The sequence below is a fragment of the Sander lucioperca genome, chromosome 4, assembly GCF_008315115.2.
Source record: "Sander lucioperca isolate FBNREF2018 chromosome 4, SLUC_FBN_1.2, whole genome shotgun sequence".
Lineage (NCBI taxonomy): Eukaryota > Metazoa > Chordata > Actinopteri > Perciformes > Percidae > Sander > Sander lucioperca.
The window spans coordinates 372899-507383 of NC_050176.1; the positions used below are offsets into that span (position 1 = coordinate 372899).

Below are 134485 nucleotides of genomic sequence, written 5' to 3' on the forward strand. Positions count from 1 at the left end.
TCTTGTTAGCAGTTTTTGACCTTCTGGGTCAGGACATACAAGACAGTTATGTTTAGGAAAAGATCGTGGGTGGGGTCAAAAGATGTATGTTTCAGTGACATTTTGGTCTTTTATACTAATCTCTACCGTTGTATGTCTTAAAGTGCTCATATTATGCTCATTTTCAGGTTCATAATTGTATTTAGACGTTATATCAGAATAGGTTTACATGGTTTAATTGACAAAAAACACCATATTTTTGTTGTACTGCACATTGCTGCAGCTCCTCTTTTCACCCTGTGTGTTGAGCTCTCTGTTTTAGCTACAGAGTGAGGCATCACACTTCTATTCCATCTTTGTTGGGAGTCACACATGCGCAGTAGCTAGGTAAGGACTACTAGCCAGTCAGAAGCAGAGTATGAGGGCGTGCCACGCTAGCAGCTAGGCGAGCATTATACACATGTGTTACAAAGTGACACATGTTTGTCACGGAAGTAAAGGCTGGACTCCAATAGAGCAGTTTGTGAACAGTGTTTTCTGTTGGAGATGGTAAGTCCCTTTGGGGGGTGGACGTTGGTCTTTTTCACTTTGTAAACCTATAACATGCACAAAAACGATATATAACACAATAAAGGAAAGGGAAAAAGCCAAAAAGCATAATATGAGCACTTTAATACTACGTCATCTTACAGCGCTGTGGTCGAGCTGATGCTCTGCCCGGTGCGTTCCATCAGACGCTGAAGGGGGATGTTTGCGTCGGTATCTGACGCTGAGAGACACTGACCAAGCGTCAGTATTTTACAAGTTGGAAGTGAGAATGGGTTGGCCAACCACTGTGCCCAGCAGCGGTCATTTAACTAAGTTAAGTAAGTAGCTCCAATGCTAACTGCTAAAAGCCGAATCTATGAGTACAATGTACTGTAATGGTGGCCAATAAGTGGTTTTACTTAAAGGTTCCATTAAAATATCACATCTTAGTATAACTTCAGTCAGATTGACATCATTTGTTCTGCACTCATTTCCAGTTCATGTATAAAAAGGCTGCTAAATTGAGTTTAGATATGATACTATACATTGATGGTCGTAAATACTGACTGTTATAGCTGAAGTTTTAGTACGTGATGCAAAAAATGCAGGTATAGCAAGAGGTGAATGATTAGTTTTACACCACCCTAAATAATGTCTTGAAGTTATACCTGGACAAACAGAGGTGCTGTTAAATTAACACATATGTTTGACCCATATTTAAAGATGGTGATGATGATGATGATGATGATGATGATGATGATGATGATGATGATGATGATGCAGGAAGAACAGGCGTTTTAGAAGTTGTAATCACTGTTCCTGTTGGATGAAGGCTCTCTGCTGTCACTGACTGCCAGTCGCTCCAGAGCTGATTAGACGACACACAGGGATTTAAACCAATAGAACAACTGGAGGAGCACTATATGACTGTATGGTTGATGTGTTTTGTGTGTTTTTTGTGTGTGTGTGTGTGTGTGTGTGTGTGTGTGTGTGTGTGTGTGTGTGTGTGTGTGTTACCAGGGTAGGAGAGTCTCTTTTCTGCGTCATTGGTTTTAACTGCAGTTTTTCCTCGATGGTAAGACACTGAGACAGAGACATGGACAGGTGACAGACTAACTTTAAAAAGGATACATTTGCTGTTATTCTATATTGTTCTAATTGTCAACTAATCTCTCATGTGCTGACCCGGACCAACAATGTGTTCGTCCGTCTCTCAATGACTTCCCTACTCTGTCTGCGGCTCTCCCAATTGGTTCCTGCTGAAGATGTTCATCTTTAAAAACAGCTCACAAATAGATAGTTTTTTGTTTGTTTCTGTTTTTTAAACACAGTTGGTCAGTGTCCTTTTTTAACAAACAAAAAATCAGGAGGGGACTGTTTTCAGCGGAGGATGAATCCCCATGTGGTGCTATAGTGAGTATTTGTGTCAGCATGATGGTGTGTGTGGGCTTGAGCCAGAATAAAGTTAAGTGTGTGTGTTGATAGTGATGAAGGAACAGTGAACAGTGTGGCTCACTGATGTGTGTTTAATAGTTTGTGGACAACAATGGAGCTCTCTGCACAGCGAAGAAGATAGATCAGGCTCTGGATACATACACAATCAAATGTAGAAATCACTTATCCTTTAAAGTGCTGATATGCTCATTTTCAGGTTCATAATTGTATTTAGAGGTTATATCAGAATAGGTTTACATGGTTTAATTTTCAATAAACACCATATTTTTGTTGTACTGCACATTGCTGCAGCTCCTCTTTTCACCCTGTGTGTTGAGCTCTCTGTTTTAGCTACAGAGTGAGGCGTCACACTTCTGTTCAATCTTTGTTGGGAGTCGCACATGTGCAGTACCTAGGTAAGGACTACTAGCCAGTCAGAAGCAGAGTATGAGGGCGTGCCACGCTAGCAGCTAGACGAGCATTATAACGTGTGTTACAAAGTGACGCACGTTTGTCTCTGAAGTAAAGGCTGGACTACAATAGAGCTGTTTGGAGCAGTTTGTGAACAGTGTTTTCTGTTGGAAATGGTAAGTGCCTTTGGGGTGGACTTTGGAATTTTTCACTTTGTAAATCTATAACGTGCACAAAAAGATATATGACACAATAAAGGAAAGGGAAAAAGCCAAAAAGCATAATATGAGCACTTTAACGATTACCTTTAATGAGTACATGTATGTTGGTACATGTACAAATTATTATTTCCCTCAGCAGCCCCATGTAAAGTGTGTGTGTGTGTGTGTGTGTGTGTGTGTGTGCGTGTGTGTGTGTGTGTGTGTGTGTGTGTGTGTGTGTGTGTGCGCGTGCGCGCGTGCATGCTCGTGACTCACCACTGTGACTCTGTGTAGGTCCGACCCAGCGATTCTGCCTCCTCTCTGATACTGAAAACCAACACAGCAACCAAAGCGTTGAACATGCATGTAGACAGTGCAGGGATCATTCAGAGAACTGTCAGCTGGAGATTTTCTTTCAGTCTTAAAGTCCTAGTCAACTCTACGTGGCTCTGTTTTTGTGAAACATGGTGAGGTTTTTTACTGCAGTGACTTGTATATACACGACGCTTTTCATGTCGCAAAGAATTACACATTTCACTCGAAGTGGGAATGTTGCAGGGCATCGTACCTCTCATATATCTAGTCTTCCTTGTCAGTGCGTACAGATTTAAAACCATTTCACGAATTGCAAATCTGGGGGCATGGCTTGGATTTACACATCAAGTTAGTTTTTTTCTTCTATCATATGACCCCAGATTTAAACAACAGCCCTTCTTGGCTAAATCTTAAATCTGACGAGACCTAATCGCTAAATATCAGAGTTTTCAGATCAGTATTAGGTCCCTAAGTACTGATTCCACACAAACGTGTGTGTGTGTGTGTGTGTGTGTGTGTGTACTCACATCTCTTCTGCAGGGCTTTGACGGTGGGTCTGGTGAAGCGGATCAGAATCAGGAGCAGGAACAAGCAGCAGAGCAAAGCTGTCACCACTTTGTAGGCATGGAGCTGTCCCTGGACTACATCTACACACGCACACACACACACACACATGCGCGAACGCACGCACGCACACACACACACACATGCACGCATGCACGCACGCACGCACACACACACACAAACACACACGCACGCATGCACAAACACACACACACACGTGGGTGTAGTAGCCATTTAGTTTCCACTAGCGTAGTAAAAATGTACAATTAAGATATTTGTAAAACAATTTTGACAAATATATTTTCACATGTAGAAATGACTGATTTACAGATATATTAAATTTAATTATGGATATCAGTAATTCCTTTTTCACTAAAAAGAATAATAATTACAGATATCTATATTGAATGTCCATATGTTGAAAAAGCATTGTGACTAGTGGAAATGTCATTTCCCATTACAGTAATTGCATTTCCCATTTGTCCGGCAGATCAACAAACCATTTTGGAAACGTGGGCGTTATGCCATTAAAGTACTACATTATCCATTGCTCGACGTTTTAATAACTAAAGGCTGCCGAGTATAAAATGTCAAACCACAACAAGACACACACACACACACATCCACAATGACACACCTGTGCATTGGACCCTCAGTGTCTCATAGTTGGGCTGCTCTACTGCTTCGCTCGCTGTGATGGTATAACATTTCCGGTTGCTTTGGCCTTTGAGCCAGTGTGGCGTGTCTGTACAGCCTTTTTGGTTCTCACAAACATTTTTAAAAAGACTCCGGATGTTTTTTTCACTGCCGTGACAGACGGGCAGGGAGGAGATGGAGGGATGGAAGAGGCTCAGGTTCACATCTCCTTCACATGTCCTGCTCCATGTGATTGTGAGGAGGCCCAGGCTGCTTGAGTTAGAGTTTGGGACAGCAGTGGCTGCTGAAGAGTAGAGACTGGTGGGGCTGGGGGTTGTGCTGGTCTCATTGTGGGTCTTACTGGTGTTTTGCCCAAGTGATGTTTGGCCTGATGCAGGGGGACAGAGATCAGTTAACAGTTTGGAGAACACAGATCAACACACTGCGCCAAAAGAGGAGTATCTCTGTTCTGGCCTACATCAATATCAAACCAGTATTCATTTAATTAGGCCCCCATTCTCCTGGATGTCCAAACCTGCTGGGTCCACGTGTTGACACCAACCCAACTGTTACACTGTGAAACCAGAACTTTACATTGGACCTTTGGGCAGAATTTGACAGTTAAGTTTGATTAATTCAGGAAAATTTCTCTCAACATTGTCCTATCGCTGTTCAGCTAGTAAAAGTGTGCATCTGCTCCTCTGAGTTACTTTCGGTATGTATATGTACTCACAGCGGGTACATTTTACATGCAGTACTTTCTGCCTCTCAGGCAACATACAAGCTCAACTAGTTTCTTGGAGAGTGTGTGCATCCCCAGAGGAAAGAAAGATGCTAGAGAGACAGGACAGTGCTGTTTAGTACTGCTACTAGTATATAACTATTATTTCTAGTCATAGTTCTACTATATTTATTGTTACTATAATTGCCACTCTTCATCATACCAACTGCTATAATTATTATGAATCATATTTCTCCATATCTGTATATCTGTATGAGTGTCTCTGTGTCCCAACCGCCAGCGGCAGATGGCCGCCCACCAAGAGTCAGTTGAATCCACACAGTTTTAATCCCAGTCTGAAAGATATAAAAAATCACATATGTGTACATGTGTGCTGGTGGCTTTTCTAAACTAGATATTTGACTCTCTGGGTGTCGTGGGTAAACAGACATCTGAGGTTTGATTCCCGTCAGCGGTGTCTTAGTTGTGCATTCCAACAAACACAGTTCCAAACTTTGCAGCATAGATTCATCACACAGTAATCAGTGTTTGTGTTTCAATTTACGGTGAAAAATCAAGGCTCAATTTTGTGGATGCCGATTCTAATGCATTATAAGCAAATTAACAAACGGAATCATCAAACAAGCTAAATTAATTCTCATTTAATGTTAAATAGCACTAGTAAATAATGATAGACTTTCGTGTAATAAAGTAGGCTATTATTGATGATTCGGTCCTCCCATACTTGGGAGGATCCATGTTTGTGTTTGTTCTAACTATCATAATGCTGCCGCTATCAGTCCTTTAGGGTTCCACAGATATCACAGAGCTCTCCCCGGCTGTTCACACACAAACACGGGGGAAACACGGTATGAAAAGTAACTGTGAGATGATAAAATATTCTCCACGAGGAGTTTGAACTTTTAGAGGTTTACAGTACTGTGCAGAGTTCTCATGTTCTCCTCTGGGCCCACAACTGTCTGCAGAGAGTAGGGTTACAGTATTTATGTTACAAAGTCATTCAGCTAAAAACTGCGCTCAGCAAATTTGATGCACAAATGAGTCATTTATGCCCTTAATATTGTTTACGGTCCTCTGGGTTGATAGAGCGTTCCTACAGCAGACAGTGGGAGTCGTCATGGCAGGCAGAGCATTGGTGTGATCAACGCCGTCACGGTGACTCCATTTTGGTGAGCGAGCGAGTCATACTAGTGAGCGACATTGGTACAAGAACAACAGGCCATGACCATGATGAGGTCATCAGTCCACCTACTGATTGGCTGTGGGAAAACCTTTCTTCCTTTGAGTGGACACGTTTCTGCTGCAGGCTGGAGTGGCTGAGAGGCCTCTGACTGTCTCTCAGTGTTGTGGTACACAAGATCGGTCTTGAGTACTTTTTAAAGGTCCCGGTCTCGGTCTTGTCTCTGTCTCAGCTAAGTGTAAGTGACGCTAGCATAGCTAGCTAGCTAACGTTATCAATCTGCCAATCTTTCAGATCAATTTGAGCAGTGACTCTGGTTAGCATTTCCTCCTTGTTATCGTGTCATGCAGTGGTCTGGTCTTGGTCTTGTCTCGGTCTCGATACACTCTGGTCTCGGTGATGGCCTGGTCTCGGTTTAGACGGTCTTGACTACAACACTGCCATCTCTGACAGCAAATAAATTCAACAGAGACATAAAGTCTACATGGAAACACTCATTGTGTCGGCACAAAAAAATGCACTAACTGCGTAGTTTGAAATGATTTAGAAATACTACAGTGCTATTATTAGCATACACCAGTGTACGCTAACATTTGAAGCAAAAAGCACATGTTTGTTAGCTTGACTAATTATAAAATGTCACATGTTGAGTTAATTCAAACAACAGTGAACAGCAGACTTCACCTTTCTAAATTGTCGCTAAATCTACTTTATTTCCAAATCTGAGCACTACTAGTATGTAAATCACTCATATTATTTTTAAATTCAATTTTCATCTTCAGATGATTTTACAACCAAACAGGACATTGGTCAGTAGAACTGGCAGCCACAAATGACAAAACATTTCACTACATAATCAACACCAAAGTCAGCTTTGACTAGCAGCCCTGAGGCTGCTGCGCTATGGTTAGCTGCTGCTGCGCTACGGTTAACTGCTGTTGCGCTACGGTTAGTGGCTGCGTTTACGGTTAGCTGCTGCGCTACAGTTAGCACAGATAACTGGCCATTCTTCAGTGTGTCAGGCGACACACATTAAAGTTGAGACATTTTGACTTTCTGGGAAATATTAGTTTAGTTTATTATAAGGATCCCCGTTAGCTGACGCCTAGACGACCAGCTAGTCTTCCTGGGGTCCAAAACAACGTTAAATCAGACAATTTTAAAACATTTCATGACACATGAACAAAAAAATAAACATAACAATATATACGTAAGAAACTAAATAACAAGCAAAACAACCAAAAAAAACAAGAATATATATATTGAAAACAAAAAATATCTTGGGAAATATCTTGGACAGAAATCGAAAGTTCTTCATGCGAAAATTATTCTATATTGTTTTTTTTTTCTCATATTTGTCTTATTTGTTGTGTAGTGGCTATATTTAAAAATATGTTCTGTGTTTTCTGTCGTGTTGTGCTCAAGTTTGTGTCTTAAGTGGTAGCCTACTGTTGCTAGAGTTACACTTTAATATTGTATGACTGAGCAGTTGAGGCCCAGTATCTCGTTGGGTTAAGGCTAATATTATACCAAAGCAGTTTATTTGCCTGCTTCTCCTATTTTTTTTATATTCTATATGTCCCAAAAATAATGTGAACTTACCAGCAGTGATGAGTAAAATAGTTGAGATGATCACAACAGTCTTGAGATCCATCCCAGGAACAATGAACAAGTAGTAGAGGAAGAAGACAGACGGAGGGACAGGCGAGAGGAGAACAGACGCCACAAATCAGATCAAGACGGCGACAACAGAAAAACAGATGAGAAAGGAAACAGTGCGGAGGTGTAAAACTCTCTCTCTCTCTCTCTCTCTCTCTCTCTCTCTCTCTCTCTCTCTCTCTCTCTACATACAGTGAATCACTCCATCCCTGGCCTGTTGCTGCTGCAAAAGTGCAGATTTCCTCTGTTCAAAGCAAGCTCGCAGAAGAGAGGCAAAGAGGGGGAGGGGGGGAATAAGAAATGATGATAAGAAGGGAGGAAGGAGGAAGAGGTGAAGGGAAGGGTGACGTGACTCTTGTGAACTAAATGTTCTTTTTTCACCATGTTTGTGAGTCACAAGCCTCTGTAAGTGACAGAGTACACGAGTACAGCCGAGGGAAGAGACTCAAAAACGGTGTGATTTAGTGATTTAGCAAATGAATAATCATACTGAAAAATAAATGTAATACTGCAGATCATGCCATACCAAACTCCTTACTTAATGTTCTTTTACTCACTGACATGTCGAGAAACACCACTTTGAGTGCTTCTGGTCCTAAGATTGTTCATCAACACATTTTGTAGGGTAAAGTAGTACCCAGAAAACATTTCTACTTGCAATAAGTGGATTATAGTTTGGTTATATATAGTCAATTTAAAGTGAATTTCATGGTAAAGGTTGCTGTGTAAGTCTTGTAATATACACTGTCAAACTACTACTACTACTACTACTACTAAGGAAAGGGTTGTAGATGTATAATGTTCAAACTCCATGTTTCACATGGAAATATTATACACACGTTTCCCCAAAATTCAGCTGACATGTGACATACTATATGGAGCTGATTACTGTACTGAAAAATGTTTTTACATAATCGTATTATTTTTGTTTTAAATTGTGTGTTATGGAACATATATATATATATATATGTGTATATATATTTTTTTATATATATATATATATATATATTTTTTTTAATATATATATATGTATGTGTATATATATATATATATATATATTATTATGTGTTATGTAGTTCAGACTTATGTTATGTATGTATATATATATATATATATATATATATATATATATATATATATATATATATATATATATATATGTATACATATACACACATATACAGTATATACAGTATATGTACATATACAGACTCATGTTATTTTAATTTAAAATAATTATTATTAATTACATATATTTACAGTATATGAAAACATCTTTGTTAAAGATATCATTATTTCCCAATACTTTTTTTATTATTCTATGCAGACATCTTCTCTGAAAGTCCATCTTCTGAAATGGCTCACAGCACACGACCAGACCTGAAAGACACCAGCGATGTCTCTCTCTGTGTCCCTGTGTGTCCAACTCTCTGTGTCCCTGTGTGCCGAACTCTCTGTACACAGAAGAACAACAGAGAAATCAACATTTAACAACATTAAATTAGAGAGAAATGATTAGAAATTATTTTAGTAGTGTACAAAACACTAAACACTAAAATATACATACATTTATTTATATATATTTGTAGTGTATACTATATATATTTTAGTGTTGTATACATATATGCTGTGTATATATATATATATATATATATATATATATATATATATATATATATATATATATATATAAATCTTTTATTATATGTTTTGTAAACGTTATATACATATATGTATATTTAGTGTTGTACACTTTTTATATATATTTATATAGTAGTCTTGTACAATTTATATACATATACTGAATATAAAATATTTAAATATGTTTTGTAAACTTTATATATATATCCTTTAGTGTTGTATGTAGTGTTGTATATGTATACCACTATTATATCTTTTAGTGTTTTACACTTACTATACTATATAGTACTATACTATACTGTATAGCTTTTTATATATATATATATATATATATATATATATATATATATATATATATACATCATTTGTGTATACATGTTTGTCTTTCTTAAATGTTCTTATTGTATGTATTCTATATAAAATACATATTCTGTAAAAATGTTGTTTGGCGCTTACTGGCAAAAATAATTATTAATAATACAATAAAGCTTTTCTCTTTCTGATTTGATTCATACCTATCATATATACTGCCTGGTTATATGCAGGTGCAGTAGAAACTGTATATTCGTGTTTTGTATTGGAATGGTGCATCATTGGTATTCTATATGAAAATAACATATTTATATTGTACAGGTCTGCAATATGAACAGTATGTAATGCACAATAAGAATGTCAGTAGTATTCAGTAGAAGAGGAGTCTGAAAGACAGAAAACAAACGCTGGCACTGTTGGAAGGAAGGCTGAAATCTTCCAGCGTACAGATGTGTGTTTTAGTTAGATTCACCCAAACACAATGAAACGTTCTGCTGTAGATTCCAACGCATGTGAATACTAATAAGGTACCATGATGACAAGCTTCCAAAACACATTTGAACCAGGAGATGATGTGTTTCAAATTCAGAACAGAAACACTCATTCATTCACTCTTTCTTCATAAACAAATGCAATATCTTCTCCTCCTGACTCATCAGCGCTCCACTCCTTCACCTCTGCCACTCTCGGTTTCTCTCATCCTCCGCCTCTGGTTTACGGAGTCGTAGAGACGACAAAAGCCCCATAGACTTTCACCTCCCCCTCCTCTGTGCTCGGCACGGCGGTTCTCATGACACGGAGGCTGTTCAGCTAATCAGCACGGGAAATGGTTAGGTTTACATCACTTTAAAGCTTGTCATCAGACACGCACGTTCATGTTTAACCCTTGTGTTGTCCTCGGGTTAAATTTGACCCATTTTCAAAGTTTTTTATATCAGAAATATGGGTTTCTTACAACTAAGTTGCCCAAAAAATAACTTGGATGCATGCATGTTGTATGGAAGCCATACAACATTCTTCGCAGGTAAAATGAATGATTATTTCCATAGAATTTTGTGTGTTTTATTCAATGTCATAGCATTGGAACATTGAAATGTTTTTAAATGGTTTTAAAACAGCATCCTGACTAAACTTTGACATAAACCATCCCGTGATTCAATCAACATCCTACGATCTTAATTATTAGTCATCATAATTTCTGCTTTTTTTTAACTAAACAGTTAGGTATAATGCCATTTAAATTAGGGTTATTGACAATGAATAAAAGAAAGCGTTGAAAAAAGTGACAAAATCATCAAAAATAGCAACAAAAATGTCGGGAAAAGCGCCAAAACCAATTTTGACCTGCAAGGACAACAAGTTAATAGTCGATAGGAAGACAACACAAAGGGTTAAATTCATAAATTCCAGGTAAGAGCTCCCAGATACATTTCACAATATTTTAATATTTCTTCAGATATTCACTCGTACTCAACTAGGCAAAACAATGATTTCCATTTGCCAATTTGTCGTACATCAAGACATCTATTTTCTTTTTCTTTTTTTACCAGCTATAGAGGTCCACTGCAGTGGAATTCATTGAATATGTCACTAAAACAGTAACATCTCTGCCAGCCTTCAGCTCACAGTTTAAAACGTGTTTCTTATGTTGGGATAATTTTGTTGATTGTATTTTTGGTCTGGCTCAAAGGATTGTATTTTTGTTTGCCTTGTCTTTTTTCTTGCTTTATCTGTGTATTACTACCTGATATATCTATACATCGTGTGTATGTTTACCTGTTTGTTTGTTTATTGCTTGTTTTTATTTTTTTTGTTGAGAAATGATCATGTTTTAGTTGTATTTCTTCCCCTCTTTTGTAATGGGAGAGGACTCTGAAAAAGCTTTTCTCCTGCAACTAAACTAAACTAAATCTCTGCTAAGATGTTAACAAACAGTTCATACGTCAGACTAATACAATCTGACAAATATTCCGGTGATCATTTATAACTGATATTCATATCTAACATCAGAGACAACACTTTGAGATGTCGACTGCATGCTTTTTCTTTTCACACGCTCATTTCGAAGAGATGATCAAAACTACCAACAGACCATTATGAAAGAAAGAAAGGCGTTTGTACTGAGCAGGGTCTGGGCCTGAATGTGCCTATGTGGTCACAAGACAAAAACAAAACGCTTCCACAAAAATTAACGTTTGGATAAACTGTATAGGTTTACCTCTCCAGACCTGTAAAATCAAACCATGTGTGCAAGAGAAATCCCTCTTTGATTCTCTGATTGAACTGTTCACAGCTCAGAGTCATGCATCCTTTGATGGGGGAGTATATGATTCTTTATACAACATGTAGGAAGCCAAAAACATTCCAGTAAGTTCCATTACAATGTTAAATCTCACATAAAACCATTTTTGTGGATAATTATTTACCAAAGCAGGAAAAAGCTCACTACATGTCAGCGCTGTCGTGTGTGAGTCATCTTATTTCAAACTGAAGAGGTTACTGTCTCACTTCTGTTACGTGTCATTTTTATGCAGCTTTTTGATTTTGATTTTGTTGTTTTTTTTTTTTCCTTGAATGTTGCTGTTTTTATTCTGTAACGATAATCATAATTACAACAATTATACTAATATGTTTGAGCTGAACAAATAGCTGATCAATCAGTTTATTGGCAATAAATCTGCAATTATTTATTCTGGGTCAAATACACCAAAGTATTGGCACAGCTGGAGGAAGTGAGAAAATATGTTGGCTTTATAATTTAGGTAAAGAGACCCTTCATCAAGGTATACGTTTTTTTTATTGATGGTCCATCATATAAACTGATCTTAATTATTGCATATTTGAATGAGTCAATCCCATTGTAAAGATGTAGTGAATTAGCAACGTTTATTTGTTTTGGCCAATAACTCAATGCATTTAAATTGCAATATCTCTGCCACAGTAAATGCAATCAACATGAAACTTGTGATGCTCGTTCGACATGCCGCTCTGAGGCTCTCTACTAAATTTGGCGAAGATCGGCCATTAGGGGGCGTTATAATCAACGTAGACGTGTTTTGGCCCTTTTACTCAATGTTAATGACATATTTGCAATGGGAATGTACCACAGACCTTATAGCTCACACTTCTCAATATTTACTGATGTTTGCCTCCTACCGTTAGGTTTTGGTTTTTACTTTTGCGTGCTCCCCTGGTTTTTTACAATAAACAAACTTCTTAACCCACCTGACAAAGATTCTACAACCTTCACAGTGGACAAATTCAACTCTTTTCTCTCACTTTTTCAATCCAAAATCAACACCATTCATAGGCGCTGATACCATGCAATTAAACATTGAAGTTGCTGCTAAGTGGAGAGTCTGTCATAGTGCAATTGGTTATGTCGATGGCATTAATTCTTAATTTCCCACGAAGCTGATCGCGGTAACGTGTCAGTTGAACTTTTCATCTCCAATCCTATCTGTATATCATTGTTAAAGGTAGTCTGTATATGCATGGAGGTGAACTGTTGACCACAACGGCGACGTACCGCAGACGTCGCGGCTCGTGCCTCTCGATACTTACCGACGTTTGCCTCCCCACCGCCATGCTTTGGGTTCCGCTTTTGCGCGCTCCCCGGGGCGTCGGGGGCGACTGGCGTGGGTGGCTTGGGCCCCGTCATAACTGCTTGCAGTTCTAGTTATTATTTTGTGCTTTCAAAGAGAAAATCAATTAGAAAACACTGAACATTCCAGCAGACATTATACCAACAAAGCACAATAAAACTTAAAATAAAAAATAAAAAACTTGGCCATCTTTGAGACCCTCTTCTTGAATAGGCTATATTAGGCCTATAACTGACTGCTGAAAGAATAGATGGTACTCTGATGTCTTGAGAAAAGAAGATACCGCAAACTTATCTTGTTCAGCGCATCACAATTTAATAATATTACTAATGTTCCTCTGGACCTTCGATGAGAGTATTTTGTTTTTATTTTTTTTCTAAAATAAAAAACGACCGGCAAGACGTATAGCTATGCAGGGTCTGTGTGAGTGTATGAACACAATGACTGGTGGTGGAATTGGCTGCCATGCAAGGGGCACCAGCTAAAATCTTGCTGAGGGCTCCAGGTTGGTCAGGGCCGGCCTGGAGTAAGATCATCAATAAGATTGTATATCAGCAACTGAAATTATATCTTACAGATAATATTTATGATAAATTCCAGTCTGGTTTCCGAATCTCATAGCACAGAAAACCCTCTTTTAAAAGTTCTTAATGACATGAGGATCAACAGGGACAATAAGAGTCCTAATACTCCTCGACCTAAGCTCTGCATTCGGCACAGTGCATCATGGGATCCTGCTAAAAAGCTAAGAAACTGGGTGGGTCTGTCACAAATTTGTGTGTGGGGTCCCACAGGGCTCCATCCTGGGTCCTCTTCTATTTAACCTATATATGCTTGCCATGGCTTCATCAAACACAACATCAGCTACCATAATTAATAAATAAATGACTTCTCGTCTCACTCTTTTGTATTGTATATTTTGTTCTCAAATTAACAGCACTTTGAAATTGTGAAATGAAGACTCAGACTGTTTTGATTTAGATCAACTTGTTTAATTAGTCACAACCCAAAAGAAGAGAAAGAAAACAAAAAAAGGCTCTTTAACAATCTGCAGTCATCATTACCATCATATAATTCATCACAATCAGAGGAACAGATCTATCCATCTGAATGCTATTTCCCTCTGGATAATATTTATGCTAGTCTATATTATATTACAACATCTCATTTGTGCTTCTTCTACAACACTGTCATTCTCTCTCCTTAGTACAAACTAGAATCATTCATGTCTTAAAGTTGGATATGAAAAGTGTGTCATGCTCAAGAGTACTTCAGTATCTTCATCTGAAGGGGAGTCACCGTGTTGTGTTGACTCAAAGCCAACTAAAGCAGCCAAACACTGGCCTGTGACGCTGAAGAGAAGCTCAGTCTCCACTGAAACACCGGTGATATACAAGTAAAGAGAATGAAATCAGCACCGAGGTGGAAGTACAGGACATCAACATCATGTCCTGTGAGACAATCAACACAGACTCTGGGCTTTTACATACAAACATACAACATGAGAGACTGACAACCAGTCCCAGGAAACGTGTCAGAGCCAGACTGGGACGGCCTGAGAGCGTGTGCTATGGTGTGGCAGCAGCCACTTCCTTTATCACATAATTGAGTAAGGCCGTCTTCATAAAGGGTAACTAATGGCTTATTAATGGTTAACTAATCATGTACTAATGTTTATCAGTTATAAGATGGTAATAAACACATTTTGGGTTTGCAGGATGAGCTTCTTGATTTGGTAATAATGCAGTTATAAATGTTGATTATCCATTGATAAATGTGCTTGGCTTTCATCAGGTCTGCAGCTGTACACGGCAGTACGTAATGAATGTTTGTTGGTCCAGAGATCAGAGGACTGGTCCTGATAAATCCCTGAGCTAAGAAGACAAAAGAGTGTCTTGCTGGAGGATAAACAGACTAGTTCTTATGTAAAGATTAGTTATACTACATATGTACACCCACTAACGTACTAGCTAACTGACAAAAGTAACGTTAGCTTGCTAACAAATGAGCTGTTCAGATGAAGAGTAAAGAGTTAACAGGATATGGACAGTCTGACCTGACACCTGATCAAAATGGAAGATTGTAAAGTATTATTTCACAAATATAATGTAATATAGCCCACATTACAAAAGATAACGCTTTGAACTAAATTACCTAATGGCATTAGCTAGGTTAGCATGATCAGATATTTCCTACTCATTGTGCATGAATACTTTTAACTCTGAAGGACACACATCTCTTTATGTATTCATTTACAAAGGATTGGCAGTTAAGTTAAAGATATAGTTTGGGGAATAAGGATATAGCTCATGATGCTACAATGACTTTGTTTCCATAATTCATAGCTCTTAAAGGCAGGGTTGGTAATGTTGAAAAGCTAGCAAGATTTGAAAGTAGCATCTCCTCTGGGATCCGTCTAACAGACGTGCACAAGCACTTATGAAAGTCAGAAGAAAGGAGCGCTGTTACTTCATGTCTTATTTAGCAGTAAACCAACACCTAATATGATCATAGCGAATGTTTCAAACAGACATGACTACAGGTACACAGGAGGGGTAGAGTACGGGAGCTTCTTTCCAAGTAGAGCACGAGGCAGTGATTGGTGGGCGTTTTTACAGGATTACCCTGCTACAGATGTTTCCTAACAATCAATTTACACATTGCTAAGGTCTTAACTAGCTAAGACATTTGATTTTTTTTATATATATATATATATATATATATATATAAAACCTGATTTAGTAAATCATTAAGTTTGGAAGAAGTTAGCAGTTACTTAGTAATGGATTTATGATCTGCTGCAATCCAGTTGCAGTTTTTATGACTTTTACTTTAAAGCTTAAAGATAAACTAATATATGAGGCATTAGTACATGATCTATTAACCATTATTAAAACCTTTAGCATGTCACTATGACATCCATACACTTGGCCATGGATTCCAGCCTTTATGCTACAACACTTCAAGTTGCAGTCTGGGCCTGTGATCAGGAGCATCTGGACTGTATATGAGCAATCCATGACATGTTTTTTTCTAAATAAATGTATATTCTGAAACTGCTGATTGATCTAACACATCATTCCAAAATAATTTTACATTTGCCGTTTCAATCTGTCTGGTGGCTCTTTGCTGGAGAAAATTCTCTGTCCCCAACGAAATGATGCTTTTCAAATGTAAGCTGCTATTGTTCTATATTATACAGCACATACACAACTAAGCTCTGAATATGAGGAAACCATTGTGAACAGAAAGTGGGGCCCAACATTTGGAATTACATATCTATGAGCACTCTTGGTACCAAAGATGTCCCTGAAAAGACACCTAAATGATTTAGACGAGTCCATTCCAACAAAGAGTATGAGCTCTCAGACAGCCAGTCAGGCAGCTTTTAAACACAAAGACAGAAAACAAAAAGGACAATTATCATTTCATGGATTTGAGGGGATAACAAACAGCTGAAACCAGGAACTCTAAACCAGCTCATAAATAAGAATAAAAACACAACTGCAGAATTTCCCTTTGCTAACAGCAACCATGGTGGTCTCTTAGTGTTGGTGTGGGCCTGTGGAGGCGTCATTAACAGAACAGAGACTGTCATGAGATCACTGATTGGCTGCCTGTCCATACGATTTCTGATGAAACCCCAGCTGTGACGGGGCAGTGAGGCCCGAGCAACAATTACGGCCCTATTACATCATCACCCAGGTAAAATCCTCTTATGAAAACAAACAAGCTAAGGATTCTCTTCAAGGCAACACTTTTACTGACATGCAGGGTCATGAAATAAAAATAAACTGCTGGTAAAAGCTGTGATGCTGCTCTGCAGTTGTGTATACGGTACAGTTCAAATCACACAACTACCAACTGCTACAGCACATCCACTGTTGTCTGTTTTTGGGGACTGTTAATAGCAGTACTGTGTTTTAGAGGCTGGGACCAATTTGGATTAATTTAAATCACCTCTAGATACAGCTTGGTGAAATGTCCAACACGTGTGACAATATTGGCACAAAGACATGTTTTGATCTGGGCGCTAATGGGGCGCTACAAAAATATCAGACAGAGAATGTTGAACTGTATAACTGCTTTCTAGATAGTGATAAAACTGAATAAGGGCTGTGACATAGCTGAGAGGAGATGTAAAAGATAAAATATGATTAGTTTGATGAAATGATAAGTTGCAAGATAAAAAGTCCATGTGACATTACAGTTTGGTGGTGATCCCAAAGTGTGATACAAATTTAGAGAGGTGGTATGTACTTCTTAAAGATCCTTACATGATCTGTCATCAATCACCTACATTGCATTTCCAATGATATAATTTACATTGATTCAACTGATACAGAACCAACCGTGAACCTTTATCATTTTACCCCAATAAACTATGCACACCACGTGTTCTCACTGATAGTGTGAACTCATAGAAATAAAACTATTTTCTTCTGGTAAATATTGTCAAGCATCAGTTCATATTCAAGGAGCAGATATGGAGGAGGAGAGTGATGGAGAGGAGGATGGGGACGACGACACAGACAGAGTGGGAACAAAGAAGCCAGACTATGTTTGGTTCAAACCACAGACTCCACCAGGTATCAGGGTGTTACTATAGTGCTCCTTACATTGCATTTTCAAGATTTGCATCTTAATAACAGACAGGCCTACCTGGCTCTGTGTATTTGCTGGAACCCACGATTTTGGAATATGAAAAGAGCTTCAAGTGGAGTTGGTATTTATCTACATTTGTTTGACAAATATCTGCCTTCCACAGCAGCACGATGATGTTTGTGGGATAAGCTACATACAGGAAACTACTAATTTAAGATATGCTTCATTAAAGACCAATATATTTCTTTAAGCTACACTTTTTCATTTTTTCTCTGGATCAGATGACTTTGTGCAATGTGAAAGATGTTGCTCTCAGTGATAAACCCACAGAGAAGTTCCCTCACCTCTACAAGCAACCGTTTACACCATTGGTATATGGTCTTTGTGAGCTGAGAATATGTCAAGTGTTGTTACAGCGAAATAAACTTTTTTGGAAGACAGTGGCTTATTTCTGTGTCTTGAATGTAGGGCTAGACTGCATTGTGGGAAACAAATGAAGGCTTAGAAGGTGTGGTTTAGAACAGGATTTTGGTGTTGCATGGGGCTGCTGGGTAGCTCCTGGCACCATGTCCAGCACCTGTTGGTGTGACCGGGCCTTTACAGCGATGAAGGGAGGCCCAGCAGACACACAGCTGCAGCTAACTTCCTCTTCCAACCCTGACGTTAAAGGGAAGCGCTGTCATCGCCACAGCTTCTTTGGTTGACCAACAGAAAGTACTGGTGCTTCTTCTACCCACAGGTAATTGTGCATTATGAAATTCCCCTGTCACATGTATGGAAGAGCCAAGCAGCTACAGCTGAGGAGAAGGTGTTCCCAAAACCCTGCATCTTAGATTAACTCAATTTAAGATCCATTATTATAACCAGCCATGTACTTGCCAATTTAATTGCACTGTATGAGCCTAAAGCCTGGTTCACACGGCAGGATAATTAGGCCGATTTTAGCCCCAATTCACACCTTCCGACAATCTTAAGGATGCTCCGATTATCGTAAAATAATCTGATCAGATATTCCTGCCGTGTGTGGTGTGTTAAGACTGCTCTCGTCTGCTCGGAAGGACATCGGGACCGTTCCGATCTCAAATCGGGGATATCCAACATGTTGGATTGTTTTGGCCCGATTTCTCCTCGTGTGTGGTGTCCCCTGGGGACAAACGAGCACGCAGCCTGTGGCGTGTAGCCAATCAGAAAGCGAGGTGACGAGGCGGCAAGGAAAGCACCGGGAAACAAAATCAAAACAGCCGGCGGCATGGCGCACCAGAAAGTCCGGTGGACGTCGGAGATAAGTATAGCAAGTATAGTCCATGCTCGCGTTGTCTCCACTTCTTTGACCATCACCTTTTCTTTTGATAACGTTTTTTCGGTTAAAAACAAACTACAAATTATCGCCACTGCATCCTCTTCGTCCGCCATGATTGTTTACTCTGAAGTCACGTTTGATCTCGAGGGATTTTGCGAGATTTCCCGTCTGACCTGGGAATGCTCGGGAATCAAATCGGTTTGTGCGTGATGTGTTGATTTTGCCGTGTGCTGCGCACCACACACTATACGACCAAAACTGTTAGTGGGGTCTCTCAGGATTGGAAAATCGGCCGACAATTTTAAAATCGTCCCGTGTGAACCAGGCTTTAGAGTCATGAAAGAAGCCCAGGACATACATCTTCCATTAGGGTGCTTTTCTTAATGAAGACTGTGCTCATGAATAACAATGTGACCCAGACAGATTGTGGTCAGACAGCTATTGGACACTGATGTGGTGGTATAAATGTTTTTTTTTTAATGTATTTGTCATAAGGGGGAGTGCACTTGTGTGTTTATAAGGACTTTCTGATTGCCAAATAGCAACACACACCCACACACAAGAAATGGAAGAAAGAGGGAGCGATGGAGAGGGAGTGTATGAAGGGCCAGATACAAGTGTTGTAACACTTAAACACAACACAACAACCTGAGACTAGTGTGGGGGAGTCGTTGGGTCGTAGGGTGACAGAGAGAGGGAGAAGGAAAGAAAGAAAGACAGAGAGATCAGCAGACTGATATTTAGAGAAAGGGAGAAATAGTGCAACAAAGATAAGTAAAGCGAGAGACCTCTCAGCATGGGAGAAAGGAAGAGGGAGGGTAGAAAGGTAAAAAGACGGAGGAGGAGAGGGACCTGGGGCGGAGGAGGCTGGAGTTTAGGGAGGCAGTGAAGAGAAAGGGGTGAGATAGCAAAGAAGGGAAGAATTGAGACAGAGGAAGTAGAGAGGAGTAGTAGTGCCTTCATGAGTATGGCTGTGGGACTCCGTATCCTGGTCTGTAGATGGGTCTGCCTGTTGGCGACTGAGAATCAGCACACGGTGGCCCGGCCGGGTAGCTGTAGCCTCTGTAGCTGTAGGAGGCTGGGTAGGGTGCGGGACCGCTCTGGGGGGGGCTTGGGGTGTACTGGCCGAATGCTGAGCCCGGGTGTGGGGTAGGGAAGGAGGGCTGGCTGGGGTAGGGGCAGGCGGTTGAAGCTGTAGGCCCGAATGCAGGCCTGGGGCCAGAGTAGCTCCCTGCTAGGGTGAAAGGTGAACCGGAACCTGGGTACGGAGGGAAGTGTGACGGGGGGTTGGCCGTGCCGGAGCCTGCGGCAGCTGCAGGGGAAGGGTTGGGTGGGGAGACAGGGTAGGGGGTGTAGGGGAGGCCGGAGGGGCCCGCTGCAGATGAGGAGGCCGGCTGTGAGGGGTAGCTGCAGGACTGAGCTGTGGAGATTGGCTGCTGCGGATTAGTCGTCGTCGCTGTTGTTGTCTGTTGATTCCAGGGTGAGGGCGCGGCAGCGGGGTCTTGGCTGACGCCTGCTGATGATGTCATGGCGTTAGGATTGCCCTCGCTCCTCTGTCGTAGGATCTCCTGGAGTTTCTCTATCCTCACCCGTCTTTTGTGAGCTAGGGAGCGCAGTGAGAGGAAGCGATCCAGGAAGGAGTCCAATGGCAGAGAGCCCTCCAGAAACTCATCAGCTAGAGTCTGCAGACAGAGACACCTGCAGTCACAGTCATGCTGAGCACATCATACTAGCATCATACTAGTGCAGAGTACTGAACTCCCTTCAACCAGACACTTCGCTGATTGGCCACTGACTGTCTAACACACACAGGGCCCTATTTTAACGATCTAGGGCGTGTCCAAATCCACTTCTGCTAGTTTGACGGCGGAAAAAAGGGTCCGTGCGTCGGGCGCATGGTTCAAAAGGGTTGTACCGTTGTGTCTTCATTAATTCATAGGTGTGTTTTGGGCGTAACATGCAATAAACCAATCAGTGTCATCTCCCGTTCCCTTTTGCTATTATGATGGCGGATTTGCACAATAATATTTTTATTTGTAATCTTTTGCATGTTTGTGTGCTGCTGTGCTTCCCTATGTGTGTGTCTAATTTGCTGATAAAATAACAATGAAATGCTGCGTTATTGACTTTAGACCAGGTTTTTGTTGGTCAATGGTGCGATCACTTCCCGCTGCCTCAAGATAGCAATACGCCCAGAATGCACATGAACACACCTCCCTGTAAGACCAGCACGCCCATGGGCGCACAGATGGGTGCAGGTGCATTTGCTATTTAAACGACATGGGCGCTGGATGGGAAATTGACAACTGCGTCGGTCTTAAACTAGCAAAGTCACTTGCGTCGGGCTTTGCGCTGCGCCAGGTCCAAGATAGGGCCCATAGACTCAGAACAGAGACAGTGAGAGGCTGTTTGGAATGGGCCAACTGCTTGGCCTCCTGTAATGCTTACAATTAAAATGTGGAGTTATTACAGACATTTGCCTCATGGACTTAGGGTGGTGACCCATGCGCCACCCATCTGGCCCATTATGAGAGCCAGTCAGCAAAAAGATGCGTTAATCAACCACCAGAACCGGACCGAGTACAGAGACGAGTCAGCCGACTCCAGAATGCGTCAATATCACCACAGTCAGTGTTTGATAACGGCGGTGCCGTCTCGTCTCCTCATTATTATCGTTAACAAATCATCAGTTTAGTGGCTTGACGGTTATAAAACAAAGTTAAAGTATGGATGTAATTAGCTGAGGTATTTTGCCGACGGTAATGTTATTAGCGTTATAAGTTAGAACACTTACACAGGGTCTGTCGCTTAACTCTCAACAATATAGTGTATGGCTTTTTTTGTTGACCACTACAATATTTCAATTCAATTTTATTTATAGTGTCAAATCCTAGGAGTTATCTCAGGACACTATACAAATAGAGTAGATCGACACCACACTCTATAATTCACAGAGACCCAACAATACCCTCAAGAGCAAGCATTGGGTGCAGTACTGTTTACGCATCTTTAAGCCAAATACAAACAGCTGCATTATGCATCAGTATACATTTCACATTGATATTGTGTGTGTGTGTGTGTGTGTGTGTGGTTCTGACCTCTGACTCTGCCTCTGTTTTGCTGCCCTCTGTCTGTAGTCTGGAGAACAATGCCTCTGGAGACATCTGACCCACCATCCCATCTGAGAGCGAGAGAGAGAGAGAGAGAGAGAGAGAGAGAGAGAGAGAGAGAGAGAGATTAATCGCAAATTAATTGCAATTTTTTTTATCTGTTCTAAATGTACTTTAAGTTTTAAATGCTGAAGTGGTATTTGTGACTTGGCTACTCAGTTCACATGGACAGTATATGCAGATAACTTTAGTCTTTTGGAGAGAACCATCTGCACGGGCTTTGAAACTCAACTTGCCATTCAAAAGAGCCTTTTCTTTCTCCATTTCTGCTCAAGGAGCTTTGTTTCTGCTGGCTAACGCTCATGGATGTATTGTAAGACCTGTAAGACCCCGTCTCGTTTTTTATGTAGCTCTGATGGTAATGAGTCAAATCTATTTTGAAGCATCCAGCTCTTGATTTGAACAGAATATCCTACGTGATTGTGCCATGCATGACATGCACTTGACTAGCTTTTAGAGATAGTAAATTCAACTGTCTCAGAAAGTCTCAGGACTCCCTTTATTTATCCATCCTTTGTTCCTCCCTCCCTAAAAACCAAGTTTTCCTTTACTGTGCCACGCTGAAGGAATCCTTCGTCCTACCTTTAAGGGAGCAGTGTTGTCTGTAGGTTTCTCTGATGGACTCTAGCTGAGAATATCTCTCCACCAGCACCTCTTTCTCCGCCTCCAGCCGAGGCTTCACGTCCAGGTTCTGCTCAGCCAGGCTGCGGTTGGATGCCAACGCCATCTCTCTCTCCAGCTGGATGTTCTGGATCTGAAGAGGGACAGAGATACTATTTAATTTGACTGATAAAAAAGGACAGAATAGAGGTCGAGCAGACATGATGCTGCTTAGCACCTTTGCCTTTTTTATTGAGCTTTTAGCTCAAGCAGTCAGAGAAAAAAAAACTTAAGGGTTACACATTAAAGGTGTGGAACATAAAACTTTTTTGCTGATGACATAATAGCTATTCTCAAACAACCAATCATTACGCTCCCTATAACAACGAAGCTCCTAATATCATATGACCATCTCTCAGGATATAGAATCAATATTTCAAAAACACTGAGGCTACATTTTCATTGCTACTTTTTGGTTTAAAAAGGAATATCTTCTACTACGTTTTTCCCCTCTCATTCCCCCTGCTCTGGCGTTTCCGAGCCCCTAAACCGGAGACATTTGGAAAAACTTCTGACCCGTTTTGGTTTGGAATCTGCAGGGTTGTGTTGCAGTCTTAACGGCCGTAAACGGAGACCTTTGGCAACACCGACACTGACGCCAACGTTTCTCCTCCTGATTTGGGTCTTATCGGTCACGACGTCTCATTCTCTGACACTAAAGCTACTAACGTTACCGTGGCAACTACCAGCAGCGGACGGAGTCTACATGCTGCCTCCTGTTTATGCCCAGTATACCAGAATGTTGATGAGATATGAGGTTTGGGCGTGTTAGTTTAAACAGAGATTAAACTCAAATGCTTAAAAACCAAAACGTAGCGATGTAAATGTAGCCTGATTTGAACACTCAATTATATATGTATACTGTAAGTTGGCAACACTGTGCACACGCGGTAGAATGTTTTTAAGGAGAAAGTAGGCCTATCAATAGAAATGAATGATCAAAATTATTGTCATGGGAAAAATACTCAATAACAGCTTTAGAATTCCGATGTCGATAAATGTTCCATTAATCGTCCAGCCCTAGAGTGAACACTAATGATAAGCACTCAACTAAATATATAAACGAGAAATTGGAAGAAAAAAAGAGTTTAATGTTGAAAATCTAGACGACGATTGGCAAAACGTGTGGAAGATACACCGCACGTCGACCAGTTTACACACATGTAGAGAATTCTTCTGGAGAAAATCGGATCCCTTTTGTGAAAAGTAAGCAGTTGCACAGACGTTGTGAGTTGAGACTAATATCCGTGCGGGTGAAATAATATAATTTGTTGGTGAGCATATTTTATTGCCCTGACGACATAGATGTGACGCCATAGTGAACCCTGTACTAGAACATAAGGTCCCTAAGACTTGTTTGGTGCTTTATCTCAGTAATTCCCCTGAAGAAAGTGTGATTAGATATTAGGTTTAAAAAAAAAAAAAAAAAAAAACTATTACCAGGAAAAAAGGAAAGGTATAGAGCTGCACGATATGAGGAAAATATGCAATGACGTTGTTCTGCTACTTCCAGTATACTGCTGAATTACATCAAATTCCTTGTTGAATTTAAAACAAATGAACAAATTGAACATTGGATTGAACATAAAAGGCAGCACTAAAAAAGAATGTCAGTTACATTTTAAAGTACAGTTATCTGCTGAAATTTTCTTTCAACTCACACAAAAAAGTAACCTCTGAGTGTCTTTAGCGATGTGTCGCAGCCTCTCGCGATGTGTGTATTCTGCAAGTTGATATTGCGATGATGATAAAAAATTTTTTAAATAAGGATATATTGTGCAGCCCTAAAAGGTAGCAACGCCGACAAAGGACCAATCTTACCTAATCATCTTAATGGAAAATCTGACACATATCTTGAGACTAAAAAGCACTACTGGAAAAAAAATGAGGAAATGGACTTTAAACAAGACTGCATCGTTAAAATGTTGCAAATGTTTTTCCTATAAAGATCTACTCAGTGATGAGTGGGACCCATCTACCTAGCACCAGATACACATACATATATCAGTGTAGGGCTGCACGATATGAGGATATTATCTAATTGCGGTTATTTTGACTGATATTGCGATTGCGAAATGATTCACGATATTGGAGGGAATGATCATTTTTGTATCATTATTCTCATTTTCATTGAAAAATATTAAAATCTAAAAAATGAAAATGATTATAGTGTGATTTCCGTGAGGATCTGTACCAAACAAAGATTTTTTCTTTAGTCTGTAGAATAGGATTTGTAGGCCAGGATGTCTCTGCAGCCCCACAATGCTTTATTTTAGAATGGTTGGACACATATTTAGCCTTTAACAAAAATGGGGCCCCGCCTGCCATATTGTCCACCCCCTGCGATTTGGATATTGCACTAGTCCATATTGCGATTTCGATAAAATTGTGATTAATTGTGCAGCCTTATATCAGTGAGGTGCCTGGCGGAGCCAAAGATTACTACAAGTAATGGCTTGCTAGAGGTCCAGAAATCCAGCCATAAAAATAAAATTTCCTACATAGGTTATCAAAACCCATGTCATTTTACTGTACAGTTTTAAGAAATGTAAAGGGAATGTCAGCTTTTATGACAGGTCAAAGATGTTTGATGATTTTTTACATTGGAGCTCCCTTCTTGAACTAAGAAAACAGTGTAGTTTCACATTTCAAATGAACTAGTTGAAGTGGGTGCCAGCTGGCTACTATTCTCAGCCAGCTGGACACTGTATGCACTAGTGGAAAACCCCGGAGGAGGACTACACATACACAGCACATTAATGCCAGCTACCCAGTACAATAACAGGTTTGTACCACTATCTTTGCTTCACGTCTCCTCAGTGGTTACTGATGAGGGAAAGCATTATTTTGTGACTACCCCCACCCAGACTATCCACCCAGTTTGGGGTTTTAAATAAGAAACAAGCCCTATATATAATGGGATGTAAGGTGAAGCGTATTCTTTACCTCGTCAGACTCCAGAGCCATAGACTCCACCCTCTGTGGGTTGTCCAGGAGCTCCTGTAGCTCTGATTGGCTCAAGTCCTGGAGCTTCTCCATTTGATTTGCCAGGATGGCTGCCCGTCATAAAGGAACCAGGAAATAAGAGTTAAAAACAATGTTGGACACAGAAAGTGGACAGTGAGAGGCCTACCGTCTTTATTTTAATGCTACTAGATAACCATTTGCCATTGGCCTATCAGGCCATTGTGAACTAATCAAGACAAAACTAACTAGGCCTATGTCACTGGTGGTATATGACAAATATGGCCATTATTTTACAATAGCAGTGACAGTAACACAGTTAACATTCTAAATTCACAATACAAACATATAATGGAGCTAAGAGACACACAACAGAACAAGTTGTTCAGACGAACAGTGGTAACGTTAGTGACAGCGGGTAGAATCCGCTGCTACTTACCTGACGCTAGCAAACCAGATTGAGCCTGATGACAGGGACTGGTGGTGACATCCAACACCACCTCTCTATTCCGACTGACTGGCGGACACGGCACCCAGCTCAACGAAAAGCCGCCGACTCGCTTTCGACGTACTTGATCCGCGAGCTAACTAGCTACTCGGCCGACGGCCAATCTCAGCAGACGGTTCCGCGTTGAGCTATGTGATGACAACAACAGTCGGTACGATAGCAATGTCAGCCACTTAACGTTAGCCACCGTCAACTTCGAGGGAAGCCCGGCGATATGGCGATCAAAAACAGAGCCCGGAATGACGCTGCTCGGTCCTGACGATCACTGTCAAACGCCTCTGTAGTCCGGTAATGCTTACTTTAACAAACGGACGACTTCACTCGACAAAAATATGTTAGAAAATGACAAATTCTTCGCTTAAAATGGGAAAGTTTCACTCCACACTGACAGATACCGCCGCCATTTTAGGAACCATCCAAGTTGGTCGGGGATGTCCGGACAAAATTAAAATATTCTAAAGATGCACCGGTAAACTGTAACAAACTCCTGATATATAGTTTTAACATTTTTAAATAGTTACTGTTTGCTGGCCTATTTGTGTGTAATTATTTAAAACTGGGGCCGTTATTCCTCTGGTTTCCCCTGTGTCGCAGGGGAATGGTAGGGTCCTGTGCTCAGCTGATGTAAGGGAAACCCCTATGTGACGGTGACCATCTCCTGCTGCCAGTACTTCTGTCGATGGGAAAATATCTGTCACCCTGCACTGCTGGAGGAGCTGCACACCAGTGGTGTAGTCTAATGTACTGTAGTGGGTATTCTGTACTGTAAATAAATATATTGGCCAGAATCTGCCTTTTGGGGGAGGGGGGGGGAGTTTTGAGCATCAACGACTTAATTTCCTGTATTGTATACACTTTTATGCACCAATTTACAGTGGAAATACTTTTATTTAGCCTATGCGAAGAAAAAAACACATGATAATTCTAAATATAGCCTACCATAATTATAATGGACAGCATGTTGTTACATGGTATTGCCAGTGTTGGGGAAGTTACTTTTAAAAAGTAGTGTTTGCTCTAGGGATGTCCCGATCAGGTTTTTTTGCCCTCGAGTCCGAGTCATTTGATTATGAGTATCTACCGATACCGAGTCCTGATGCGATACTTCTATAATAATTCAACTTTATAATCCCTCCAGACCGCAGACATAGTCGCGCTTTCCGCTTCAAGCTGCTTCCGTGTTCTACTTTGCCGGCATTTAGCGTCTCTGCAACAAAGTGATGTCATGCCGCACGCGTTGCTGTTTCTGTGTGGAGTCAAAAGGGTCTAACTCTGTGCCACCGCATAACTATAGATGTGTTAATAAATAATGAGAATATATATACATATATATCCGATTCCAATCGAGTAGAGCTTAGATCGGCCCAAAAAATCAAGTCCGAACCTGCCCGAGCCCGAGCACGTTGCGTCCGAGCCCGGCCTGGCCCGACACATTAACTGTAATTATGAGCCCGACAATTTTTTTATACGTGGGCCGTTATAACTGACGTTCTCAACTAGAGTTGTTTCAACTACAGAAATCTGTTTAGAATAATACAACAAGGACAAAGTATGTAAACTGCGCTGTTTGTTTAGAATGGAACGGATCGCAAATGGATCTGAATGAAGAAACGTAAAAAAAAAAAAAAAAAGAAACAATGATGAACAACATATTGTTGTCACTGCCCACGACTTGTTTAAACTGCTTCCATACCTCCAACTTTCCTCCACACTTGCTCAAAGTTAATTCTCCTGTTTTTCTTTTTTTCTTTACATCTTCAAGCTCCCGGTGTGATGCGTGCGAGAGGAGGAGAAAATAACGGCCCGAGCCCGACCCGAGGTCCGGTCTGGCTCGGGTCGGGCTCGGGCCAAGAATCTAAACTCCACGATCGAGTCTGAAACCACGTGATCGGGCCCGATTTCCGATCACGTGATCGGATCTGGACATCCCTAGTTTGCTCGTTACTCGTTACTTCTTAAAAAAGTAATCCGTTACTTTACTTAGTTACCCCCTATGGAAAGTAACTTTTTACTTTACTCGTTACTTTTACGTTACTTTTAAAAGCAGGCATCTCTGGCAGAGACTGAAGTTAATTATACAAAAACTATATTTGACCATAAAGCCAATTTATGGTTTATCAGTGAAGTGTCTGAACTACACTGCAGACTGGATTCTCTACTCACACAGGGACGGCTGATTCATTATGAACGAGTCCAGCGCGGGTTGAATGCACATCAGCCTGTCATCAGTGTTACACGGTGTTAGTGTATACTATGTAATGTCTGTATCGACTTGTCCGTGCATTGTCGTAGACACATGCAGCCTCTTTTCTGGAAATCCTTGCGTGTCCGTGCAACCGACACAAGTCCACAGCGGTCTGCTGCGTGTATGTATGAGGCCGGTTACACACTGGATGCGTCGTGCGAGCGTGTCAGCTTCGTGGCGTGTCCGTTTTTATTTCAGCTCCCATGTTAACAGGTTAGAGCTTACACACTGCCTGATCAAGCCTTTCATTCACCATAAAAGAACTCATCTTAACCCAGAAAGTTTACAAGAGAGACTTGAAGTCACTGTGAGAGTCCTGGCATCCGGTTGTCGGCGTTCAGGCCTCCCGTTTCCGCTTTGTCGCGCGCCGCTGAAAAAAAAAGAGCCGTGCGCGACCTCTGCTCGCGCGCCATAAATCGGGTGCGCCGGCAGGATATTGGATGCGTTGGATGCGTCTAGTGTAAAACACGCTTCAGGCGCGTCTCGCGCCGAAAAACGCGTGCATGCTAGAAATAGGACCGACGCCTATTTTTCACGCGACACGCAAGTGTGTCGGAAGCGTTTCCAGGCAAAATAGAATAGGAAAATATGTTTATATGTCATTTTGACACTAATACATATTAATAAATTATACATATTATACATACACACCCCACAACATATTGATGTTTGAAAGTATCTACGTTTTGATATAAATACAGATATAAATGTAACCCCTGCAACAAACTCTTTGAGCCACTCCCCTCTGGCAGGAGGCTGAGATCCATCAGGACCAAAACCTCACGACACAAGGACAGTTTTTTCCCCTCTAGCCTTATTAACAAGGCCCGGAAACTACCCTGACTCTCTCCACACCCCACCTCTGGCTCTACATCCCACTGTACTTAATCTACTGTTCTCTTTTTATCTTAATTCTTACTCTCTTATTTTTATTACATTCTGTGTGTGTGTGTGTGTGTGTGTGTGTATATATATATATATATATATATATATATATATATATATATCTCCATCCATCCATCTTCGTCCGCTTATCCGGTGTCGGGTTGCGGGGGGAGCAGCTCCAGCAGGGGACCCCACACTTCCCTTTCCCGAGCCACATTAACCAGCTCCGACTGGGAGATCCCGAGGCGTTCCCAGGCCAGGTTGGAGATATAATCCCTCCACCAAGTCCTGGGTCTTCCCCGAGGCTTCCTCCCAGCTGGACGTCCTGGAACACCTCCCTAAATTGAATGTAATACCGCACCCGCTGCGCCGATTCTCCGACCAATCTCCCGCTCCATTGTCCCCCCACTCGCGAATAAGACACCAAGGTATTTGAACTCCTTCACTTGGGGTAAGGACTCCTTCCCTACTTGGAGAAAGCACTCCATCGGTTTCCTGCTGAGAACCATGGCCTCAGATTTAGAGGTGCTGATCCTCATCCCAGCCGCTTCACACTCGGCTGCGGACCGATCAGTGAGTGCTGAAGGTCACAGGCCGATGATGCCATCAGGACCACATCGTCTGCAAAAAGCAGCGATGAGATCCCCAGTCCACCGAACTGCAACCCCTCTCCACCCTGACTACGCCTCGATATCCTGTCCATAAATATTACAAACAGGATTGGTGACAAAGCACAGCCCTGGCGGAGGCCAACTCTCACCTGAAACGAGTCCGACTTACTGCCGAGAACCCGGACACAGCTCTCGCTTTGGTCGTACAGAGATTGGATGGCCCTGAGAAGAGACCCCCTCACCCCATACTCCCGCAGCACCTCCCACAGTATCTCCTGGGGGACCCGGTCATACGCCTTCTCCAAATCCACGAAACACACGTAGACCGGTTGGGCATACTCCCAGGCTCCCTCCAGGATCCTTGCGAGAGTAAAGATCTGGTCCATTGTTCCACGACCAGGACGGAATCCACATTGTTCCTCTTCAATCTGAGGTTCGACTATCGGCCGAACCCTCCTTTCCAGCACCTTGGAGTAGACTTTACCGGGGAGGCTGAGAAGTGTGATACCCCTGTAATTGGCACACACCCTCTGGTCCCCCTTTTTGAAAAGGGGGACCACCACCCCGGTCTGCCACTCCTTAGGCACCGTCCCAGACTTCCACGCAATGTTGAAGAGGCCTGTCAACCAAGACAGCCCCTCCACACCCAGAGCCTTGAGCATTTCTGGACGGATCTCATCAATCCCAGGGGCTTTGCCACTGTGGAGTTGTTTGACTACATCAGTGACTTCCGCCTGGGAAATTGACAACAATCCCCCATCATCCTCCAGGTCTGCCTCTAATATAGAGGACGTATTAGTCGGATTCAGGAGTTCCTCAAACTGCTCCTTCCATCGCCCTATTACCTCCTCAGTCGAGGTCAACAGCGTCCCATCCTTACTGTACACAGCTTGGATGGTTCCCCGCTTCCCCCTCCTGAGGTGGTGAACGGTTTTCCAGAAGCACCTTGGTGCCGACCGAAAGTCCTTCTCCATGTCTTCTCCAAACTTCTCCCACACCCGCTGCTTTGCCTCTTTCACGGCAGAGGCTGCAGCCCTTCGGGCCCTTCGGTACCTTGCAACTGCCTCCGGAGTCCTCTGGGATAACATATCCCGGAAAGACTCCTTCTTCAGTCGGATGGCTTCCCTGACCACCGGTGTCCACCACGGTGTTCGTGGGTTACCGCCCCTTGAGGCACCTAAGAACCTAAGACCACAGCTCCTCGCCGCAGCTTCAGCAATGGAAACTTTGAACATTGTCCACTCGGGTTCAATGCCCCCAGCCTCCACAGGGATGCACGAAAAGCTCCGCCGGAGGTGTGAGTTGAAAGTCTGTCGGACAGGGGCTCCGGCTCCTTCCCCCACAGAGAGGTGACGTTCCACGTCCCCAGAGCCAGCGTCTGCTGCCCGGGTCTGGTCCGTCGAGGCCCCTGACCTTCACTGCCACCCATGTGGCAGCGCACCCGACCCTAGCGGTTCCTCCCACAGGTGGTGGGCCCATGGGTTGGAGAGATGGATGCCACGTAGCTTTTTCGGGCTGTGCCCGGCCGGGCTCCGTGGCAAACCCGGCCACCAGACGCTCGCTGACGAGCCCTCCATCTGAGCCTGGCTCCAGACCGGGTAGGGTCACTCCATATATATATATATATATATATATACATATATACATATGTCCTTTCCTCACTTCCCTGGATTCGCAGATCATGGTCAGAGAAATTAACTGATGTTGATGTCCAGCAATCTTGCTGGCCATGTTAACTATCCTGTGTAATTTATTTTCATAGTTAGCTACACAAATTTGTTTGTGCGTAATATGCACAATTTTTATCCTATCAAAATTATTTTTATTAACTTTTTGTCCGGCCTATCTGGAGATGCTACCTGCCAAATTTCGTGCCGATCGGTCGCACGGTTATATATGTATATATGTATATATATATATATATATATATATATATATATATATATATATATATATATATATATATATATATATATATATATATATGTGTATATATTCAGGAGCGTGACGGACTGGTGACTGGAGGTGCAGCTGTTGGTGTACAGGGAGAAGAGCACAGGGGAAAGGACACTGCCTTGAGGGGAGAGTCAGAGATGTGTTTCCCCAGCTTCACACGCTGCTTCCTGTCAGACAGGAATTATGTGATCTAGAGCTGAAGATCTTTGCCCAAACCCTAATTTCTATCATTTTACATGGGCTCGGGCCGGGCTCGGGCTTGTGCTCCGGGTTGCGCGGTAAATGAGCGGTCAGGTGATGCGTTTCAAATAGTGCGAAAATGGATACTAAGGAGGTGAAACGGAGGCTGGCCTCTGGAGGACTTATTTTATTTCTTTGTTCCAACTTCAAAGTGGCCTATAGCCTACGTTAGTCATGAATAAATGATGTTAAAAAAATGATAAATGAGTTATTCTTGACAAAAGGCAAAAGAGCTGTGTGCGTGCCGTGCACACATTTGAATAATGTCGGGCTGTAAATGGGTTCGGGCTTTTAAAAAGCTGTCAATCAAAATGTACTTGTCGGGCACGGGCCTTGTTGGGCCTAACTTTTAAGGCCCGAATACAGCTCTAATGTGATCCACCTGCAGGTGGGTCAGCTTGTCCTGTAGTAGAGCAGGGAGGATGGTGTTGAAGGCAGAAGTGCACAAACAGGATCCTGGCGTAGGATCCTGAGGAGTCCAGGTGCCGGAGGATGAAATGATGAGCCATGTTGACTGTGTCCTCTACAGACCTGTTGGCTCTGTAGGTGAACTGTAGGGGGTCCAGGAGTAGCTAGGAGAGGGTTCTTATGTGAGCCAGAACAAGGCACTCAAAAGACTTCATAATCACAGAGGGTCAACGGGTCTGTAGTCATTCAATAACAAGGAACAAGACAGGCCTGCTTGGTTCTTTCGGGGAATGATTGTAAACTTTTTGATGCTCTGGGTCAGGACGTACGTTTAACTGACATGCAGCAGAAGAATGGGACAGTTAGGTTTAGGAAAAGATGGTGGGAGGGGTTACAAAATGTACGTTTCAGTGACACGTGGGACAAGAACGGGACACGAACCCCGGTCTCCTGGGTGAAAGTCCTTAGTTGTTTGACCCATTCACCCCCCCCAACCAACCTCCTTGAGCAGATTTTAATACTACTCTCTACCATTGTCTCTCTTAATACTATGTCATCTTACAGCTGCTGCTATGCCCGGTGCGTTCCATATAGACGCTAAAGGGGGATTTTTGCATCGGTATCTGATGCTGAGAGACACTAACCAGACCAGTACTTTACAAGTTGCGAGTGAGAACGGGTTGATGTTCCAAGATATTTGTCCTCTGTTACTCTTGCAATATCATCACCATTCAGAGTGGATAGGTGGAAACTACTAAAATCAATGCCTCTTGCTGTAGATATAGAGCATAACTTTGTTTTGTTTGCATTTAAAACAATTTTAAGATAAATTAAAACACATTGAAGGGCATTAAACGACGCCGACTTGAGCGTACGCTCTGCGCGTGCGCGAAACGTAATACGTCTCCATAGCAGCAGGCGGCGCTGCTCTGTATTGTTTCCATTAACAGTCTGATTATTTCCCAGAAAATGAAAACCGGCAGCCGATTGGACGAACGCGTCACGTGGTTCTTTTTTCTCCGGAAATTCACAGCCAGACTGTCATGGCGGCTTGTTCAGAATAAGATCTCATATTGTACTAAAATAGTTCACCGAAACGTGTTTCTGAAAACATTTTAAGCGAGAAATAGGCCATGCAGTTGCTGAATCTGTCTTCATTTCAGATTGACAAAGGTCAGTTTAAAAGATTTTCGTCAGATTTTGAGCGGCTTATCCGCTCCCCATTTCCGGGGCGAGTCCCGACTGCCCTGTCTCCGACTGAACATGTCGGGTCGGCCCAAATGAAGGCCGACGGCTCCTCGGACGGCCGACGGCACGGGACACACCGAACAGACTCGAGTCACGGACCTCGCCAGACGGCCCGACGCCGATTATCGGGTTGGTGTGTCTTCTCTCTAAGGGTTATTAACAGATGTGTACCCACTCTGTCGCTCTCTGGGACATGTTTTCATGCTAATCGAATGTGTTTGTAGCTTGAAAGATGCTAGCGCGGACCGCTGATTAGCTTACAACGCTAGTATTCGGGGCACAGGGAAAGTAAAAACAATAATATATAGTAAACCGATATTACTCACTAATATTTATTTTTGAGGCAGATGGTGATTTATATATATATATATATATATATATATATATATATATTTAATCAATAATGCAACATTATTTTACACACATAAAAACAAACAATCTCAATAAGGAGCCCTTAGATTTCTTTCCATTTTTTTTATTGTGACCCAGACACACACTGATTGGGACATTTTACAATATAAAGATCAACTTGTCAGTGCTCTTCGTGTCTACATGGCCTCAAACTGTACTTTGGCATTTACTGTTAATGATCAGACCACATATACACTGATACGGATATATTTGCAATAAGCTGATATTGGTATATGTCTAGCTCTAATACTAGGGTTTGATATAAAAAACATCATTACTTTCCTGTAAAACATTATTATATGCCAATGCCATGCAGGCAAACAAGGTAGGCTCTGTTGAAACCAGAATCTGATGGCTGATCTCATGAGCAGACCTTTGTTTTAAGTGCATGGTTTTAGGATTTGTTGTGTGTGTGTGTTGTGCGCGCGTGTGTGTGTGTGTGTGCGCGCGCGTGCATGTGTGTGTGCGTGTCAGTCTGTTTTTAGTGCCTTGAGGGCGGAGACAGACAGGAGGGAGTGCAGCAGCACGGCTGCCATATTGTAGAGCAGCAGCAGCAGTTTCAAACTCCAGCAGTAGGCCTGCAGGAGACAAGAAAACACATCATACTTCTACCCATGGAAGTAATTAAACTACATCAACAGTCATCTACAATAATCTACAATTACATAATCAACACTGCATCTTCTCATGAGACAGGACTATCCACTTTTCCTTTTCTCCATCCATCCATCCATCGTCGGGGAGGGGGCAGCAGCTCCAGCAGGGGACCCCAAATTTCCCTTTCCCAAGCCACATTAACCAGCTGTGACTGGGGGATGCAGAGGCTTTCCCAGGCCAGGGTGGAGATATAATCCCTCCACCTAGTCCTGGGTCTTCCCCGAGGCTTTTCCTTTTCTCTTATGTCAGAAATTGGGTGTTGCTGCAACCTTCTTTCCATCCTTCTACAGTATCTATGCACCCATTGATTTATCTTTATCATCATCACCATTCCTCCATATCGCCCATCCATCCATCGTGTTTTTTTTATTGTCTTCACTTAAGAAAAGAACAGAAAAGAAAGGTTTGATGAAAGCAACACACTGACCCTCAGGTGTTCCTCGGGACATCCATATCTTGTACCTCTGTAATTATAGTCAGGAAACGTGGTCACACTGGGGTCACACAGTTCTTTGCTGTTCACCATGCTGAGGCTGTAGCAGTAGAGGCAGAAGGCCAGCAGTGCTGCCAGCAGGCCAACCACATTACTGCATGCACAACCTCGAAGCTGTGGAGGGGGGCATCAGGTTCCATCACAGTGCACTTTGATACTCCCATACATTATATTATTTAAATGTAAAAATTTTAAATTACTGTAAACACAAGTTATTATTTGGTCATAACAACAATGGCCCCACAAAGGCTAGGTTGGTAGGCTGACTATGAGTTATTATTTAATTTATTTATACTGTTTATTGATCCCCAGTGGGGAAATTACAATTTGTTTGTTAGAAATCACTACACACAGGCCTGAAATACACACATGCTCAGGACCTATTCATGCACAAATGGAGAGATGTCAGAGTGAGTGGGCTGCCAGTGCTGGACCAACCCCCTGAGCGGTTGGGGGGAGGGGGGGGGGTTCGGTGCCTTGCTCAAGCCTTGCTCAGGAGTTGAACTGGCATCTCTCCAGCTACCAATCCACACTCTGTACTTTGGTCCGTACTGTGTCTTGAACCAGCGACCCTCTGGTTCCCAACCCAAGTCCCTACGGACTGAGCTACTGCCACCACTCTGTATTTCGTATACAATGTAAGACTTTGTAGGACTCTTTATGGATATGCAGAGGGTGGAACACTTCTAAGATTTTTCAGATGTTGGTTGGATCAAAATCTGCCATCAATCTTTAACATAGCTTGTTATGTGAACGTACCAGTAGTCTGCTGGAGTTCTTCTCATTGGCAATGGTCAGTGATCCTCCTGCCACAATCTGCAATACACACACACACACACACACACACACACACACACACACACAAACACAGTTTTGGACTTTTAACTGGGAGACAGCTGCTTTCATCACAGTAAATAAAGCAGGTATCCAGATTTTGTGATTTAGAGTGCAGAGCTTTTACATATAAATGAAAGTCTGTTACATTTAAGCCAAACAAGTTCACACAATGCTGATTACACCTCTGACCACCAGGTAAATCTCTGTATTTCTCAGTACAGCAGAGGGTGATGTGTGTGGAAACGCTGAAGGACGCTCATACAGCTGATTGTACTCCAGTAGTTTATTAACTCCAACAATGTTATTCCAGGACAAGAACTCAGAGTGCTATCAACCAATCTTATCCACTCACTTACAGTTCTCCACAGCGTAGCTGCTTATTCTGGCTCTCGGAACTAGCTGAATAGAAAAAAGTCACGGTACTTTGAAAATACAACTTAGGGCGTTTTCACACATGAAAGTCCGAACCAAGGTCCGGACCAAGGTTCATGTTTTTGTTAAATTGTATACATTTGATCCGGTAAGTTTTGGTTTCACACTGCAGTTATGCAAGCGCACTAAAGATCTATACGTGACAAAACTACGTCCTGCCGTCATCACATACGTGAGCTGCGTCTCCAGATACTTATAATTGATTGGTTTGTAGACCGGCTTCCCCGTCCTCTCGTCTCCTCTCTCTGTGTCGGAGTTTTTTCAGCTGACTGCTGCTCTCCCCTACAGCCGCGGCTCTTTTTGTTTTGTTGTGATGTTGAGAAGCAAGACACTGGAACTTTCTGGAGAATTTATTCAGAGACAAACGGAAACCTACACTGTACATTTACTACCACTTAACAAATAAACTGCTGATGTATTCTCTGCTCTGATAGCCGACAGCTGTCCGCTCTGAGTGCATTCACCGTCACTCTCACTCTCTCATGTAGCCTACACACTAAGCACCAAGCTATTCCTTAAAGGAGCTATTCCCCGGTCTTGTAACACAAGGAGAGCCTGCCAGAGCTTCTTGTATTTGGTCCGAAAGTCCGAACCATCCAAAAAATGCTTTCACACTGTAAACGAACCGGACCATGGTTCAGTTTGGTCCGGACCGAGACCACCTCTTTTGGTCGGACCAAAATTTGGTCTTTTGATCCAGACCGTGGTTCGGGGGAGGTTTCACACCTCTAATTTTGGTTCGGATCAAACTGAAAAGTCCGAAAGTCCGGACCAAATGAGGTATGTGTGAAAACGCCCTTAGATTTGTTCAAATTGACTGATGATATGTTGTAGATGAGAATGACTTTGGATGGATGTCGATGGTTTCATGTGTACCGGCCGACGCAGTGTTTCCATGTGTCAGCAAGGTATTGTTAGCATGCATAAAGACTCACCTATGCCATTGTATGTTGTTACTGGTAAAATACACAACAACTGTATTTTTTATTGTATTTAGACATCAGAGTGTGTGAAGTTGTGCGCTCCATGGAAAAGCCTGTTTTTGGAGTCTGTATTCTGGGGAATGTAAGTGTTTTCTAAGTCAAACTGTACATTTGAATCAGCCTGAATTTATTGTAAAGGTATATTTATATTGTTTTATTTTGTTTTCTATGTCAGTGTCAGTGCCCACTGCCGTATGTTTTGTGGTTTTAATCATTTTATTTGGCCTTCTATCAAATTGCAACAAATTATAAATATTACTAGAATAAACCAACCCCAAAGAAGTTATTGTGTCCTGTATGGGTCTCAGTTCAGCAGGCTACAATAGTGTCAAAGGCAGCGCCTTAGAAAGAAGCTGCCGTTATCATGCTATGCTTCCGCGTGTAACTTACTGATGCTACATCAACACAGTTACTTCAGCTAACAGCATTAGCTGTTTCTGTTGAAACCATAGACTGTACAGTCTATGGTTGAAACACTATCAATATACGGCATATGACTGAGCATGATTCATAAGAAGTTTTCTGACCTGCCGCCACCATGGTTAACGTTTGGTTAAGTCTAGGCAACTAAAATGACTTGGTTAAGGCTAGGTAAAAATCTGTCCTTAGTTCATCCTTGGAGTAAATCCATTCTGTCAGAGTAAAGTCAGTCTGTTGCTGGTTCAAATTGTTTCATTCAGTACAAAACTAGGCCTATACAAGCACTGTACTCAGCAAAAAAGTATCTGCAGCAACATTTAACCAGTTTAAAAGTCCATTATTTTCATTGTCACTTGAAAACCTCTACCCATCATGCAACAACAGGTATGTGTGTTGCATCTGCCATATAAATTTGGTGTATATGTGTGCATTATTTTACACAAGGATTGTTTGGATGGAGTGCAGAATGTTTGTTTCCCCCTTGTTGCAGTGAGAGTTATTATACAAATGACTTAGGCCTACTTAAGAAAAGCCGTGGGATTCATACTAACGCTGCAACGCTGTGGTCTCTCCCCTCTCTGCCTGTCAAGGGATTGGGTAATACAGGCAGACTGACCGTGTAACCAATCAGAGAGCCAGAATACACAGCTATGCTGTGGAGAACTGTAAGCGAGTGAGCAAGGTTGGACAACAGCACTCTGTGTACTGCTCATGTAACAACATTGTTGTGGAGTCAATAAACTACTGGCTCTGAGTGAAAATTCAACACCCTCCTACCTAAAGGACAGAATAGGCTGATTGCCAATGACTCCAAAACCACATGTAAGACAGTTCTATTTAAAGCAGTGAAACGCTTTTAACCTCACTGCCAGGGCAGTTTTAACATGTGTTCTATTCTTCTATTTAACGTTGTGAAACGGAACTTTTAAGTTTAGGCATCAAATGTTGTTAATGTTAATTAAACTGTGGTTAGGTTTAGGCAACAGTTATGGTTACGTCTGTTACAAAGTCAGTTAATTAAAAAGGAAGACACATATTCTGGCCTCCTGTGTTGGTTTGACCCATCCACCATCACCCAAACCTTCCTCCTTAAGCTTTGGTTGTACTCGTGCGTGACACTGCCGCGAGTCCCGCAGATACAAGTTATGAGCTTGTACAGGCGCTGTTCAAAGCAAGATTCTCCAAAATACCAGGGGGCATGCAAACAAAATATCCGGTGAAAGTAAGCACCTACATACCACCAAACATTGCATCTGCGTACTCTAATTATTAACGTTACTGTGGCTTACCTCCATGTCGAAATTACTGTCTGCCTCGGACACTATGGCGACCATAAACATAGCTTTACCCAGAGTTTTGCGTTCTTATATTCTGTCACGTTTATTCCTGGTTTGCGCTCGCGAGAACAACTACAGGTCGCCTCCTACAAGGGTAAATGTAAATATGGTTCGTTATAAGCTGCTTACAGAATCAACTTAAACGGACGTTTTTTTCTGTATGAATAAGCTGGATGAGTATCCTTCCAGTGCTGCAGCGCGGGAATGTGGGTATCCTGAGAAACACAGAGAGCTCTCCCTGGCCGTGATTGGCTTCATCCGCATTGTGTGAATTTGTGGGTAGTAATTATCATTAAAGCAGCCAGACAATTGCTTTTTACATTAAAGTAGTATAAACTTGCAGCTAGGAGGAAACATTCTGTACACAAGGGTTGAGCTGACAGTTGAGTTGTTGTTTTCAGTCACCAGAGAGAGGGGAGCTCTAAAACAAAAAGCTCATTGATGCTATAATACACTCTATTCAATTTTATTTATAGTGTCAAATCCTAACAGGAGTTATGTCAGGACACTTTACAGATAGGGTAGGTCTGGACCACACATTGAGTTCACACATCTGAGAGCAGTCCGATGGAGACTGTACAGCTGTCACCCCTACATGTACTGTAGGTGCTCTTATAGGTCTATTGGGGTTATATATTACCCAGATTTGAGATATATTTTGATGTCTTTGGTTATCTTTTTTAGGTCTGAGCTGTTGTGAAACATTACATGCAAGTGCAGACTATCTGCAAGAGCTTGTCATCTTTTGTATATTTGACCCCCTGACTAGGATTAGAAAAATAAATATATGGTACATACTAGTATTCCTAAAACAAGTGGCAGAATGAAGAATTTTGGCAGATTTTGGTCAGCGTAAGCGAGTGGGACAGACAAAAGTATCTGGAACAGCCCCAACAGGATGGTCACCACCTACACACACACACACAGACAGACAGACAGAGTTTGTTACACTCTACTCAATAATCATTTATTGGAAATTAGACTATAAATAAAGTGGAGTCCAACCGGACTGAGTGGTGTCCTGATCTCACCCCAGCAGTTTCAGGGTCAAACCAGGCGGAGAGGCGATGTAACCTGGGTTCAACTGTTGACACTGCACTCTCAGACGACATGTTTCTGCAAAACAAGAAACTCCAGTCAGATACAAAAGCAGAACTGACTGAACCATTTCTCTTAGAAACCACCCTTGATTATAGTCAGTGTGAACACATGAACAAAACAATGTTGCATTGCATGAACAAGGTCCAATCCCACTCCCTGTCTAGCAGCCAAGTGACCTGTGCTGGACTCCAGAGGGGGAATGTAAATACTACTGAACTCATCCTCACTTTCTACTTCTATTCCAACACATTTCAGAGGGAAAGGTGGAACTTTTACTCTACACCTACTACTTCTAGTACACTACAATTATCTGACAGCTTTAGTTACAAATTAAGATTTTTACATACAAAACATAAAGAGCTTATAAAATATGATGTCTTTATAAATGTAACTATAGATACTGCTTCACTGCCAGTGGCCTGGGTGTACTGCCAGTACTCCCCCTGACCTTTGTATTATAAGTGTTACTAGTGCAGCAGAACCCGTTCAGAACATGTCTGTTTGGAACGGGCCGACTGCTTGGTATTGCTGCTTGCAGCTTTCTCCACAACCATTGTACTCCGAAATTACTTAGAGAAGGCCCCCAAAGCAACCCCACTGTATACTACTGACTTACTGTGTACTTCTACTCCAACGAAAACATTGTACTATGCAGATACGTTGCAGATTCAGATTTTACTCACAAAATATCACAATTAAAATAAAATAGTTTTTTATTCATTAAACTATCAGAATCAGGAAAGGATTGAATGCCAAGTAAGTAACACTTACAAGGAGTCTGCCTTGGTGGATGGTGCAAACATACACAATATATTAATATTGGGCAGTGGTGACATAAAGGTTAAAGAAGTGAACTTGTGACCGGGAGGTCGTCAGTTCAATCCCCAGACCGACAGAATAAAAATCTGGGGAAGTGAAAGAGCAGCACTTGTCCCTCCCTCATTACCACCACTGAGGTGCCCTTGAGCAAGGCTCTTAACCAACCGTTCCAGTGGAGCTGCTCAGTGGCCAGCAGATCAGACTGTGGTTGTACTGGGCAGCTTCCAGGTATGAATGTGAACTGTGTGAATGTGACAGGTCGTCGTTGCAAATGAGAATTTGTTCTCAATCGACTTACCTGGATAAATAAAGGTTAAATTAAAATTAAAAAAAATATATTCAAAGAAAGTAAACAAATTGATGAAATAAATAAGCAATTATGTACAATATAACTGCTTAACAATAAGAAGAGAAGGCTGAATGGTTTAACAGGTGTAAAGTCCAGGATGTTGGTAGTGTCGCAATGTCTACTGTAGGCATCCAGCATGAAATAAGAGTTGGAAGCTCCACCCTGAACTCTCGTTAAGTTCAGATATAATGTTTCTTCGCTTCAAGTAAATGGTGAAAAGTAAAGCAAGACCCTGTTTGCCTGGGGCCCAAATCATTTTATTATTATATTGAACATTTCAGTTGACAAGTCGCACCAAAACTAATAATTTAGTCATTTTAGTCAAACTGATTTAACATAGGATTTTATCTGATAGATCTTATCAAATCTTATCAAAGATAACAAAAAAACGTGCATACTGACGTCATCCTTACTTCACAACATGTCTGGCATAGTGAGACCTTCCTCCACAGCACCTTAGAGGAAGGTCTGGCTAGACCACACAGCATTCCTGGATCGGAGAAAAACGTGCTCTGGTTTATTGGCATTTTTTTAAACCAATCACAATCGTCTTGGGTGGCGCTAAGCTCTGGACGGAGCCACGGTGCCTCTGCAAAATAGCCTCGGGAAGGAACTTGTTTTGGTGAAACGTGTACGTTCAAAAGTTTTAGTTGTGCAACAGAAAACTGATTGGACAGATAGTCTAGCTAGCTGCCTGGATTTACCCTGCAGAGATCTGGGGAGCAGTTGACCATAGTCCTCATAAATCCACCGGAGTTTAAAATTTCCACACAAAGAAAGCAGAAGGTAATGGGCATCCGAAAATGGACATCCGGCGGAATTTCTGGTAGAACGAGAGCAATCCCGGAAGTGGATCGTCGTGGATATAGACAACAGTCTTTAGCAGTTTAGATAGCATAAACTCAACTGTCCTGCTGTTATTAGGATACAGACAGACACATGAACTAAGCACAGACAACTGTCCAGCGGTTATTACAGACATTTGCCTCATAGACCGTTATGAGAGCAAATCAGCAAAAAGATCCGTTAATAAACCACCAGAACCAGACCGAGTACAGAGACGGTGTGTGTGTGTGTGTGTGTGTGTGTGTGTGTGTGTGTGTGTGTGTGTGTGTGTGTGTGTGTGCTTAAGAGTGAGATAGAGATAGAGAGAGAGAGAGAGAGAGAGAGAAAGAGAGGAAGAAAATGTGGAAGGCAATGAAAATGAATATATTTATTTAAACTACATTTTAGCATTGTCTTTTTCGTCAACGATATTGCATGTTGATATGGCCTCAGTCAGTGTTTAATGATGGCCGTTAATTTAGCATTTCAGCAGAGGTATTCATTTCCAAACAGGCTTAGTGGCTTGACGGTTACAAAGTTAAAGTATGAATGTAATTAGCGGAGGTGTTTTTTCCCGGTGGTAATGATATTAGTGTTATAAGTTAGAACACTTGCACAACCGGACCCAGGATGAGTCTGACACATGTTTCATGCTTCTTGCAGTCAGCGCGGTCACAGCACCCCGACTGCACTGAACGTAAGAAGCATACAACAACTTTTACTTGACTTGTTTACTTTTGTGAACGTCTTTATCACCCTGAACGTCCCACGAGTGAGAGAACACAGTGGCCTCCATGTTTACTCCCGTAGGTCAGCGTGCTGGGTGGGACGTCTTTTATGCATACATCAGGCAGCACATACGCTTACTTCGCAGAATGTCAAGGCAAATGTGTGAGGATTAATATCTTTTGAAACAAACCTTTGTTTTATACACATGACACATGCTGCCATAACTGTTTCTGTAGCAGCCTCCTACTAAGCTAAGCTGTGAATAGTCACATAATTTATGAGCCTTAAATCCAGTGATGGGAATAACGGCGTTATAAGTAACGGCGTTACTAACTTTTTTCATTAAAGAGTAATCTAATTGATTACTCTTCCCATCTTAATAACGCCGTTACCGTTACTGCCAAAAAATGCGGCGCATTACTATATTTGAAGCTGTTTTTTTCATCAGACCAACTAGATCTCTGAGTCTGAGCCGAGAGGCGAATACTTTTTTTTACTGTTCTTCCTTGGTTAGTGGGCAGTGCAAGGGCACGCGCATAAATGCTGACGATTGGCTGAGGTTGAGTAAGTGGGATAGTTCTCCCCCAGTAAAGAGCGTGGTGATGACGCCTACTCTGGATGACGTATGGCCCGTCTGATACAGGCGGGAGAACAAGGGACTCACACTATTTCACTGATTTGTTCTGATGGTAGGGCACTGTCGCTGTCATTACCTCAGCTAAAATTCCTCATGCACGCTGTTCAAAAAAGGCTGGTACCTCTTTCTCAATTGAACACACCTCAATAAAGTTTATTTCTGAGCATAAGAATATGTTTTCTGCCCCTTTATTTTTTATGACCTGATTGACAGGACAAAAGGTATAGCTTTTTTTCTTTAGCATCCAAGTTGTGCTGCCTGAAAGGGCTTGCAGGCTTCACTTCATTCTCCTCAAATTATACTGGGTTAACACAGTGGCATTTTTCCTTTTGATAGAAAATCCAGCCATATTCCTTTCATTGCTTTTTAAAATACTGCGAGTTTCTCCTGTATTGTACGGTAATTTGTCTACTATGCGACAGAAAGTCGCGTTGTTTTGACACAATCGTTAGCCTATTTTTACAAAAGCGGCTGCTACGGAGCCATAATGTGAGATACAAGGTAATGGAGCCTTTTATACATTGTCGTGTTTCTTTAGAAATAAACAATGGACAAATAGAGTCTTTAAACGCTTCAGATGTAAAGTTATTTGCTGTCCAAGTGACGTCAAAATGAATGGCAGTCAATGGAATGCTAACGGCGGGTGAGTGCTTGGTAGCATCAAAATGGCGTCATAGGAGGTACGCTTTGTAGAGACTGGCTTACCCCCTTGGTTCCCATGCTCCAGGCATAGGGGGAAATCACAGGGGAGTTGGGCGTGTCAGGACCTACCAAATTTGAGGGTTGTCCCCCCCCCTAAAATTATCATTAAAAACCATGCTGTGTATTGTAAATAATATATGCCTAACATAATTGTGTAAGTAGTAAAACAATACAAACGCAAATGTTTTAAGTTGAAAAACATGTTGAGCCCCCCGTCACTTGCCTCACAGTGGTTTGGTCCACTTCCTGCCTCACGACACCTTCACATGCACACAGTGGCCCGGTGCAGTCCGGTGGGGGAGAGAACAGAAGAAGTTCGAATCGCAACAATAGTGGTGGAACTCCAGTAAGCAGGCTAGCAAGGCTGTTCTACACTGTGACAAGTGTGTGAATGAAACACTAAGTTGTTCAAAGTTGACTAATTTAATGGCCGGCTGGCTAGTTAGCTATCTTGCTTGCTAGGAGGCTCAGTTCAGTGTGACAACTCACGTTTGAAATGTTAATTATAATATCAGAACATAGTGTTTGGTGGCCAGACTCCGACCTCATCACGCGCCGCAGATTTGGTTTCCAGGAGATATTGGGGAGTGATGATAAAGGAGCTTCCCCTTGGCCAGAGCCTGCAGGTGGATGCTGGGGTGGTGGTGGTGGGGCTAACAGCAGGCAGTGATACGGGTGCAGGGCCGCAGCAGCACTAACATGGCAGAGATGGGGAAATTGTGCAGCTTAAATAGGCCGCCAAATTGAGAGAATGTGTTTGGTATATGATACGAAGAGTGAAACGTGTGTTTACAGCAGTGCAGCTTGAGTTGACTACCTGAACTAGCTTGCAAGTTGCACCATTGCACCATTGCACCAAGTTGCACCATTTCTCAGTTCACCATCATCTTTATTAGAGAAAAGAATCACTTCATCCGATAATAGCCATGCCAGCCTACTTACTGGAGTTCCACAACTACAAATATCCTATTGTATCCTACAGCATCTACGTGGTAGTGATGGCGCAGTGGATGTAATGCATGCCTTTGGTGTGGGAGATCTGGGTTCGATTCCCACTGCTATACATCAACCAACCTGTCCCTGAGCAAGACACTTAACCCCTAGTTGCTCCAGAGGCGTGCAACCTCTGATATATAGCAACTGTAAGTCGCTTTGGACAAAAGCGTCAGCTAAATGACATGTAATGTAATACCCTGCTACATGCTAATGTCAAGAAAAGCTGAAATCTTGGCTACTGATGTTGTTAATTTCCTTTATTGGGGATTTTTCACAGCATAAAGTGCTGATATTTACAGACAGCAACAGCAGAGAGAACAGATGCGGAGATACAGACACTGACCAATCAGGGCTTTTTAAAGAGACAGGTGCTCCAACAGAGCGTCTCAGACAGAGGGTGATACAGGAGCAGCCATGGGCAGTATGAGAGTGTTTTAAAAAATGGAAGCATGTAAAAAATGTTCTAGTAAAAACACAAAATACAAGTATGAACCTGAAAACAGTAGATAATATGTCTTCTTTAAAGAAAAGTTGAGTGCTGGTTAACTTAATAATGTTGCTGTTTTCATATAAAAATAACAAAGCTGCATTTTTAGTTTACACTAATTAGAAAACCTATTATTTTTTCTTAAAGATAATTTTGTTGGGCTTTTTCCCTTTAATTGATAGGACAGCTATAGACAGGAAAGAGGGAGAACGAAGGAGGACAACTTGCAGCAAAGGGTCATGGCATGGAATCGAACCTGGGCCGCTGCAGTTAGGACTGAGCCTTGGTACATGGGGCGCACACTCGAGAAGTGTTTATGTTCCTTATGTTCTTAGCCAGAATTTTATTAAGGCAAACTACAAACTTTTTTGCCAAATAAATAACCTGAAAAGCATGTTAAAATTGGAAATGTCCCCCTATGTACCCAAAACCGTGATATGAACCAAATCGTAAATTCTGTGAACCGTTCCACCCCTACTAGGTAGGTAGGATAGATACAATGAATAAAAATAATAACAATTAAAAGGTTCATTAAAAAAGGTTGGACTGCAGGAAGAGAATATTTTCAAAAACAATGTCATTATAGAATGTTTGAAAACTTCAAACCATATTGAGAGAGAAAGAGGTGCAGACTGTAGAAATAAAATACATGAATAGATCCAAAGAACAACAGACAGACCACAGATCATCACATGATCCTGAGACACAGCACTAGATAGGGACAGGACAGTGGATAGCCAGTGTGTTGTATTTGTAAGTTTATTCATGTGTGTGTGTGTGTGTGTGTATGTATCTGTTTGGACAGGGAGGAAGGAATTGAGAAATAGAGAACAAAATGAGGTAGTGAAAGCGGGGGAAAGGAACAGAGAGTGTGTGAGTGTGTTAGTTCATCAAAACCACATGTCATAATACTCTTAGGAAAGACAGGAATGCTGCAGGATGAGAAGCAGATGTGGTGGGAGTATAGCGAGAGAAGGAAGAGGAGGAAGCAAAAGAGAGTAAGAAAAGAGTGGGCTCTGAGGGTAGGGAAGGGGGAGATTGGTAATGAAATGAATTGACAATGCGCCACAGAAGTGAGGGGGACATTTAGTAAATTAGTAGTCTAGAAACAAACTTGCTTGTTGATTTGATGTATTTTCATTTAACCATATGATTAACAGTATTGGCATGTTGGTCAGGGGGTTTGAGGATTAATTTGTGATCAGGGGCGGACTGGGACAAAAACTCAGCCCTGGCACTGTAGCCACACCAGCCCACATTCCCACGCCCATGCAACCCCACCCACGGACACGTGCATTCACTAATTACATTTGTGTACAGATAGTGAAATAATATAAGCAGTACCTCTTGTAACAGATTTTTAAACATTTAATGTAAGTAACTGGCAAACAATACTTAATACTTTTTAAAGAGCACACGTTTATAACAAATTTACACATACTGCTTGTATGCTGTTACTGTCATTCTCTACAGTATTTTGTTCTTTGTTGTCACTGTCTGTCTGTTCGATTGTCCGTATTTCTCTCTGTTGACACTGTCTGTCTGGTTCTCCATCTTTTCATCTGTTTTAACTCTCTAACTCTGCAATTATTATTGTTTTTATAGTTGTCTGTGATTATACTTGAGGGTTTTTCCTTACTCAGAATTTGCCTTTGGGGGAACACATAAAGCAGGTGGGGTCTGGGTGTCCTCCCCCAGGAAATTTTGAGGATAAAAGACTTCAATTCCTGCATTCTGATACATTTTTAGGCACCAATTTATGGTAAAAACGTCTATATTTATGGGAAGGAAATCACAAAATTATGGTGGCAGGTAACAATTCAAAATACAAAATATAATGGAATATTATTATATTCAGTAGTCCATTAAGGGGGCTTTCACATCTGGGACATGGGCCAGATACTACAACACTTGACCCCAAAGTCCAGTTGTTTAAAATAGCATGAACAGGGTTTTAAGGTAACTTTTACTGCTAAATTGTACAATAACACAATCATGTTATGGATACAAAACATTGTGAAGTGTAATGTTTTCTACATTCTATTGATCAAAAATCATCAGTGATGTTGAATATAGCCTACAGTGTAACGGACCACCACAGTTCATGCATACATGTGAACCACTGATTAATTGCAGAGTTTAACCTACATAGTGTAAAACTAAACATTACGTGAATGGGGCACAGCAGAAAGACGGAGCAGAACGACGCTGCTTGTTCAGGGTTTTCATGTGTACTCTTATAGGCGTACACATCTACGCATCAGGCGTTAAAACCAACTGTACCAAAACACCAAATTAGACTACTATTTAACGCGACGAGACGTTTTAAACCGGTAATGAAACTGTCTCAATTTAATACTGATGCCGTCAGACGGCCGCGTGGACAGACAGCGGTCGGAGCTCCGGCGAAGCTCTGCGTCCATCAGCAGCGGCTTCTCGCTGCGCAGCCGGTCCCCCAGAGCAGCATGATCACCGGGAGGGTCCGGTACAGCCTGAACCGGGACGTGGTTGATTTTGACTGAACGTCCCAATTTGAGTAACCTCTGTTTGGGTCGGTCGGCCCATCTCGGGACCAGGCCGATCGTTGCCGACTGGCCAAATGCTTAATATTTATTATTATTATTATTATTATTATTATTATTAATAATACAATTATTATTATTATAACCATAGTGAAATCGTGCAAGCGATAAAAACCCGTCCTATGCGCTGTCAGCCTGTAAAGACAATTTATTTGTATATTTTTAAAAAAATCTGACCGGCCCACATTAAAAAAAATGGTCCGGTCCCTCTGACATTTGCCAGAATTGCCAGATGGCCAATCCGCCCCTGTTCGTGATTTACAAGTAGATCACCATGTCCTAATAAAAATAACACCATGTCTGTCATTTAAAGTGAGTTTTCAAAAAAGATGAGAAGACGTATCCAAGGCAAACCTTTGTGTCACAAAGCAGCAGAACTTGTAGAAAATGCTATTCTAATTGTTCTGTACCTGTGCAGAAAAGCTGCAGGTATAGACAACATGCATTTTAGTACAGAGAAAGCACATGTGGGTAGAGACGGTGGGTTTTTAGGTGCAAACAGGGTAAATGCAGGGACAGACAGGTATAGACGAGGAATAAACAGGTATAAGCAATATGTATAGCGGTGCAAACGGGTTACATACAGGTAAGCACATGTAACATATGGGTACAGACAGGGAACAGGTATAGACAGGGTACATACAGGGAACATATGGGTACTGACAGGGAATATGTATAAACAGGGTACAAATGGGTACAGACTGGGAACAGGCATAGACAGGATACATACAGGGAACATATGGGTACTGACAGGGAATAGGTATAAACGGGGTACAAATGGGTACAGACTGGGAACAGTCATAGACAGGGTACATATTGTAGGGAACATATGGGTACATATAGGGAACAGGTATAGACGGGGAACAGGTATAGACGACATAATTTGCATATTACCATTTAAAATGGTAATATGCAAATAAGATTAAGAAAATAAATCGTTATGCAAGTACTTTTAATTAAGTAGGGTTGTCATTGTGGTACTTCTACTTTTACTAAAGTAAATATGTCTCTGGTTATTGGTAGCATCTTTGTTCTGTCATCTTCTTCACCCTTGTTGTTTGTTTACTTCCGGTACTGGCAGCCACATGATAGAACGTCATCAACACGCCCACTCGCTGTGACTCTCTTCCCGACCGGTTGGACTTCCTCATCAATGCTGGCAATGCGACACTAGGCTGATCTCCATCAGACAGGAAGCTGAACGCTTAGGCAGCAGCGGTCCAGGCCCACAAACGATCGTGCGAGGCAGACAGTCGTGGTAGTGCCGTTTTTTCTCTCTCTTATTATATCCGCATTCACATTTTCATATTCCAATATCTGAGTCACCCCCTGCTGGAAGTTAGAGAGAATGCAGCTTTAAGGAGCTTCAGCTGTTGTGGTTTTGGACATTTCTGTTGTGGTTTTGGATATTTCTGTTGCCTCCCGTTTTGTATATTTATTCTTTATATTTCTGTTCATTGTGGTGTAGATTTATCCTGTTTTGTGTATTCTGGTTTGTGTATACTTCTGTTCCCTGTTGTTTGTATTATGTTGTTTCCTGTTTTATTTTGATAGTCTAGTTTTCTGTCTTGTCATGTCTAGTTTTGCTTCCTGTGTTTTCCCGCCTGTGTGATTGTCTAATGTGCTCCACCTGTTCCCCAGCCCTGGTGTCACATGTCCCGTGTGTGCTCGTTAACTAGTTTATTTAGCCCCTTTGTCTCTTGTCAGATCGTTTTGTGTCTTGTTCCTGTCAGTTTGTGTGCGTTTTTATTTTTGTGTTTTTGTTCAATAAATCCTCGTGTTTTCAAACCTTCTGTCTGCCTGCCCTCTTCCTGCGTTTGGGTCCACTATCTTCTGCTAATTGTAACATCAGCTTTGGCTTCATTTCTCAGAGCCGTCCATTATTTTAGAGTCTATGGACAGGGTACATACAAGGGGGCAAGCATCTGTCAACAACCCGTAGATCCTATGGCGCCATTTTGATGCTAACAAGCACTCAACCGGCGTTAGCAAATAACTTTACATATGAAGCGTTTAAAGACTTTGTTTGTCCATTGTTTATTTCTAAAGAAACACGACAATGTATAAAAGGCTCCATTACCTTGTGTCTCACGTTATGGCTCCGTAGCAGACGTTTTTGTAAAAATAGGCTAATGATTGTGTCATAACCACGCGACTTACTGTCGCATAGTAGATAAATTACCATATAGTACAGGAGAAGCTCGCAGGCAGTTTCGACTTACATTAGCTGTTTAAGTTTAATTACTGATGTTAACTAGCATTTTAGTTAGCAATAATTAGCCTGTGCCCATGTTATCTCCTTACATATACCTACGCTCTCCGTCTCTGCAAGATTGGGAATGATTGAGATCTCTCTTGGCACAGCTACCACACATCACATTTACGTCGTCTGTCTCAGTTGGAGGCTGCGCAGTAACGCTCAGCGCTCACCGAAAAAGTGCTTCTAATATCCTTCACTGGTCTCCGTCCAGAGCAACGGGATCTGTTGGTCCATTCTTTTATACTGTCTATGGGTACATACGTATGGGGTGCCGAATGTAAAAGTTCGGTTACAATTTTTTAGCTGATGAATTTTCAACATTTAGCTCACTTTCCTCACATTTAGCGCATTTTCCTCACATTTGAGACAGAAATTATATATATATATATATATATATATATATATATATATATATATATATATATATCTAAATGTTAAATGTTAAATCTAAATATTATATCTAAATCTAAATGTTAAATATATATCTAAATGTTAAATGTTAAATCTAAATGTTATATCTAAATCTAAATGTTAAATTTATATCTAAATGTTAAATGTTAAATCTAAATATTATATCTAAATCTAAATCTTAAATATATATCTCAATGTTAAATGTTAAATCTAAATGTTATATCTAAATGTGTCGCCAAGTGTAAAGCTAAATATTTAGAAAATATTCAAATCCCCAAGGAAACCACGCCCACTGCAGTGGGCTGCACCGCAAGTTTCAGTCAACACCAGTAGCTAAATACTGACTACAGTGGAGCTGTTCGACTAATGTTACTGGATTAAAACACATTTCGGTCAGTATTTTGTATTATTGACTTATATCACAGAAATGTCTTAATATTTGTGTGTACTATAATGCCGTTGTTTTGTTTGACTCATATCTCTTTGTGTGTTTAACGTTAGTTTGACTCATCCTTCACAAGCAGTCTAGCTAGCTCACACACTGCAGCCGACATGTCCTCTGAACAGGCCTCGCAGCGCTAGGTCTCGCAATGCGAGACTGAACAGCAGTAGACCTGTCACACTATAGCCACATGTAGCTAAGTAGTTTTTAATACTTTGGTTACATTACCGTATTTTATTAACCTGAATTATGTTGCTATATTAGCTTGCGAAGGAGCTATCCGTTGCTAACGCTAATTTATCTTAAAAAGCAGAAACGTTAGCTAACTACTGCCAAGATATTATTTCACTAGAGACCAGAGAGGTGTTGTAAGACTCATCAAGTGTTGTCATGTGTTTACACTGTCTTACAATGAAACCATATCTTGGCAGTAACATTAGTTAGCTACTGCTTTTTGACATAAATTAGCTAGCTAACGTTAGCGTTAGCAACGGATAGCTACTTTGCAAGCCAATAAAATATAGCCTTGGCAAACAGAATTAAGGTTAATAAAACACGATAACTATGTAACCAGTATTACAAACTTCTTACAAGTGGCTGGATTGTGACATTTTAGTTTTGTTCAGATGAATATGTTGGATGCATAGCTGGACTTTATCCATGCTGGGCTAATGTTAGATTGCTTGGGAAGGATGACGTTGGTCACACACGGAGATATGTAATTCAAACAACGGTATTGTGATTAACACAACTATTAAGGCATGTCTGTAATATACCGATCGGTCAATAATATAAAATACTGTAGATCAGTGCTTTCCAACCCTTCTGGTCTGAGTTTCCCCCCACAGCCCTGTCATATAAACTCACATACCCCGCCCTATCAATTCCCAATGTGTTCACACTATTTATCATATTAAAGTGAATATTCTTACATTTTCATGTAAGAACTGTAAACATTTAGGTTGGTTTGGTCAGAAATTCTACTAACTAGAGTCTAGTTAGTAGAATTTCTGACCAAACCAACCTAAATAAAAGGTCTAGTTACTAGACCTTTTACTTGAAGTGTGGTTAATGTTTCAAAAGTCATCCATTACTTTTAACAGTTAGCTAAGTCAGTAGGCCACTTTTAGCTATTTTCTTCTACCATTGATTACTTCGCTATATGTTTTAACATATGTGTTGAGCTGTTTTAGCTGATATATTGTTTTAAATCAATCATAATTCAATTATTATTTTGATTAGTTAAGCTGCTCCACAATCTTTCCAAGTACCCACTGGCTACAGCAGAGATACCCCTTGCTGGGGCATCATGGCAGGTGTTGTGTCAAAGACTGTTTCCCTGTAGATGTGTTTCCTGCTACTTGCGATCTAATTGGAGACAAACAGCCAATCAGAATTGACCTTTTGTGCAGCGCGATTTGAAGCCACTGCAGTGGGCGTGGTTTCCTTGGGGATTTGAATATTTTCTAAATATTTAGCTTTACACTTGGCGATACATTTAGATATAACATTTAGATTTAACATTTAGATATATATTTAAGATTTAGATTTAGATATAATATTTAGATATATATTTAAGATTTAGATTTAACATTTAACATTTAGATATATATTTAAGATTTAGATTTAATATTTAGATATATATTTAAGATTTAGATTTAGATATAATATTTAGATTTAACATTTAACATTTAGATATAGATATAACATTTAGATTTAAGATTTAGATTTAGATATAATATTTAGATTTAACATTTAGATATATATATATATATAATTTCTGTCTCAAATGTGAGGAAAATGCGCTAAATGTGAGGAAAGTGAGCTAAATGTTGAAAATTCATCAGCTAAAAAATTGTAACCGAACTTTTACATTCGGCACCCCATACGGGTATAGACAGGGAGGACCACTTACTGTTTTCTGTTTACCTTTCTAACATTTAAATATGAATACAAATAGTGCCAGATAAAGCATTGGGTTCCTTACCTCAACTGTAGGCTGTCACGCGGAGGGAACGTTTAGATGAATTTTTAACGGGGAAAACTCCCGACAACAAAAAGATTTCTGGAATTCACCAAACTAGGAGACGAAGTGCGCGGCGAAGGAGGAGCTGAGACGGAGAACTCTCTCTCTCTCTCTATCTCTCTCTCTCTCTCTCTCTCTCTCTCTCTCTCTCTCTCTCTCTCTCTCTCTCTCTCTCTCTCTCTCTCTTTTCCTCACAAACAACACATCCCCGCAAGCATCCGCCTGCAAAGAAGAAAAGTAAGGGAGTGGTCGACAAACGCCTTGAAACTTAAAAAGGACTTTAACTTATCTCGAGATAAAAGGTAGGAATGACACATTTTTGTTACTTGTAATAACTAGACAGCAGTCTAAATGTCTTCTGTTACCGTCAGAGTTTGACGCTTACGCATTAAGCTCTGATCATGTATGCGTAATGTGCGCATAGACTAGACTGATGGGAGCACTCATCATGTATGGCAAGCCGTTAAACATCTTATCCAACGCTACTATCTGGGCTGACATGTCAGATATCCAGAATAGGATTTTCTTCTAGTCAATCATATTCTCACCCGTCACAATGATATCCGCAATAACATTCTGACTAGTGTAAATAGTTTTAAAGATATCTACTAACTTTAATTGTACTTGTTCAAATTAAATTCTCAAAAAGTATAAGATTAATAGTAAGACTGTATATGTATTGCTATAATTGCTATTTATTGATATGTGTAATTGAATTCTTCCTTGTCAAAAAGAGCAAAAATGTGATTTTAACTAATTACATGTGTCTGCTATTAAATGATGCAGCTGTTATCTCTGCAACCCAAACAGCAAATGCATGGTTTACTCACAAATACAAGGAGTGAAATGTTAAGAATTACCCCATAGTCTGGGTTACTTGTACCAAATACTGGGGTGAAATGTTACATCATGAAATTAGGATTATAACAAAAAGTTGATATTGAAACTTTCATTTAACATTTAAATGACTTTTTAACATAATATTTGTGTGTGTATGGGTTGAGAGGCACTCCTCGGTCTGTCTTTCTTTTCCAAGAAATTTTAAGAAAAACAATAACAACCAAACTTTTGTTTGGGGCAGGTTGTATGATTTTGTAACCCAGACTCAGCAGTGCTATCACAAAAATAAATTAGGTTAAAAAATACTTACTTACCTAAAAATAGTTTTTGTATTTCTAAAATGTGCAGTGTCTGTCACAGGGGGCTGATTCTTCACATGTGTATGGTATGGTAGGTGATTCCAAACTTGCTCCTGAGTGGAGAAATTGGACCCGTGTTACAACTATCCCCGGTCTCCCCTACTGTCCAATCATAGTCATAAGTTTATTTCAGATATCCCAAATGAAAAAACACAGATATCCACAATATACATTAGTGGATATATATCTATAGTCGTAATTCTGATTGTAGTTATCTGAAATTGCGCTTTTACTAGTCATAATGCCAATTACATTTGTACTAGTTAACATGCATTTGGTATAAAAAAATAAATGAAACATTTGGCTTATCTGAAATTAGATGGATTGGAACAATTCTGCTGCAGATATGTAGAATGTTGATTGTGGATATGAAGAATGTCATTGAGGATATCCGAAATTGTGTTTTTGACTCTAGGAGGAATGGAATTCTAATATCCAGTCTAGCTGTTAGCTATTGATCGTCCCCTGCATGGCGACAGTAGCAATCACAGTGCTGTGTGATGCTTGGCTGAGCTGCTGTTGTTTGGGGGCAGAGACAGAGACAGTTTGTGTTTGTGTTTGAATATAATATAACTCTTTAACTGAGACCTTGACCTGTAGTTAACTGGATTGTTGTACAGTAACGGGCTGTTCCATTGGATCACATCACTACCAAAATGGGATTTTCAATAAAAGTGGAATATGTTTCACATGTGTAACCGTGGGTAACAGCACCCACTGGGGACAGGAACAGGAACATTAGGAAAAGGTCCTTATCTTTAATGAGAGGCAGCAACACAGCAAACACAACACAAAGCTGTTCCCACTATCATGAATCATGTTACAGAACTGTGAAGTAGAGCTGTCAGAAGTCTCCAGGCCGACGAGAACGGGAACCAGCTCCAAGTCTTAAGGGACCATACCAATGTGTGTTAGCAGCTTAATTGCAGATCATATATTTCTGCTGCCCAGTTTCTAATGAAAACTAAATGTAGCTTTAGATTTTTTAAAGCTTTTTTTTACATTTGTTTTAATTTATTTCTGTACAGAATGACAATCAATGAATAGACTGCTTTGCTTGCCTAAATAGTTTTATTCATCCCATTGAACATGAAGCCTGCCTCTATTTTCACGATTTGCATATTATACAGAAATAAATGGAAAAAACACGTTCTAAAACACAGCAGTATGGTTTGAGAAACGCAGACATATATAAAGTACTAGAGACCTAGACTTGAGTAAAAGTACAAGTGCTGCAAAAAAGTGACTTGAGTAGAAGTTGAAGTGCTCTTTAAGCACCACACTTAAGTGGAAGTACTAAAGTATTCAACATTTTTTGTTGTAGTATTGTATTGCAAAAGTATTGCAAGTAGTTTATTTTAAAATTTACTACTCAAGTACTGAAAGTAAAAGTACAAGTATTGTGTTATGTAGTTATTAAAGAAAGCAGTCAAAAGTTTGAATATCATATGCGTGGCCAGCTTGATCGCTTGATTCTCAGAGAGATATAGATGGGGGTTTCTGTCAACTTGGAATTTGGGTTTGATTGATGACTGACAGGTCAAGAGGTCACGACCTGTCAAAATTTTGATTGATGTTCGACAGGTGTTTCTGACGCAATCCTTCCAGAACCTTCCAGAAAGAGGGCGTGCCTCAGACCGAGGAGGAGTCCGGAAACTGCATATTAATACATCGAGACAGGAAATGCGTTTTTCAAATGAACCAATGAGAAATGAGGGTGACAGGAAATACGTAGATGATGGTTTTGAATGAGTTAAATATCTTTATCAGTATTTGTTATAGTATTAGTTTATGTTTAAGATTGTTAAATCCAATTGTTACTGCATTCAATGTCTTTTAATAATATAGGAATGAACCGCAAACAAAAAATATTAAAGCTATTAAACTATTTAAGCTGACATCCCACGAAAATATTGTCCAACGGCAACATTGGCATACTTGGTCCAACAAAGCGTGTTATCATTATATTAAATGGAACAGCTTAATAACTAATAACTTGGGTCAAATTAGGCTTTACATTTTGTAGAAAATTTTGACGTGTCTGTGCATGCATCGCTCTGGTTCGTATTTTTGGTTCCCAGTGTCCTCTGCTGCTCCAAGTACATTACAATATTACAATATTGCAAAGGAGAAATTATTATGGATGTTAAACCCTATATTTTCAGAACTTGTTTCTACAGCTCTTTCTGTATGAACTGAGTGCTCACCAAAAGCAGCTGTCTCCCGCGATCCGGAGGAAGGCGCCTCATTTCTGGGGCAACTGCTGTCTACTGGGTCTAAGGTCAGGGGTCAACCTCTGCTCTGATGAACACACGCACACACACACACACACACACACATACACACACACACACACACACACACACACACACAAACACACACACACACACACTGTCCTCTGCCCTCCTGCGTCCTCCGCTGCTCCGTACTCATCTGGCTGTGCCTGCTTCGTTCGTACCATAAATGTGGTATTTTTCATCAGATCACACAAAATCACACATGGCATTTGAACACATAACATACTTAACATACATAAGACTACTTTCTTTGCATTTTGAGTGATTTATTCAACTTAGTCACACTTTTTTTTGTTTACGGTCAAAATGTAGGAAAGAGTATAATATTCATCCATACACACACTCCTACAACTTTCTTGTGCTTGTGTACCATTATACACATGAAACACACACACACACACACACACACACACACACACACACACACACACACACAAACAGACACAGTTCATGTTGTCATGTAGCCGCTTATGCATGTGAACCACTAATGTTCGCCCGCACATGCATATAAATTTTAACTTGTGAATACAAAACTTATTTTGTATCATTTTAATTTAACTAGCAAAACAGATTTGTAGTGATTGACATTGACAATTCACAATGACAAACATTGACATTGACTTAAAAGATTGGTTGTGTTTAATGTGGTGAAAGATGTCAATTTAAAAAAGATAACGTAGCAGCAAATAGTTAAGCTTGTATTAAATATACAAACGTTAAAAAATATGTGCTTGTGACATTTTTGTATTAATACAGCTGTTAAAATTATATTTTATTCTCCTTGATGTACACAATGCTTATAATAGCTGTAAAAAATGTAAGATAAGATTCAACTTTGCACACTGAACCCAACTTGTTTCTTTGTAAAACGCCAGCATTAAAAGTAAGTACTACTACCTTGAAGTTATATGACTTCACCAGATGCATTTATGCTTTAACGACATTGCGTCGTAATTTCCCAATTCAGAATTAACACGTTGCCAAAATGTAAGTCTCACAGACAAGATATGGTATGTTCAACATGAATTTGAATTCATGAATACAAAACTGATTTGTATCATTTTAATGTAACTATCATAACCACATTCGCTTAAAAGATTGTTTGTGTTTAATGTGGTGAAATATGCCAATTTAAAAAAGATAACATAGCAGCAAGTAGTTTAGCTAATTATACTAAATATACAAACATTTTTAAACCTTATGTGATCAGTGTTAAAACAGAAAAGAAAAAAAAAAGTAAGACGAGATTCAACTTTGCACCCCGACCCAAATTTGTTTCTTTGTAAAACGCCAACGTTAAAAGTAAGTAGTACTACCTTGCATTTTACTCTGGTCTCATGTTATCTGCATTTCAACCTGAGCTCAATTATTTATAATAATAATTAATTATACAACGCAATATGCAACTGACAACTATGTATGTATGCATTTGAATGACCGACAAATGATACATCTCTTAAGAGCAGAAACTAAGAATTTAAGACCACAGTTTTTTATCCTGTAAAAGTATCACTGAAAAGACCCTGAAGGGTGTTGGAACGGCAACTATGATTACATCAAAACTCTGACTCAAACAAGGTTCTTGTTATTTACTAGAAAAGAGAGGATTTAAGAAAAAAAAAAAGATATAGGAAGCTTGGCCCTCTAAGCAAAGTGTTATTTTATTTATGAATTCGTATATCCAAATGTGATATTGCTCGACTTAGTATTTATAATATTGTTATACAATGTTCTGTCTTTTTTTTATATCTACAACATCTATCAATGTTGGAAGATCTCTCTTGGAGTAGACTAGTCTCTCCCTTTGACAGAGCAAGGGCCTCTAGCATGCAGTAGTCATCTAAGGTCAAAGGTCGACCTCTGCTCTGCAGCGCTTACACACACACACACACACACACACACACACACACACACACACACACACACACACACACACAGTTTTATTTTCTGTTTTTCTGTTTCCTTGACCCATTTTTTAGTCTTAAGTACTTCATACAAGAAACAAATTAACAGTTAATCATGCAACATCAGTTAGTTGCAAGGATGTATAATACAAATTACTGCAATGATTATCTCTCCCTTATATTGAGTAGTCAGGTCAGTCTTTACCTAAACACCTTTATGCTTTGTACAACTTGACATTAATGTAACTTTAAATAAAAGCCCCATACTACTACTTTATGTGAAATGTTCAAATAGTTAGGAGACAAACTGCTGATTCTAGTTTTAGTGCTATATAATTCAGACCTGGGTAGCTTAAGTTGACTGACATTCGATAAAATTACCAACCAGTTGTTGATGGAATGCACAATGCAACAGGCAACTTTCCCTTCTGTCACATGCTGCCAGAGTGATATAGAGCCAGCGGACGGGTTGTCTAGCTTTAACTTTCACTGTTTATTTTACACAAGTGTAGACGGTGGTTTGCATTCTTAACAGGCCCAGATTCATAAGCATCAGTTCTGCTGTATTAAACGAGCAGCTGTCATGCGAGCCAGAGGATGACGCCTATAGGTAACAGTTGCCGCAACTAAGGTCAAAGGTCAACCTCTACTCTACATACATACATGTATGGTGTTTTATTTTCTGTTTTTCTGTTTCCTAGTCTTAGTCTTAAGTAGTTAACAGTTAATTATGCAACATTAGTCAGTTGCAAGGATGTATAATACAAATTACTGCAATGATTATCTCTCTCCTATACTGAGTAGTCAGGTCAGTCTTTACCTAAACACCTTTATGCTATGTACAACTTGACATTAATGCGTAACAACTACGTTTTAACCAGCTTTATCTTATTATCTTTTAGAAATAATATCATATCATATATGCTGCATGAAAACGCGAGCCATAGCAAGGGGCCTCTAGGCTAAACTCTGCTCTGATGAACATACACACACAGAGACACACACACACACACACACACACACACAGACACCAGTGGTATGTCAACAGCTATACATTTATGTCCACACACGTTCTCGCTTAGTAGTTATCTTTAGATTGGATATGTCATTAGATTAAATGTCCGTAGGAAAATAATTTCCAAACACAACCAGAACCACTCAAGCTAAAAAGCATTGAGGGTTAAAAGCCACATGTCCCACTGTAGCCTTTCATCTCACTATATACACAGTTTGGTTTTATTTGTTAGCCCTGTGTTAACCTTGTTAAGCTGTAAATGTAGCAATTCTTCTCTCACTTTCATAAGGAAAATTGTAGGGTATATCTATCCAATTACAAATGCAAAGCACCGCTTATTAAACAAGAACAAGAAAATATATGAATGGATTTAAACACCAGTGCAGCCAAACACTATGAACAATCTTCATTTAGACAACACACACTGGCACTCAGAACATACTGAAAGTAAAAACACTAGCATCAAACACCAATACAGAAACTAGAAACTTTTAATATTTACAGTTGGGATAATTTGACTGATTTCACACAAATCAATATTTTCTTTAAAGAAAAAATATTTCACCTTAATTCATTTTATTTTATAACATACTAGTTTTTTAGGTAAACAAGAAGGAATGAAAATCATCTGTTTGCGTCAATAGATAGATTTTTTAGTTTTTTTTTAGTAATGTATGTACATACTGGAAAAACGAGAATTGATTATTTTGGAGGTGGTGCTTCCGGTTCCGGTGATATGGCAACAGCTTGATTGAGCTTGCTTATGCCTACCCCCAAAAGTAATTTTGTACTTTGTTTATCCTACATCTAAAGAGGAAAAAAATGCCAGGTAGCAAAAACTAGTTATGAACGAGTTATGAACCTCCGCTCCGGAACGCATAAGGAGACTAATAAGTATTAGCCAAAGAAGAAAACGGCAAACAAACAAATTGCCGGGGACGCAAGCAGCATGGCTGACTTAAGTGAAATATACAAATTGTTTGCCGAGTTAAAAAATTGGCTACCTCAGGGGTTCTAAAGAAATGTCCCTTGAGACACCTCAACAGAATATTAAACGCGATAAAAAAGGGTTTCTGTTGAAAAACGCGTCATTCCGGAAAAAATTTAGAGTCGTTTATGACAAGAGAAGGTTATGTCCTGACGGTACAACGCTACCTTTTGGTTACTAACGACGCACGATGGAAGAGGTTGATTTTGATCCGAGGTTACAGGTTCCATTTTCGTGTCTGATAGTTGGCCCCAGTGGATGTGGCAAGACTTATTTTCTGAAATCTGTACTGGAAAAATGTGAGCGTGTGATGGACATTGTACCTCAAAATATTGTTTGGATTTATACAAGTTATCAACCCATGTATGACGAAATGAAGAAAATGAATAAAAAAATCAAGTTTGTCCAAGGTCTACCTGATTCTTTTGAAGATGCAAGTATGTTTCCTCCTGAGCAATTACATCTGGTCATACTAGACGACGTCATATTTCAGGCATCTGATCATCCTGAGGTGGTGAAAATCTTCACACAATACAGACATCATCGAAATATGAGTGTCGTGCTTCTAACCCAAAATGTATTCCATAAAGGCAGATACAGTCGTACCATAAGTTTAAACAGTAATTATCTGGTGCTATTTAAAAATCCCAGAGATCAGCTTCAGATTAGGGTACTAGCTCATCAGATTTTTCCCTCACAGAAACAGTTTTTCCTGGAAAGTTTTGAAGATGCTACGAGAGAGCAACACGGTTATATAATCCTGGACCTCACGCCTTCATGCCCAGAACGTTACAGGGTGCGTACAGGGTTACTTCCCCACCAGCAAACGACGATTTACATACCAAAAACAAAGTAGGACGTCATTATGTCAGAGCGTATAAAACGGAATGCTCTGTTGCTGAAAGCACTGTACCACGCCACGCCTTCAAAACGTAAAGACATTTTGAAACACTGTTCACCCGATTTTCTCCAAGCCTTGTGTGAGGTGGCTCTAAACCTGTTAAAAGGGAATCTGCCTGTATCGTCTTCTCAATACAAACAACTGAAACGTCAAAAGAAGATTATCAGACTGCTGGCCGATAAAAAAACCAGTTTAAAGCGTAAACATCAGGCTCTGAAAAAACAGACGGGGGGCTTTATCCTACCATTACTGTCGGCCGACATTCCAATATTGGGAAATTTGTTAGGAGGCCTGCTTCCAAAAAAATAAAAGATGTCTCTGAGGGCTGCCAAGAAAATGTATTTGATTTCACCTCAACAGATGAGCAAAATAACTAGACCAGAGCCGTCCATCAGACAGACGGCTGAAGATGTTTTGAATGAGAAAATGAGCGCGGTACTAAATGATCCTGGATTGAATTCATATGAAAAAGCTAAAAGGTACGAAGCTCTGCTGCTGCGGTATCTCACTTTGCTTAAACAAAGTAAGAATGATGTGCACAACGTTACTCTCAGCCTGCAACAGGATGCATCAGAATCTGAACATTCAGCATCAGTACCATCAGCACCTGCAGAGGCAGTAGCAGCTGCTAGTCCCCATACCACATTGGATGACGCTGCGGACGAGGTGATAAAAAACCTACCCCCACGTGACCGTAAAAATGCCCTCTACATTTTGCAGAAATTAGCCGCAAGTGACGAGGGTTGGACATCGAGAGGTGAATTTATATATAAGGGAGATGTTGTTAAAGGATCTCATATGCTTGACTTAATAAAAACCCTCTCACTGACCAATAAAAGAAGAGCCCAATCAACACCAAAAGGTTGGGCTAGTTTCTTAAATACGTTGGATGGGTTAAATATCCCTGTGTCCATGTTTAAAAATCCCCAAGCACGCGCGCAGTACAGTCAGCTCAAAATGGTCGGTGATGCTTTTGAAGAAAAATCACCGCGGGAAAAAAGAAAAAAAACGTACATATTATCACCGCGATGGCCAACTTCTGAAGAAAAATCACCGCGGGAAAAAAGAAGAAAAACATTCCTATTATCCCCGCGATGGTCAACTTCTGAAGAAAAATTACCGCGGGAAAAAAGAAGAAAAACATTCCTATTATCCCCGCGCTGGACAACTTTGGATTAACGACACCATACACTCATGTCATTTTCAATAAAATGTTTTATTAATCACAAGTTTATGGTTACAGAGTCTTTCTTACAAGCGGTAACAATCTCTAAACATGTCTAAAGAGCACACACTATGGTGAAAAGATTCTGAGCGGTTACGACTGACGCACCTTTGATATTTATTCACAAAATTAGATACCATACGGTCATTTTTATTGACATCATCGTAATACAGAGTCAACATTTCTTTATATGATAAGCCGCATGCCCGATGGCAGAGATAAAAAACACAATGCTGTCCACATACGGTAGACAGTGGGTGCTGAAGTTGACGGTCGTGGTACTGTATATTCTTTGAACGGTTTTCCAGAAACTGTAGAATGCTCGAGGGGTAATGAGCAAAATCAGGCGGGAATCCGTACGAGTCGAAAAAGGTCGCTCCGCCGTCCTCTTCCAAAGTCAATCCAAGCCAATGTTCCCCGGGCATGTGGGATGGGTGAGTGTTGACGATAAAGTAAGCAGGTAGACGGTAGGTATGACTCAGCGAGGGTAGTTGATCAGAAGCCCACACTCCGTGAAATAAATGACCCATAAGATGATGCAACAGTCGTTCTAGTTGATGATTATCCATCTTTTTAATAATAATCCACCAGCACCTGTCTTTTAGCGTTGATCTCCAGAATGGAATCGTAGCATGCGTATACTATAAGTGTTGTAGTGTAAGGCAACGGTACCCTAAATCTCATTTCCAAACGCAAATTTCCGTTGGAAATGGGAGATAAGGCATCGCTGTCTTCGGTTGCCCCAAGATTGAAGACAAACAGAGAATAACCTTGGTTAAAATCGCTGCGGTTGATGCTAAGAGGTAAATCCTTAAGATGTCTTCCTGTGGCAGTAAACATATTGTAAAATTCTCTGACTGAATTTCCGGTATTGAAACGGGGCTGAAAGGCTTTAGCAGGTACCTGTCTGCCGTCCTGACACAAAGCCAAATATTCCACATCATTATGTTTGAAATTAAACGGTGACAGGTCCCGTCTCCCTACAAAAGAATCATGGTGCACCATTGCTAAAGCTAAATAGCGTAGCATAGCACCCAGAAAGAGATTTTCCTGGTTACATATCCTGGAATTTTCAGGGATGGAGTACGTTTTCACACTGACACGCGAGAGCGGGTAGAGTGCATTTCCTTTCATCAGGGCGGCTGCGTGACCCAGGCGTACAGCAGGGGAAACGGTGACCTTTTTAACAAACAGGGAGGCTGATAATATCTTCAGGCTGAACTCTGAGTCACGAGCCCCCATAAGGCAAAACGCATCATTGCAACGAATAAGTTTAATTCTCAAATCGACAGAGTTTAATAACAGACGCTCGCAGAAAAAAATGTCGCTGTGGAGAGGTCCTAGCAACTCTACTTCCCCAGATTCTGCGCTGAATTGTGCTCTCTGGACTAATCCTGTGTTCGGTCCGTTAGTCACTATGATAGAATCCATTGAACCCGGAGTGTCTTTGTAAAACAGGCCGGCACTAAATTGACTCTTTAATGTGTCCTCTGAAAAATTGAGTAAGGTTTCTATCATGGCTCTGTAAGGATGAGTGGCGCTGGATTGTGAAATCAATCTATCGCCCAGAATAACGTCGCATTGGCTAAAAATTGTATTGAGAGGATAATTGATGAGCCCCACCGCTGTATCTGCAGGGATGTCCGTCCCATCCTTCTCTGTGATTTTAACTCGGAGGTGCAGCAACGTATCGTTCAAGTCCAAATACTTTTCACCATCTCTGGGTATAAAGAATTCAATTGGAGAGTTGTCGCTCAGTGCAGAGAGAGGTTGGTATTCTTGATATTTTTTATCTTCTACAGATAGTTGAGTCATGGGAGCTGAAAAGAGATCCAGTTCTGCCAGGGTGCACTCGGCTGATTTCTGATGTAAAAGAGCCATTGTGTACTGCACTAAAATATGTCAGAGCTCTGAGCAGACTTCCTCCTCTTGGGTGCGCGTCTCTTGACTGATTTTCTCTTCTTAACCACCGCACGTTTTTTAAATGCTGAGGAAACGACACGCTCACCTGGCGGGCGTTTCCTTGTTCTACGGGACAAGACCAAAATACCTCCCGAACCTTCTTGATTCTTATGCTCGGTCAGTTTTCCCATCACTCCTTTGACAGCGTCCGCAGCAATCTTTGTAGCGGCTGTTTTAAGATGCGGTTTTGCCACAGCGAAACCTTTTTTCAGCAGAGGGGATACGAACCTAAACAATTTAGAAAAGATAGAGCCTATGCCTCTCCTGTACATCACCGGGGCTCCGTAAAAACCGGGTAAAGCTCCACCTACTTGACCTTCATAGTACGCTACAAAGCGCCGCGGATCTTCTTTGATATGTAACATCTTACCGGGAACTTACAAAGAGCGTTGGACGGGTTTAAAGTGTAATTTCACAATTGTCTTTCCAAAAACAAAGTCTATGTTCCTGTTGCGATCGGTTTTAATTTCTATGCGTATGTTTTTGATGTAATTTTTAGACAAAGGTATATAATGTATCGTATTGTATCTGATGCTAGTCACGTCTCCAAAGTCACCTTTCACATTCACCACAGAAAGCAGCGGTGAGTAGCTGTCGCCGACCGCTTGATACTGAATAATGTCGGTGTATACAAAGAGGTTATATACTCCAGCATTGAAATCACAAGGATAGGTAGACAGTCTCTTGGAGAGCGTCCACCATTCGGAGGGTTTTAATCCTAACATGTAAGCCAGCGGGGGATAGGTTCGTATTTTGTAAAGACCGTCGCCTTTGAAGTCGATGCATTTGGTTGCGCTGTTGAAAGAAGCATCAAAAGAGGGATCGTGCTTTTTGAGCGCCGGGGTCAAGTATTCCAGGAGATCTTTTGGCCGATTATAGTAAGCGCCGCGATTGAATTTCACGATCACCAGCGGTTGAGGTTCGTCCGTCACACGGTTCAGTTCAAAATAGCTCGAGTCTGCGGGTAAATTGTACCACGTACGAGGATATATGATTTCGCATAGACCCACCACCCATTCACCGCTCAGTTCAATCAGTTTAGCCAAATCGATTGTATAACAACTGCTGGTATTACTTTTAAATACTTCCTTACTGGCGTTGGAAGGCAGGGTCACGTAAAAACCCTTGGCGGTTGTGTGTTCCATGATTCTCTTTTGAAATCGAGTGATGGATTGGTCTTTGTGCACAGACTTTTTATATACTGACCATATCAGACAATTTAACCCAACTGTTGAACTTCTCTGGCCAGTTTTTCCATTGCACGAAAACTTGTTTTTCACCCTTGAAGGTACGTCGTTTTAAGATTTTCTCCACTTGAAACATTTTGTTTGCGGCCATTTTTACTTTTTGCAGCTCCGCTTCATAAAATGAACCCTCGATAGGTTCGCCGTCGTAGTCTTCTAATTTGTATACGGGGGGTGTACGAGGGATACGATCCGTCACTGTAAAGACTTCGTCCGTAAAACTCTGTTCATATTTTTTATCAAACACGCCTCTCACCTTGGATAAACGTACCAGATCCCCCTTCTTAAACGTCATCTTTATTTTATTCCTGTGACGAGAGGCAAAGGTGCCGTACAGGTTGCGAAACACCTGATCGGCGTTCTCGGATGTGACATCCATTGGTGTCATTTTTATAGAGCTGTGATAACTGTTATTATAACTATCTACCAGGTCTGGTAAGACGTCCAAGTAACGTCTGGTGTTGCGAGCCGTAAAATATTTAAACATGCGAGATTTCAGGGTACGGTTATATCTCTCGATGACCGATGCCTTTAAGTCGCTGGCCGTTCTAAAATGATTGATACCGTATTTCTTCATGAGAGTCTCAAATGTCTTGTTGAAAAATTCTTTGCCTGCGTCAGTTTGTAGCTTGGCGGGTATTAAGCTCTCTCGAAACACTGATTCAAACGCTTTTACAACCTCACCAGCCGTCTTCCTCTTCAAGGGAGGAATGACGGTCAGTAAATAATTAAACCCATCATTATGTGCAGCCAAGGCTTGCATGTCACATAGGTCAGCTTGAAATTGATTTAAAGGTATTTGTAACAAACACTCTATTTCTCTTAAAATGTACTCGGGCTGGTTTATGTAATGTATAAGCATCTTGTTCGGATAAAAAATCTTTAACTTCCCGAACACTGACTTTTTCACCAGTTTCATCCTGTACACCCTGACGGAGTTGTTGTACTCCTCCAAAGCTAGCAGGATGTAAAGGGTCGTAATACACTTTTTCCATCACCCGTTTCTCCGCCATCCTTTCCTCTGAGCTCTCTAATGTTCTCTAACACAACGCATGAGCAAGAATGACTCTTTATTCATTTTTTTTTTCATTCATTTTTTTATTCTTTATTTTCAAAAGATGGAAAAATACATATTTGAAAAACAAGTCAACTATAAAAAGTAGAAAAATATGTTGTGTTTTTTTTTTTTTTTTTGTTCAAAAGAAAAATACATTTCTTCACACAAGATTACATATTTGAAAAACATGTCAACGATACCATGCTTTTAAAAACCATTGTGATTTTTTTTTTTTTCACTTACGATCCCTCGTAACACTCGGTGACCAAACGCAGTTGGAAAATTTTCACTGCATCTTGTCCTATCAAATTTTCGTACATGTCTGTGATGGGGTCAAAGATTTTCTTCACTATTTTCAGTTCGTGTAGTAATGTCTCTGCTACTACCCGGACTCTGAAATCCTCGGTTTTGATGTTCCGGGCAAGTAACAGACGTTGAATAGCTGGAATAAAACGTGGTGTGATGAGTCTTTTCATCAGGCGGTAAAAGTTATCTCCGTAAAAGTCGTCCTCCAATGCTTCCAGACATGCGTGTTCTCGCTGACTAGGGTGGTCAATCTTACATCCATGACACTCAGAGCGTCTGTCCTTGTGAATAATCAAGTTGAGAAGATGGAAAACGGCCGATTTAACTGTGTCAATGAGCAGAGAAGAGACCCAACCGTCAACCTCATCCTCCTGTTCTGGAGTAGGGTTCTCCTCCTGTCCGTGTGGAGGACTTTCCTTACCCTGTTCATCAGGAATTTCGTCCTCCATTTCATCATGACTTTCTTCATCTGATGAATCAACGCTTTCCTCTTCCGATTGAGCTGGCGTCTCTGGAGAGACCGGAGAGGGTGGAGGGCATATCAGGCTTTGACTCTCCTCCTCCTCCTCCACTGAGAAGAGAACCCGAGGGGTAAGGGATCTCTTTGTCGATGAGTTGAACATCTTGTGCGGTGTGAGGCTCCTCTGTCTTGCGTTGAACATCTTGTACGTTGTAAAGCAGCCTGATTCAGTCTTTATAGTATCGTAAGGGGAGGCGTGGTTAGGAAAAGAGGAGTGGTTAGAGGAAGAGGTGTGGTCTGGAAAGTTCTGGGAAAAGAGGTGTGGTAAAGTTCAAAAGTTTAGAGTTTTTTTCACAACCAGCGTATTCTTCCATCCGCGACAGCGAAGGAAGAGGTCCGTAATCGTCTCCCTCACTTCCATCAGCCTGTCCATCCATTCCAACGCTGGTAAGACTAACACGGTTCGGAATAAACCGCAGTCTGGATTAAATCTCTGCAAAACAAAAAGATCGCAGGCTCTCTTTGCTTCCGGAGGCTGTGATACCAGAGTGGCTCGGAAACACCAACGACCGGAGGTTGTGGTTCCGGATGGCCATGTAGCCCCAAAGATGATTTTCATCTTAGTCAGCTATCGCTGGGGTAATTATCAATTCTCGGACGCTTCTCCTCAGGATTCTCTTCATCATTGCTACAAAGGTACACTTCCTCCTCCTTACATTCTACCATAACTGTTTGAGTCTCTTTATCCAGCGTAGCAACACTCTCATTCTCCTTATTAGGGTTACAGGCAAATTGTAGCAACGTCTTCATCACACCCCAGTCGTCGAAGGTCATTTTCACCATGTCGGTTGAGGGACACAATTTTTCCCCTTCCTTCAGCCGATAAAAACAAAGTTCACCTTCTTCATACTTGAACACATAACCCCACGATCCAGTCATTCCACACGCCTGTAGAGACCATTCCTCCTGCAGAGATACCGACGGAGGCATCTGGGTACGACATAGGTACAATGTACATTTCTTCGGAGCTCCGGGTGCAGTAAGAGCATCTTGGAACATCGTTACAGGAGTCTCACAGATCAATGAAGAGGACCATGTGTTAGGACCAGTCCCTCCTCTGTAAGGACTAGATGGAGAGCAGGACTCTACATCATACATCTTAGAAGCAGTAATATCATTCATTGCTGACATAGCGAGTAGCAAGCTAGTATCCTGTTGAGAATCACGAAAGAACTCCTTTAACCTTTATATACTTGAAACAAACTTCTTTTTTAACCCTACCCATCTATTTCCTGTCACCCTCATTTCTCATTGGCTCATTTGAAAAACGCATTTCCTGTCTCGATGCATTAATATGCAGTTTCCGGACTCCTCCTCGGTCTGAGGCACGCCCTCTTTCTGGAAGGTTCTGGAAGGATTGCGTCAGAAACACCTGTCGAACATCAATCAAAATTTTGACAGGTCGTGACCTCTTGACCTGTCAGTCATCAATCAAACCCAAATTCCAAGTTGACAGAAACCCCCATCTATATCTCTCTATTCTCAATGATGAGCCAGCTTCATCAAACCTGGTGACAGAGCCATGTACCGCTCTGGCAGTGATAATGTGGGTTTGGTATGATTCGTAACATTTTTATAATTGTAACGAGTAACGATGCAGCACATAAAAAATGTATCGGAGTAAAAGTATTAAACTCATCGAAAATATGTACTGAAGTAAAAGTGGAAGTAGGAGAAAAAAATAATACTACAGTAGAGTACAGATACAACCTTTTAGTATTTAAGTACAGTAGTGAAGTAGTTCTACTTCATTACTCTACATCTCTGGAGAAACGATGAGCCGTCATGTGTGAGTTTAACAAAGTTTCACTTCCTACATTTACACTATACACTGAAACCTATGTTTCAATACTTTGAGCATGTTATCTCATTTTAGTTATTGTTACTATTACTCTAGTCTCGCATAGCCAGACCTTCCTCCACAGCACTGCGGAGGAAGGTCTGGCTAGTCCACACAGCATTCCTGGATGGGAGAAAAACGTGCTCTGGTTTATTGTCATTTCTTTACACCAATCACAATTGTCAATCAAGTGAATTCAGGTTCCTAATAGCCACAGGAATAAAAGAATCCCTGGCACGTCTAGTTCTTAAAGCGTAACTCTCGCCAAAATGCAACCTAGGGTCTTTTTGTGAATGTACCTGAGTCAAACTTTAGTTTAAAAGCATATTTAGGACGGAATCGACACTTTTAAGATTTACCGTATTTTCGTTTTTTCGGTCAAATGGCCTTTTGAATGGGAGTGCTAAGGGGGAATTTTATGCTAGTCTCAAAATAGCTATTTTTAAAACACTAAGAAGGCTCAACACAACATTAAACTTTGCTCGAAGTATCACCAGGGTATCTACACCTTAACGAAAGCATTGACAACATTGTTTGTGTACCCAGAGTTTACTAAAAAGAAAGGTTTTGAACAACTCACCGTAGCTCTTGTTGTTTCCGGCCGCTACCACCTCGGCAGTCAAAACGAGTCGATATCCGAATGCGAATGAACGGACTCCATATGAGGCTCCTTTTTCAACTACGAGGTCAATATTGTTTTTCAATAACGACAAAAGAAGAAATAATCCGTGCATTTATATGGAACTAAGCTTTAGGAGCTTTCCATCTTTACTCTCCTCCCGTTATGTTGCATTCGGAAATCGATTGTTTTTGAGTGATAAAATGGCTGCAGCCGGAAACAACAAGATCTACGGTTAGTTGTTCAAAACCTTTCTTTTTAGTAAACTCTGGGTACACAAACAATGTTGTCAATGCTTTCATTAAGGTGTAGAAAGCAAAATGAAAATGAAATACCCCTGGTGATACTTCATTTTGTATTTCATTTTGTGTCGAGCCTTCTTAGTGTTTTAAAAATAGCTATTTTGAGGCTAGCATAAAAGTGCCCCTAGCACTCCCATTCAAAAGGCCATTTGACAAAAAAACTAAAATACGGTAAATCTTCAAAGTGGCGATTCCATCCTAAATATGCTTTTAAACAAAAGTTTGACTCGGGTACATTCACAAAAAGACCCTAGGTTGCATTTTGGCGAGAGTTATGCTTGAACATAGGTAGCCTAAAACGGCAACCTGAGGGGAGCAGATTAAACTCCCCAAAGAGTGGGTGATCAAGGCAGTTTAAAATTTGGTTAGCCTTACCTCTGACCCGTATATGTTGCAGCTGTGGTAGCTGTACCCCAACCATCTTAGACGCTACGTTTACCAGCTTTGTTAGCTTACGCTTGCTGATCATTGTAAGACCACTGTACCACACCACAATACAGTCCCTCCAGAAAAACGTAATTATGCGATTGCATAATTCAATGCATAATCAGCCAAAGTCCGCATATTTATGCGGGGGCCGCATTTTTTCAAATACGCCGCACTTTCGCCGCATAAATTGCAGATTTCCGCGCAAAATATGTGGGGCTTGCATGATTTCATAATCCCCGCATTTTCGTTGCAAAAAACACATATATCTTAGCAGAAAGTTGAAAAATGTTGCGTTTACTTCACACAAGAGCAGCCATTTTCCCCTGTTGCCATGGGAGACGTAATTACGCGACGTGAACATCATCGAAAAGCTGCAAACCCCGTGATGAAGCCATGACGAAACCGCAGTTTTTGCAAGTTCCCGCAATTTTTACAAGTTCCCGCAATTTCATCGCATAAAATTGCATAAATATCCCGCATATTCCATCGCATTTTTTAAGAAAACGTGCCGCATAATCAAGGATTTTTGCCCGCAACAATCACAAAAAAACTCTTTTTCTGGAAGGACTGACAATATAAAATGTCAAGACTGATTCAATAAAACACTGGTAAAACAAAGTCACCAGAGTCCTGCACACGCTGAATGATTTCATCTTCCTCAAAACGAAAAATCTCTGTTGGGCCTTTTTACAGGTGGCATCTGTGTTGCTCTCAAAAGATAATTTGCTGTCAATGATGTTTCCTAAATATTTATATTAATTTACTGTCTCAACATTCATGTTCTGAATAATATTTAAAACATTGCATTGTGTGATGTGCTGGCTGTGCCTGTGTGCAGGCGATGGCGGTGGAAGTTAGCAGGGATCTGACGGTGCAGGTGCTGCAGGATGTGAATGCTGCCAAGCTAACTGACAGACAGCAGGCGGTGCGCGCTGCTGTCAGGAGAGGAGAGCCCAAATGTCTGGGGGTGAGTCCAGAACGGAGCACACAGAATGGGAGAGGGATGAGTGGGTTAAATTAAGAAAAGGACTGAGATTTGCTCATATTTAAGGAAAGGTACATATTACATATTGTGAGACGTCTGGGAGACAGATGAGCACATCGATATCATTGTTGCATCTCTGTGTATCTGCTGCAGAGAGGTCCAGGATGTGTTGAGCCTAGCTTAGCATATTGACTGGAATCAGGGGGATACTGCTAGCGTTGCTCCTTCAAAAGTGAAAAACCTTAGAGGTGCTTTGTGGAACTTATCTTACATTCAGTGTTACTAACCAAAACATATGTGTGTCCTTGACCTCGAACATTAAGTATTTTTTTCAATCCAGCAGTATTTACATCCTAACTTTACTTTCTAACAGGCTTCTTCCTGTCTTTGTTGGTGCATGTCTTGGTGTGTTACAGCCACCTGTAGATCAGTGTGAAACATGCTGTACATGTGTGTGTACAGCATCACACATGCGTCCTCAAGCACATGCATGAGACAAACTAAACAGAGAGCACTCATAGAACAACACAGCTCCAGAAGCACAGCTACAAGTCCAACACTTCACAGGGAAGCAGTTAGCTGTGACACCAGCTACAGAAAACCTGCCGTCCCATTCTGCAGGACTCATCACTGTAGGAGGAATGTGTGCGTGTTGGTCTAAGTTGTGTTGGAAGGATTGTGGCCGTTTTACATCAAAAACAACAACACATGGATAACTTTACATTGGACATTGAAGATTTGAAGGTGGGGTGAAAAACAAAGGTTTTGCTAAATATCAAAATTGAAAAAAATAATAGTGATGTCAAAACACACACACACACACACACACACACACACACACACACACACAACGTATTAATAAGAAGCTTATTTAATGTAGCACTTTTTACAGACAAAGTCACAAAGTGTGTGTGTGTGTGTGTGTGTGTGTGTGTGTGTGTGTGTGTGTGTGTGTGTGTGTGCGTGCGTGCGTGCGTGCGTGCGTGCGTGTGTGTGCCAGGTGAGCCAGGTGATGCTGGGGCTGATGGTCATATCCTACTCCATTCCTCTGCACTTCACTGAGGTCACTGAGGTCGTCCACCTGGGAGTTCCATGGTGGAGTGGCCTGACGGTGAGTCTGTGTGTGTGTGTGTGTGTGTGTGTGTGTGTGTGTGTTTGTTTGTGTTTTTAAAAGAAAAGAAAAGTCAACATGAACTTTTAAAGGCTTCGGTCAAATGGAGTCTTAATGTTGTGATGGAACATAATGTCCCCCTGTGCTGACTGTCTCCTGTCTCCTGGGTGTGATGTCCCCCTGTGCTGACTGTCTCCTGTCTCCTGGGTGTAATGTCCCCCTGTGCTGACTGTCTCCTGTCTCCTGGGTGTGTGATGTCCCCCTGTGCTGACTGTCTCCTGTCTCCTGGGTGTGTGATGTCCCTCTGTGCTGACTGTCTCCTGTCTCCCAGTTCATCGCAGCAGGAGTGGTCGCTATCATCTTGGACAAACACAGCACCATGAAGATTGTGAGTCTATAACACATATACATGCAGCTAGAAGGTGTGAGTGTGTATGCATAGTTAAACACACTCTCACAAGTTACTGTATTGTGTCAACTGTTAACTTCATTTAATATAGCATGTGGCGTTTTCTTTAGCGGGGTGCAAATGTTCCACCAAAACAAGTTCCTTTCTGAGACTATTTAGCAGAGTCACAGTTGCTGTGTCCGGAGCTTAGCGCCTCCCAAGATGATTGTGATTGGTTTAAAGAAATGCAAACAACTCAGAGCGTTTTTTCTCCTATCCCAGAATGCATCTGTAGTGTAGCCAGACCTTCCTCCACAGCGCTGTGGAGATAGAGCTGGATATTTTTTATATATATATATATATATATATATATATATATATATATATATATACACGTCCAAAGAAATGTGACCAGCTAAAACACATTTTGGGTTAAAGTCCAGCTCTGTCACTGCATCTGTTCTTGTACTGCTGAAGCTGCTCATATTACTGCTAGACTTTTCTGCCCCTGTATAACATTTGAAATGTGTGTGTTTTTTCAGCTGCAGGTGTGTTTGCTGGCGAGCTTGGTGTCCACTGTGCTGTCAGTGGTGGCGGTGATCATCTACTCTGTAGACATAGACAGGAACCCTGAGGTGCTCTGCGTCAACAGGAAGTACGAGAGCTGTGATGAGGAGCACTACACCACGGTTGGTACCTGCCACAGTAATGTCACCATGCACCATGCAGACAACACAGCTGAACGTTTGAAATACTTCAACCGTAAAGTGATGCTGCAAAGTGGAAATGTTGATTAGTGGGGGTGTCCTTTTGGAGACGCCGAATATTAGTGCAGTCCAAAGGAGGGCGTCAGGGACACTTTCTGTACTTCCTCTGCCCTGCCGGACTCTGGCCCCCCATTAAATACACAATGACTCTACATTTTGACATCTTCATCAGCTCTTTTATATGACTGTAGTCCCTCAAATTGAGGGGATAGAAAGAAATTGTTAACATAACTTAAATATAGTCATCATATTGTCTTGCATTATTTTCCCCTGCCTGTTATTGCTTGGAACTTGCACAGACTTGCATATTTAATGATTCCTGAACGTGACTGTTTTGGTCTGCATCTCCTCCTACAATTTGAATGCCACCAAGACGATTGATATGTCAAATCATATGTAATTCTTTCAGTCGTTGACTGAGTGCTATGACAACTTTTTAAAATATAGCACACCGATCAATAAGCTCAGTATAAAATAAACGTGAGGTGTTAAAAATGGTGTAGATGTAGACAGTGCCAGGATAGCTTTATCTATAAATGAAGAAGAAAAAAAGAACCTCCCTGTGAGAGACGTTTACATGTAACTGGGGATCAGATAAATTCATCGAAGGGATTTTTTTGAAGAAGGAAAATCAATAAATAAATCCTGTCCAACCCCCTCCCGGCTGCTGTCCTTCCTGATCCATGTGTCGTGTTTGTGTTGCAGTGACAGACGTTAATGCGTGTGCTTTGTGTCCTTTACAACAGAGGTTGAGCCGGGGGATAAAGTCAGCCCTCCTCGTCTTCACCCTGGCCCAGACAGCCATCTCGGCTGTGCTCGGCTTCCTTCTCTTCAGGCACAGACGCGGCTTCGGACAGTACGCTGTAAGACTCCAACTCTTTCTCTAAGAGCTTCAATTCAATTCAACGTATAGTATCAAATCATAACAAAAGTTATCTCAAGACACTTTACAGATAGAGTAGGTCTAGACCACACTCTGTAATTTACAAAGACCCAACAATTCCAGTGATTCTTTCCAATGCTCATTGGGCTGTAAGACATGTTGCCCTTTTATTAGTGGTGGTTTGGTTCCCAAACTTTTTCTTCAGAGAGAGATATAGTGTATATATAATGAACTAAAGTCAACCTTGATATTGTGTTAATATTCATATTACTGTTTATTTCACCACCTGGCAGTGGAATGAGGCTGCTGAGATGAGATGGGTGCTGTGGTCACCACTCCATCTTTCCTGTCTGAGTTCTGTTAGCTGTTCTGTTTGCTCTAGCTTCATCGTCTGCTTGACGTTTACCTGCCAGTCCTTTCACAGACGTGTCCATGCTTTGCTAGCAGTGCAGCAGAATCATGCAGCATTTATTTATACAGTATTCATGGTTGCTGCCCCCCCTCATGTTATACTTCTAGGCACGCCCCCCAATTTGGGAACCACTGCTATAAAAGCTGATAAGTCCATGTGGTCAGCTCTAAATCTGGTAGAGGTTTTTTGCCACATTCAGTTGGACCACGTGTTGTTTTTAACATGGCGTGAGTCCTTACCATGACAAATGTTTGAGTAAGAAGGAGCTTTACCGTCTCCAGGCTGTTCCGAACTCTGCTGCAAGGCTTTTAACTCACATTAACAAAAGAGCACACATCACATCTGTTTTAGTCTCACTTCACTGGTTACCAGTCCACTATAGAATTCAATTTAAAATCCTGGTCCTTACTTTTAGAGCCCTGTATGGTCAAGTTCCTCCCTGCATCTCTGACTTGATACAACTTCATACTCCCACCCGTAGTCTGAGGTCATTAGGTCAGAGGCTATTAGTGGTTCCCCGCACTCATTTTAAAACTAGAGGGGATCGTTCATTCCAAGCAGTGGTTTCTAGGCTGTGGAATGTCTTGCCTCCCTTTCTACATTGTGTGAATTCTGTTGAATCTTTTAAAAAGCAATTGAAGACTCTGCTATTCAAGCAGGCTTTTAGTTAGTCAAAGGTTTTTTATGGTTGTTTGTTGTGTTTTCTATTTGTATTTAAATGTTTTTGTATTTTAATTTGTTGTATTGTATTACATTTTATTGTGAAGCACTTTGCGATTTTTATCTATGAAAGGTGATTTACAAATAAACTTTACTTACTTACTTACTTACCATGACAAATACTCCCACTGTGGTGAGGAAGGATTTTAATTAAATATCCAAATGGTTCATGTCCCACCTGGTTCAGCCTGCCTTAAACAGCATCTAACCGACCTGAGAGAATGTCATCCCACTGTGACAGTGCTGACAGAAACGTTCAATGTGGAAAGTTACTAAAATTCTAAAGCCGCAATCCAAATCAGTGAAAGAGCTACCAGACAGAGCACAGTATACACGATGACATTATTAACATGCTGACATGTTAATAATGTTTTTCAGCTAGTAACAGTTTTACAGTGCTCAATTCATATGTGATACATGCCAAAGGATTTATGTCACTGTCTTGTGGCTGTTGCTATGGTGATGAAGTCAATACTAGCTAACACTGACACTTTGTTTAATGTAAATGGACTGTATTTATAAAAGCGCTTTTCTAGTCTTAACGACTACTCAAAGCGCTTCAATATAGTACAGTACATTAAGACGTTGGCTTCTTCTGAATATATAATATAAATACTTGACAGGACAACATGGCTGGAAGTTAAAAAACTCAACTTAAGTCAAGTTCAGTTAACCAAGCTACTGTGGGTCAGTGGGGGTCCAGGGCCTTGTTGATGAGGCTGACTGCTGAGGTGAAGAAACTGTTCTTATGGCGTGAGGTTTTGGTCCTGATGGACCGCAGCCCCCTGCCAGGGGGGAGGGGTTCTAAACATTTACAAATTACAATACTTAACATCAAAGCTAAACTTTAAGAAACATGCGATAATGTGATAATCCAGGGTTATGTTAACCTCGAACCTGAAAGCTCTGTAATGTAGTCAAGGGCGTAACTTTGGGTTCAACATTGGGGGGTTGAGTTCTCCAACGATCTAGCACATGTATTGAGAAAAGTGACAAAAACATCGGAAAAATTGTAGAAAAAAAACTCGAACATGGGAAAAGGGCGGAACAAAATAATCAGAAAAGGCGACAAAAACAACGAGTTTGTAACCCCCATCCCCCTGTAAATTACGGCTAGGGACGGAAGGAATAGGGACAATCTTATTTTTCTTATAGTTAGTACCAAATTACATAGATATTTTCAGGAAACTTCTCAGAAATTATTAGGCAATTACAGACGCCACTTCTTTCTAAACTAGCAGTTTGCACCACCCATTGGGAATTTCTACAGCTTCCACCAATACCTAATATAAATCAGTCAGCCACTGGAGATGTGTCCCAGTTCAGAGACCGCCTTGTCCAAAGTCCACATTTCCAGACTGAATTCAGTACATTATGAGCACAGTGGGCTGTCCTATGCTTTTTCAGTGTACCTGAATGCATTTGAAAACGTTCTGATATGAGAAGCGAGATGTCATGGATGCTCACTGTCTCTTTCTGCTGTCTTTTCCAGTCTCTCACTGAGGCTGCTCCGACCACCTCCACATCATTCAACTCCCCCGACCTGAACTGACCAATCAGTGGACCTGTAGGATCATTCCTCATCCCAACCTCTTCCACAGAGCCGACTCATCCCCTGTTCTATGTGCAGTGACTTTGACTATATGCTTGTAACTATGACTTATTCAATTCATTTATTTTATTTATAGTGTCAAATCATAATGGACGTAATCTCAGGACCCTTTCTAGATACTCTAGGTCTAGACCCAACATTCCCCCAAGAGCACAGTGCCACCTGACATTTCTAAGGGTTTTTGTGAATATTAGATTATATAACACGTCAGCCAAGTGATTCAAAACTTTAATAAGCAACAGAGCTGTAGTAAATAAAATGGAATGGAAGAAACAATAAGAGCTCCTGCACACTGCCTGCGTGGCGTGAGCGTGTCAGCTGCATGGCGTGTCTGTTTTTATTTCAGCTCCCATGTTAACAGGTTAGAGCTTGTCTCAGGCGCCGAAAACGCGTGCATGCTAGAAATAGGACCGACGCCTATTTTTCACGCATCATGCAAGCGTGTTGGAAGCGTTTCCAGGCAAAATAGAATACAAAAAGATGTTTATATGTAATTTTGACACAAATACATTTAATAAATTACATTTTCATGTTTGAAAGTCTCTAGGTTTTGATATAAATGCAGATATAAATGTAATTTAAAAAAATAATACTAAATAATTATCAATTTTCAAATATTGCACCTGTCAATACAGTGATACACCATCAATACGAAATATTCTGTAGCCTATTATGCTGTCAATACTGCCGACGTTGTCTTTGCTTAATCAAATATATGGTTGAAGAACACGCTATTATTTCATTTTATCAATGGGAAACATACATGTGTACAGACAAGGCCAGCAGCAGCAGCACCGTGTCAGACATGTTTCTGGTGTGCAAAGACACGCCACGCAACCAACACGCAACAGAAATGCCACGCTCACGCCACGCAGGCAGTGTGCAGGAGCCCTAACACATTGGCATGATGGTTCAAATATGACACCTTGAAAGATGCATTAAAGTAAACAGACTGACACATGAATAGACAAGGAGATTGCTTTCTCCTTGGTAAAAGTATCCCAAGAAAATGTCTCCTGATAATGGTACCAAACTTTCTGGGTGGTAGGATGCAGAGCGCAGCAGGAAGTGGCTGCAGGCTCTCAGTGCACCTGGGGGACGGATGGAGACAGAGTGGGAGAAATAATCTGTTTTATACACAAAATTACTGATTGCTTATGTATTCGCCTCCTTTATGACACACTGTCAACACATCAAATGTACATTAAAAGCTCAAAGCTGACAAATAATTTAAATGCCCCTGCATTTGGAAGGGCCAGAGGGTCTTAGTCTGGAGACTAAGGGGAAGAAGGTTCTATGTTCTGCTCAGATCAAATTGAAAATTTTTGAACATGATTGTAAACATTTACACATAGCTGTAAAGTGTGATTTATGGTTCTGCGGAGGCTCCACGCAGAGCTTTCACCATAGCCTACGTAGGTGGCCTGAACTTTATACTTCAAGTGCTTTGGTGTGTGAGTCGATCTCTTTAACCCTCCTGGTCAATTTGGCCAAATTTGACCAGGAAATTTTTAAAGTTTCTATATCAGAAATATAGGTTTCTTTCAACCAAATTGCCCAAAAATAACATGGATGGTTCCATACAACGTTCTTCACAAGTAAAATTAATTACATTTTGGGAGTTTTATTCAATATTATAGCATATTTCTGCTTTAAAAAAAAAATAGGTATGATTTAACAAAAATTACATTTATTGACCATGAATTCCAAGAATAAGTGTGAAACTAGTGTTTATAATTTGGTGTTAGTGGTGTATATACTGGTGGGAAAAAAGCATTGAAAACTTCAGAAAAAGCGTAAAAAACGGCAAAGTGACAAAAAGTGACAATCAGACAAACAAAGCGACAAAAAAGGAACAGAAATATCAAAAAAGCGACAAAATGACAAAAGAGCAACAAAAATGTGACAAAAACATCTAAAATGTGCCGGAAGCCTAGAAAAAAATGTTAAAACATTATTAATTTTTTTAGCTGGGAGGACAACACAAGGGTTAAGAGAATAGCACGGCCGGCATATGTGTGTGTGTGTGTGTGTGTGTGTGTGTGTGTGTGTGTGTGTGTGTAACGTTTTTGTCTCTTGGCGCTTTTTTCAATGTTTTTGCCACTTTTTTGACGTTTAATGCTTCTTTTCATTACCATGTATAAACACCACTAACACAAACTCATTACTAGATTTACACTTATTTTTGGAATTCATGGTCAATAAAACTCATTTATAGGAAATTATACCTAATTCTTGAGTTAAAAAGCTGAAATTATGAATTTTTTTGACTAATATTAAAGGAAGGATAATCACAGAATGGCATATGTCAACGTTCAGTCAAGATACTGTTTTTTCAAATGCAAAGAACTTGAACAAAACACACAAAATTCAATGAAAGTATAGATTTTTCATCAATCAAAATTAGGTAGTTAAAAAGAAACCCATATTTTTGATATAGACATTTAGACAACGGGTCAGATTTGACCCGAAGACAACACAAGGGTTAACGCAGAAGCATAAATCATGCTTAAGTGTAGTGTCAGCATCATGCTGCAGGGATGCTTCTGATTGACCTGATTTAGATGTAGTCTGTAGGAAACCTGCCACTTTGGATAAGTTTTACCATCAAGCCAATTCAATACATAGCCAAAGTGCATTCAAAACAGTTTATTTACTCATTTTTAAATTATTTTTTTTTCCATGGAGGGAGTTTGCTCAGGATCTGATGACATGCAGCTCAGTAGTTTCACTGCATCAGCTCCACACGTTAAGAAACAGAAACCTCACTTCCATACGCTTATAGCTCCATGCTCCCACACAAAAACAGAGCCCTCTGACCTCCAATCTGTTTCTTCAATTGAAGTGGTTTTGTTACAGTCTTCTGTTTTTCTCACTTTTGGAACAGATATATGTGTATTGTACAAAGTATACATTATGTGCACTGTTTTCTTTTTCTAGACTGTTTACACAGTGTTATAAAAATGGTGTTACTTTATTTTGTACAAAATAAAATCTTATGTACATATATATGAAATCAACCTGTGGCCCAGTGAGATACATTGTGTGTAAGTGTGTGACAGAGAACGTATGAGGCTGTTGGGATAAAACAGGCCTTCAAATGCCCTGATTCCACTACGTGAATCGAGCAGCGACTCTGCCAATGTATCAATTAACGCATCACACGGGAGTTTGCCCACCCGACACTACATTTGTTCCCGGGGAGATGGACCCGTGCGTCTCACCACTTGTGCTCAATTGAAGTCTGTAAGCCAGATGGCGACTGCAAGTATTAGTAGTAAGTGGAGTTTTCACACATTCTACGCCCTCGTGTTTATCAGAATTTATTAAGTAGCCTACAAGTAAATAGTTAATAGCATTTCCCGTTGGGGTTTTGGCCTTTAGATGTAAAACATTATCCACATGAATGATCAAGCTTTGATGGTGTATCAGCAGATATAATTGTTTTTTTCAAACCCTGTTCTCAGGAATTTGTGATGTTGCAATCACCAGAACTACAGTTTTTTTCATTTGCTAACACGTATTTTTTCTCAATATTAAGTTAACTTTTCCAGAACTTCTCAGTCAGGGCATCAGCAGTCAATGTGAACTCAACTGTGGATCCCTTTTCATTGCTTTGACATAAAATGCATTCAATAACCACATCTTTCAAAATCCATCAACTCTTTTTAACCACCACCAAACCTCTGTATTTCCGGTTCATTTTGCACAGGTTTACATACTATTGTAAAAACTGTTCAATTTAAATAACATAATAACAATTTCTGTAATGAGACTACTTTGATACCTTCTGCTTTGTCTACATTTAAACCGAAATTTAAAAAAGAATGCATAAACTCCTAATTGGAATCTACAACACTGTGCCCATTTTCATTCCTTGATGACCTTGATGGCACATTCTCGCGCCAAGTTCCTTTTTATACATCACACTGTGTGCGTGAAAACCAGCGTACACAACTTTAATACATAAGGAACCTGGTGATCTTCTGCAGACCCTGTATCATCCAGCATGCATCGTGTCCAAGAGGAACATCTGATCATGTAAAGTATCCACCTCTACAAGGAAAAGAGTTCCTCTACGGGCTGGGGGAATGGAGAGTAAGGTGGAAGGGAGGGCTGTAAACCACTGTGTGACTGGAAGACATGGTGAAGTCCACATCAGCCCCATGACGACACAGTCTGGTCATCAAGGTCATCAAGGAATGAAAATGGGCACTCAGTGTTGTAGATTCCAATTAGGAGTTTATGCATTCTTTTTTAAATTACGGTTTAAATGTAGATATAGCAGCATGTATCAAAGTAGTCTCATTACAGAAATTGTTTGTTATGTTATTTTATTTTTTGAGGTTTGGTGGTGGTTAAAAAGAGTTGATGGATTTTGAAAGATGTGGTTATTGAATGCATTTGTGTCAAAGCAATGAAAAGGGATCCACAGTTGAGTTCACATTGACTGCTGATGCCCTAACTGAGAAGTTCTGGAAAAGTGAAATTAAGATTGAGAAATGCGTGTTAGCAAATGAAAAAAAACTGTAGTTCTGGTGATTGCAACATCACAAATTCCTGAGAACAGGGTTTGAGAGACCGTTGCCATGCAATGCTCCAGATAATCTGATGATAAAACAACGGCACTGTCTACATTTTCAGCCATGCCTCAGCAGTTCAGTATAGGCTTTATCGGCATGGTATATGACATGTGTTGCCAAAACTCATATTTAATTATGAAATACAATAAAAACACTGTGTCTGTTCCCCTATTACCATCCGTGTGTGTGTGTGTGTGTGTGTGTGTGTGTGTGTGTGTGCGTGCGTGTGCACGTGTGTTTGTGTGTGTGTGTGTGTGTGTGTGTGTGCGTGCGCGTGTGTGCGTGTGTGTGCGCGTGTATGAGTGGTACTGTGTTTGATTACCCAGGGAAACATTGTTGAGTAAAATCCTAACATTGCTCAACTCAGCAAATTGAGCAAAACTCCAAAGAAACAACAGTTTGTTCTAAACAAACTCGAACTTTGGAAGATCTCCACTTTATAACTTTTGACTGTTTCTGTTCTATGTACTCATGTTAGGAAGAGATCATTTCCCAGTCAGCAGGAAAGGGAGGAGGGATTACAGCCACCTGGGACTCTGCAGTAACACAGAGGTCCCAGGTGGCTGTAATCAGTGACAATGTTAGGACATTTGTCTGTCTCTCCGTCCCTTCCTCCAGCCACATTCCCACTTCCTCAAAGCCATTCATTGCCATTCTCTTCCTGCCCACCAGATGCCCTGTGACTTTCCCTCCAGTCCCAGTCACCCAAAGCAGTGTGGTGGCCCAGTGGTTAGTATTATGGCCTCACAGCAAGAAGGTTCTGGGATCGAATCCAGGTCGTTCCAGGCCATGGTCATGACAATATGATTCATAATAATTATAGCAGTTGGTATGATGAACAGTGGCAATTATAGTAACAGTAAAGATAATAGAACTATTACTAGAAATAATAGTAGTAGCAGTGCATGGCCTAGCAGCAGGAGCTGCTACGATCCAGGTGCCACCACAATCCAAGGAAATCTGCGAGTAGAGATAGCACAAGGACTCTGGGAAAAGCAGCTAAGTTAGTAACAAGCATTACTGGGACATGAATGCACACAGATGGAAAGAGAGAGAGGAGCTCAGTGTGTCAAAGGAAGTCCCCCGGCAGTCTAAAACTATAACAGCATAAGAGAGCTGGTCCAAGGCAGTGGCGGCTTGTTAATAAGGGGCACTAGGGTGCCGCACCCATCATATTCTGGTCTCTAATTGGTTTCTTAAAGGTTTTCCTCCGGTTATTTTATCCAATCTGATTGATTTTTGACACCTGTCATTCAACTTTACGCTCTTGGCCGCTACTCGCGCAGGCCATACCGTCACTCCTCCAAAACCTTGCAAGCTGACAATCACACAATTCACTTTCGTAGAGATAATGGCAGCAGTTAAACCAAATGATGTCACTGATTTACAAAAAAAAACTTTCACAAGATGTTCGCTGGAAGAAAAGAAGAGGATAAAGGATCTCGCACCGGACCAACCCGATTTACAAATCCAGCAGCAGGCCAGTGACCGAGGACGAAGCTACATCCGGGGCTACACCATGGGCTTCACCTGCTCTTTTTAGGCAAAACGGAGTTGGCTGGCTGGATGTGATGTTAGCAATGCCTTTTTTTGCTTTCCCTGTATTTTATTTCAAAATGTCAGCACTGAGATTTTGTGGACAACAACGTGGGTAAGAGACCTAAAACATCTCTCTGAAAAGTGCAAACGTCATGAAAGTAGCCGCAGCCATCTTGATAATAGCATGAAGCTAATTTTTTTCCGGCTGAGTTAGCTTTTCTGAACAACTAGATGAAGGCTACAGTATTGGCATGAGAAGGCACAACAAAGAGGTGACAAAAAATCGACACATACTGTCCAGAATAATAGACTTTGAAATGTCGTGGAGCCTTTGAGTTGGCTTTACGTGGCCACGATGAGAGTGAGAGCTCAGCTAACCCCGCGATATTTCACGGGTTGGTGGATTTTGTTGCCTCTCTTGATGGAGCTTTGAAAGAGCACCTTGACAGCACCACTGTATTTAAGGGAACGTCAAAAACTATACAGAACGAGCTACTGGATTGTATGTTGTTACAAGAGAAAACATAATCAACGAAGTCCAGGTGCAAGTGAAGTGAAGACAGAGCTCAGTCTCATGTAAGAGTTCAAAGCCTGTCGTGGTGCTGTGGAGCAATTCCAGCTATTTATGGAGAATAATCTTGAAGAAGTCTTTTCCAAAACTGTCACTCTCATGAAAGTTGTCATAACCACACCCATGACCACAGCTGAAGCTGAGAGGTGCTTCTCAACCTTACAAAGAATACAAACTTTTCTCAGAAACACCATGACCCAGGAGAGGCTAAATGCATTGGCCATGTTGTCCATGGAAAAGAGACTTTAGCATGTAGCTACTATAGTGTTTACTGCCGTTAGCATGTAGCTACTATAGTGGTATACAGCAGTGGTGGCTGGGAGAGCTGTCATCCCATCTTCAAAAGGACACTTATGTACGTTTACACTTCATCGCATTAATAATAGACAGTCTATGGTTATTAGTCAAGACGAAGTATTAGGTAAAAACATTAACGTAAACAACACAACAACGATGTCGCTACACTGTTTTGGATCAGTGACAAGTTTCGAATGTTTGTAGCTATGACTATTGTATAATAAAGATTTAATAAAAAAAGATTTAATAAAAAAGTTGTAATGTTTGGTCGTAAAGTGTTGACACATGTTACTTATATACAGTCTATTTTTACAAATCGCACAGGGACTACGTAATTATCCGCATGCACAGAACGGATCTTACAGGCGGTACTGGCCAATAAATGCTATTGAAGGGCGGATCTTGGCGTGGTGGAAGTAACTTCCGGGTCACGAAAAAAATACCAATGCAAAATTAAGGAATACGACTTATACACACGTATTTTAATTTCCGAGTTCCATCTACAAATACATCAAAGAAAATCGGATAACGAGATTGTTTTTCGTTTTCCGTTTTTTAATATCAAAACAAAAAACGAATAATGGGTTGTTTTCCGTTTTTTGTTTTCCTATTTACTAATGGTAATTGGGAAACAGGCCGTTTTTCGTTTTTGTTTTTTTCCTTTCAAAACGAAAATCCGTTGGCCACGAAGTACACGGACCGTTAAGCCAGACAGAGCAAAAACAGACGAATGAGACGGAGAAAGGGAGAGATACAGACGAGTGAGACGGAGAAGAGAAAGGGAGCGAAACAGACGAGTGAGACGGAGAAAGGGAGCGAAACAGACGAGTGAGACGGAGAAAGAGAGAGATACAGACGAATGAGACGGAGAAAGAGAGAGATACAGACGAATGAGACGGAGAAAGAGAGCGAAACAGACGAAGGGAGAGATACAGACGAGTGAGACGGTGAAAGGGAGAGATACAGACGAGTGAGACGGACAAAGGGAGCGAAACAGATGAGTGAGACGGAGAAAGGGTAACAGAGAAAAATAAGGGTTAAATGGCACTCTCCAAAAAAAGAAAAGTGGACAGTGAAAACGGAGCATTTAATCCAGAATGGACAGACTCATTTCTGTTCATACTTCCCAATGGCAGCACTAAACCAGTGTGTCTCATATGTGCAGAAACCGTGGCACTTATAAAAAGTGGCAATGTGAAACGCCATTATGAGACAAAACATAAAGGTTTTGAACAAACATACCCACTCAAATCTGAATTGAGATCACAGAAAATAAGTAGTCTCAGAGGCCAATATGACCAGTCCACAAGGATCCTGAGCCACACATTCACTGCCCAACAACGTGCTCTTGAGTGTTCCCTCAGTTTCTTGGATTTTGGGTAAACACAAAAAGCCATTTACAGATGGAGGGGTTGTCAAAGAATGCATGAGTGCAGTAGCTGAAACACTACTTGAGGGAAAACAAAACAAATGAGCTTGTTTTTTAAATTGTTAAGATCTGTTGAGATTTGTTATTTGTAAAATTGGTTGACTGTTGAGTCAAGATGTGAAACAGAAAAGGAAAAATTCACACTTTTCCTCCCTTTATATTATTTTTCCGAAATTAAGCACTTTTTTTGAAAATGCACAATTTTCACATTTTATTTATTTTCTCTTATTTGTAAATGCAGCCCTAGTTTTATTTAGTTAATGAGAGAACATTATACATATCTACAGTCTGTATGCATATATGTTCAGTTCTATGTTACGTGACAATAAATATTGTCAACAAGTTTTTGAATTGTACTGAATTAATTTGATTTGACGGTCAGTTATTGATTACATTCAGATGTTGATACAACTACTAGGCTACTTAAATATATATAACACTAAATTGTTAGACATTATGATCTTCCGGACCTTTGCTTCAAAACATTTTCTCTAACTGGACCTTTTTAAAATTTAGTTGAATACCCCTGCTGTAGAGGACTGTGACTCAACAGTGGGATGTAACAATCTCCAGCTGCCGAGCTGCCGTCGGAAAAACAACACAGACGGTGCGTTCAAAGAAACTGGTAAACTACAGCTTCGTGGTGCATTTGAAGTTATTGTAAATGTCCTTGGTGGTTGTTTTTGTCCTTCAACAGCAATTTACTAGTGAAATAAGTTATTGTTATTGTTATACATTATTATAAAATCATTTAATTTTGACCATATGGCCTTAGCAATAAACAAGCCGTTCTTTAATGTCACCAACTGTTGTTTAGTACCCTTTGTTTTCTTTTCTTTTTTTATTTTCTTAGAAAGTATCGGTTCAGGCACCGTTAATTATGTATGCGATTAATTTCGATTAATTAATCACAGAGTCTGTAATTAATTAGATACATTTTTTTAATCGATTGACAGCCCTAAAACCGTCATTTCCTTATTGTGTCTGTATAATAAACAATGGATTTCAAAAATTCAATATTGTCTACACAATTTTACTGTTTAATGTTTGTGAGTGCTGCATAACTATCCAAAGCAATTAGTGCGTTATATTTGTTGTTTTTCTTCCAACCATTCCAAAGTTAGTATAATAGCTAGAAGCTTAACTTTATAAGATGATCTGTGGCTTTGCCTTCCAGCTCAGCTCTTTTTTCGTCACAACGGTGCTGTAAAGCGAATGCAATACTGCTCCCGCTGCTCCGATTCTCCGGCCAATCTCCTGCTCCATATTCCCCTCACTGGTGAACAAGACCCCAAGGTACTTGAACTCCTTCACTTGGGGTCAGGACTCATTCCCCACCCGGAGTAGGCACTCCATCGGTTTCCTGCTGAGAACCATGGCCTCAGATTTAGAGGTGCTGGTTATAGGACTGCATTGGGATTGGGATCCTGCAACACAAATCTTGAAGGAGCGGGCAGTTTTAATGGGGGCCGCAGCTGGGAGCGGGCGGTCCAAAAATAGACAGCGGGACCCGGGATTTAGGAGCGCTGCTTCTGATCAGTGCTGTAAATGACTGTTAGGTTCGCTTAGCTAGGTTTTATGAGAAAATCAGAAATGCACATGGTGCATCCAGTTAAACACCAGCCAAACCCTTTATTAAAGGGGTGATAGAATGATTATATAGGGTATTTTACACTGTTCCTTAAGGTCACCTAATAGGGTATGTAACATTGGTTGGGCTGAAAATTGCCCGAATGCTATTTTATTAGGCCCTTAACTACCCTGTGAATATGGCTCTATTTGAAACAAGAGCTTTTCTTCCAAATATGGTATGCTCATGAATATTTAGATGAGCTGCGCGCTGATTGGTTTGAGCGAACCCCATAGAAAAACATTGGAGACGAGACAGCAGGTCTCATATTTCAGACACTACAAAGTTATACGTTGTTTGTCAGGCTATTTTGTTATTAAATTCACTTCTGAGACTTTTTTTAAGCGAGAAATCAACTATATAAAGCTCAAATATGGGCCGTTTTACGAAAATTGATGGCTAATTGCAAATTTAGTAAGACGTGTCGGACTTTAGGAGCTCCACACAGTCTGACGAGAAAGCGGCAATCTCCATACCCAGTTAAAGTCACCGTTTTGCGCGGGTATGGAGCGTCGCGGGCTACGGAGATCCAGCTAGCTCACAGCGAGCCAGAGTCTATGAAGTAGGACACGCCGGGCGGCGAGGCAGCACCGGCCGCTGTCACGTAGCCTGCTGAGCTCCTGCTGAACTGCGACACACAGTCAGACAAAATTTGCAATTAGCCATCAATTTTCGTAAAACGGCCCATATTTGACCTCTACATAGTTGATTTCTCGCATAAAAAAGTCTTAGAAGTGAATTTAGTAATTAAATAGCGTACCTCTGGAGATCTGCATGACCTAGCTAGAGTCAGAAGACTAAGCTGACCTCAGGTCAGTGGTGTAGCCTATGCAAATGTTGGTGACACACCTCTTCAACATTGCGTGGAAGTTTGGGACAGTGCCTAAGGTGTGGCAGACCAGGGTGGTGGTCCCCTGTTAAAAAAGGGGGACCAGAGAGTGTGTGCCAATTACAGTGGCATCACACTTCTCAGCCTCCCTGGTAAAGTCTACTCCAAGGTGCTGGAAAGGAGGGTTCGGCCGATAGTCAAACCTCAGATCAAGCAGCTCTTCACCCTCGCAAGGATCCTGGAGGGGGCCTGGGAGTATGCTCATCCAATCCACATGTGTTTTGTGGATCTGGAGAAGGTCCCCTGGGAGAACCTGTGGCGGGTGCTGCAGAGTATGGGGTGAGGGGGTCCTGGGTGAGCTGTGTCCGGGTTCTCGGGAGTAAGTCAGACTCGTTCTAGGTGAGGGTTGGCCTCCGCCAGGGCTGCCCTCTGTCAACAATCCAGTTTGTGGTATTCATAGGGCTGGGGATCTCTTTGCTGCTTTTTGCAGATGATGTGGTCCTGAAGGCATCATCGGTCCATGTCCTTCAGCACTCACTGGATCGGTTCACAGCCGAGTGTGAAGCGGTTGGGATGAGGTACAGCACCTCTAAATCTGAGGCCATGGTCCTTACCTCAAGGGAAGGAGTTCAAGTACCTTGGGGTCTTGTTCGTGTGAGTGAGGGGACAATGGAGCGGGAGATTGGCCAGAGAATCGGAGCAGCAGGAACAGTATTGTATTGGGTTTACCGCACTGTTGTAATGAAAAGAGAGCTGGGCTGGAAGGCAGTGCCTTGATCTACCGGACAATGTCTGTTCCTACCCACCTATGGTCATGACCGAAAGAACAGAGATTGAGGGGTCGAAATGGGTTTCCTCAGGAGGGTGGCTGGCGTCTCCCTTAGAGATAGGGTGAGAAGCTCAGTCATCCGTGAGGAACTCGGAGTAGAGCCGCTGCTCTTTTTTTATTTAATTGTATTTAATTGTACATATTCATTTTGTAATACTATATCCCATGAATTGAATTATATATATATATATATATATATATATATATATATATATATATATATATATATATATATATATATTAACTATATATATTAACTTTGCACACAGCCCATTTCTTTACTTTCTTTCTTCATTAGGTACATTTCTTTTTTCTTTCGTTTTATATACTGTATGTATATAGTTTACCATGACAGCCTTTCCTTGATATGTCTGGCCCTTATTTATACTTTCAGCCATAGCACTGAAACATATTCAAATTTCTTTTTTCTGTTATATGTGGAGGTCACAGTATAAGCTCTTGAGAGTTCATCCAGATCACTGACAGAGTAAGTGCATCATCAGTTGGGCCTCTAACGGTTTACTATCTCATATTTTGTTCTGTTGATGACTCTGCTGTTGATACAGTTTTGATTCTTAGTTTAGCTGTTAAACACAGCATCGCTTATATTAACTTCAGCAAAGCTACTCTGTAAGAAAGAGAATCAAAAAAACAAGAAAGAAATCAAAACATATTGTCAAAGATAAAAACATTCAAATTAAAATGTAAACATGTTTTTGTGTGTGTATTTGTTTCCTGCAGCTCTGTTGTAGTTCCTGTTGATGTCCACCAGAGGGCGCCTTGACACCACTGCTTTTTCTGAATAGAGTTCTGCAGATAGACAAAAACGAACTGAGGTTTGGTGTTTCTATATAAATATAATTTCTGTGTTTATTCACTGCATGAATCTGACAGCTATTTATATATGCAGATAGATTGACATTACATAATATGTATACATAATGTCAATTATAACATGTAATGCATATTAAATATTAATTAATTCAATGTATTAGGTGTTTACTTCTTTAAAATGTTAGGGAAAGGAGGTAGAATTAAGACTAAAACAAAGAACTATGTCATGGCAGTCAAGGTTGGTCACAAAAAGTGATAAAAGGCCTTTAAGGGAAAGACATTAAAAACACACCAACGCATATCAGCTTGAGCCTTCCTCAGGGTGTAGTGACACAAAGAGACAATAGTGTGCAGGTGATCACAGGTGAGAGCATGATTAGTTTTACCTGGCTTATATTACACAACATATGGTACAAAATGCAGCATCTAGGCCATCTGTAGTCAATAAGGCAAAATCATAAGTACAGGCAACACCAAATGGAAATATATACTTTAGTGTTTCAGTGTTGAAAGAAGTATTCAGATCCTTTACTGCAGTAAAGTTAGTGGGGATTAAAAATACTCTGTTACAAGTAAAAGTCCTGCATTAAAAAATGATACTTCAGTAAAAGTCTGTAAGTATCATCAGGAAAATATAGTTAAAGTATTAATAAGTTAAGAAAAATCCTCCCATTTTAGAAAGAAACTCTTTTTGGCATTGTCAATCAAACAGAAACCCAGAGACAACCAAGGACTGAAAAACAGAACCAAGGCATTCCTATAAAAAGGATGTGAGGTCAAAATCCTGGTTGAGGCCAGGGAAACTGGTGCCCCTCAGGGCATGGATCCAGGATGCTTCTCTTTGTTTTAGGGGGAGGATTTTCTCCTTTTTGTGAGGCCAACATAGAAACAGCCACAAATGCATTCCAAACGATACACAACATGGGTAGTATTACAATTCATGCAACTGGTGATAGGATAAACTTTGTTTGAAAACACATCTCTAACAGTGTTGTTTTTTTTTCATATTCACACAGTAGTTGCAATTACCACAGGAAAAACAACCTTTAGGTCAACGAAGCCAAGTTTCAGGTTTAAGAGCAGGAAGGTAAGTCCTTACTAATGTGTCCTTGATTGTTGGAAGAAGAAGGAAAACGTGGATGTTGGCATAGTAGAAAGTCATGTTCATACTTTGAAATCCAGCCCCTGCTTTTTGCCAAATTGAGTAACTCCTCAAGTTCTCTTTTCATAATCTCTAATGGATTTGATAAGGGCTTAGAGTAGTACTTGGTGTCCTCTAATTGACGCATAGCCTCAGTTATATATTTATCTTTACCCCATACATAAACTGCGCCACCCTTGTCAGCACTGTTTATGATAATGTCATCTTTATTTAATTGCTATTGAAGTGCTTTTGATTCTTTTTGGGTTAAATTGTACCGTCTGATATTTTTCTGTTTATTAAAGCCCATGTTGCAGGTTAACCACCACTGTTGATTAATGGGTACATAAAGCACTCAACATATGTATATCATTGTTAAAAATGTCTCCAAATAGTGTTAAAGGCCAGTTTTCGCCGTTTTAGTCGTTTAGTGGGTTTTTTAACGCAATTCGGTGATGACGTCACGTTGGGGAGACGTGCCTCAGCCTAGTACTAGAACTATGTTGACTGACTGGGATGAGGAAGAGGTGTTTTTACTGTCAGTGAATAGCACCAAGTGAAAGTCAAGGTTTTCTTTATATCTAGTGACATTGATCATGTCGTTAGTTCAGATAATTTTTAAATTCCTTTAAAATTAGAGAAGTGAATCAGGCAGTGGTATTGAAAGCTATTTCAGACCTGAATACCAATTTATCCAAAGATAACTATAACATAGACGCAACTTTCCTCAAAAAATATGCACAAGTTATCATTCAACCTTTGACCCACATTATAAATGTCTCTATTAAAACTGGAATATTTCCAGATGCTTGGAAAAAGTCACTGGTAAAACCCATCTTTAAGTTTAAATAAGTCTAGTTCCGGTGATGTCAAAAATACTAGAAAAAATTGTTTCAGAACAACTAACTCAATATTTAGAAATACATCAGTATATACACCCTCAACAGTATGGTTTCAGACAGAACCATTCCACTTAAACCGCCATCTGCGCATTATTGGAAAATATTGTGCAGCCGCTTGATAAAGGAAACATCGTGGGTGCAGTATTCCTGGACTTAAAAAGGGCATTCGACACCGTAAATCATAGCCGTCTTATCTCAAAACTATCATCTTATAATACATCACACCAGGCATTATCATGGTTCGAGTCATACTTACAGGGTCGAGAACAGTGTGTAGTTATTGATCATGCAAACTCTGCCCCATGTGAAATTAAGACCGGAATCCCGCAGGGAACCATACTGGGGCCTGTTCTCTTCAGCCTGTATGTAAATGAGCTGCCCGAAGTATGTCCTGAAGTTGGCATTCAGATGTATGCTGATGACACTGTGGTTTATGTGTCCGGCAAAAGCCCTGTTGTTATCGGCAGTACATTGACTAAAAGTCTTGAGAAAGTGTTTGATTGGCTAAACAAATCACGTTTAACACTTAATCTGAGGAAAGGATGTGTTTTTCCATAACAAGAAAGTGAATAATAAATGATCTTAACATTAAAATGAATGGTGAACTTATCGATCAGGTAGAAGAAGAAAAATATTTAGGAGTGATTTTAGATTCTCAGCTAAATTTTAAAAGTCATATTAAAAACATCTCAAGAAAAATGAAGGTCAGTATGAACTGTTTCAGGTTGATCAGGAGCAGTTTGACATTTGAATGTGCTCATGTCTTTCTGAATACTATGATCCTGTCCCACCTGTCGTACTGCACCACTGTTTGGTCCCAGGCTAGCCAAACTACCCTAAAGCCTATTGAGAGGCTTTATAACCGTGCCCTAAAAATTTTAGATAAAAAGCCCATTCGATTCCATCATTGTTACATTTTAAATAAACATAAAATCTTAAACTTTCTTAATTTTGTTAATCTTAAATACATAAAGTTGTTTTTCAAATGTTTGACTGGACTTGCACCTGAGCCACTTTGTAAATTTCTGAACAGGCTGGAATCCTCCAGATCCATAAGAGCTGCTGCATGTGGAGACTGTAAAGTTCCATTTCGTAAAACATCTTTTGCCCAAAATATTTTTTCTGTGAAAGGAGCCAATCTGTGGAACTGGCTTCCTACAAATATAAAGACTCTTACTAAAATGTCCACCTTTAAAAAACTATCAAAAGCATGGTTCATACAGCAGCAGCAGTGTGATCATGCCATATGAAATGTATAGCTGTATGTATGTGAGGTGTGCATCTGTGTGAGTTTGAGTGAATGTGTTTATTTACTACATTTATTTTTATTGTTGCTAACTGGTTTCTGGACATTTTATTGTATTCACTGTAAAAATTTGACTCCTTTATTATTTTAACTGTTAAAAGCCCTTCTAGGGACAGGTGTTGCTAATTAGCCATGGCTATAAACACTGTGATATCGGCATCGGATTGTTCTTTATGTAATAATCTATGTTTTTTTGTATCTGTCCCTATTCAAATAAACAACAAATAAATAAATAAAGTACCAGTAAACTAGATCTAGAAATAGAAGGCATCATGCTAGCTATAGGCTAACTTGCCAGTTAGTCTCACCTGTGAAATCCCCCGACGTTGTAAACACATTTTCGATTAGATAGCTCACGTTTTGATGGTAGCCTACTAGCTCCAGTAACAACATATTTGCCTAGTGTTTATTTATTACTTGGATGGGGATGCTGTTCGGCTTTTCACAAGTTTAGACAGCTAGCTAGCTAACGCTACGCCGACGTTTTGCTAACGTTAGCGGAAATGCGTTAGCCTAGACGGCTAGGTAAATATTACGACGAGTTTCCTATATCTGCGTCCACGTTGTCAACATAAGACGTGGCGTTAGTGCTCCTTTTGTACCATAATTGTATTGAATGAAATGTTGGAGATGGGTGGAGTTTTGTTAGCTACGTTACACACAAACTTAACTGGCTATAGTTAGCCTGTGCTAGCGGAATTAGCTAACGTTGTGTAGCCAGCCAGCAGCTTCGGCAGTAGTTTCGGCGAGCTAACCACGACAGCTAACACATCCACAAGCGTCTCTATTTCAAACATCACTGCAGATTGACTGCTTTTAGCAGCAGAGGTTGATTGTGGGCGACAATACTGTCGTGGTTAGCTCACCGAAACTACTGCCGATTGCCAAAGTTGCTGGCTGGTTATGCAACGTTAGCTAATTCCGCTAGCATACAGGCTAACTATTAGCCAGTTAGCTTTGTATGTAACAAAAACCCACCCATCTCGTAGGAGCAAAGCTTAACATTTCATTCAATAAAATGATGGTACAAAAGGAGCACTAATGCAACATGTCTTATGTTGACAATGTGGATGCAGATATAGGAAACGTTTGAAGGCAGTCGTAATACTTACCTAGCTAGCAGTCTAGGCTAACGCTGTTGCGCTAACGTTAGCAAATGTCGGCGTAGCTAGCTGTCTAAACTTGTGAAAAGCCGAACATCATCCCCGTCCAAGCTGTGTTTCACTTTCCCTCCAATATTATTATACACATAATAAAGACACATGGACTCGGTTGAGACCAAAAGCCATATTTTGCAACACCAGTGGCACAGACCGAGACCATAAACAGTGACCAGAGATGGGGCTTTCGTCTGTCATCTCCCCAACGTGACGTAATGCAATGCATTGTGGGGGAAAAGAGAATCATTGCAAACCGCTGTAAAATAGTACTACTTTTTCGTATTTTATTCGGTTTTGTGATATCCATTGTATTTGATGTTGTTGGGTAACAAATGTTTATTACCAACAAGAAAATTGCGCAAATTCATTAGAAAATAAACCCTGCAACATGGGCTTTAAACACCTTTTCTACCTCATCAGACACCTTTTTAGTAAGTATTGAGTGTATAGTTTGTGGCGCAGGGCAGATAGCTGGACTTTAGCCCAAAATGAGAGTTTGGTTGGTGTAATTCATCACTTGTGGTGGCAGAACGGGCAACAGTGTTGTGAGTGTTGTGGTGGTACCAGACCTTCAGCTGTAGAACCAAAGAGGTCCACCTTCGTGGTAAAGTCTCTACCTAAAAAAGTGGGGGAAAAGGACAGGCCTTCGGACAGAACAAAGATACAGTCCTGCGGGAGAGTGGGGGGGGGTCTGAGATGTTTGGATTGGCTCCTTGTGGATGGACGTCAGAAGAGACGCCTGTCCCCTCCTGCCCCTCCCCCCCCTCCCCCTAAAACAAAGAGAAGCATCCTGGATCCATGCCCTGAGGGGCACCAGTTTCCCTGGCCTCAACCAGTATTTTGACCTCACATCCTGTTAATAGGAATGCCTTGGTTCATTTTTCCAGTCCTTGGTTGTCTCCGGATGTCTGTTTGATTGACAATGCCCAAAAGAGTTTCTTTGGTTGCATTTGAAGCAGGAGGTTTTACATCCAATGACAGTAGTGATGTTTATTGTATTAGTGATATCACTGCAGTTGTGGTCTTGACCAGCCTTGAAATAAAATCCTGAGTCCTCTTCATTCGAGACAAGACTGAGAAAAAAATGCGGTCAATTCCGAGACGAGGCCGAGACCTTCAAAAAGTGGTCTTAAGACCAAGACCAATCTCGGGTACTACAACACTGCTAGATGCTTCATTTTGTACCATGTGTTGTGTAATATATCTGTAGTGTTATGCCCCTAGAGGCCAGGTAAAACTAATCATGCTCTCACCTGTGATCACCTGCAAATGATAATCACTTTGTCTCTTTGTATCACTACACTCTGAGGAAGGCTCAAGCTGATACACGTCAGTGTGTTTTTAATGCCTTTCCCTCTCAATTAAAATTAAATTTTGTAACCAACCTTGAGTGCCATGACATGGTTTTTATGACTTATGAAGTCATAATTCTTCCTTTGCGGGAACTTTATTCCCTCCCATGAGCACCGGTGATAAAAGGATACCAGAAGCACTACTGCCACTTTTTTCTTTTTCATTAAAATGTTACTTTGAAAAAACTTTCTTCATAAATAATTTACTAGTTGCTGTTTAAAATGAACATATTTCTTGTGCTCAAAAGTCCAAAAATGAACCTGCAGTATAAAACTGCAGTAAAAATGCTTATTTTCTCAGTGAAGTTTCTAGTCACAGTTTAATACTGTTTTAATTGTTTTAAACTTTTTGAAAAGTCGTTTGTACCATGTCAAATGTCTTGATATTAAATTGGAATACACACACTTTGTTCAAACTCACAGAACGGTAAATTCTACTTGAGTTCTTGAAGTTTCTAGAAATGAGAAATGGGGCTGCAACACCAAGACTTTTTTTAGTTTTTGTTTCTTGTGCTCCAAAGTCCAAAAGTAACATCTGGGAAGAAAATAAAACTGCAAAGAAACACAAATTATAATACCTTGTTAATGCTTAAAGCTATAGTGCGTATTTTCTGTACCCCAATGAGGAATTAATGACAAGTAATGACAACAAAACTGTTGGCGCACCGCACCTCCTCCTCCACACAGTTACTAGTAACCAAGGAGGACATGGAGGATTAAAAAAAACATGATGAACTCTTCAGAAGAGGTAATTATCTTCAATCGAGCTTCTGCATGGGAAAGTCACCGGACGACACAATCTTCTGAACATAGCCATACTGAGAAATACAGAGAGAGTTGTGTGGAGCTGATAGTCTTAATTAGCTATGTAGCAACTCATTTGGTAATGGCTTGAATGTAACAGATGTTTAATAAATAAAGCATCTACAAACATTTTTTAGATATTATCAGTACACTCATAATCAAACGTTTATTTTTCAATATCAAATCATTTCTGTGGAAATGTATTCAATAAAATATTTAATGTGGGTGTTACTTAATGCTTTATAAAGCAGTTCGTCCCTCATTACTGAACCAAGCCAGAGAAGACAGCATGTAAAACTTTGTTTTGTATGTTTGTTGCCTGTGACGCTGAGGGGGGGTTCACTTCAAACAGAGAAGTGTGCAGTGATAACATCCTGTCTGCGGTTGAACGACATCCTGCGTGCCTGCGGCCTCACGGCTGCTGAATGAGGCTGTTGTTTGCAGCGCCAGCCAATCACTTTCTCCGGACTGATGGGAAGGAGAGGGATGGGGAAGGGCGTCCGGAGCTGGCAGCCTGCTCAGGATATTCCCTGGAAGGAGTAATGGATGGTGAGGAGTGACAGGGGGGAGGTTGAGAGCGTGACACACTCAGACCCAGACTCTGAGCAGCGCCACTGCCATGGAGCCAAGCATCCAGGCTCTGGAGCTGTTGGGGCTGCTGCTGTGCGGGGGGGCCTGGCTGTGCTCACTGGCCACCACGCTGTTGTCCTGCTGGCTGACGCTGTCCACCGAGCTGCTGACCACCGAGACCTACGAGCTGGGGCTGTGGCAGACCTGCGTGGTGCAGGAGCTGGGCGTGCTGGAATGCCGGCCATATGACGGCCTGCTGGGCCTGCCGGCCGACATCCAGCTGGCCCGCATCCTCATGTGCATGGCGCTGGCCACCGGGCTGCTGGCGCTGCTGCTGGCCATCCCCAGCGTGCACGCCATCAACAGCTGCCACGGCCAGCTGCAGGACCGCCGCTGCAAGAGGGCACTAAAGATGACCGGGGGGGCGCTGAGCGTGGCAGCCGGGATCCTGGGGCTGGTCCCGGTGTCCTACATCGCCCACCTTACGGTCGTACGCTTCTTCGACGAGTCGGTGCCCGAGGTGCTGCCACGCTGGGAGTTCGGGGACGCTCTATTCTGTGGCTGGACGGCGGGAGTTCTTCACCTGGTGGCCGGAACGCTGCTGCTGATTTCCTGTTTGTGTTTGCAGAAGGAAAACTGTAACACATCTGTCCACGTCTCCCCTGGTGAGGGACGATCCCCCATCACGACCAGATCTGTGTACGTCTGAGACCACGTCCCATCAGGGACGCCACCAGTCCACTTCCAAATCTTCTCCAAACATGTTTTATTATGTCACCTGGGTCAGTGGCATCAGAGAATACAGCTGCAACAAAAAGGTTTGCTGAATGAAGAACTCAGAAGTACATTTATAAAGACATTTAGAGAGGAAAAACTTTGTTCAAACAAAGAAAACTTTCCATTTTCATAAAACAAATTCAGGCTTCTGTTGCTCCGAAGTGCAAAAGTGACAACAGAGAATAAAAAGGTTTGTTTTCTCAATGAAGTTCTGAATCACAGTTTTGGAAGCTAGAAAATAAAAGGGTCTATTTTAAGATCATTATTAAACCTTAATGAGTGGTTTTCACAGACAAAACATAGCAAATGTGAATAAAAATAGATTCCAAATGCTGCAAAGATGAATGGATTAGTTATCAACTAAATTAATCTCCAACTAATTGGATAATTGATTAATCAGTTAAATCATTTTTGATGTCAGCTTGTTAAATGTGAATATTTTCTAGTTTCTTTTCTCCTCTGTGACAGTAAACTTTGAGTTGTGGACAAAACGAAACATTTGAGGACTGCACACCTCTTACGAGTCCAACCTGTGAATCAGAACTGCTTTGTGAAAACAAGCCTTTTTATTGGACTGGATTGCTCGTATAGTTACTTTGGGCATTTTTGGAGCATCAAAGAAAATACTGGACATGTTGTTTGTGAGTTTGTTTGTGATGAAGCCCTGTTTTAGTCTGATTTCCCCCAAACCCATCTGGACACTGTTTAGTGTCTGTGGAAACTTTGAGATTTAAAAAGTTTTGTGGGTTTAAACAAAGTTTGCACTCTTTTTAAACATGTTTCAAACTGTTTAAACCTCAAACTTTGGAATAATTTCACATGTGTAACATTTTATATGAGCCCATATCTCAGTTTTTAATCATTCAGATGTTTTTTTTTTCTTTCTGGAACCAAAGAGACAAAACGTGCTGCTGTTTCCTGTTTTATTGCTTCTGTCGCTGCAATAATAACTTCAGCAATAAATCAAATCAACACACACGTCATCTTTTATGTTTTTGTATAAATATCATTTCTGACCTTCAGCAGGAAGAAATGACTATAAGAATGATTATAAAATATGATTACAAGTTATCAGCATTATTTTCACTCAGTCATCAACAGGCTGGAAAATGATTCATAGGTTTAATTTGGAGAAAAATATATCCATCTGCAGTTACACAAAAGGTGGTTACATGATAAAAAAGAGAAGAAGCTGCTTCACCTTCAATCAGTATTATGATTATGATTATGATGGTTTGAATGAGGCTATAGTTCTGATTGTGAATAAATATGCTACAGAATAAAACTAAAGGTCACATAAAACTGACGCCTGCTTGTTTTTTTGGGCTCTGTGTGAAAATGATTTTTGAATGAATGAGTTGATAAATTATTATTTTTTGCCCTGATGTGTTCATCTGAAACATGTTTGAGTATGAAAATGAATCTGCAGACAGAAGTCTAAGCTCTAGCGTCTCATTGGCTCATCTCTGCAGCCGACCAATGAGAGCTGAGAGCTGCCTTTGTTGTAGTGTCACAATCAAGTCATTATATGATAATCTGCCTCCAGCAGCAGCTGGCTCCACATCAGTCACCACGGCGACCGCATCACGTGACTTCGTTACTTAAAGAGTAACTTTGGTTATTCCAACCTGGACCCTACTTTTAACGTGTCTGTGTCTAAGTGACTGATGGGAACAACAATCTTTGAAACTGGTCCAGTATTAAACAAGAACGCTGCAGTTGGCACCACCAGACTCCATTTAAATAAACACTCATTTTATCATCATATAACACACTTTTACATAAGTTTATTTATATTTATATAAGTTGATTTCATCCATCAAACGTTTGTTTGATGGATGAAATGCTGAAAATACCAAATGTCAAGTCCTGAATGAAAAGGAGCGGAGAGAAGATGAATCTTATATAATCTGCCCCTCTTTCACAAAACATACATTAACCCTCTGAGGTCTGAGGGCATTTATAGATATCTTCTTGAATTCTCCTTTTAAGAGTTTTTGCATATAACCTGATCCCTGTGTGTTTCATATCAAAATGTTATGAACAAGCTTTCCGTATAGTGACACCCAAAATTGTTCCAGAGCAATGCGTAAAGAGATGAAGCCAGATCTGTTGTGAACGCCCCAACACATTTCACTGTATTTAGTCAACATATTTGCTTGAATTGTTTTAATTTTTTTTAATTGCCATTCGAAGGCAAAAACAGCACTTTTAGTGGACGGAAACTGTGCCCATTTGTCCACTTACGTTACAGGGCAGCTTGTTTTGTCTCGCTCAATACTGGACCAATGTCAAAAACTGTGGTTCCCATCAGTCAATTAGACACAGAACCATGGGAAAATAGAGTCCAGGTTGAAAAAAAGAAAAAAAGAACCTCTAGAAAAACAACTTATCGAGTGATTAATTGTATTATGTAATTGATTAGAAACATTTTGTCATGATGCCGGCAGGGTTAATGGTCCTCACAGCGCTACATAAACACACTGAGCGACACACTCCCAGAACAAACATGAAAGAGACGCCCGTGCAGGACCTGAAGGCTGCTCTTTAATTACTCTTTTCCTTTTTGGGACAATGGAGCTGCGAGTTACAGACAGGAAGTGTTGTTTCACAGCGGCTCTCATCATGGAGCCAAACAGGGAAACACTGCCACCCTCGGCTCGCTCTGCCAACACTGACAAATGGTCGGCTGATAACAGCTGCTCTGAGGCCTGTACTACGAATCAAGATCAACATGCCCTGGATTTCTTTCAGTTACCCGGCTTCACTGACCCTAACAACCGTGGTCCAGCATAACCTGTGTCACAACGGTGGTTATCAACTAGTTCAATCAACCCAGGGATTCCCAATCCAGCGAAGCACACGTTCACATTAAAGAGGTGGTGTTTGCACAGCGTGACCAATCGCAAACATCTACCAGAGCCACATATTTCACATAAGAAGAGCAACTACCACCCAATATCCAACCTCTCCTTTCTGTCTGTAACCCTGGAACGTATAGTCGCCTCACAACTACAAACCCATCTTCATGCCAATAACCAATTTGAACCTTTCCAATCTGGTTTTCGCCCCCTCCACAGCACAGAAACCGCTCTCCTCAAAGTCCTCAACGACCTCCTCACCTCTGCTGACACCGGTTCCCTCAACATCCTTATCCTCCTCGACCTGAGTGCAGCCTCCGATACTGTGAGCCATAACATCCTGCTCATCAGACTCAAAGACCTCGGTATTGAAGGTACTGCACTCAGCTGGCTCCGCTCCTACCTTTCTAACAGATCCCACTTCATCTCTCTCCATAACCACACCTCTGCCACAGCCACAGTTACTCAAGGTGTTCCCCAAGGCTCCGTACTCGGCGCCCTCCTCTTCATCATCTACATCCTCCCCCTTGGTCAGATACTCCGCCACTTCAACCTGGACTTCCACTGTTACGCCAATGACACCCAGATATACCTCAGCACCAAATCCCCCCACAATCCTCCCCTCTCCCACATCAACTCCTGTCTGTCAGCTATTAAAACCTGGATGCAACACAACTTCCTCAAACTCAACAGCGATAAAACAGAATTCCTCCTCATAGGCTCCAAATCCACACTCAGCAAAATCAATAACCCCACTCTCACCATCGACGGCACCATTGTCTCCCCATCTCCCCAGGCCCGCAACCTTGGCGTGATCTTTGATTCCACCCTCTCCCTTGAGCCCCACATCCGTCATGTCATTAAAACCTCCTTCTTTCACCTCTGCAAGATCGTCAAAATCAGACCCTCTCTCACACCCCCTGCTGCTGAAAGACTCATTCACGCCTTCATCTCCTCCTGACTGGACTACTGCAACTCACTTCTCCTTGGCATCAGCTCTACCAACATCATCCGACTCCAGCTGGTCCAGAACGCAGCCGCCCGCCTCATCACCCGCTCCAAATCCTGGCACCACATCACTCCAGTCCTAAAACAACTCCACTGGCTTCCTATCTCCCACCGGATCACCTACAAAATTCTGGTCCTCACCTACAAAGCCCTCCACCATCTGGCCCCCTCATACCTCACTGACCTCCTCTCCCCGTACCAACCCTCACGGTCCCTCAGATCCACCTCAGCCGGTCTCCTCTGCATCCACAAGTCCAACCTCCACAGTTTTGGGGACAGAGCCTTCTCCAGGGTAGCTCCCAGGCTCTGGAACTCTCTCCCCCAAGAGATCCGATGCTGAGTCCCTCACCATCTTCCAGTCCCGCCTCAAGACCCATCTCTTCACCTCTGCCTATTCATAGCCCCACGCCCCCTCCCTTCTCATCTATGCCTGAATCTTGTTTTGTTTTGCTTTGTTTTGCTTTGTTTTGTTTTGTTGTGCATTGTTTTTATTATCTACCTGCCCTGTAAAGCGACTTTGAGTTTGTGAAAGCAAAAAGCGGAACATCATTTTCCATAATGAAAACACAGTTTGTAGCTTTAATTTCACATGAAATCCTGTCTATTTGTTTTGCTTTTTAATGTTTAATGAAGGATATTTACACTTTTGTAAAAACTAATTTTCTCTATTTACTTATTTTATCTGATTTAAGAAATGTATTTAAAGTACTAAACCAATTCAGGTTTAGTACTTTAAATACATTTCTTAAATCAGATAAAATATAATAATTGCACATTTGTCTTTTTTATTAAACTGTTTAACAGTTTAATAACAAAGATAAATGTACAATTATGATACATTTGCAAATGGTCTTTGTATGTGCAAACTAATATTTTATATAGTTATTCATAAACTGTGTTTGCATGCAGTTAAAATATATATATATATATATACTATATATATATTTTGATTAAGGCAATACTCCGAATTCTCAAACGCCTTGCCCGGGAGTTCTCATAACCCGGTTAACAGACCTAGAGAACTCCTACAGTAACCGGGGTATTCCTTCATGCATACACCTTAACCTAAGGAAGATCGGGTTATGCGCCTGCACATGCTCTGTAGGTAGAATCCGGCAGCGCTGTGAGCGGAGATACAAATCGTTGCTGTGATACCACAAAACAGCGTTACCCGAATCAGCAGCGAGGCAGCTGCAGCACCGAGCCTACGTGCTGGTGCTGCTTGATCTCAGCGCAGCCTTCCATACTGTTGATCACCGCATCAGGGTTCGGTTCTGGGACCGATTTTATTCTCCCTTTATACGTATACTCCTCCTTGGACACATTATGAGCAAATTTAAAGGTATTTCATATCACTGCTATGCGTTTGACATTCAATTGTATTTTTCTTTTAAACCTGACCAGATTGATAATTTAAATGTTTTACAGGAGTGTCTGTCTGCTATAATAAAGGACTGGATGGCCAGTAACTGTCTTCAGTTAAATGCCGACAAAACTGAGGTTCTGAATTTTGCTGCGGAAAGCATTGTCTCCACGGTGGCTAGCAGTATTGGGTTGCTGAACTCCAACGTGCGTTTTAGACTGAGAAATCTTGGTGTGACTTTAGATCAGGTTACGAGTCCTTAAGTCCTTAACATTTGTTTTTTTCCACCTCATTGCAAAACTCAGGCGTGTTGTATCCTACGCTGAGTTAGAAATGATTCTACATGCATTTGTTTCCTCGCGTTTGGATTACTGTAATTCTCTTTTTACTTGCCTCAGTAAATCATCTGTAGATCGTTTACAATTGGTCCAGAATGCTGCTGCTAGGCTGCTGACAAGGTCAGGGAGGGCATGTCACATTACCCCTATCCTGGCTTCTTTGCACTGGCTACCGGTTAAATTCAGGATCCAGTTTAAGATTCTTGTAATTATGTACAGAGCCATCAGTGGTCAGGCACCGGCCTACATTAGTGATCTGCTGCAGCCTGATGTTGTCAGCAGATGATCAGGGCTTACTGGCTGTTCCTCATACTAAGCTGAAAACTAAAGGTGACAGAACTTTTGAAACAATGGCTCCTAGACTGTGGAACGCTTTGCCTTATGATTTGAGAGCAGCAGCCTCTGTTGATATTTTTTAAAAGCAGCTAAAGACAAAGTCAGGCGTTCGTTTAGCCACATTGTTGACTGTACTACGATGTATTTTATGTCTTTGTGATTTGTTATGATTTACTGTTATTGAGTATGACTTGTATTGATCATCGATTAATTTAAATGTATTTATTTATTTGGCCTGTGAGGTACTTATTGGCTCTGTCTGTGATAATTGCTATATAAATAAACTTTACTTACTTACTTACTTACGGTCCATCTGCTACACTTCCCGCAGACAGCAGCGAACGCTGGGAGATGGCTCAACAGATTGTCTGGGGCTGTCAACGCTGTGTCTCGGCAAAGAAGTGGAGGGATAGAACAGTCGCTGTGGCCACTGTTAGTTTGCTAATTCCACCCAACATGCCTTCATGCGACACTGGTTAAGGTTACAGATAATGGCTGAGATGTCACTAGTCTGGCATAGCCAGACTAGTGACATCTGCAGAGGGTCTGGCTAGTCCACATAGCATTCAGGGATGGGAGAAAAACGTGCTCTGGTTAATTGGCAATTCTTTAAACCAATCACAATCATCTTGGGCGGTGCTAAAGCACCGGATGGAGCCTCGGGAAGGAACTTGTTTTGGTGGAACAAGTGTACGTTCAAAAGTAGTTTTAGTCGTGCAACAGAAAACTCAGATTGGACAGATAGTCTAGCTAGCTGTCTGGATTTACCCTGCAGAGATCTGAGGAGCAGTTAACCATAGTCCTCATAAATCCACCGGAGTTTAGATTTTCCGTCAACACTGGCGCAATCCCGGAAATGAAATGCGTAAATATAGATCTACTCATGTAAAGTATCTTGAACATATGTACAGTACTTGTTCATTAGATGATTTATTCAGCATCATCTCAGCCTGAAGACGACTTTAGGAAACCATCTTTTAGACTTTCTGTCACCTGTTTTCAAAATGTCTCTATCGCATATCAACATAAACACAGACATGAAGGGGTTCATCCTGGGAGTTCAGCCAGGAGTTGGCTGCACGATCAATAATCACTTACTGATTATGCCACTCACATGAATCACTTACATCTGCTCCTTTCTACTTTACTCCACTCCATCTCAGAGGGAAAGCTTGTACTTTGTACTGCACTCCATTAGTCTGACAGCGTAAGATACTTTACAGATGACAGTTCTTCATCCCCTTCCTGTCCAGTGAAAACCATGTATCTGCAGATGTGTTGATTTTGAATGTTTGTGATAAACTGAAGGATGTAGTGTTTCTTTATGTGATGAGAAAATCCTCCTCCTTCCGAAGCTAAATAAAGTCTTTAAAAGGCCTCCTGGATCAGCTGGGAAATGCATCGCCACAAAGCTGAAAACAGGCTGTTTACAAAAGCCTTCACTTGTTGTGGTGTAACTGTGTGTGTGTGTGTGTGTGTGTGTGTGTGTGTGTGTGTGTGTGTGTGTGTGTGTGTGTGTATTGTTCCCTGGGAAACAGAGTGTGGACCAGAGCTCCCAGCATTGTAAAAGTCGGGAACAAAAGAGTCTGTTTTCATCTGAGTCCAACAGCAGCAGAAGACAGGAAGTCATTGAGAGTCAGATGGGACGGTGTGTGTGTGTGTGTGTGTGTGTGTGTGTGTAAGGGGGGGGAGGATTTTATGTTTCAGACTTAAAAAATAGAGACCAGAGAAATGTCTCCATTGGCTCTAAAAATGCAAAGCAACCACAAAGAGACACAAAGAGACATAAAAATTCATAATGTCAATACATGTATATGCATTTGTATTTTACTATTTGGTACTTTTAATGGCATAATAACTTGTTCATCAAGTCATTTAGTTATTTTTGTATTGGCAGGGACCTGAGCCCAGCTGTGAAGTTTGGTACAATTTGGACATTTTGGACATTTTCAAATTTAAGATGTGAGAAGGCTTGCTGGTCTGCTTCTTAATAAGTTCCTCATCATTTATAAAGGTTTCCTGGAGAAACCAATTAAAGGAAACTTATTATTTTAGTGAGTTGTGTTGCGTTTGAAAGCAGTTGTTGAGTTCAAGAGGAACTTCTTTGAAGAGAAACCATTTAAAAACATGAAGCTGCAGATCTTCCTCTACTCGTCATTAGAAATCATGTGGCGCCGTCTGCTGGTGCAGCAGTAGACTGCATGGTGTCTGAATGAAAAGCCAGATTTTACTGACTTTATATACTGCTGCACTGTGAGTGATTGGTGTCAATTTACAGCAGGATTTAACAGTATTAACCTGTTATTGTTGAATACTAAAGAGAATCTGTTAAATAACGCTCTTTTGACAGTTTTACAACAGAACTATTATGTATTCCTAAAATACAGCACTACTACTACTGCTAATCAACCATCCAGATGCTCTTATGTCACAGTCTCATGCAGTATTTTTTGTATTTTGGTAAGATTTAGATTTATTTATTTATTTGATTATGACAATGCATATAATCAACATTTCTGTAAATGTGCCAGTGTTAGCCAGATGGCTAATTTTCAACTGTAGTCCTAGTTACCTAGCATTTTTTATAGCTTTTTGTGGTGGGAGGAAACCGGAGCACCTGGAGGAAACCCATGCAAAACACAGGGAGAACATGCAAACTCCACATAGAAAGGCCCTGCCCAGACCGGGGATCCAACTCTGCAGTGCCTACTTGCTGTGAGGCAGACGTGCTAACCACTGAGCCACTGTGCTGCTGACTTCACCTGAACTGCACATGTAGAGCAGGATCTGTTCTTTTCTACATCCATCCACAATGTCTCAGCAGGGGTGGGTCTAGAGGGGGGGCCCGTCCCCCCTCTCCCCTCCCCCCTAAAATATGATTGGCCCCCCATTGTTGTGTCCCCAATCTATTGGGCTAGAGTGCAGTCAATCTGACAAATGTGATTTCCATTGGATCAGAGTACTGTCACTTTGCTGCCTGTTCTGTAAATCGCTGCCTTTCCATTTGGTAAATGGATATACACTTTGAACACACATTGTATGGAAACTGTGTACTTTGTTAAAGTGCCCATATTATGAAAAAAACACTTTTTCTGGGATTTGGGGTGTTCTTTTGTGTCTCTGGTGCTTCCACACAAACTTTGAAAAAAATCCATCCATGCTGTTTAGAGTGAGATACGGTTTCTGAATGTGTCCTGCCTTCAGTCTCTGGGTGAGCTGTTCAAAATCGGCACGGCTTGTGACGTCACAAGCCGAAACGAGCTGGCTAACCGCAACCATTAGCTCGTAGCGGTAGCGTTAGCATGCTAATGCTAACGCTAGCATGCTACCTCATTCTCAATAGCAAAGCACTGCTACAACACACACAAGTTCACCATAATCTACAAAACAACTACTTACATGTGCGCCCTCATTTAGAAGTCTCCCAGCTAATCCTGCCTTGTAACTGACTGAAGTTGTAGAAACCTTTCTTTTACTGCCTATGGAGCTAGCTAGCTGACATGATCTACATCTGAGCATGTGCGAGTGCAATCAAAGATAGTACAGAAGAAGAAGAAAAGAGGTCTCACTCTGTAGCTAAAACAGAGACAGGTGAAAAGAGAATCTGCAGCAGTGAGAGAGAGCGGTGCAGTATAACAAAAATATGGTGTTTTTTGAAAATTAAACCATGTAAACATATTCTGGTATAACCTTAAAATACAATTATGAACCTGAAAATGAGCATAATATGGGTGCTTTAAAATTCTGAGGCCAGTTTAGAAGTAGAAACATATTGAACTCACTGTAGAGCACTCGTTGCTGTAAGAAATAAATTGCGTATTGCACTTTATTTTTGTTCTGTTTTCCTATTATCTGAAAACTGTGTACAGCACGGTTTTCTTTGTTGAGTTTTTTTTGAGTTGAGTGTTTGAGTTTGAGGCAAGTTTATTAAAAGTGTATTGCACTTTACTGTTTATACGGTTCTGTGAAAAAAATCTTCCCAGCCCTTGTCACATCACCAATTAATGTTTCCATGATGACTATCCAAATTTTTTCCTCAAGAGTCCATTGAAAATGTGTATTGTATTTGGATACACAATTTGTTGAAAATAAAGTTAAATACAGTATTTCCTATATTTCTAAGCAGATTGTCTATGCCGTATTCTGATAAAATTCCCTGGGCCCCCCCTGAGTGTCATCCCTCCATCGCCATCTTCCAATACTTGGACTTCTGCATTTTTTGGCATTTTGAGAGAGAAGGCTGAGTCTCAGGTTTTAGTTAGCACTAGTTTAACATGCAGTTGTTCTGTGTGTGAAGTTTCCAACTTATATTAAAATAAATGCTATTTGCTATGTGGAACTGGTTCACCAACCACAGTAACTTCACAGTTGTATACTTGGCCCCTTACTTCCCATTTCTTAATCCGATTGAGGAATTCTTTTCAGCTTGGCATTGGAAAGTGTACGACAGCCAACCACATGCCTGCATGCCTGTTCTGCAAGCAATGCAAGGCCATAGTTCCCCGGTTTCCTGGCCAGGGTTGATATTGTCTGTGATGTGAATGAGGTGATGTTTGATGGGGGCAGACACCATCACCACATTTAAGAGTAAACAAAGCTGTCCTCTTTGATAAAGCTTATAGTTATATATAGCCCCCGCCCCCCAAACATTTTTTTTATTATAACAACATAAGTGTAACAAATGTTTCACACTTAAGAGAATCCAGTTATTTAACTATTGCAATTACAACAGGAAACACACTTTAAGGTGCACAATCTCCACCTCCAACATTGCCAAAAGACAATGAACACAATTCTGCACAAAATATGACAGTATAGGTTATGAGAACTTAAAATAAATATACACTATATACATAAATGTGCCAAAAATATATACAAGGGAGGGATAAGAGGGCAGAGGTAGGATGGAGAGGGAACTGGGAGCAAGGGTAGGATGACGAGGGCAGATAGGATGGTGAGGGGACTGGGAGCAAGGGTAGGATGGCAAAGGCAGTCAATGGCAAGGGTACTCAGGGGAGCTATAACCGGGGAGCCGAGGGAGAGACACTGGGGCTGGGGAGCAGGGGAAGCGAGGAGAGACAGGATACTCTGGGGACCGCGGGGGAGCCGTAGCCGAGGAGCCGAGGGAGAGACACTAGGGATGGAGAGCAGAGGAAATGAAGAGGGGAAGACTGGAGCGGAGGCAGGGTGGAGCAGGGAGCCGGGAGAGGGGAACCGAATGGTGAAGCCAGCTGACTGGAGGCGGGAGCGAGGTGTGGAGCTGATGACTGTGGAGAGAAACACAAGGAGAGGTAAGGACAGGCACAGGATAACAACAGGTAAGTCTACAACTATTTGAAGGGACAGCTTATAGCAAGTGTCACCAGTATGGCGGCGACAACGATCCAGCGACGATAGTGAGTGGAGCCGGTGTTGAAATACTGAGCTTGATTGTAGATGACAGGCAGGTGTGCGTGGCAGGAGAGCGGTGATGTCGGAATGATGAACAGGTGTGCGTAGTCAGCTGGCAGTAGCAGGCAGGAGGAGGGGAAAACACAAGAGGCACAGAGGCAGGTCCAACAGAAACACACAAAATAACTAGAGAACTGGAAACAAAAACCCCAAACCACAACACCTTGTGCTTTAATTTGAAGAGGTCTATCATGAGTTTCTTTCTGCCAATGCAGATAGAAAAGCTACAATTCTCGTTAAGAACGTGAAGCAGGGAACCTGTGGCTGCAGGGGGGGGGCGCCGATTTGCTAATTCCCACACAATGAAACAATCATTGACATATATATAATAGATAACAGAAAACTGCTTTGCTGCGCAGAGGACTTTTTTTTTTTATATCTTTTTTTTAAGTTCTCGTGCCGCCCCCCATGTGACATGAAAAAATGCTGCCCCGGGCGCAGGGCATGAAGTTAACTTTTTTGACCACCAGCCATTGTGGCAGGTGGATTTTTAAATCCACCTGCTACAGGGACTTTTTACTAGCCAGTTTTTTTTTTGTGTCATAAAGGTGAAAAACAGGAAATGCTGTGTCTCTATGATCCTATCCTGTCCTATTGATGGTAGCCTACTCGTGGACATTGCGCCGTCATTACGTGCTGTAGTATGGGGGCCCGCCTTGATAATCCTGCATAGGGGCCAGGTGTTGGCTCGTTATGCCACTGCATATAAGAGATGAGATGACTGACAAAATCAGGAGTAGCCTACGCGCACCACAACAACAACAAAACACTGGTGAATGTGCACCATAACAAGAATTTTTTTTGTATAGTTCTTAAAAATAAAAAAATAAATTTAAAGGAAACTTGTTTTGGGGAGAATAATACTTATTACTATTAATTCATTACTTTGGGCTGAGATTTCCTAGGAACCTTACCAAAAAGGCTCAGGATGCTGCAAATGTTGGTATAATATGAAAAAGGCTGGTGGCTTTAAGACACAAAATAAGAATGTATTGAATGAATCAAATATGAACATATCTGTCATTGTCAGTGGCTTGTTAATATTTACATTGTTAATTTCCTTTAATTTAATAATTTAATTTAATAATGTTAATTTCCTATCCTGGCCTGGGACACACATTCATACGGTTTAATAAAGTACTTATTTAACTTATCATTGCACTTACAATAACGAGAGTAGTTGTCCTCAATTTAGGTCATCCTGTAGGTCTCATCTGCGTTTTTTCCTGCATCCACCGTGTGCGTTTGTGTGTGTCTGTGCGTGTGTTTGCGTTTGCGTTTGTGTGTGTGTGTGTGTGTGTGTGTGTCAGTCGCGGGGGAAACGGAGCAGCCCCACCCGCTGCAGAGAGCCGACAGTACTGAAACAGCAGCAGCTTCAGTGACATACATTTATGTTAAAATGTATACATGTGACGGTCTGAAATGTTTTGCACGGTCTTTCGATGTACGTTTTGTTGGTAAATGTGAGATGTTCGAATCACACACACGTCTCGTCTTCATATCAGAAACTAGGAAATTAACTTTACCCGTTCTCACTCCCGCTTGGTCAGTGGCTGCACGTGGGATGCTGGGATTGTGTGAGTAATGAAAATGCGATAGGGGGCCCCGGCTATCAATCAATGTCTTCCAGTGATGCGGGCCCCTGATTGGACCAGGCCCGTAAGCAACGGCGTACCCTGCTCACCGATAGTTAGGTGTCTGAATCACTCAATTCTCATTGGCTACCCGCCAACGTGGCAGGTAGATTGACAGTTTCACCCGCCAATCATCATGGATCAAATCCATGCTTTTTGGTCTAAACGTTATGACGTTTAGACCAAAAAGCATGGATTTCAAGCTAAACTAGCTTGACACCACCCACCAAGAGCCTGGGTCTGACCGAGGTTTCTCCCTAAAAGGAAGTTTTTCCTCACCACTCAAGGTTTCTGCCTAAAATGCTTGCTCTTGGGGGAATTAGTGGAATTGTTGGGTCTTTGTAAATTATTGTGTGTGTCTAGACCTACTCTCTGTAAAGTGTCTTGATATAACTTAAGATTTGATACTATAAATAAAATTGAATTGAATGTTTCCAGACCCTAACAGAAGGTGGGATCCATAAACCATCCACCCCATCCTTTACAAAGACATTTTTGTTTTCCATTGCACTGTAACTTTACTGCAATTATTTGTATTGTTTTTGTATTGTTTGTTTACAGAAACACATTGTATTGATTACTGTACTGTAATTCTACTTTTCTTTGTGTTTTTGTTGTAAAAACCTGCTATGGGAAAAAAATCAAATCAAATCAACTGTACACATTTAGCTACTTGAATCTGTCATTGTACAGTAGGGAGAGAGAGAAATACAGCTTACTTTATGATTGTTTCGCAGTGATTACGTTCTAAAGCACAAATATATAACCATCAAACACTTCTCAGATAATTTTGTGCAGAGGGATTTCTCCTCCTTCATTCATAGCAGCTGGACAAGGAAGTAGGTTACTCTAGTTGAAAAAAACTCTTAAATGCTGATGGTGTTGGTTCACTGAACATCTGATGTGATGTGCACATTTAAACACAGGATCGAGTGCCGTTCCAAGGTTTTATTGTTGTCAATGCAGGGAAAAGGTTTACACTGGTGAATAATGAATGGTGGATGGATGAATGAATGGATGGATGATTTTGTCTAAACAAATAATTATATAAAGAAAATGTCACAGATCTAAATAGCCTTGAACAATCAATCATAACAAATTAGGTTGGATTCAGCTTGACTTACATCAGTAATGCATCCACAGTCTGCATTGCATCCAAAATCTGTACTTGGTTTTTCTCTTAACTTTAAACAGGATTTCACTCTGCAATCTAACATAAACCAAACAATATACATCAAACTGTCAAACATAACATTCAATGTGACCAAACATAAGTGTTATACAATGAAAAAGTCCATTAGACTCACATCACTCCTCTCTTTGTTCTGCCTGCTTTGTTTGGAGGGAAAAGGAGTGTCACAGGCCTGAAGGGTGGAGTTATATAAGCTTGGAAAGGGGCGTGGTTCAGTGGTGATTGACAGTCCATGAATGAGGCAGGTCAGGTGGAAACTTGATATTTAACACTAGTATTAGTCTATATCCACGATGTTCCACTTCCAGGATTGCTCCGTTACCGCCGGAAATTCCGCCAGATGTCACTCTTTTCGGCCGGATGTCCGTTACCTTCCTCTTCCTTTGTGTTGGCGTTCTAACCTCCGGTGGATTTCTGAGGACTATGGTTAACTGCGCCTCAGATCTCTTCAGGGTAAATCCAGACAGCTAGCTAGACTATCTGTCCGATCTGAGTTTTCTGTTGCACGACTAAAACAACTTTTTAACGTACACATGTTCCACCAAAACAAGTTCTTCCAGAGGCTATTTTGCAGAGGCACCGTTGCTCTGTCCGGCACTTAGACGCCAAGACGTTTGTGATTGGTTTAAAGAAATGCCAATAACCAGTGCACTTTTTCCTCCGCAGCGATGTGGAGGAAGGTCTGGCAAAGCCAGACTACTCTTGTATCGATTTATGACAATTTTAAGACAAGGGGAGAACCTTTCTCTTTGTTTGATTTCAATAAAAGTAAAGTTGGGCTTTGCTGTTGGCTTCACAACTCTTTTTACGGGTGTCTCGTACCAAAGAGAGGGAGTAAGAGCGGCGGTGCCAGTAGAATTAAACAAAACATATTTTCATAGGTTTATGTTCTTACACTGCGTGTCAAAAAGGCAGACTAGTGAACATCCAGGCACCCACTGCCAGCAGACTGTTGGGAAATGAATTGAACCGCTTCGCTCTGCTGTTGTTGAAGCTGCCTGTGAACATCCCAGTTGTATACTGTCTATGGTGAAACCCCAGCGTGAAGCACAGTTAGACAACATTTATGTTGTTGTTTTTTGTGTGCGGTGACCTGTGAAGGCTGCCCCACTGTCATTTCCAACCAAGATATCATTTATTTTAGTTACCCAGCTTCACCTAACCTAACTACCGCGGTCCCGCATAACCTGTGTCACGACAGTGGTTATCAACTAGTTCAATCAACCCAGGGTTTCCCAATCCAGCGACGTGCGCGTTCACATAAAAGAGGTAGTATTTGCACAGCATGACCAATCGCAAACATCTACCAGAGCCGCATATTTTACATAAGAAGAGCAAACTATAATTCTACATAAATATGAAGAACACAGACACGGTTTTACAGGCAAAACGCAATACAGTCGCTGCTTCCTAAAACAGGAAGGAAAGCTGACAAAAAAAGCTGATGCTGTTATGAGTAAATCACAACGCTTATCAATATCACTTCCCCATTAGTCAGGCATAAGATCTGACCATGATTACACTTGTCCTTTCCATAAACTGTCACTGCTTTAGCCTATTATATTATCAGTTGCAACCCTGGCAGTGGTAAGCAATCGTGAGAGAAAATAAAAAGTATAAAAACGTAATTCAAACCGATGTGCGTGTTGGCAACGCACGGCTCAAGAAGCCGACAAATAGCCTATATGTAATTCCCTCCGCTGAAAATCTATATCTTTCATAAAAATACCCATTGGGGAATGTTAACGGGGTTGTCGGTCTCTAAATGTTTTAACTTTTATGAGCGCACCTCTCCGCGCACCGAGCTCCACCGGATCTCCTAAGAATGGTGACGCCGGTATCAATCGAGTATTGATTGGTCAGTAGCGGTGCTTTTACACCGGTTGATCTCTAATCTCCAACATAACCTGCTTCCGAGCAGGTTTGGTGTTCAGCATAAGTTACCACGCCATTTTCAACCCGGTAACAAGTGATCCACCGTCGTGATACACAAAACCCTGGGTTGAACCTGAAGTTACCTTGTTAACGCCAAATCTTGCTTTGTAGTACAGGCCTCAGGTCCCTTCTCCTACCCTGATCAAATCCACCTCCCTACCTGGGTCGCAAAGCCCAGTAGACGGAGGAGGGTTACCCCATTCAGACACAAAATCTACCTGGTATAACCCTGGTACAGCCCGCGGTGTGAAAGGGCTATAACTTGGCTTGTGTGAAGAGTTTTAACACAATGAGCCACATGTCGCAACAAATGTAAAATAACCGTGGATGAAGATGAGGCATCAGTTAAATCCATTCAAGTTTGTCTTTCACTGAATGGAAGATATGTGGGAGTTTCTGGAGGAAATGGTGGTCGCTCTCCTCTCTCCTCACTCCTTGTCTCTCCTCCTCTCTCCTTCTCTCTCCTCTCTCCTCTTCTCTCTCCTTTTGTCCTCTTTCCTTCTCTCCTTCTGTCCTCTCTCCTCTCTCTCTCTCTCTGAGTGAATGGCGGATTGAGTGTGGAGAGTGTGGATTGTGCTGATTTGTTTCAGCGTGTGTGAGTTTATCCTACTCTTTTTTTCTTTATTTTTGGTGTGTATGTGTTTATTTTTTTAGTTTTTATTTATTTTATATTTATTAGTTAGGGGTGTGTTTAGTGTTTTGGTGTGTTGGTGGTGGTGTGACTGGCAGCATGCTTTTGTTTGGCACAATGCCGGTGGCAGAAGCCGTATAGATAAAAACTCATTGGTGCATTGCTGCGTTCCAAGGTAATATGATCAATGACACCGAAATGATTAAGGTATAGTGTCTTCCACTAAACTAATAAGACTGTGCTAAGCTAATATAATTACAGTTTTTCTCAATTGCTAAAACACAATTTCTGAAACCTTGCTCCATTTTCTAAAACATTAAACACAAAACCTCGGACTCCTCTTGCAAAATGAAACTTTCGCCTTAAAACAGTTTTACCTGTGTTCAAAATCAAACACTGCTCTCAAATCATAAACAAAGTGATCAAAATGATATACACTATCAAGCAGTCAGTAAACAATACACCAAAAAATAGAAAACACATTGTTCAAAACATAGTTCTCAGGGAGAAGTACATTTTTAATCTCAAAACAAATTTCATATTTTTCCGTCATTGTATTTAGATGAACGAAAACATCAAACTATCATAGTAGCTCAAAATTGATCAGAAATTACTACTCTGCTTTGCTCTTTGCAATTTTTTTTGTTCTTCCTCCTCCTTGTACCCCTATTTTTACAGTACTGTACCCTGCATCTCACAAACTTGTCCTTTGTCTCTGTGATACTGTAATTCTTGTTCTCTGTTGATATAAACCTGCAACCAGTCAAAATCTATTGAGCTGTTAGAGTAACAAATGGAAAGCACAATGTTCAACGCCATACAATGTGTTCATTGTACAGTATACAGCCTACAATACACTGTACTACAGTATACAATACTTAAATACAAAAATCAACAAAGGAGTAAACATGTGATCAATGTGCTTCTTCTTGTCTTTGGGCTGGGTCAGGCCAGAGCACTTCATCGACATCACAAGCAATATTGTCCCTGAGGCAACGGGGGAAGAAGCCTCTTGTGTGCCGTATCCAGCCCTGACACCTTGCATACGCACTCGTCCTCGTCCTCTCACATTGTTTCTTCTATCCATTCTCAGACTTTCTCCTTCCCACCTTCAACAACCTGTTTGCTCTCTGAACTGGCTTTATTGGTATAAGTGAAATCAATTTTGTGTTCAATCAATGACATGTGTTCTCTATTTGTATTTGATTGTTGCCACTTGTGTTTACCAGTATGGATGACATGAGCATTAGAGTGCAGAATGTGTTTTGAGAATGAGAATTTAGAGATTTGCTGAAAAGTCTAAGTGAGATCTGCAAATTGTGTTTTACCATGTGAAATGGTTTAAGGTATGGACAACAGACTGCACAATTAGCTAAATGAGTTCAGGCAACTGAGACCTTTGTTCAGCCAATGGGTTTTAGTGTTTTAGCAATTGAGAAAAATTGTAATAGTCAGTTAGAAATATTATCTTTTCATATAACATGAAATTAGGCTTATTCGAGACGAGCCAGGTCTGCGCAGAATCGATCACTGGTGATCGCCGCTCAATGCATGGCGATTAGATTTGCGTCCGACTTGATCCCGACTCGCTCTGACATCATACACACGTGGGCAACCTCACGAGATCAGGGCAGCCGCAGGTTTGAGACGCAGGCAGCGCAGTTGCTTTTCACCAACTGCAAGACCCAGGCGGACCCAGGGCATGCTGGGAAACGCCTGCCTCTCAGTTGATCTAACAGCTGATTGGTTCAGAATCGACTCAACATGATAACATTTTATATAAACTTTTTTATTGATTTTGAATTGGAAGGATTTTAACTGCTATTTGTCTGATTTAAAGGCTTATTTTGTACAGAACTGGGCTGATAGTTACATTTAGAAGTCAGAGAGACTAAATCTGTTCAGGTTACGGATCATCTACAGTGCAACAGATCGCCTATAGAGCATTTTGACAGCTACTCTGTCTTAATAAAAACAACTGGAGGCTGTATACAAGCTGATTTATCGCTCTGATAACATTTTATTAAATCGGAATCGGACATAACAGGATGTGAGTGTTTCTGTGACTTCCTGTTCAGCCTGAAGGCTGCTGGAGACGGCTGAAAACTGTCCGACTTGACCGCAGCTTGTTGTCTCCGCCCCCGGCCACTTTACAGGCGAGGCGCAGTTTATCTCGAACGAACCTAATGTGTGACTTCCTGTCTATGCTTTGAAGGCTGCTGGAAACTGTTTGCCGCGGCTGTTTGTCTCCTCCCCCGGCTGCTGCCGCTTGCTAAGCCTAGGAGGCGGTTCCGAAAACGGCCGAAAACAGCCGAAGAAGCCGTTATGGAGACTTGTTGCACACTGAGCCAGTGGGGGCACACTCTCTTCCATCTCCACTAACTGGACTTGGTTTTTCCACATCCTATGTGACGTCACCACCCGTCGCTGTTTATCTGGCAGGTCCACGTTAACGTTAGAGTTTACTGTAAAGTTTTTATCGCTCATAGGAGTCTTTTACAATACATCGCTATTGCTGCATCCACTTAAGATGTTTGTCCGTTCAGATGGCAGAGCTTTGAGCGGGCTGTGTGTGCTCAGCGCCTCGCTGCTGCTTGTCTCGGGGGAGGAAGTGTGGGAGAGCCGCTCCGGAATCCAGGAGCTCCGGACAGCTCTGGCCGACCTGGCCGGGGAGGGGAGGACTTACCTGGGCAGGCTGGCCGGGGAGCAGACGCTGCTCTCGGTACAGAAGGTGAGACATGGAAACAATGGAGTCAGTAAGAGAGTGCAACAGTTTACTCAAGAAGCTAATAGGCTATAGATTTGTATATGTATTTAGTGTCTGACAAGGAATCAGAAATATTTAGGCTACTTTAAGATTAAGACATAGGCTACTTTTATTGATCACTCAAGGGAAAATTACATGTTTTAGGGTTAGGATTACATTTTTATTTTTATCAATAAACGTTTTGACATGCAAGTTAGCTATTGCTGGAAGATGATGTATATTTCACATGTTCACATGTATATTTGGGGTGAGTTGGGTTGGGAACCAGAGGGTTGTGTGTGTAATTCAGGCCTGTGTGTAATGTGTATAATAATAACAACAGAGTGAAAACATTGTAATTTCCCTTGCGGGATTAATAAAGTATAAACCCCAGGCTTTCTCTCAGGTCCTAGCGGTTGTGGCGGGAGCTGTGTCCGCTGCTCTGAATGTGTTCTTCCACAATGTTTCACACGTCCTGCAGGCTGCTGGAGTCCAAGGTAACGTCCCACACAGCCAAGTCTCTTCTGTCCGTCACACAGGCATGGGCGCCAGCCTCGTGGTTCCCTGTGATGCTGCGACATCAGGACAATCTGCAGTCTTAAACCATAAGTCCAGTTTCATCATAATGGAAACGAGACACGAGCAGTCAGACTATTAGGAGGCTTTCACGCCTACCTTGTTTGGTCTGGACTTTCAGACTTTTCAGTTTGATCTGAACCAAAATTACAGGTGTGAAACATCCCCCAGACCACGGTCCGGACCAAACAGCCGAAATTTGGTCCGACCAAAAGAGGTAGTCTCGGTCCGGTCAAGCTGAACCATGGTCTGGTTTGTTTAAGACTGGGGAAGCTGCTTTAAGGAACAGCTCAGTGCTTAGTGTGTACATGAGAGAGAGAGACGGTGTCAGCGCTCAGAGCAGACAGCTGTCGGCTATCACAGCAGATAATTAATCAGTTTACTTGTTAAGTGGTAGTAAATTTCCAAGAGCCTGGGTCTGCTGAGGTTTCTTCCTAAAAGGGAGTTTTTCCTCGCCACTGTCGCACTAAATGCTTGCTCTTGGGGGAATTACTAGAATTGTTGGGGCTTTGTAAATTATAGAGTGTGGTCTAGACCTACTCTATCTGTAAAGTGTCTCGAGATAACTCTTGTTATGATTTGATACTATAAATAAATTGAATTGAATTAAATGTACAGTGTAGGTTTCAGTTGGTCTCTGGATAAATGCTGCAGAAAGAAAGTTCCTGTGTCTTGCTTCTCAACATCGCAACAAAACAAAAAGGCAGTAGGGAAGAGCAGCGTCAGTTGAATAAACTCTGACACAGAGAGAGGTTACGAGAGGACGGATAAGCCCATCTACAAACCAATCAAGTATACGTATCTGGAGACGCAGCTCACGTATGTGATGACGACAGGACGTAGTTTTGTCACGTATAGATCTTTAGTGCGCTTGTAGCCTGGGAAAACCCTGACAAACTTCTGGCAAATTTGAGATTTGCTCTGCAAGTCAGTCTGGCCAAGAGCCCTTTCAAGCCCATTTTCAATTTTTCCAAATCGAGGCACCAATCACAACTGTTAAGGCGAGCTTTACACCAATCACAACCGTTGATTACACGATGACGATAGCACAGCGACGGCGAGCAGCATCCTAGTTTTATACAGTCTATTAGAGATGCACCGATTGACCGGCTGGTGACCGGAATTGGCCGATTTTCACGTCATCGCCCATGACCGGCGACCTGCCGGTCAGTCTGACATATGCCGATTTTATGCCGGTCAAATTCACTCGGGAGGCGCATGATTTACATCGCGCGACATCAGCACCACACGTGCACATGCAGGGTTTCCGCTATATGCATGTAGCAGCGGTGCAGTGCCGCTCAATCAGCTGTTTATGAAATGTCATAAAGTCGTAATTATTGACCCTTTGCACGTGACGTCACGCTCCACTCGCGCGAATTATGAACGCCATGACGGACGGCGGAAGAGCTATGCTGTAGATGGACGGCAAGCTAAACTCGTACGTTTTCGTTCGTGTTTGTGTTCTCACATTCAGAATCTGCAGAGTAATCCTCACCAACACAAGCATGTGTATGTATTGCCTTTCTGTTTTAAATGAGTGATAAATAAAATTATCCTCAACCAGCTAGCTGCCCTGCTAACCAGCTGTCCTGTTAACAGGTCCAACCTGATGATGACCCACATAACTAGCTAACATCGGTTATTCACTGACCTAGCTACATATCCAAAAAAGAAAGCCGTTCCCTTGATCATTTAACTTAACACACATACAAAAAATATTGGTTAAATTAAAGATGACATGGCATGGAAACTAGCTTCAAAAACGAGTTAATTGCGGGTCTGCGGAGCTCCTACCCCGGCTAGCTGACCAGCTAGCTGCAGCTAGCTTTGGACGGCTCGCTAGCTGCTGCCCATCGCGTCGTAATATCCACCCGGTCAAATCTAAACATAGGTTACACAGCGAATATAATCACAGATAAGAAGATGGCTAGATATTACAGTTATGTGTGGTTACTACTGATCATAGACACTCTGTGATTTACTGCATGGATTAACGTGTGATAGATAATTAATGACTGCACTTCCCAGAGCTGGGATGCGTTCAGGCATTCATTAGATAGTTGCATTGGCACACCTGCTGAACAACGGTATGTGGGTAGCCACGACCGACCATGTCCTCTAAAAACATGGGCTACGTGTTATATAAATCTTTACTTAAGAAAAGAATAGATGTTAATACAAAATAAACCCTAGATTGATGTCTTATCTTTGCCATTATGAGGTACCTCCCCCCGCCGTTAGAGTAGCATCGCGTACCTGTAACCCAACCAGCTACAAATAACTGGTTAGCATCCAGACTTTTAAAAGCTTTGAGATCAGCACCAGTGTATGGGGATACCCCGTTTACCACAGTGGTACAGATCATGTGGACTGAAGTTGGGCAGACTCGGTGATTTAATGAGGTCCGTGAAAACGGAGAGAGAACGAATTAAGGGTCGGTATCCAATCCTGCTATCTCCAACTTCTCCAAATACTGCTCTTTGTGAGCACCTACCAGATGCCCTACCTCGACCGATAACGGCACGACAACTTGTTGTTCAATAGAAGAAGCCATATAAAGCCATAAATACAGTTTATTTAGTGTTATGTATTTCGAACTGATTTGAAACTATGAAACCTTCCGATTGTCCACTACTGTTTAGCCTGTGCTTCCGCCGTCCGTCATGGCGCCGTCACGTGGTCGTGTGACGTGTTTGCAAAGGGTCAATACACGGCTCTGCAGAGCTGTCTGCTTTACTGATCTCAGGCGAACAGTCAGCTGCTCTCTCTCTCTCTCTCTCTCTCTCTCTCTCTCTCTCTCTCTCTCTCTCTCTCTCTCTCTCTCTCTTTCTCCCCCCTCGGAGGCTGAAAAACTGGAACATGAAAACCGCACTCACGCGGGTCCCATGAAATATGACAGCTACAGTTTATCGGAAAATAGCGTTGGGCACACTGACTTTGATGAATTTACTGTTTATCAGACCCCAGATGAGACAAGAAGCTAACGTTAGCAAACGCTGTGGTTCCTCTGCCTCTGACGCCCCGCTGGCCGAAAAAAAAAGAAGAGACACTGTATTCCTCCGACACGCTGTATTAACGTTACTGTTTAAAACGCTTCCTAGTTAGTGGGGATGCATAGCGCTCCACACCAACATTAAAAACCTACCGCCGGTAGCTAATGTTAGCAGCAGATAAGCCTGTTGACAGCAACGGTATTGTTCATATTTATGCACAATGACACATAAAGCAAACTTGCTAAAAAAGGAACTACACACTGTTTTCAGGTAACGTTACTGTTGACGTTCAAACAGGCCTGTGTGTGTTTTGAGAAATATCTTCATACTGCAAGGCTATATTTATTTTTTTATTTGTTATTTATATATTATTTTATTGCCTTTAACTGTTTTCCCTGTTTTCATACATACAGAAGTTTAGTTTGCTAAATATATCACGTTTTTAGTTGGATATTGGATGTGAAAAGAAGGAAATGGTTCTTCCATAACATTGCACTTTAGATGTGTGTGAATCCCCCCCACAATTTATATAGTTCTATTTTATAGTGATCGATTATCTATTCAAAAAATGTTCTATGAAAAATGGTAAATTTTCTATTAAAGAAAAGATAGAAAATAAATATTTGTGTGTGCTGCAAAGTGGTTACAAAAAAATTTAATCGGAATCGGCTAAAATCGGTATCGGCTGGTCAAACTCAATGAAAAATCGGAATCAGCCTAAAAATTGTAATCGGTGCATCTCTACAGTCTATGGTGAAAATCCAGCATGAAGCACAGTTAGATTTGTTTTTTCAAAGAGTACAGTGACCTGTGACAACTGCCCCACTGTCATTTCCAACCAATCACATCATTTGTTTGGTCGCTAAGCCAAGTAGATGGAGGAGGGTTACCCCATTCAAATACACAGTCTACCTGGGTATAACCCTGGTAGAGCCCTTGGCGTGAAAGGGGTATTAGTGAGTACCATAACCCATTGTAATGAACTGGAGATGTTCCATAATAATACAAATAATAATTTTATTTAAGACAGACAGCTACATGGAAACAAAACCAAGAAGAAAAGCAGCAGAAGTGAGTGAGAAGGGTCCGGTCAGGCAGAATCTGCTATTCTGAAATATGTGTTGAGCTGGGATTGAACATGTGGAGGGAGTTAATTTCACTGTGTGTGTGTGTGTGTGTGTGTGTGTGTGTGTGTGTGTGTGTGTGTGTGTGTGTGTGTGGGGCCCAAAATGCTGGACCCCACAAGGTGGGGTCCAGCATGTATGTCAATGTATGTCAATGCCATATGTCAATGAGGGGTCCCCACAAAGATAGTGAAACAAACGTGTGTGTCTGTGTGTGTGAGAGACACCCATGTTACAATTTATTTTAAGATACAAAATAAAAGATTGTTCACAAGAAACCTAAACAAGGATTCTGATATTTATAACTCAGTGTAATTGTTGTTTTCTTTGTCTTATGTAATAATAAATTGAACTTTCTCTGTTTTTGACCAAAAGAGTCATTTAAAGATATTTACCCATTTTTTTATAAACCAAACAATCAAGAAAGTAGTCAGCAGATTAATTGATCATGTAAATAATTGTTGGTTGCAGTCCTTTATAGTTTAATATCTTCATATGAAATGTTAACGGAGACATTGTCATGTGTGGATCAGAAGTCAAACTGAAATCTTCCTGGGGTGGATCAGGAGGATGTTGGTTCACTTCAACACTGAGACCATCTGTCTGACTCATTAATATGAACATGGATCCTGTTTGTCATCATTATTTGAATGAAATGATTATTTCTTTGTGATCCTGGATGAATCAGTTGTGCTGTGTGGTTTTCCTGTGCAGGTGTCCCCATCCCCAGAGTGTCCCCAGAGGGGCTGATCTTTGTGACCCAGTGGCTTCTCCTGGCTCTCATTGGCTACTGGCTGATCTCCCTTGTCTTTGGATTGGTTGCCTCGGCTCTGAGGCGAGCTCTGTGGCTGCTGAAAGTGGGCGTGGCTATGCTGTGTTTTGGCCTGATCGTGAGTGACCGTAGCGTGGACACAGACACCACCGCCCTTCGATTGGCTGGCCTGGTGTGTGCCTGTGTGCTATTGGGCGTGGGGCCGGGGTGGGGCTCTGCTGCGGCTGATAGGACGGCTCAGCTGGAGCAACAGCTGAAGATCATGGAGAGACGCCTCGGAGACGTGGAGCGCTGGAGCAGGACGGAGGAGTAACGGAGGGACTGAGACTATGTCTGTCCATTGTCTCCTGTGTCTGTCCACCCTCATGCCACATTATGCCTTTAAGGACTTCTGGAACTTCAAGAGAGAGAGGTTTCTACAGTTTGGATGTTTTCTATAATGTCATTCATTACTCATCCCTATCTGATGACTGAGTTATTCCTGGAAGCAGTGCTTTATTAGTCTACATGTTTTTATACTGTTTCTCTCTTTTAAATGGCAGTTAGTTTCTAAGAATGTGCCACAGTGGGAAGGAATAAGCATGTACGTACGTCCATGTTCTGTCCGTCCTTTACAACATTAAATAAACATTAGGGGAACAACTCCTTACTACTCCTTCTCTATTTCTTGAGTTAGATGAGAAGCACAGATGTGGTTAGCCTAGCTTAGCATAGAGAAACTGGGAAACAGTGTGGCTCTGTCCTTGTATCTTATCTGTTTAACCTGTGTAGAAACAAACATGAAAATGTAGAAGTGTACAGTATAACTCCTGCTAAACACAAATTACTCTTTTCACGTTTCTGTATAAACCAAACCAACAGGATACAACATGTTCATTAGTAGAGGGTTCACAATTCTCCAAGGTTCCATTTGACTTTTGGTTTTAAGGTCAGGTTGTTCTCCGTTCTAGATGAAGCAGGAGGGTTAGGAGCTGTGCTGCTGCCAGCAGCCCTGCTGTCTGGCTTCAGGCTACCACTAAGCTGCTCCAGTTAGGATTCCCTGTTTCCAGTGTTTAGGCTAAGCTAGGCTAACCTAGCCTGACTCCAGCTCTGTATTTAGTATGTACATCATATCAATATTGTTATTTCACTTTGGCAACAATGCATGTTCAAAACCACAAAGCTAGATTCATGGTTCCATTTCCCTGTTGCAAATTCAGTGCATCTAATGACAGAGAAAGTGTTCACCAGGCAAAGATTTAATATTTGAAAAACTCCATTGGGAGAAAGAAAATGGGTTCAGTGAGATGAAGCTCTGCTCCAACTGGTATTGCTAACAATAGCTAACCGGGCTAGAGCTAATGAAAACAATTAAAATCCGACTTTTAAATGGAACGCATTCAACTCGGGTATGACGTCATTCCCAGCTCCGGCTTCCGAGTTCCAAGGTAAATAGAACGCGGCATTAAACAGACAGTTTCATACCCGGTTAAAAAATCCTCGTAGTTGTGGTAAATAGCAGAACACCTCCATGTTGTGGTACAGTTGGTTTTCACACCTGCTGTGAACTGTACGGGAGAACACATGAACTGTACTGAGACAGGTGGACTCAGGCATCAATGTGTTCACACTAATCAAACTAGTCTTGGGGTCAAGTGTACTCGAAGAGAGTTTTTCCTCGGCACTAAATGCTTGCTCTTGTGGGAATTACTGGAATTGTTGGGTCTTTGTAAATTATAGAGTGTGGTCTAGACCCAGGGGCGGATTGGCCATCTAGCAATTCTAGCAAATGCCAGAGGGGGGCGGACCATTTTCTTTTTATGTGGGCCGGTCAGATTTTAAAAAACATATACAAATAAATTAGGACGGGTTTTTATCGCTTGCACAATTTCACTATGGTTGTAATAATAATAATAATAATAATAATAATATAATATTAATAATAATAATAATAATAATAACTTGAACTGCAAGCAGTTATGACGGGGCCCAAGCCACCCACGCCAGTCGCCCCCACGCCCCGGGGAGCGTGCGAAAGCGGAACCTGAAGCCGGGCGGCGGGTAGGCAAACGTCGGTAAATATCGAGAGGCGCGAGCTGCGACGTCTGCGGTACGTCGCCGTTGCAAACGTAGCGGTCAACAGTTCACCTCCACGCATATACAGACTACCTTTAACAATGATATACGGATAAGATTGGAGATGAAAAGTTCAACTGACACGTTACCGCAATCAGCTTCGTGGGAAATTAAGAATCAATGCCACCGACATAACCAATCACACTATGACAGACTCCACATAGCACTAACTGCAATGTTTAATTGTAAATTAATGTAGCCTATTGGCAGTCTGGCACACGTGGGTGCTCAATATTTTCATCGGCGCCTATGAATGGTATTGATTTTGGATTGAAAAAGTGAGAGAAAAGAGTTGCATTTGTCCACTGAAGGTAGAAACTTTGTCAAGTGGGTTAAGAAGTTTGTTTACAAAAGCAAAAACCAAAACCTAATGGTAGAAGACAAACATCAGTAAATATTGAGAAGTGTGAGCTGCAAGATCTGTGGTACATTCCCATTGCAAATATGTCATTAACATTGAGTAAAAAGGCCAAAACACGTCAGGGTTTCCCGCAGCACTTTGCAGCTCGGGCGGCCCGCCTAAGCTGGGGAACCCCACCGCCTTAACTATGTCGTCAAAAAAAAACACACAAAAGGCCGTCAAGTGCATCTTGAACAATAGCGCGGACGCGCTTCACACCGTGAGCGGGCACGCACGCCACACGGCCGAAATGAGAGAAAGAAAAAGAGACGTGGTCCGTCGCTGTCTGGAGGACTAGCCAGTTGATATCGCGGGTGTGTCCGTGAGAACAATCGCCAATTCACCGTTGCGTGTGTGTCGGAGTTTGTCAACAAATGTGCAGCAGCTGGGGCACTCCCGGGCAGAGACGGGGTGACTGGAGTGTTGGCATACGGTGGGCAGAGAACACTTATATATGTTTCTCTATCCTGTTCTTCACATCAGTGAGGCTTTCTTCTCTTGTTTCAACGAAGTGAATACACAAAGTGACTGGAACTATCCATCACCTCTCGCGTGTGGATTCTCAACGTCCCAGCTGCTGCCCGGTCTTTGAGACACAGCTGTTGTCCGTTTGTTTTTAATCACTACACGCGGTTCACAATACACGGTTAGTTAGCGTAGTTACACACAGTGAAATGACGTGTCCTGTTTTTATTTCACGCATACTTTCATTTCTTCCATTCACACGCATGTGAAGCTATGGGCTGAGCTCTGTTATCTCAGCGCAGTTTGTTTTGGAGAAGAGTTGTCGGGCAAAGTGGAAGAGTGCGTGTCATGGAGGATAATGGGAGCACTGCCAGTAAAAGTGTTATAGCACTTTTTTTGAAAATAGTTTAATGAGCTTAAAATTGCCCATTGCAGCTGTTATTTTGAAAAGCTGGTTAATTATTAATTATTTATTATTATTTAAATGTAATATTTAGTGTAGTGTGTAGTACAGAGTCTGCACTACACACAAGTGTGTAGTGTGTGTGTACTGCACTACAGAGATGTATTAATTATATATTAAAATTTGATATTTAGTGTAGTGTGTACTACACTAACACTTTACTGTGGCAGAGATATTGCAATTGCAAATCTCCCATTTAAATGCATTGTTATTGGCCAAAACAAATAAACGTTGCTTATAGCGCTCCCTGAAGGCCGATCTTCACCAAATTTGTTACAGAGCATCGTAGTGGGATGTTGAACAATGATCTCAATTTCTTTGCTGATAACATTTAATTTGGCCGAGATATGATATATGTGTGTGGTAGCTAGCTAGGAAAATTTGTTTGGTCGTCAAATGCGCATAATTTAACGTAGCAAAATTCCTTGGGTAACTTTTGGTCAGGTCCATCTGGAGATGCAACCTACCAGGTTTCGTGCTGATCTGTCGCACGGCCTAGGACAAGTTCGAAAAAGTTGGTTTTGCGCATTGCACGATATTGCGGAAAAAAATTTAAGCGGAAATGGGCGTGGCCTATATCATGTGATTCAGCATGATTCAAGGAACACGTGGATGTATGGTTTTCTAATGTGCGATGTGTAATGTGGGAGTTAAAGGCAAAAAAATATTATAGCGCCACCTAGTGGTCCACATGTGTAATTTTTGGTAGGTGTGGTCCATGACCCATTGTCTATCTACCCTGTAAATTTAAAGTTGTTCACGTTAGTGTAAGTAGTAAATTTAGACGTGGGTCCCATAGGCCACGCCCACTTTGACCCCTCAGTACTCCACTCTAGGGTTGGCCTCAGGAGTGTCCCTAGATGGTACCCATCAAATTTTGTAAAAATCAGAGTAGCGGTTCATGAGATAAAAACTTTCTGTACTTGTAGCGCCCCCTAGTGGCCAATTTTTGTAAAACAGGTGGGTGACCTTCAGAGGTTCATGGTAAACAAGAATCTAAAGTTTGGCTTTGATGCCATTTATTTTGGCCGAGATATGGCAAAGTTGGTGTTTTCATAGTTAGCTACACAAATTTGTTTGTGCGTAATATGCGCAATTTTTATCCTATCAAAATAATTTTTATTAACTTTTTGTCCGGCCCATCTGGAGAAGCTACGTGCCAAATCGGTCGCACGGTCTAGGAGGAGTTTGAAAAGTAGGTTTTTGATAAATTGCGATTTTTCACGCATACAAGTTTAGGAAGAAATGGGCGTGGCCTATATCACGCGATTCAGTTGGATCCAGGGAACGCGTGGATGTATGGTTTTTGAATGTCCGGTGTGGGAGTTATAGGTCCAAACGCGTTTTTTCTGCTATAGCGCGAAGTGGGTCTATTTTTGCGCCTGAGGTCCTTGCGGAGTTTCAGACCAGTCCTGAAAATGGCAACCCCCCACTATGTACGGTTTAGGCTGTAGTCGGAGTTTTAGGCGGAGAAGAATAATGATGATGATGATTAATCAGTAGAAAAACAATAGGGTTCTACAGCCCTGCTGTGCGAACGGCATAGCTTTGCTATTGCCCGTTCTTGCAGACTCGGGCTTGGACCCCTAATAATAATAAATATTAAACATTTGGCCAGTCGGCAACCCAATCAGAGGTTACTCAAATTGGGACGTTCAGTCAAAATCAAGCACGTCACCTGCAAACCGGATCTCCGTTTGCAGGGTTCAGGCTGTACCGGACCCTTCCGGTGATCATGCTGCTCTGGGGGACCGGCTGCGCAGCGAGCCACACGGCCGAAATGAGAGAAAGAAAAAGAGACGCCGACGCAGAGGAGCCGCTGCTGACGACATCAGTGTTAAATTGAGACAGTTTCATTACCGGTTAAAAACGTCTCATTGTCGCGTTAAATAGTAGTCTAATTTGGTGTTTTGATACAGTTGGTTTTAACGCCTGATGCGAAGTGTAGGCCTATAGGAGTACAGTCGTGGCCAAAAGTTTTGAGAATTACATAAATATTGGAAATTGGAAAAGTTGCTGCTTAAGTTTTTATAATAGCAATTTGCATATACTCCAGAATGTTATGAACAGTGATCAGATGAATTGCATAGTCCTTCTTTGCCATGAAAATTCCACTGCATTTCATTGCTGTCATTAAAGGACCTGCTGAGATCATTTCAGTAATCGTCTTGTTAACTCAGGTGAGAATGTTGACGAGCACAAGGCTGGAGATCATTATGTCAGGCTGATTGGGTTAGAATGGCAGACTTGACATGTTAAAAGGAGGGTGATGCTTGAAATCATTGTTCTTCCATTGTTAACCATGGTGACCTGCAAAGAAACGCATGCAGCCATCATTGCGTTGCATAAAAATGGCTTCACAGGCAAGGATATTGTGGCTACTAAGATTGCACCTAAATCAACAATTTATAGGATTATCAAGAACTTCAAGGAAAGAGGTTCAATTCTTGTTAAGAAGGCTTCAGGGCGTCCAAGAAAGTCCAGCAAGCGCCAGGATCGTCTCCTAAAGAGGATTCAGCTGCGGGATCGGAGTGCCACCAGTGCAGAGCTTGCTCAGGAATGGCAGCAGGCAGGTGTGAGCACATCTGCACGCACAGTGAGGCGAAGACTTTTGGAAGATGGCCTGGTGTCAAGAAGGGCAGCAAAGAAGCCACTTCTCTTCAAAAAAACCATCAGGGACAGATTGATCTTCTGCAGAAAGTATGGTGAATGGACTGCTGAGGACTGGGGCAAAGTCATATTCTCCGATGAAGCCTGTTTCCGATTGTTTGGGGCATCTGGAAAAAGGCTTGTCCGGAGAAGAAAAGGTGAGCGCTACCATCAGTCCTGTGTCATGCCAACAGTAAAGCATCCTGAGACCATTCATGTGTGGGGTTGCTTCTCATCCAAGGGAGTGGGCTCACTTACAATTTTGCCCAAAAACACAGCCATGAATAAAGAATGGTACCAAAACACCCTCCAACAGCAACTTCTTCCAACAATCCAACAACAGTTTGGTGAAGAACAATGCATTTTCCAGCACGATGGAGCACCGTGCCATAAGGCAAAAGTGATAACTAAGTGGCTCGAGGACCAAAACGTTGAAATTTTGGGTCCATGGCCTGGAAACTCCCCAGATCTTAATCCCATTGAGAACTTGTGGGCAATCCTCAAGAGGCGGGTGGACAAACAAAAACCCACTAATTCTGACAAACTCCAAGAAGTGATTATGAAAGAATGGGTTGCTATCAGTCAGGATTTGGCCCAGAAGTTGATTGAGAGCATGCCAAGTCGAATTGCAGAGGTCCTGAAAAAGAAGGGCCAACACTGCAAATACTGACTCTTTGCATAAATGTCATGTAATTGTCAATAAAAGCCTTTGAAACGTATAAAGTGCTTGTAATTATATTTCAGTACATCACAGAAACAACTGAAAAAAAGATCTAAAAGTAGTTTAGCAGCAAACTTTGTGAAAACTAATATTTGTGTCATTCTCAAAACTTTTGGCCACGACTGTACACATGAAAACCCTGAACAAGCAGCGTCGTTCTGCTCCGTCTTTCTGCTGTGCCCCATTCACGTAATGTTTAGTTTTACACTATGTAGGTTAAACTCTGCAATTAATCCACAGTTCACATGTATGCATGAGCTGTGGTAGTCCGTTACACTGTAGGTTATATTCAACAGCACTGATGATTTTTGATCATTAGAATGTAGAAAACATTACACTTCACAACGTTTTGTATCCATAACATGATTGTGTTATTGTACAATTTAGCAGTAAAAGCAGTAGCCTATGTAGGTCAATCCTACATTTTTCAACTTGGGAGCAAAACGTGCTCCTTGGGGGAAAAAAAGTTACCATAAAGCCCTGTTCATGCTATGTTAAACAACTGGACTTTGGGGTCAAGTGTTGTTGTATCTGGCCCATGTCCCAGATGTGAAAGCCCCCTTACTGAACTACTGAATAAAATAATATTCCATTATATTTTGTATTTTGAATTGTTACCTGCCACCAGAATTTTGTGATTTCCTTGCCATAAAAACCCTCAAGTATAATCACAGACAGCCATAAAAAAAATATTGCAGAGTTAGAGAGTTAAAACAGATGAAAAGATGGAGAACCAGACAGACAATATGTACAGTGTCAACAGAGAGAAACACAGACAATCGAACAGACAGACAGTGACAACAAAGAACAACATACTGTAGAGCATGACAGTAACAGCATACAAACAGCATAAATAGGCAGTATGTGTAAATTTGTTATAAATGTGTGCTCTTTAAAAAGTATTAAGTATTGTTTGCCAGTTACTTACATTAAATGTTTAAAAATATGTTACATAAGGTACTGCTTATATTATTTCACTATCTGTACACAAATGTAATTAGTGAATGCATGTGTCCGTGGGTGAGGCTGCATGGGTGTGGGAATGTGGGCTGGTGTGGCTAGTGCCAGGGCTGAGTTTTTGTCCCAGTCCGCCCCTGTCTAAACCTGTAAAGTGTCTCGAGATGTTATGATTTGATATTATAAATAAAAGTTTAATTGAATTAAAATTGAATCCGGGCCCTGATGTAAAAAAAACTTTCTGAATTATATTATATTCCATTCTATTTTTATATTTTGAATTGTCACCTGTATTTGTGTTATGTGTGTTTTGACTTGAGGCGATTCATCAAGAAAGAAACTTCTCAATGATGTCACACCGTTACAAACAGTCCGGCGTGATGTCATGGCAAGCAGTCTAGGGTTCACCGAGAGCTGTTGGGGTTGCACTGAGGCTGTTGTCATGGCGTTGGTATGATTGGGGTCAAGAACATTCAGGAGCAGAGCCCCAAGAGTTACCCCACTGAGACCTACCCAGCCATGATGTATTCAAATCCAGATGTGTGCTAGGGCAAGATGAAGAGTCTGGTCAAAAGATTTCTCCAAGACAACCAGTTGGCAGGAGGTGTTGTTGCTCGTACATCATTATTATAACATTCTTTTTATGATTTAAGTCCTGACAGTGGAAACATTAAGGCATACAACTCAAACAAAACACAGCAGGTTAGAGTTAACTGTTTTATCTGATGTTGTCTTTTCCTCCACTGGCTCCCCTCCAGGTTGGTCCTTTCACCCGTTTTATTTGTGTTGTACACAAATGAGTGCTGCAGCCAGCACTCTAGTCGCCACATCATTAACTTCTGTTGACTTCGGGTCACATTGACCCGTTTTCAATTTTTGTTTTATATCAGAAAATATGGGACGTAGAAATAAGTGCTGAAAATGTGTAGAAGAAAAATTTAACAATTTAAAACGGTGGAAAAAGCAAAAACAAACTGAAAAAAAGGCGTCAAAAACGTCGAAAAAAAGGTTTCAAGGTTGACAGGAAGACAACACAAGGGTTAAGTTTGCAGATGATTCCGTGATTGTGTCTCTCCTCAGTAGTAGGGATAGGGATCCTGACCATGGGCCTGTAGTGGCAGATATAGATATTACAGTATGGTGCAGGAGGTCCTTTTTAAACATCAATGTATCTAATACTAAGGAGATGACCATCGGTTTCCCTCTCCTATACTGATCAATGATCAGCCTGTCGAGCAGGTGCAAAAGTATAAAGATCTCGGCACTGTGATTGATAAGTGGACCTCTCTTTCAAAAACTTTGTGCTTTTACTGTGGATAACAGTTGTATGAGGATGTTCTACTTGTATTTTATTGAATCAATCTAAACCTTTAAAAAAAATCTAAACCAAGGAAACTTGTTTTGGGGAGAATAAAACTACTCTGGGCTGAGGTTTCCTAGTAACCTTACCAAAAAGCCTCAGGATGCTGCAAATGTTGGTATAATATGAAAATGGCTGGTGGATTTAAGACAAAAAATAATAATTTATTTAATGAATCAAATATGAACATATCTGCCAGTGGCTTGTTGATCTTTACATTGTTAATTTCCTAACCTGGCCTGGGACACACATTTGGTTTGATAAAGTACTTATTGGACTTTAACTTATCATTGCACTTACAATAACGAGAGTAGCTGTCCTCAATTTAGGTCATTGTGTCGTCTCACCTCCGGCTTTTCCTGCATCCACCGTGTGTGTATGCGTCGGTAGCGGGGGAACTGTATGAGCAGCGCCCCCGTCTGCTGCAGACAGCCGACAGGATTGAAACAGCAGCCGCTTTTAGTGACTTTAGAGTGAAAAAACGTTACAGCGTACATTGATGTTAAAATGTATACAGGTTGGCAGGGCGGTCTGAAATGTTTTGCACGGTCTTTCACTGTAGGTTTTGTTGGTAAATGTGAGATGTTCGAGTCTCGTCTTCATATTGCAAACAAGCTCTCTCTCACTTCCGCTTGGTCAGTGGCACTCAGACGTAAAGTCTGGCACGTGGGACTGCTGGGATTGGTTGAAGTCGCGGGAAACTCTGGTTATTGGTCAAATTTGCAGAAAAGTTGCGGTGATTGGTCAAAATTGCGAGTCGCACCAAAGTCACGATGATTGGTTGAATTTGCGTGAATTGGCGTGATTGCGACATCGCGAAATCCTGGAGGGACTGACTTACACGACCAATAGGCTCAAAAGTCGGTTATTCCAACTGTCATTGGCCTTTTAAACAAAGAAAGATAGTTTAAACAGTGTATCTATTTATGACTTGTTGAATGTTATGCTCCATTGTTTTTTTGTTCTTTACTGTCTCCCTGTGTTTTTATGATTCTTACATTGCTTTTCTGGTGTGTGGTACTGCTGGCTGTAAATCCAATTGCCCCTCGGGGATAATAGTTTCTTTAACCTTGACAAGTACATATTATTAGATAATTAGATCTATCTATCTATCTATCTATCTATCTATCTATCTATCTATCTATCCATCCATCTATTAGAGCCCGACTGATATATCGGTGGCCCGATATTCGGCATTTACAATGGCTGAT

At 41.3% G+C, this 134485-nt stretch overlaps 6 protein-coding genes and 1 long non-coding RNA gene across 11 annotated transcripts; 4 read left to right on the top strand and 3 right to left on the bottom strand.

The window, feature by feature from the left end:
• Positions 1-734: 734 nt before the first annotated feature.
• Positions 735-7863, bottom strand: LOC116045736. 3 transcript variants are annotated; one of them, XM_031293585.2, is made up of 6 exons: positions 7592-7853; positions 4069-4455; positions 3395-3520; positions 2829-2879; positions 1525-1590; positions 735-1375 (listed from the first exon to the last, which is right to left on the bottom strand). In XM_031293585.2, exons 1-6 carry the CDS (start codon positions 7641-7643, stop codon positions 1305-1307), a joined length of 753 nt encoding a protein of 250 aa, XP_031149445.1. In that variant the 5' UTR covers positions 7644-7853; the 3' UTR covers positions 735-1304. The 3 variants fall into 3 exon arrangements, with proteins under 3 accessions (XP_031149445.1, XP_031149446.1, XP_031149447.1); XM_031293586.2 differs by having other exon boundaries at positions 3395-3514; positions 7592-7848; XM_031293587.2 differs by lacking the exon at positions 1525-1590 and having other exon boundaries at positions 7592-7863.
• Positions 7864-19442: 11579 nt separating this feature from the next.
• On the bottom strand, positions 19443-26993 carry vps37c (VPS37C subunit of ESCRT-I). 2 transcript variants are annotated; one of them, XM_031293584.2, is made up of 5 exons: positions 26345-26993; positions 25888-26001; positions 22864-23035; positions 22210-22292; positions 19443-20793 (listed from the first exon to the last, which is right to left on the bottom strand). In XM_031293584.2, the coding sequence occupies exons 2-5, from the start codon at positions 25978-25980 to the stop codon at positions 20071-20073; spliced, it is 1071 nt and encodes a 356-aa protein (XP_031149444.1). In that variant the 5' UTR covers positions 25981-26001; positions 26345-26993; the 3' UTR covers positions 19443-20070. The 2 variants fall into 2 exon arrangements, with proteins under 2 accessions (XP_031149444.1, XP_031149443.1); XM_031293583.2 differs by having other exon boundaries at positions 25888-25997; positions 26345-26988.
• Positions 26994-34460: 7467 nt separating this feature from the next.
• On the bottom strand, positions 34461-54263 carry si:dkey-9i23.16 (uncharacterized protein LOC571915 homolog). Of its 2 annotated transcripts, XM_036000624.1 has the most exons (7): positions 54138-54263; positions 53904-54092; positions 40608-40692; positions 40456-40485; positions 36327-36383; positions 35502-35681; positions 34461-34995 (listed from the first exon to the last, which is right to left on the bottom strand). In XM_036000624.1, exons 3-7 carry the CDS (start codon positions 40686-40688, stop codon positions 34888-34890), a joined length of 456 nt encoding a protein of 151 aa, XP_035856517.1. In that variant the 5' UTR covers positions 40689-40692; positions 53904-54092; positions 54138-54263; the 3' UTR covers positions 34461-34887. The 2 variants fall into 2 exon arrangements, with proteins under 2 accessions (XP_035856517.1, XP_035856516.1); XM_036000623.1 differs by lacking the exon at positions 54138-54263 and having other exon boundaries at positions 40375-40485.
• On the top strand, positions 54138-78904 carry tmem176 (transmembrane protein 176). Its single transcript, XM_031293589.2, has 7 exons — positions 54138-54244; positions 72590-72717; positions 73736-73846; positions 74178-74234; positions 74777-74923; positions 75748-75864; positions 78509-78904. Exons 2-7 carry the CDS (start codon positions 72592-72594, stop codon positions 78566-78568), a joined length of 618 nt encoding a protein of 205 aa, XP_031149449.1. The 5' UTR covers positions 54138-54244; positions 72590-72591; the 3' UTR covers positions 78569-78904.
• Positions 78905-79238: 334 nt separating this feature from the next.
• Positions 79239-97499, top strand: LOC118494935. Its single transcript, XR_004897134.1, has 4 exons — positions 79239-79639; positions 89951-89956; positions 90107-90112; positions 97490-97499. It is a non-coding gene; the product is annotated as an uncharacterized LOC118494935 (long non-coding RNA).
• Positions 97500-98313: 814 nt separating this feature from the next.
• On the top strand, positions 98314-100466 carry LOC116045737 (putative claudin-24). The gene is made up of 2 exons (XM_036000622.1): positions 98314-99151; positions 99287-100466. Exon 1 carries the CDS (start codon positions 98454-98456, stop codon positions 99111-99113), a length of 660 nt encoding a protein of 219 aa, XP_035856515.1. The 5' UTR covers positions 98314-98453; the 3' UTR covers positions 99114-99151; positions 99287-100466.
• A 17757-nt stretch (positions 100467-118223) lies between these two features.
• Positions 118224-124796, top strand: tmem109 (transmembrane protein 109). Its single transcript, XM_031293615.2, has 3 exons — positions 118224-118661; positions 119071-119173; positions 124087-124796. Exons 1-3 carry the CDS (start codon positions 118461-118463, stop codon positions 124455-124457), a joined length of 675 nt encoding a protein of 224 aa, XP_031149475.1. The 5' UTR covers positions 118224-118460; the 3' UTR covers positions 124458-124796.
• Positions 124797-134485: the final 9689 nt, after the last annotated feature.

Bases quoted from the DNA above. Each gene is read 5' to 3' on its own strand.
- LOC116045736 (XM_031293585.2), bottom strand. From the start codon at position 7,643: ATGGATCTCAAGACTGTTGTGATCATCTCAACTATTTTACTCATCACT. The intron at 1,591-2,828 runs GTGAGTCACGAG...TCTCTGTCTCAG, and splicing joins ACCTACACAGAGTCACAGTG to TGTCTTACCATCGAGGAAAA. The intron at 1,376-1,524 runs GTAACACACACA...TCGTCTAATCAG, and splicing joins AAAGAGACTCTCCTACCCTG to CTCTGGAGCGACTGGCAGTC.
- vps37c (XM_031293584.2), bottom strand. From the start codon at position 25,980: ATGGAGAAGCTCCAGGACTTGAGCCAATCAGAGCTACAGGAGCTCCTG. The intron at 23,036-25,887 runs GTAAAGAATACG...GTCCCTCTTCAG, and splicing joins TGGCTCTGGAGTCTGACGAG to ATCCAGAACATCCAGCTGGA. The intron at 20,794-22,209 runs GTCAGAACCACA...CTCTGTCTGCAG, and splicing joins AAACAGAGGCAGAGTCAGAG to ACTCTAGCTGATGAGTTTCT.
- si:dkey-9i23.16 (XM_036000623.1), bottom strand. From the start codon at position 40,688: ATGTCGTCTGAGAGTGCAGTGTCAACAGTTGAACCCAGGTTACATCGC. The intron at 40,486-40,607 runs GTGAGATCAGGA...GTGTGTGTGTAG, and splicing joins TTGACCCTGAAACTGCTGGG to GTGGTGACCATCCTGTTGGG. The intron at 36,384-40,374 runs GTATGTACCATA...TGTGTATTGCAG, and splicing joins CACTTGTTTTAGGAATACTA to ATTGTGGCAGGAGGATCACT.
- tmem176 (XM_031293589.2), top strand. From the start codon at position 72,592: ATGGCGGTGGAAGTTAGCAGGGATCTGACGGTGCAGGTGCTGCAGGAT. The intron at 73,847-74,177 runs GTGAGTCTGTGT...CCTGTCTCCCAG, and splicing joins CATGGTGGAGTGGCCTGACG to TTCATCGCAGCAGGAGTGGT. The intron at 74,235-74,776 runs GTGAGTCTATAA...GTGTTTTTTCAG, and splicing joins AACACAGCACCATGAAGATT to CTGCAGGTGTGTTTGCTGGC.
- LOC116045737 (XM_036000622.1), top strand. From the start codon at position 98,454: ATGGAGCCAAGCATCCAGGCTCTGGAGCTGTTGGGGCTGCTGCTGTGC.
- tmem109 (XM_031293615.2), top strand. From the start codon at position 118,461: ATGTTTGTCCGTTCAGATGGCAGAGCTTTGAGCGGGCTGTGTGTGCTC. The intron at 118,662-119,070 runs GTGAGACATGGA...TATAAACCCCAG, and splicing joins CGCTGCTCTCGGTACAGAAG to GCTTTCTCTCAGGTCCTAGC. The intron at 119,174-124,086 runs GTAACGTCCCAC...TTTCCTGTGCAG, and splicing joins GCAGGCTGCTGGAGTCCAAG to GTGTCCCCATCCCCAGAGTG.